Here is a 144,179-nt window from a genome sequence, read left to right on the forward strand (position 1 = left end):
TGCTGTAGCTCACGTGTCCCGTGTTGCTGTAGCTCACGTGTCCCGTGTTGCTGTAGCTCGCGTGTCCCGTGTTGCTGTAGCTCGCGTGTCCCGTGTTGCTGTAGCTCGCGTGTCCCGTGTTGCTGTAGCTCGCGTGTCCCGTGTTGCTGTAGCTCGTGTGTCCCGTGTTGCTGTAGCTCGCGTGTCTCCGTGTTGCTATAGCTCGCGTGTCCCGTGTTGCTGTAGCCCGCGTGTCTCCGTGGAGGCTGTAGCTTGCGTGTCCTGTGTTGCTGTAGCTCACGTGTCCCGTGTTGCTGTAGCTCGCGTGTCCCGTGTTGCTGTAGCTCACGTGTCTCCGTGGTGGCTGTAGTTCACGTGTCCCCGTGTTGCTGGTGCTGGTGTCCTCAGGGAGAGCACATTCCCAGGATGACTGGTAATCAGATGTCTTACCAAAGTTGGGCCAGCTTATTTGGGTGTGCATGTGGTGGAACTACTAAAACCTTAACTCTCCTTGCTTCTCCTAACTTACTTGGTTGGCTCCAGAGAGAAGGAGCCACAGAGAGGCCTGGCACAGGTGGCCACGCTGACCTGAAACGTGCCCCAGACTCAGGTTTTCACCCAAGCAATTAGAAAGTGGCTTCTCCTGGTGAAACACTGGCACTGGCCAGTTCACACAAGGCAGCTGGTGAGCCGCAGTGACCTCATCAGCAAGGCGACAACCTTGGCTTCAGGCATAAGGCACGAGTTAAAGGCCTCACGTAAACTGAGAGCAAGCCCGTCTGCGGTGGTCAGTGCCTGCCTTACTCTGGGAGCTAGCCACACGCGCATTGATGTAAGCCCATTCACAGGTGGAGTCTGTGCATCATACGCAAAGAAAAGCTGTCTACACCTGACGCAACACTTGCAACTTCAATCACTGAAGAGCAATTTCATGACTGTTATCCTGGTCCTAGTAGTCATCTATCATGAACACTTTAGGTTGAGCCAAACCTCCAAATCAGCATTTTCAAACATAAAGCACCACGAATCTGGTTATTTTTACATCTGTAACGCCAGTCCCGGTACTGGCAGGATCATGGTCTTGAGGTCCTGAGCTACACAGCGAGAATAACCAAGCCAAAACCATTTACACAGCGCCAAGTGGTGAAGCGCACCATGTGTTACTCTTAACGTGCACAACATGTGATTCCTGATGTGTTTCTACTGAGCTTCCCAACATGCCAACACATGATTCTGACGTGTCACCATGTCCTGGCGATTGCACCAGGTGCCTGTGTTTAGTGTATTAACGTTGAGCGCATGTGTGTTTATTGTATTTATTTTTGTTGAGACCATGTTTGTTTAGTGTATTTATGCTGCGCTCACGTGTTTGTTAAGTAACTTACCTTTGTTGAGCTCATACATTTGTTTGGTGTATTTATGTTACGCTCATGTGTTTGTTAAGTAGTATATTTATGTGGAGCTCATGTTTGTTAAGTGGTGCATTTATGTTGAGGTCACAAATTTAGTCATTTATGTTGGGCTCACATGTTTAGTATATTTATGTTGAGCTCATGTTTGTTAAGTAGTGTATTTATGTTGAGGTCACGTATAGTCACATACGTTGGCACATGTGTTTGTTGTGTAGTGTGTTTGTTGAGCACATGTGTTTGCTTGTTTAGTACATTCATTTATGTTGAGCGCATGGTTTGTTAAGTAGTGTATTTATTTACCATTATAGACTCCCTGCTTATTTCACCTTCTTTTTAATTTTCTCCTCCCACCCTATCTGTCTTGAGATCAGGTATTTATGATAGCTTCAACTATTCTAAATAAATGTAACTTTGCAAGATCATGCTTGAAAATAGTGTATTTGACAGGCACTAGGGGCTCATGTCTGTAATCCTAGCTACTCAGGAGGCTGAGATCTGAGGATCATGGTTCAAAGCCTGGGCAGTAAAGTCTGTGAGACTCTTTTCTCCAAGTTGTCAACTGGGAGCTGTGTCTCCAGTAGCAGAGCACCAACCTTGAGCAAAAATGCTAAAGGAGTCAGAAGCTGGTGGCTCACACCTGTAATCCTAGCTACCCAGGAGGCTGAGATTCAGGATCATGGTTCAAAGCCAGCCTGGGCAAGAAAGTCCATGAGACTCTTATCTCCAATAAAACAGAAAACTGCAAGTGGCTCTATGGCTCAAGTGGTAGAGTGCTAGCCTTGAGCTGAAGAGCTGAGGGACAGCGCCCAGGCCCAGAGTTCAAGCCCCACAACCAACAAAAAGGAAAAACAAACAAAAAGCTAAGTGATAGCACTCAGGACCTGAGTTCAAGCCCCAGTACCAGCACAAAAAATATACTGTTTAATGAAAGAACTCATGTAATACTGTTTAAAACACCATTTGTTGGATATAATTTAACAACTATAAAATTTAAATTTAAAACCTTCAGGGGCTGGGAAGGTGGCTCAGTGGTAGAGCGCTTGCCTTGCATACTCGAGGCCCTGGGTTCGATTCCTCAGCACCACATAAGCAAACAGAAAAAAGCCGGAAGTGGCGCTGTGGCTCATAGTGGTAGAGCGCTAGCCTTGAGCTGAAGAACTGAGGGACAGCGCCCAGGCCCAGAGTTCAGGCCCCACGACCGGACCCAAAAAAAAAAAAAAAATAACCTTCAAAAGCAGGTATTTATTATAACTTCCTGTGTAATTTCTACTGACTTTGGCTTATATCTACTTTTCTAGGTAAAAAAAAATTACCACATAAATTCCACTAGATGATAGGATAGTTTTTGTAGGAAGTCCTAAGTATATGGCTACTTTGATAACTGAATGTGCTTTCTGGACTCAGGGCAAAAATAAAACAACAAAGCTAACTAGCACTTACTCTCGGTGTCAGAACATCCCCGGCTGTCTCTGCATCTGTACTTTCCCATCAAGAGCTGAGGTCAGAGCTGACCTGCGTCCACAAGAAGCACAGAGGTTTAGGAGTCCCACCTCCCGACCCTCCCCACCGGCCGGAGCTCATGCCCTGGCCAGTCTGTGCTCCCTTACAGTCAAAGTGTAGATGAGGCAAAAAATAAAACGAACAGTACAATGTGGCAAACGCACGAGTTCTGCAGACTAAAGATGCAGAAGGGGCCAGGCACTGGTGCTCAGGGGCTGAGGTCGGAGGGTCACTGTTCTGTTCAAAGCCAGCTGGTGAGCCACGTTCAGAAGGATGCTGGTGCTGAGGAGCTCAGTGTGCAGCCTGCCACGCACTGTCCACTGCATTAGAAGGGGTGCTGGTTCCAAGTGAAAATAAATGCAGATGTCCAGCACTTGGTAGACTCTCCACAGACAGACACTGTTAATATACATCAGCAGACTCTTCCTAGTTCCAAGGACCCTCCGATGGACTGGAGCATTTACAGAATGTGAGTATAACTCGCTTCTCTTCTGGTTTGTATCATAAATGCAGGTGCAAGGTTCTTGTCTTTATTCATTACAGCTTCAAGTGCTAAGTTTTTCCTTATATATGCTTTGCTGACTAAAAAAAAATTATCCTCTGAGCCGGCGCCAGTGGCTCACACCTGTCATCCTGGCTACTCAGGAGGCTGAGATCTGAGGATCGCGGTTCAAAGCCAGCCCGGGCAGGAAAGTCCGTGAGACTCATCTCCAATAAACCACTAGAAAACTGGAAGTGGCGCTGTGGCTCAAGTGGTAGAGCGCTAGCCTTGAGCTGAAGAGCTGAGGGACAGTGCCCAGGCCCAGAGTTCAAACCCCACGACTAACCAAAAAAGAAAAAAAAAATTAAGTACTGAAAAGAAATCAAGTGGAGCAGACTCTGCTACTCTACTTGCTGCTGTTCTTGCGTATTCTGCGTGGAGAGGCCGTGGGCTCAGGTGCACGGGTGTCTGTGGGAGGGGCACAGGGATCTCATGGGGGACAGAAGGTGCTGGTGTTGTGAAGAGCTACCTGATGATGTCTTCCTGCTTTGACCTTTGTTATTTAAATACATACCTGCTTTCCTTTCTTATAGAAACACTAAGAACACTGATATTACCAACTGATTTGCCATACTTTGTTTACCATTTGCCCAAACAACAAATCTGTGGTGAACTTTTATAAACATACACCTAAAGGTGTATGTTTAAATATAGATTTAGAGACAGACACTGACAACAATACTGAGGCTGCTTGTGAAGTCTGTCCTTTATCAGCCCTTAAAACGTGCACAGATTTGTTGTTTGGACAAATGGTAAACAAAGTATGGCTCCAGAAGAGATCTACAGTAAAGCGTCTACATCTGGAGCATTTCTCCGGCTGCCTGTTGGGAGCCGCTTTGGTGCATGCCAGGTACGAAACACAGCATTGGCTGAATTGTTGCTAACCGTGTGTCCACACGTGGGGCAGCCGCAGCTTCCACAGCGGAGACGTGACAAGCGTGCAGCCTGCCACAGCTCACGGGGCTCACGGGGCACACGGGGCTCACGGGGCACACGGGGCTCACGGGGCACACGGGGCACACGGGGCTCACGGGGCTCACGGGGCTCACGGGGCCGCCGCCTCCTCCTCAGCAGACCCGGAGGAAGGCAGACAGGAGAGAAACGGCCCGACTGCCCTCCACGTCAGCGTGTATGACTTCTCTCTTTCATACTCATTCTCTTCCTTCTTTGATATTTCACAGAAGAAATGATATTGTCTTCGTAAATGATGTCAAAGATGGGAACTAGGGAATGTTAAACACGTGACCTCAATTTACATTAGAAATTAACAGACTTTTTCTGGAAGAAAAATAACCACCATACTCAGTCCTATTGCCAAAACAGCTTCGAATCTCTTACATCTACAGGTCACAGAGGGGGTGACTGTGTGCTCAGCCTGTGACTGTGTGCTCAGCCTGTGACTGTGTGCTCAGCGTGTGACTGTGTGACTGCTCAGTGTGTGACTGTGTGCTCAGCGTGTGACTGTGTGCTCAGCGTGTGACTGTGTGCTCAGCGTGTGACTGTGTGCTCAGCGTGTGACTGTGCTCAGCGTGTGACTGTGTGCTCAGCGTGTGACTGTGTGCTCAGCGTGTGACTGTGTGCTCAGCGTGTGACTGCTCAGCGTGTGACTGTGTGCTCAGCGTGTGACTGTGTGCTCAGCGTGTGACTGTGTGCTCAGCGTGTGACTGCTCAGCGTGTGACTGTGTGCTCAGCGTGTGACTGTGTGCTCAGCGTGTGACTGTGTGCTCAGCGTGTGACTGTGCTCAGTGTGTGACTGTGCTCAGCGTGTGACTGTGTGCTCAGCGTGTGACTGTGTGCTCAGCGTGTGACTGTGCTCAGTGTGTGACTGTGTGCTCAGTGTGTGACTGTGTGCTCAGCGTGTGACTGCTCAGCGTGTGACTGTGTGACTGTGTGCTCAGCGTGTGACTGTGCGCTCAGCCTGTGACTGTGCGCTCAGCCTGTGACTGTGTGCTCAGCGTGTGACTGTGTGCTCAGCGTGTGACTGTGTGCTCAGCGTGTGACTGTGTGCTCAGCCTGTGACTGTGCTCAGCGTGTGACTGTGTGCTCAGCCTGTGACTGTGCTCAGCGTGTGACTGTGTGCTCAGCGTGTGACTGTGTGCTCAGCCTGTGACTGTGCTCAGCCTGTGACTGTGCTCAGCCTGTGACTGTGTGCTCAGCCTGTGACTGTGTGACTGACTGCGTGCTCAGTCTGTGACAGCTTTCTTCTGTTGGAGAATCCTCAAATGTTCAAATGTGGAGCCAGTTGGAGAGTTGTTAATACCAGAATGTAGAGTCCTTTTCATTTTAGTACGAAACTATCTGTATCATCTCGCCCTTAACAATTCAGTTCATGAACAACCACTGAAAAGCCCCAGTGTCCCCCAAATTATGCCGAGTGCCCAGAATGCAATGATGTAAGCTCATCCTGCTCACAGATTGCAACAATGTTGAAGAGGCTGATCCAGGGTTACGGCAATGGAGTGAGGCTGATCCAGGGTTACGGCAATGGAGTGAGGCTGATCCAGGGTTAGGGCGATGGAGAGAGTAGGCTGATCCAGAGTTATGGTGATGGAGAGAGTAGGCTGATCCAGAGTTATGGTGATGGAGTGAGGGCTGATCCAGGGTTATGGCGATGGAGTGAGGCTGATCCAGGGTTAGGGCGATGGAGAGAGTAGGCTGATCCAGGGCTACAGTGATGGAGAGAGTAGATTGATCCAGGGTTACAGTGATGGAGAGAGGAGGCTGATCCAGGGTTACAGTGATGGAGAGAGTAGATTGATCCAGGGTTACGGTGATGGAGGGAAGAGGCTGATCCAGGGTTACGGTGATGGAGGGAGGGCTGATCCAGGGTTACGGTGATGGAGAGAGTAGGCTGATCCAGGGTTACAGCAATTTTTTGAGAGTAGGCTGATCCAAGTTTACAAGGAAGAGAGGAGGTTGATCCAGGGTTACAGCAATGGAGAGAGGAGGTTGATCCAGGGTTACAGCAATGGAGAGAGTAGGCTAATTTCACTCAGGGTTACAATGAGGACAAGAAGCTGATCCTGCTCTCAGAAGTCTGGTGAGGACAGCTTTTGAAAAAGGGTTAATTATAGTTTTGACCAATGCTGAAGGAACAGCTGTACTTTCTCAGTGTTACAGCAAGGGGACGGGCCTAGTTCTGAGTGCCGGGAAGGCTCATCGGGGAGTGACGCTGACAAGAACGTGAAGAAAGTGTAAAGGAAAAGATGAAGGCAGAAGCGAAAGGCAGCTGTGGAGTCAGAGGACGGAGCAGGGGGAGTGGCCAAGGCGGGTCAGCGCCACCATCAGAGGCCCTGGCATTCCCGGTCCACACCCTCTGTGCTCAGGGTCTGCGGGAGGACGTGCACCTGCCTCCCATCAGAAACCCACATCCTCCTCCACTTCCCCTACCTCCTCTGAGCACCTCTCAATCCACAACTTCTATTATCTATCCACAACTACAACAGCTCAAAGCCATTGGCTCTTAAAATCTGCTGTGTGACTAGTAAGCACTGCCTTCTCTAGTACTAAAAACGTCCTAAACTCCTACTAAACATCAGGTTCTGTCCATCCGTGAAACCATGTGTGTCAAAATGAATCACAACCACTTGGCATCATTTGTGAAAACACTGGTTTATTACATGTGAGTTCACAGAATGGATACTTGAGAACTTTAAAAATGAGTTAGGAATAACAACTGGATATAAAATCTCCAAATCCTAAAACCTGAAATAACCAATTCACAAGTTTTCTTAAATTTTTTTTCCTCATGATTAGCATAGCTTGAAAACAGTGATGTTCTTCCAAGGGAAGAGGAGATTAAAACCGGACATGGGATGATGGCAGAGAGTTCCCACTGGATTTGTTCTCCACTGGAGCACTCGTGGCAAGCTCCATTCTCTTAATTACGGGAAACCACCGCGGATCTCCTCTTCACCACCCGCAGGCAGAGTGGAAAACGCCATGCACGCAGCCGAAGCCACGTCCTGCAAGTGCCATTTCCACTCATGCTAGTCCAACAGTGTCCCCAGTGCCATGCTGTCAGCGAACTACGAAAAGTTTAAGTATTTCCCAGATTCATCATGGAGGCTGCTTTTCTTCTCTGCACTGAAATCACACTGAGCTGAAATTAAAATAAACAATCAGTAAGCAGTTACTTTCGCTGTGGGAGTGTCAGGCTAGTACAGAGGACTGTGCAATGTGCTGCAATCGGTAGTTATCTGCAGTCTTACTGGAAGTCCTGGAAGAGGTCTGTGTTTGGTGTTCATTTCTGGTTTACTCCAGACTTCAGTGTCTGCATTACTTTCGAGAAATGTATGTCAAGAATGACATCCCATACTCAGAGGGGGTCACTCTAAATTCCCAAATTTATTTATTTCATAGGTGGATAAAAAAGCCATCTAGATCAAAGTTAATCAGAATATGCAGCATGAAAGGGTATCTTTCCCATCACCACCCGCAGTGCTTTTCACAGTCCTCTTCAGATACTGCTATTGTCAGCAGCATGTTTTTCTTAAACATTTTGAGATAGGATCTTCAATGCATAACCCTCCTGCCTCAGCTTCCTGAGTGCTGGGATTATAGGGGTGTGCGTGTGTGTGTGTGTGTGCGTGTGTGTGTGCGTGTGTGTGTGTGCTGGGATTATAGGTGTGTGTGTGTGTGTGTGTGTGTGTGTGTGTGTGTGTGTGTGTGTGTGTGTGTGTGTGTAAGTTCTGGTACCCGGCCTAGACTCTGTCCTTTAGCTCAAAGTTGGCACTCTACCACTTGAGCCACATCTCCACTTCTGGCCTTTTGCTGGTTAACTGGAGAAAAGGACCTCTTGGATTTGACTGTCCAGGTTGGCTTCAAATCATGATCCTCAGATCTCAGCCTCACGAATAGAAGCTAGGCTTACAGGTATGAGTCTTTTTTTCCCCCGAGTACTGGGGCTTGAACTCAGAGCCTTGCACTTTTTTGGCTTTCTTGCTCATGGCTGGTGCTCTACCACTTGAGCCATTCTTCTAGCCTAGCTGTTTATTGGTTATTTTGGAGATGGAGTCTGCAAGACTGGCTTTAAACAGCAATTCTGTAGATGTCAGACTCCTGAGTAGCTAGGATTACAGGCGTGAGCCATGGCACTCAGATATAACCAGTTTGTACATTTGTAGAGATATTCTAAAGGAGAACATACACACACGTATACATTTCTTTTTTTTTTAAATGATGAAGTCTACATTCGCTTTTCATCATGTCTTCTTCTAAATGGCCAGCCTTAGGAATAACTGTAGGTTGAAATACTAGACTGCTCTATGCTGTAAACTACACACTGTATCGAATGTCACTCTGTGAGCTGGTCTCTCACCACTGGTTACTTGGATGGGTTGACATCTTTACAATTAGAGATCGTGTTGCAATGTGTGTTGTACATACCAGTTGCCTCACCAAGTCATCCGGTGCGAGCGTGGGCCAAAGGTCATGCTCACTGAACAGTTCTGAGAGGCCTGATGGCCGTGCCTAGACACTGTCCAGGGGACACTCACATCCACAGAGTTGGGCCCACCGAATCATCACCGAATTTTATGATCTGATAGTAAAAATGGCACATGCATCACCTGCCATGCCTTCCCTGTAAAATCCCCTCGCCGTCTTGTCCACAGCATTGAAGCACTTTGTCTTTTCTCAACTTTGGCACTTTGACATAGGTTCAGGATACTGAACCTTTTTATTACTATGTGGCTTGAGGTTCCCCTGGGGAGCAAACTCCAGACCATGTGCATGCTCAGCAACCACTCTACCACTGTGTATCTCCTGACCTTTGTGACTAATGCAGCCCTGAGACTGTCGATGCTTATACTTATAAATCGTTTTGTAGAGGCTGCTGCACAGAAAGGTTTCACCTCACATATTGTAACAGTTGCCTTCTTGTCAGAAGAGTGCAGTGTGACATTCAATACAGCTCAGAGCTGCACTCAGAGCGGTGAGAGGCTGTCAGGAACATGGTGTGTCCAGGGCAGGCCGGGCCAGCTCAGCAGGCCCAGGGCTCTAACCACAGCCTCCACATGCCTTTGGTGCATAAGAGGAATGCCCTCAGAAGGATTCATTTTTAATAGCCAGTCTTGTCTTTAGAAGGGAATAGGAAAATGAGAGGATTTGGAGAAAACAAAGAGAAAAGACGAAAATGATAACGTCATGCGGAGTTTACCACAGGGTCCCATTTCCCAGAGGAAAATTAGCTCCAGGATACTGTCTGTGAGCTTTTATGCTCAAGGCTAATGCTTTACCATTTGAGTCACAGCTCCACTTCAGGCTCTTTGGTAGTTGATTAGAGAAAAGAGTCTCATAGACTTTCCTGCCTGGGATGGCTTTGAACTGTGATCCTCAGATCTCAGCCTCCAACAGATAGGATTACAGGTGAGAGCCACGAGTGCTCAGCAGGACATTTCTTTTTTGTAGGCAGAAAATGCTGAATGGCCACTGTTCATTTTTAAATAACATCAGAATGAAAGAAGAAAAGCTTAAAGTTTGTTATAGACAAATCTGTAATTACTGAGGGGGGAAAAAAAGCTTCAAAACCCCACAAAACAGTGTGGCAGAAGCTTGTCAGAGGGGAGTCAGTGAGAACGTCAAGAGGGAACGGTAGCAGCATCATTCCATCACGCAACTGGCTTAAAACTGTGCTCTTTTCACTACGGGAAGCTAGGTCGTTGGTTTAAAGGAGGTGTTTCCTTTGCCTTGTAATTTGCAAGGGTCGGCGTGTGCCAGCTGATCAGTGACGCACACCCCCGTCCTAGCTACCTGGGAGGCGGAGGCCGGGCTGCCTGAGCCCAAGGGTGGAGGTAGCAGAGGCAACGGCGAGACTTCGTGAAAAGGAATGAACCATCAAGGGTTGTACAGGACTATAAAGGACTATACTGAGTATAAACAGGTAAGAGACACACACACACACACACACACACACACACACACACACACACACACACACACACACGCACGCACGCACGCACGCACACACACACACACACACCCTCCCTCCCTCTGCTGTTCCCTACCTGCTGGGAAGCAGAAGCAGCTCTGTCTTCAGCCTGACTTAGTCGGCTCTGAAGTCTGTTGGCTTTTTCTTGATGTTCTAGAATTAACTTTTCATTCTGTTATGGAAAGGATTAAAAAAAAAAGTTAGGAATCCACGTGAGGGTTAGTAGTATAGTTCAAGTGAACATGCTCAACAAGTTTATACAAGGCTTCAGGTTAAAACCCCAGGAATGTGGAGAAAAAAAGAAATGGAGATTTTTTTTAATGGAATAATCAATGAAAACCCTGGACATAATTTTATTACCTATAAAACAAAAAAGAGCTGGGAGACAATGGCTCTATATCCTAGCTACTCAGCAGATTGAGATCTGCAGATCATGGTTCAAAGCCAGCCAGGTAGGACTGCCTATGAGATTCTTATCTCCAATTAACTATCAAAAAGATGGACGTAGAGGTGTGGCTCAGGCTGTAGAGCACTAGCCCTGAGCAAAGAAAAAGAAAAGCTCAGGGTTGCACCTAGGGCCTGAACTCAATCAACCCCAGGATTGGTACCAAGAAAACAACAACAACAAAACAAGAGCTGGGTCCAGTGGCTTATGTCTGTAACTCTAGCTCAGATGAGGCACTGATAGAAAAATTGTGGCTCAAGGACATCACTGGGCAAATGTAAGACAAAAAAGAAAAGTAGACTGGCAGCGTGGCTAAAAAGGAGAGTGCCTGCCTACTGGCACAAACCTGTGAAGAGCAACCAAACACAAGAGGGCTTTGCACTGTTCTTAAATGGCCTCCCCATCCTGCAGCTCAGGAAAGCCACTTGGTCAGAAGGTAAGAACAGGATGCTTTGTTTTGACTTGTTAACTTTGAAATCTGAGATGAATGGCTTGAAATGACCAGAGAGCTTGTGAAAATACAGAACCCGGGTATTCTGGCCTGGCGCACTTCTCCCCAGGGAGTCAGGCTGTGTCTCACCTCTACTATCTTTCCGTTTGCTATTTCCAGCTGGGACAGCAGCTCTTGCGTGTGAAGTTTCTGTCGACTCAGCTCGCTTCTGATGAGAGAGAGGTAGGAACACATTCATTTAATTGCCCCAAATCTAAAATTTGTAGGGAGCCGAGGCGAGACTCCGCCCACTTGGTGCTTGGCGGGACGCCTGGGCTGTGAATCTTTATTAATTTTAAAACAAAAATACCATCTTGATGTCCAAAATAAAGTTACCTAACACACCCTATCTTCATTCATTTCTTTATGTAATATACACATATGTGTATATGTGTATATCCTAGTACTTATTTGTATAAAAATTATTTGTATGTACAAATTATTGAACACACTTTAGTTAAGATGGTAGACTCCAGGCCGTGTATTTTGTTGTCATTAAAATCTTGAGTCCTGCTGTTGATGCACACCTGGAAATCTGCACACTCAGGAGAGGTCAGGCCGTCATGATTTCCAGGATAGCATGGCTGTGTCATGAGAGATCCAGTATCAAGAAAATTGTTTTTGTCATGATTTAAGAAATCACAATTTAGCCAGGTACTGGTGGCTCATTCCTATAATCCAACCTACTCAGGAGGATGAGATCTGGGGATCAGAGTTTGAAGCCAGCCAAGGTAGGAAAGTTCACGAGACTCCTATTTCCAATTAACCACCAAAAGCCAGATGTGGAGCTATGGTTCAAGTGGTACAGCACAACACTTGAATGAAAAGGGAGACCACCGGCCCTGAGTTCAAACAACAGGACTGACTCCACCCCTACCTTGGCAAAATAACTTGTACTATGTTGTAAAATTTTATACGTATTTTGCCACAATAAAAAAAAAGAAAGCAAACTAGCTGGGCACTGGTGGCTCACGCCTGTAATCTCAGCTTCTCAGGAGGCTGAGATCTGAGGACTATAGTTTCAAGCCAGCCCTGGCAGGTAAGACGATGAGACTCTCATCTTCACTAAACTACCAAAGAAGCCTCAAATGGAGCTGTGACTCAAGTGGGAAAGCACTAGCCTTGAGCAAAACAAGCTCAGTGACAGTGCCTAGGCCCAGAGTTCAGGTCCCAGAACAGGCACACACACAAGTGCATACACACATGGCACACACACACACACACACACACACACACACACACACACACACACACACACACACACACACACACACACACACACACACACACACACACACACAGAGCAAACTTACAAGGCTCTGGGTTCAAATAGTTATGTTAATAAAAGGAAAACAAAAAATACATATTTAAAGGTGTGAAAGTCTTCACTTTCATTATGCTGAGATATTAGGTGTTAAAAGTATATTCTTATTAAATATGCAGTATTATTAGGATTTCTCATAAGCAACTGAATAGACCTTTGTCTTGCTATTCTTGTTCTATCTGCCCAGAGTACTTTCCTGACATTTTTGTATACTGAGTTCACTGTACCTGTCAAGCCTCAGTTTAAATGCCACTACTTTTCTAGAACAGTCCAGCCCTCTAACGCTTCTTGCCTCATGCTGGCAACTATCAACTTCACTCTTCATTTTCCTCCTCTTACTTGAAACACCCTTAAATTACCTTGTTTACTCATTAGTTATCTTCTTAGTGTGTGTTTCTCTCCACTAGGATAGCTACTCCAAATAAGAGGCTACATCATACAGGACTAAAACACTGTCTTCATTTAGTAACAACATTTCCAATATCCTGCATCTGCTTTTCCAAAGGGTTTATAAGCTATCTCCTTTCATTTAAGAGAAGGCCATAACTGGGTGACTGCATTTGCAAACTAGACATCAAATAATACAATAAATCCATGAGACCACTGCTTCAAAATCAATGTGTTCTAAAGCGTTTTCTGTAATGAATGTTCCTACTAAGATTATTTATAAAATTATGTGAATATACTTAAAGCTACAAAGAAAGGGCCAAAATCTCCTTGTAACATTGAAGTGCTTACTTAGAATAAGACTGGCAGAATTGCAAAGCTACTGCAGTGGTGCCTGTTGCTTTCCTCCCATTGCGTCAAGGAGAGAAAAACGAGATGCAGATCAAGTCACTGCTGATGAACAGGAGAAATACTGGTGAGCCACCAGGCTTATGGTAGACCGTCAATACTCTAAAGAGCGGACAGTGTTGTGGGGTGCATCTGGAGGATTTGGGATTCTCCAGAGGAAGTGGTTTTACCGATGATACACGACGGGACAAGTGAGATTAGATGGACACAGGCAGGGAGGAAAAGCGCAGCTCTCCAGAGAAGGAAGGTCTGGAAGAAAGGGTCATCAATGCGTGAAGCACGAAGCTGAAAAATTCAGTGTGAATGGGACACAAAGTATTCAAGAAGGTGGGAGCTGGTCCAGAGTGGAAGATGCTGGCAGGGCAGGAAATGCACATCAGAAAAGATTTCTGAACCTCGACACAGCAGGCTGAGATTTATCCTGAATATACTGGAGAAATGCTGATATACTTTAACAAAGGAAGCAACATGACTCAACTTGAAAATCTGAGAATCTTGCTTATTGCAGCAGGAAAATATAAGACTTCTGCTAAACTAAGGAGTTTTGTAGTAATTCAAGTGACAATGTTGATAGCCAGAACTGTAGTGATTAGACAGAAATAGACAGGTTCCCATGAAATTTAGGAGGTGGAATAGCAATGATTTAGGCATATGAAGGTAGTTTAGGATGACACAATTTTGCTAAAGCAGCTGGGTAGGTAATATGCCATGCATGGAAATGGGAAATATAAAATAAACTAGGAGTTTGGGTAAGAGGTGACCATATTGTTTGCTGTAGCAATAAAATTCTGGTAGAGATGCTGTTTTATAAAGGTCAACACTAGATGTGTGATGATAATCGCTGGCCCCTTTCTGATGGTCTCCTGGAAGCTATGAAGTGTCTTCAATTCTGAAGAGCACTTGCATGCACTGTAACTGAAATGGAATGGTTCTGAGGTCATGGCTAAGACTTTGTTTACAATGCATCAGTCCTTTGGAAAATACTAAAATTCATTGAATAAAACAACAGAAGCAAAGCTTCCTTAATACATGAGGTAAGAGGCTTTAGGCCAATGTGTGGGCCATAAAAATGACTATAATTACTCCATCATTGTTATTTTCTTTTTAAAATTTTTTATTTTAATAAGTTTTTTATTGTAAAAATACTGTACAGAGGGGTTACAGTCACATGAGCAAGGGAATGAGCACATTTCCTATCGAGCACTGTTGCCTCCTCCTTTGTTTTCCCCTGCCATCTCTTCCCTCCCCTCTATCATTGTTATTTTCGAGACATGGATGAAGTAGGACGAGCCACACCAGTTCTGGTCGCTACAGCACCAGAAGGTTTCCTCAGTGCACAAGATCCCTACCACCCCACAGAGGAGCAAAGTACTGACACAAAGTGAACTATTCATTCCAGGATTTACAGGTCTGCGGCTGTAGCAGCGGTCTCCTCCAAACTCTCTCATGACAAATTAACACAGCCTATGCCAGATGTTTTTCTTCCTGTTGAATTATACCATAATATGCTTCAGTTACTTTTAGTAATTATGCATTTTGTAATCTGCCAGTACCTGCAGCTCCCTCTCATACTGTTAATTAAAAAAAAGAAGGCAGTCATGGCAGGCAAACATTAGAGATGTACAGCCAAGAAATTATGTTTTAGAAAGTGAAAAGAACTCCTTAGACTGAAATGCTGGATAGTCAACACACACACACAATCTGAAAACTGAAAATTTCAGAATAATGCTAACTAACCCTCTTCAGACATTGGACCAGTATACATATTGAGAGGGAGAAAGGAAGGGATGGAGGGAGGAAGATCAGTTGGTGAAACAAGAACAAATACTGCACATTGTATAATTCAATATTGTATGGAATAGCTTGTTTGTTTTTTTTTGGTAGTGCTGTGGTTATGTAAAATGGAAGGACATAAATGATAGTTTCTACTATAATTTGGTGAGTGCCATAAAAACCAGAATGAGCTCTTCACTGATTTTAAATGCCTTCATTACCATGAAAAAATTACTCATTTGTCATCCTTTGTTTTTCTGTATTCCTTTCACCTTACCCCCTACCAAGACACATTTGTACATTTATCTTTGAGATAAGGTCTACTTAATTGTTAGGTAATAACAAAGACAAAGGCTATCATCCAGGTGTTTTAAGGATATTCTTAATGAATACAACCTGATAGATCAAAGGGCAGTAGTACCTTTAAAAGGGGTATATTTAGGGGAAAACTTGGATGATTAGAACAGCAAAAGAGTACACTGTGAAGGAGGCGCCGAGGTACAACCTGGAAGGTTCATTTTTAAAGCTGTTAATGAGTACTTTGGATGTGAATGACAGAATGCATACCTCCATTATATGTGCAGATAAACCATTATAAAGCCATTTGTTTCCAATGCATCAAATGAGCCATTTGATTCTTTTAATATATTGCTTTGTTGCTTACTTCTAATATTATTAACAAAACATCTAATTAGTTGTACCACTGAATCACATTAAAAACAAAGCTATTTTTCCTTTTGTTTTGTGCTGATACTGGGCCTTGGACTAACTTGGGACGGAACCCATGCTATTGCTTCCTTGAGCCACAGCTCTATTGCCAGTGTTTTGCCAGTTAATGGCAATAACACTCTCTATGATTATCTACTGGGAACTAGCTTTGAACCTCAAACCTCAGATCTTAGAATCCTGAGCAGCTAGTATGCAGGCATGAGCCATGGGTATCTGGCCTCAAAGCTACTTCTCAGGACAGCACAGGAGCCTTTTCCAAAGATACAGAAATGCATATAGCAGCTAATCTCAAATACTATGGAATGCCAAGTATACATTAGACTGTTACTATCCAATAAGAACATTATTGTTGTGTGCCCAGCATCACCTTTGTGACGCCCATTTTCATTGTACTAGGGGTAAATTTGTGTACATCAGAACAATAAATGTTTAGGGCTGGCTCTGTGGCTCAAATGATGATAGCGAGTGTATAGTGCCCGGCCCTGAATTTAAACCCTAGCATCTCAAAAAAATCAGGAAGGAGGGTTGCTGTAAGTGGCTTATTTCATGGATTCTTTCTCTCAGCAGGCTGTCCTTTCATGATGTTAAAGTATACATTCTTTTTATGGAAAACTGATTTCAAAAGATTTCTGGAATGTCATTGTGACTCCAACAAGCAGGCCATAGACAAAGTGGAAACGGAATCTAAGGACACAGAGTGTGGTCTTGAACCGAGCAGGACACAGAGTCTGGTCTTGCAATAGAGCAGGACATAGAGTCTGGTCTTGCAATGGAGCAGGACACAGAGTCTGGTCTTGAACCGAGCAGGACACAGAGTCTGGTCTTGCAATGGAGCAGGACACAGAGTCTGGTCTTGCAATAGAGCAGGACACAGAGTCTGGTCTTGCAATGGAGCAGGATACAGAGTGTGGTCTTGAACCGAGCAGGACAGAGAGTCTGGTCTTGCAATGGAGCAGGACACAGAGTCTGGTCTTGCAATGGAGCAGGACACAGAGTGTGGTCTTGAACCGAGCAGGACACAGAGTCTGGTCTTGCAATGGAGCAGGACACAGAGTCTGGTCTTGAACCGAGCAGGACAGAGAGTCTGGTCTTGCAATGGAGCAGGACAGAGAGTCTGGTCTTGCAATAGAGCAGGACAGAGAGTCTGGTCTTGCAATGGAGCAGGACAGAGAGTCTGGTCTTGCAATAGAGCAGGACACAGAGTCTGGTCTTGAATAGAGAGGTCACAGAGTCTGGTCTTGAACGGAGCAGGACACAGAGTCTGGTCTTGAATAGAGAGGTCACAGAGTCTGGTCTTGAACGGAGCAGGTCAGAATCTGGTCTTGAACGGAGCAGGACACAGAGTCTGGTCTTGAACGGAGCAGGAAACAGAGTCTGGTCTTGCAATGGAGCAGGACAGAGAGTCTGGTCTTGCAATGGAGCAGGACACAGAGTCTGGTCTTGCAATGGAGCAGGACAGAGAGTCTGGTCTTGAACGGAGCAGGACACAGAGTCTGGTCTTGCAATGGAGCAGGACACAGAGTCTGGTCTTGCAATGGAGCAGGACACAGAGTCTGGTCTTGCAATGGAGCAGGACACAGAGTCTGGTCTTGAACCGAGCAGGACACAGAGTCTGGTCTTGAACGGAGCAGGACACACACTGCAGAGGAACAGACACCAGGATATGGAAGAATGTGAAGGCAGGCAGGCAAAGGAGGCATTGTCTCTCCGAGTGTCTCAACTAATAGAGCTATGAGAGGAGCTACGGAAGGTTGGAGGAGAGAGGAGAAAAGTCAGCAGGGAAAGAATACACAGAGCAACTGCTCCAGGCTTTACAGGCTTATTATGTGAATCTATGGCTTTTTAGTGCTGGAGTCCCAACTTGGAGCACTGCACCTGTGAAGGCAGGTGCTCTACAAGCCCTGCAGGATCACGGGACCACACATGAAGGCTGCATGTGTTTCTAGCCACCGTAGGTTGAGGAGCAGAAGGGACAGAGAGGACAATGCGTTGTACATAATCAGGCTGTCTGTGGACAAGGAAGCAGAAGGCAGAGATTTGTAACCTAACAACGGTGTGCCTGCAAAGATAAATATATCCTATGCTCTTTTCTGCCTGACTTGTCTCTTTAGTACTATAATTACTAATCACATATTACACTTAATTTGTCATATTTACTATTCATCTACTTTAGAATGAAGATTCAAATGAGAGCAGGATCTTTTTCAATTTTGGGATTTTAAGGTGGGCCTCGAGCTTGTGACGCGAATGCGCTGCCTCCTTTGGCTTTCCAGTGTGCACCCTGTAACCAGCTGAGGGCTCAGGGGCGTCCTCACCTCTGTGCGGCTCTCTCTGTCGCCACTGGCTGGCTGTTACCTAACAGCTGTGGTAAAGCACTGGACGCTTAGTACATTACTTTCATCTTTAAACTGGAAATACTAATTTCTTGTCCACTAAAAAATAAACTTGCTTTTTAGCAGTACTGGAGACTGAATTCAAGGAGGGCCTGTTGTTTGCTAGGCAGAGGTTCTACCATTTGAACCATGTCTCAAGACCTTTTGTCCCCAGTCCTTTTTTCAGATAAAGTCTTGAATTTTTGCTAGGTACTGGACTTGACTGCTGTCCTTCTGTCTTTCTCTCCCAATCAGTGGGGACAACAGGCGTGGGCTTCCACACTGGGTTGTTTCTGAGAAAGGGACTGACTTCCTGACCTTTTCTAGGACTGGCCTTGAATGTGATCTTCCTGCCTCTGCCTCTAAAAACACCTTGAGTAATAAGAACACTGGAAAATATGATAAATGAAACTGGGTACATGTAAGGGCGTAACAATAAGAAGTACTGTAAATGTCCTAGTATAGACAATTGCAATTTGGACAGGTGAGATGCAGAACTGGAGGAAGAGCAGCACAGGCTCTGACAGAGAGATAAAGATAATGTAAGAGTATATTCTTTCCTTTTCTTTTTTTTTGAGATAGAGTCTCACTACTACTCACTCTGAAGGCTGGCCTCAAACTTGTGACTTTCTTTTCTCAACCTCCCAAATGCTGAGATTATAAATATACACCACTACATATGGCCAAGGATTAATACATTTTAAATAAAAGAATTTGAAAAGATCACAAAATTAGGTGCTTAAACCATCATCCTCAGTCAGGAAAGTCCACCAAATTCTCCAATTAACCACCTAAAAACTGGAAGTGGAGCTGTGGCTCAAAGTGGTAAAGCACTAGCATTGAGCAACAAAGCTTAGGGACTGAACCCAGGCCCTGAGTTCAAGACCCATGCTTGACAGAAAAAAGAAAAAAGTCATTTGCTGAACACTTAGGATAGACACTCTAATAGCCTTCCAGGGAGCTCCCAGCCCACAGCCAGAGGCTCCCATTCATTTACCACAAAGTCCAAATTTTTCCTAATGAAGTGTTCAACAGCTTTGCTAACAGTACTAGAGAGCAGCCTTTTTACATTTATCAGACAAAATATTATACATGCTATATCTTCATGTGTTTATGAAATGTGTGAAATAAAATACACAGGATTTATTTTGATTAAATTTTTTTGTAGTTTAATAAGTATTTGCTAAATAAAAATATAAGTACAACAGGCTGGGAAGGTGGCTCAGTGGCAGAGTGCTTGCCTTGCATGCCTGAGGCCCTGGGTTTGATTCCTCAGCACCACATAAGCAAAAAGAAAAAAGCCGGAAGTGGCGCTGTGGCTCAAGTGGTAGAGCGCTAGCCTTGAGCTGAAGAGTTGAGGGACAGCGCCCAGACCCAGAGTTCAGGCCCCACGACCAGACCCCCCCCCCCAAAAAATATATATATAAGTACAAGATCCAGAATTATACTTTTCTATAAAAAGATTATAGCAGGAACATCAAACTACAGGCTTAAATAATTTCTTGTATAAAACATAACCAAGCAGGGTGCTGGTGGCTTGTATCTGTAATCCTAAACACTCAGGAGGCTGAGAGCTGAGAATTGTGGTTCAAAGCCAGCCCAGGCAGGAAAGTCTATTAGACGATTAACTCCAACTAACCACCAGAAAATTTGAGGTGGCTCTGTGGCTCAAAGTGGTAGAGTTCTAGTCTTGAGCAAAAAAGCTCAGGGACAGCGCCTAAGCCCAGAGTTCAAGCCCCATGACTGAACCCACCCCCCCCCAAAAAAAAAAACCCAAAACAAGGCCTTCCCATCCCCCCATAACCAATCCTTAAGCAATTACTGAGTGGACTCACTTTAAACTGCTGATTCTAATCTCTGAATTTTCAGTCAGTTTCTTGGTTTCTTCCCTCCACCTGTTGGCTGCTTTCTGCTGAGTTATTAAGAGACGCCTCAGCTCAGTAGTAGCATTTCGATTACTGTCTTCCATCTCCCGCAACTGAACTTCAAACCCATGCTGCTTTATTGAAAATTCATGCTCCATTGTACTGATCTAAGGAAAAAAATTAGTATTATTTTAGGAGCTCTACTGATAAATGTATACAAGAAGAATAAGGAACTGTGCTGTCTAAAATTTAGAAATGTTTGGGTAAGAAAGCTATGTAAGAAATTAAGATTACAGGGGCTGGGAAGGTGGCTCAGTGGTAGAGTGCTTGCCTTGCATGAGGCCCTGGGTTCAATTCCTCAGCACCACATAAGCAGAAAAGGCAGGAAGTGGCGCTGTGACTCAAGTGGTAGAGCGCTAGCCTTGAGCTGAAGAGCTGAGGGACAACGCTCAGGCCCAGAGTTCAGGCCCCATGACCGACAAAAAAAAGAAAAAAAAAGAAATTAAGATTACACTCAGTCTTTATCATGAAGATTTAACCTATAACATAAATTTTGCAAAACTAGAAATCATGATGACTAATTTTTTTGTAATACTTCAAAAAATGCATCTCTTCAATATGTCAGCAGAGAAGATATATTCTATGTAACCTAAAATTGCTTTTTATCTCCACTTAACTTCTGTTGCCAGAATCCAGTGTTCATGTTCAGACTTAGGTCTTTACTCAAGCCATTTTTATTTCATTTTTGTTTCACATTGTTTCTGGAAGTACTTTGTAAAGTTATAGTCATAGACTTTCCTGTCCGAGCTGGCTTTGAACCATGTTACTAGGATCTAGCCTCCTGAGTAGCTAGGATTATAGGTGTGAGCTACAAATGCCCCAAAGAACCACTCTTTACAAAAATTTCCTGGAATGGAGACAGACAGGAAGAGCCTATGTTTCTTGAAAGCAACTTAATTACGGCAATGTGTTCCTTACCACCAAAGCAGTAAGTGCATCAGAAAGGAGGAGAAAGGAGAAATTAAATGAGAGAGAGGTAGTTTTTTTTGACTGTCATGGGGCTTGAACTCTGGGCCTGAGCACTGTCCCTCAGCTCTTCAGCGCAAGGCAAGTGCTCTACCACTTGAGCCACAGTGCCACTTCTGGTTTTCGGATAGTTTATTGGACTTTCTAGCCTGGTCTGGCTTTGAACCACGATCCTCAGATCTCAGCCTCCTGAGCAGCTAGGTTGCAGGTGTGAGTCACTGGCACCAGGTGAGAGTGATGTTTTTTAAGACAAAACTTCTGTTCTGCCTCCTCTTCCTGCCATGCTGTCTTTAAGCTAAAGCATACTGGTGCAAGGTCCTCTCAGAGGAAGCCTGGGAGAAGATCAAGGTTTGCGAAGCTGTAACAGGATGAGGGCATTTTATGAAGTTATCTAATCAATAGTTTTGCTAATGATGCCTAAATGATTTTGACAGGACTGCAGAAGTGTGTGTGTGTGTGTGTGTGTGTGTGTGTGTGTGTGTGTGTGTGTGTGTGTGTGTGTGTGTGTGTGTGTGTGTGTGTGTGTGTGTGTGTGTGTGTGTGTGTGTGTGTGTGTGTGTGTGTGTGTGTGTGTGTGTGTGTGTGGAGAGAAAGAGGGTAGGAAAGAATTGTTTGTGTTTGTGGAAGACAGGGAAAGTAGGCTTGCCAAGTTCTCACATATAGAAATGACTGGTAATATTTTGAATTATGATTTAATACTATCTGACAAGACAAAAAAAGGCCTTAGAATGTTTCACTAGGTCTAAATATTTTCTGTACTGTTATTTTCCCAAGATATATGACTATAGTCTTAAAAATACCTTTAATTTGGCCTTCTTTTGAGCTTCCAATGCAATCTTTCTTAACTCCTCAGTCTCCTTCTGTAACTGTTCATTTTCCTGTTGAAGTCTCAGCCTCTGTTCACTGACGAAGCCACAGTTCTCTCTTTCAGACTCAATTACAGTTTGAAGGGTCTGAATCATCTCATGGGAACGTGATATCTCTTCTGAGGAACTGATGAAAGGAAAGCAAAACAAAACAAATAATCTTTACTCCTAAGTGTAGCTAAATTAAACTGCTACCATTCATCTAAAGCAGCAATATGACATTTCCCTCAAATTAGATAAATATTTATTTCCTTGGTTTTTTTTTTTTTTCATTTTTTTTGTTGTTGTTGTTTGGTCATAGGACTTGAACTCTGGGCCTGGGCGCTGTCCCTGAGCTCTTTAGCTCAAGGCTGGCGCTCTACCACTTGAGCCAAAGTGCCACTTTCGATTCTCTGGTGTTTATTGGAGATAAGAGTCTCATGGACTTTGCTGCCTGGGCTGGCTCTGAACTGTGATCCTCAGATCTCAGCCTCCTGAGTGGCCAGGATGACAGACAAGAGCAACGGGCACCCAAATTCATTTCTTCCTTATCTCTGAAAAAAAGTGTAAACATGAAAATAAAAATAAGCTTCAAGAATGCAAGGAAGTGAGAAAGTGTTCAGTTTTCTCTAGATAGGAAAGAAAACAGCAGGTTCATTCTAGAAATGCACATTCAGGAACGAGAGAAAGTAAGACGTTTTCTGTGCCTACACCCTTTAGGAAATATATGAGAATTTTCCCTGGACCAAAACTTTATGATTGTTAAGTTTCTTGAAGTTTCACGGACTTCTCCTTTCACTTAATTCAAACGCCCACCCTGCAGAGCTACCGTGTAAATGAGAACACCTGTGGGATGTCTCCACTCAACACCAACCTAAGGGCAGGCACACGCAGCACTTACTGCGCTTAAGAAAATTCCTCATGGAAAAGCCAGTTTCTCCCACCTGCTTTCTTTAGAAGTAATCATGAGACTATCTCAAGAGATCACTGAAAATTATACATTGTATTTGTGAAGCAAATTCGCAAAATCTCCTTTTGAAAAAAGATTAACTAGCTTAGATATTAATATATACTTCAGAGAAATAAAATTGTTTTCATTATAAAACACATCTGAAAACCATGTATAAAGATTGAGAATTCAAGCAATCTAAGTAAGTTTTTACTGTCCCAAGTAAATGTTAAGTTTAACATGAAAAGCTTAAAAAAAAAAACAAACCCCTAAGCAAATCAGGTGCCAGTGGCTCAAGCCTATAATTTTAGCTACTCAGAAGACTGCGATACAGAGGACTGAAGTTCAAAGCCAGCCCAGGCAGAAAAGTGTGCAAGATTCCATCCCCAATTAAGCAGAAAAATGTTGGAGTGAAGGCTCAAGCTCTAGAGTAGGAGTAGTGATCAAGAAAGGTGAGTGAGAGTTTCAGGTACTAAGACCAAGCTCCGCACTAGCCCAAGAAAACAACACAAAACCATCCAGAATTGATATGCCAGACTGATGCAACTGATGCACTATAAGCTTATCATTTTAATAGATAATAATTAAAAAATGATGGGTTATTACCGACTACTCAATACCAAAATAAATATACTCAGTATAAACAAGACAAAAGCAATACTTCAGCCGGGCACTCAGGAGGCTGAGATCTGAGGATCGCGGTTCAAAGCCAGCTCAGGCAGGAAAGTCCCTGAGACCCTCACCTCCAATAAACCACTAGAAAACCAGAACTGGTGCTGTGGCTCAAATGGTAGAACACTTGCCTTGAGCTGAAGAGCTGAGGGACAGCGCTCAGGCCAGAGTTCAAACTCCATGACCAACAAAAAAACAGAAAAAAAAAAAAGCAATACTTAATAAGTCCAATAATATAGTTAGCTATAGTATAAAAAACAATCTAATGAACAGTCTAACTTCTAGAAACTATAAATTTAAAATCAATAGTATACTACTGCAATTTTCTTCCTGAAAAAATTAGCTTTCAGAAATAATCATGATTAGTGTGAAAAAACTATATTTGGTGTTTTCAATTTAAGAATCCTACACTAAACAAGAAAACCCACCCAAAATCATGCGGTTTGTGAAGATGCTAAAGAAAACATACTTAATTTCAAGCTGCTTTATTCTATTTTCCGCTCTCTTCAGGCTCAGCTGAAGGTCATCCTTCGAGCGCTCTGCAGCAAGGCATCTATGGTGCATCTCTTCCAGCTTTCTGTAGTCCTCTTCACTCCCTCTGCCTTCACGGTAGGCCTGTGGAAAGGCTGACAGTCTGTGAGCTTATGGAAGGATAATGCCGCTACACACTCTTCAGTTTAGTGGGAGAAATGACAGTCATCAGCCATCATGTGCTCGTCTGCCACGAGACACATCCACCAGTAGGCAGGTTGTTCAATCTTACAAAATAAAGTGCTGAAAACCTAAACATAATGGTGAATTTTTTCAAATTATTCATTCCTACTATGAACTATTAAAATAAAATTGTAAAGCAGCTGAAGCTAGAAAACTGTCTTGTCTTTAAAAATAACCATTGGTGCTGGGTACCAGTGACTCACACCTGTAATTCTAGCTACTTAAGAGGCTGAAATCTGGGGGATTGAGGTTTGAAGCTAGCCAGGGCAGCAAAGTCTACAGAGAGTTTGTCTCCAATTAATTAGCAATCATGGTTTAAGGGATGGTACCAGAAAATGAATGACCATAAACAAAACACAAACCAAATAAAAGTAACCAGCAGCCATTCTTTGATGAACAGCCTTCAATTCTCTAATGCAACACTTAGAAACAAAGAACTGTTTGCACGTGATCCACCTGGGTCATGTCTAGCTGGGGTGGAGGCCTTAACATCACGGCAGCAACTTACAGATGGCCTAATCCCAGTAGGAACCGGCATAACACTCAACAGGAAAAGACAAAGTAAGCTTTGAGCAAGGAACAGCAGTATTTTATAAAAGTCTTTGCTTGGCACCAGCTGCTCAAAACCAGTAATTCTAGGAGGCTGAGATCTGGGGATCAGTTGGAAGTCAGTCTGGGCAGGAAAGTTAGTGAGACTCTCATTCCCATTTAACTAACATTCTATCACAAGTAGTAGAGTGCTGGTCATGATAAAAAAAAAACAAAAACAAACAAAAACAATAAACACCTCAGGGACAGCGCCCAGGCTCTGAGTTTAAGCCTTAGGATTTATTTTTATTATTTACAAATATGGTTATTCTTGGAAAGAAATGTACTCAGGCAATGCTATTATTTAAATAGACACTGAATATATTCCAAAAATGTAAAAATGAATGTGTCTGCTTCAAAATACATTTTATGCACATATGGACATGTCTGAAATAAAACTCCCTCATATAACTGGTTGATGCTAATAAACATGTTTAAGAAAAAGAGAAAGAAAATAGAAAACACTTACCAGGAGGGCCCTTATAAATGTAAGGGTGGCTAGTAGACAGTGTGATGGGGCAGACAGTGATTCTGAGTATCTGAACTTGGTTTTGGTAGCTACATTTGCTTTTCCTTTTTACCTTTTCTAGTTCTTCTTCCACAGCCTTTTTCCCCCTAATGGCTCGTTCGATTTGGCCTTGTTTTTCATCACATTCCTATAAATTCAAGTCATAATGCAAATAAATACATTTGGTAAAACTACTAAAAATGGGAGAGACAGAATAAAATGCTTTGTCTGTAACCAGTATCACATGTACCTGGTCAACAAGGTAGTGACATAGTAGTGACAGAGCTACCTGAACCAGGCCGTCAGAAACTACACAGACTGGAAAGTGACCCAAGGGAAGCACATAGCTTAAATGTGCACACAAGCAGCTACAAAAGTCCTAACATTCTTTATTGGCCTGGGCACAAAACATTTATGCTGAAAAAGTTTTATTTATTTTGTGGCCTCGTGCTCCTGCGTGGCTTTTTTTGCTCAAGGCTGGTGCTCTGCCAGTTGAGCCACACCTCTGCTTCTGGCTTTGGGTGGTTGAGATAAAGGCCGCTCAAAATTTTCTGTCCCAGCTGAATCCTTCGATCTCAGCCTCCTGAGTAGGTAGGGTTACAGGTGTGAACCACTGATGCTTGCCTGCTTAAAAGTTTTAATCAGTAAACTTATGAAATATATATCAACTAATCAATAAAATTTAGTACTCTGCTGGTGATACTAAAAGCTAAAAATCATTCCAATGATGACTTCTTCACAATTAGTTGTTATTTTGTATTTATCTCTGATAATGAGTACAACTATTTCTCTTTACTAATTGTGACTCACGCTCTGGGTGAGCCTGCCCTGCTGACAAATGTACTACTGATATTATTCAATCAGCGTTTCCAGTCTTCATAGAAAAAGTCTATTTAATGTCATTTAATTTTTTTTTTTGGGGGGGGAGGGTAACTGGGGATTGAAAGCAGGGTCTCACACTTGCCAGGCAAGTGCTCTATTGCTGGAGTCATGCCTTAAACCAAGTTTCAAAATTTTAAAGTGAGCTTCTACATTGTGACCCCAAATTATTATTTAGAGGAAATATTCAGTCTTCTGGCATACCATTCGAAGAGCTGAGAGTTCTTCCATTATTTGAGAAATCTGTACCTCACAGTGCTTTTTTGTACTTTCAACCTGAAAATTAAGATGTTACACATTTAGATAAGGAATGAAAATAATTAGGATATTTTTATTAAGCTTAGCATTTTCAGGCAATAAAAGAACTTAAGAATTGTCCTGATCTGGGTGTAACTCAGGAGGTGGATACAGGATGGTCTTGAGTAGTTGCTACAATGTATTTGAAATGAAAACAAAATGGAAAAAACAAAAACCAAGAATAAGAAAAGCAAAATTTGTCATGAGAAGGAAGTGAGCAAGCTGCCACATCCACAAGACAGGGGTGTTTTGGAAGCTCCAGCATCCTTACACTGCGACATGAACTCTGTTTTCAAATAGGGTATTTCTGCTAGTATTTTAACATTATTAGAAACAAAGACTAAGAAAATCTTAAATAATTTAAATTAATTCCTTTAAAACAACAAGGTCAGAATCTAGTAGCATATGGGTTTACAGAGAAATAAGAGTGATAAAAATGTCACCTCGGGCTCAGCAGGAGGCAGGGAGTCTCCTATCTGCTCTGTATCAGCCTGGTGAGTAGGCAGGCTTCACACAGGCTCTGCCTGGAAGACAACGCTGCGCCTTGTGGGAGAGTGAAAAAAGCCCGCCAAGTCCTACTTGTGAGGAAAAGTGTGAGCTTGCAGAGCCTCGATCAGCATGGGACTGCGGCGGAGCACAAGGCAGGAGCCCTGCAAAACCACACCGCACTTTGGGTTCACAAGAGACTCCTTTCAGAATCACATTACATCCTGGTGCTACACAAATTTCTTTTAAGGGACTCTGTTCTAAAAATGAGTTAAACATCTTTGAAAACAGTATATGCTGAGGATATTTTGAAAAATTAGACACATCTTGTCAGAATGGCTGCATGTCAACAATCTTTTCTAAAAGCCTGGTCTTGCTTTGTAAAGGTCTGGGAAATGTTGTCTGTATATGTCAGTGACTTCTAGGACAAAAGGCTTTGGGAATTTTCTAGTACTGTACAAAAAGAACTAATTTCCTTCCTTCCTTCCTTCCTTCCTTCCTTCCTTCCTTCCTTCCTTCGTTCCCTCCCTCCCTCCCTCCCTTCTCTCTCTCTCTCTCTCTCTCTCTCTCTCTCTCTCTCTCTCTCTCTCTCTCTCTCTCTCTCTCTGTTGTGGGAAATGCTGTTTGTATATGTCAGTGACTTCTAGGACCCAAAGGCTTTGGGAATCTTTCCTTTCCTTTTTCCTTTCCCTCCCTCCCCCCTCCCTCCCTCTCTTCCTTTCTTTTTCTTTCTTTGTTGTGGGACTTGAATTCAGGGCCTAGGTGCTATCCCTGACTGACCTGAGCTCTTTTGCTCAAGGCTAGTGCTCTACCACTTTGATACACAGCTCCTCTTCCTGTTTTTGCCTGGTTGGCTTCGAACCTTGATTCTCAGATCTCAGCTACCTGAGTAGCTAGATTACAGGTATGAGTCAGCACTGCCAGGCTATTTTTTTTAAATAAGAAAATTTGGCAGAGCTTTACTGAATAAGCAACAGACAGACAAGCAGACAAGGAGAAAGGCAGAGGCTCACTCTAACGGAGGTGTGGGTGCTCACAAAGGAGAGTAAAATCTATTTTAAAAATAGAATGTGTGCAACATTATTAACTTTATGTGGTTAATTAACATGAGCTTTTTGAAGGCTTACCAAATATTACACGTGGCCCAGTCTGAGGCTCTAATTTAGGTTATAATCTGGTGTGTATTTGTTATAGTGATGCTGGCAAATTCAGTTGAATTAAAAGTATTCATAATTTTTTCTGAGACTCAGTAGTGAACGGGGCTGAAAGGGCCTAGGGTTAGCACCTGATGACACACAATTGGAAACTCCACAGTAGGTGAACAAACGCAGTTGCTGTGAGGCGGTTCAGGGTTGGGCTCTTTAGCATACACAGTGATGGAGCCCCTCTCTAAACCCACTCTCATTTTCTTTCCACAAACACTTCATTCTATAGTTTTGTAAGTAGTACAGAAAATTATCAACCAAATAGGAAGGCAAATTAGCAAGAAATAGGAATAGAAAAGACTGATGTTGCCATCCATGATTCAAAATCAAGTCAAAAATGTTTTACTTCTTTACAAATTTGGTATCTTCAAAAGCTACCTTAAGAATTAGCTATTTCCATGCTAAAAAAATAAGCTTTGTCATAAATTTGTTCAATTTTGTAGCCAGATCAGAAATATGTGAACACATGTTCATTGTGTTTGGTCAATAAAAATAAACATAAACACCATGCCAGGAGGAGCAGGATACAGAGAAGCCAAGGGAACACAAGAGGAAGGGACCAGATGGGACTGAAACCAGAGGAGCCCAGGAAAAAAGGAACAGATATCCTGACCTTCAGATGCCATGGTAGAGCTAGTGACAAAACAAACATGATTCAACTTAGAAGGCAGGTAAAGCTCAGGTTTGCAAAGATGTTTAAGATGAACACAGAGGGGGCTGGGAAGGTGGCTCAGTGGTAGAGCGCTTGCCTTGCATGCATGAGGCCCTGGGTTCGATTCCTCAGCACCACATAAGCAAAAAGAAAAAAGCCGGAAGTGGCGCTGTGGCTCAAGTGGTAGAGCGCTAGCCATGAGCTGAAGAGCTGAGGGACAGCGCCCAGGCCCAGAGTTCAGGCGCCACGACCGGACCCCCACCCCCCAAAAAAAAGATGAACACAGAGATTACACACCTGAAAAACTACAAGGAAATAATTAAAAGATGACTGTAAAATAATCCTCAAGACCCGGAACCTAACCTTAAAAATCAATGTGAATTTACCTTAGAAATAGGTTGCTAGTATCAGCATAGCATTTTTTTTTTTTTTAGGGTCCGGTCGTGGGGCCTGAACTCTGGGCCTGGGCGCTGTCCCTCAGCTCTTTTAGCTCAAGGCTAGCGCTCTACCACTTGAGCCACAGCGCCACTTCTGGCTTTTTTCTTTTTGCTTATGTGGTGCTGGGGAATCGAACCCAGGGCCTCTGGCATGCAAGACAAGCACTCTACCACTGAGCCACCTCCCCAGCCCAGCATAGCATATTTTGATGAAACATTAAAAAGTGTAAGAATTATTGTATGTCAAGAGTATTTTGGGCTATGGTCCAAGTACCTGTACTTTCAACCCCAACATAAAGTGGGGCTCTTACGAAAGGGTATATAAAGATTAGCAATAAGAAGACCAAGGCTTTACTTTATACGATGCTAAAATTAGCTAATTTATGTATGCATGCATGCTAGTAATGGGATAATAGGGTTTGAACTCAGCTCTGGCACTTGCTTAGCTTGCTTGCTTGACTGGTATTCTACCACTTGTACCATGTGAGCCACATTTCCAGCCTGGCTTTTTACTTGTTATTTTGGAGATGAAGTTGTATAGCGTTTTCAGGCTGACTTCAAACATCAAACCTCTGGACTTCAGCCTTTTAAGTAGCAAATATTACAGGCATGAGCCACAGGGGTAGACAAAAAGTTAGCATTTTTACCTTTGGAAATTAGCTAATTTTACTCACTGACAAGTATGAACACTAAACACCAGGGACTGTTCTGAGACACACACTGTTACACCATGGCGATGTGGATGGTATACACGCATACCGTCACATTATGGCACAGTGGGCAGTGTACACACGTGCTGTTACACCATGGTGATGTGGGCGGTGTACACATGTACTTTTATACCTTGTCGACGTGGATAGGGTACCTGCACACTGTTACCATGTTGACGTAGACAGTGTACACACACACCGCCACACTATGGCACAGTGGGCAGTGTACACACGTGCTGTTACACCTTGGTGATGTGGGCGGTGTACACGCACACTGTTATATCACGTCGACATGGACAGCGTGCACGCACACTGTTAACACTATGGCACAGTGGGCAGTGTACAGGTGTGCTGTTACACCATGGTGACGTGGGAAGTGTACACCATACACCATGTTGACAAGGATGGTGCACATGTACACGGTGTGGAAGGGTACATGCACACCGTGACACTAGGGCACAGGGGGCAGTGCACTTGCACAGTGTGCTCTAGCATCTCACCCGTAAACCCACCAGATATCATTTCTACACATTTAGGCTGTGTAGTACAGTCAAAACGTAAAGCATGTGATGTACTGAATCCTAAAGGCACAGTGTTAAGTACCTGTGTACCTAAACACATCTACACTAGAAAAAAATACAGTAACAATACTTGGCAAACTTCCAGCCCCAATGCAATCTTTAAGACCACTGCTATACAATCTCCTTTCACTAAAATGCCATTTGTGGCCAATGGTTGTGATATTTTCTAAGAAATACCTCTCTGGGCAGAAACATGTATTTTTCTTTTTACAAAACATAAGCAGTGTACAGTAGCTTTTTAACAATAAAATCTCTACCAGTGAGCTGTGTGGGAGAAAGCAAACATATTAACTTCATTGAATTAAACTGTCATTACTGAAAAACACTCAAGATTTTAGTCTACTTAGAAAATGTAGGAATGAAAAATTACAGGTATGAAAAAAAATACCGTCCAGTGAAAAACTACACACAGCACATTCACTGTTCTACAGAGTTCATTTTAAAGGAAAGAAACATTAGCTTTTCGCCATTTTCATTAATAATTTTCCAGTCTTTGTGAATATATACACAAATATTTTAAAGTATTTAAAGTATTTCTTTAGCATTCATTCTTTAGTTGGGACTACACTTTAACTTTAGTACTATAAGTAAAACCCATTATGAGCTGGGGTACTGGTAGCTCACACCTGTAATCCTAGCTACTCAGGCGGCTGAGATCTGAGGATTATGGGTCAAAGTCAGCAGGAAAGTCCATGAGACTCATCTCCAATTAGCCACCACAGGCCCTGAGTGTAAGCCCTAAGACTGACCAGCCTTCCCCCCCTCCCCTCCAAAACAGAAACAAAAACAGAAAGAAAAACAAAACCCTTACGTCTTTCTTGGACTTTAAGTCACCATCTTGTATCAGCTGACAAATTGTTTTTTTCATTTTCTCTATCTCTTCTTCTTTTTGTTTGTCCTTGAGCAGAGCCTTCAGAATCAGAGGTTACACTATTATTTGTAAAGCCAACAGGTCAAAACCCTACCTGCTTTCTCTAAAGTGAATATCTGTAAAATGAGTGAACATCTGAATTTCTGGAAGGTAAAATATTGCATAATTCACAAATAGTATTAATTTCTCCTAACCTCATTTACCTTTGTTTCATTTAAAAATGTATTCATTTTCTTTGACATGTATTTCAACCAGTGTTTCCATTTTTCTTCTAATCTCTACCATGAAACCCTTGGAATCACTTGTGAAATAATCTGCTCTTTCAAGTCATTGTACAAAGTTGTACCTAGGTACTATAATGGAAAAATATCCTGTATCTCTTTCTCTTTTTTAAAATACTATTTGACATTATTCAAAATACTATCCCCCCTCTTCGCTCTCTTACGTAGCCCAGGACGACACCAGCCTCCCGAAGCTCGGGATTCGAGGCATGCACCGCCATGCACCACCATGCCCAGTTTTTACTCTTTTCAGCTTTGAACTATCTGACTCAATGTATGTCCTGTTTTCAGTAATTTTCTTAGAATCCTCTACAATGTAAAAAAGAAACAAGGCATTTCCATTGTAACTTTCATTTTTCCTAGTGTTCTGCAAAGTATTCAGTATATGTTGGTAAATAAGGATTCAGTGAGTTCCACATAAACAGTCAGTGACATTAAAAAACAAATCTACTATTTCTTCTATAAGCTATATACTATTCACAAAAGTACAATATGGAATAGCAAGTAACAAATTTTCCAAGTTAAACTCAACTGTCAGTTAAGCTTCTATTTTATTACAGTAACCATGTAGGTGATGAAGACAAAATAAAGATGAGTAAAAGGCACACCTTGTATGCTGTGGTAACATTCTGTGACAGACTTCTAACAAGTCTAGGCCATGATCAGGGACATAGGTCTGACATGTAAATACTAGTTTTCAGCAAGACAAGGGGCTGTATCCAGGCTATATCCTGTAATCCTAGCTACTCAGAAGTCTAAGATCTGAGAAGTAAAGTCTGTGAAACTTTTCTCTTCAATAAACTACAAAAAACCAGAAGTAGAGCTGTGGCACAAGTGGCAGAATGCCAACTCTGAGCAAAAAAGCTCAGGAACAGCACGTAGGCCCTATGTCATATCACAGGACACAAAAATGACTGACTGAATCATTCAACCATTTCACAAATATGTTAAATAACTATTCCTAGCGCAAGTCTAACTAAGCAGAAAATTCTATAGTCTACCTTTAGGATATGCTTCAAAGGACTGGCATTTTAGCTTATGCCATTAAGTCATATCACCTACAAATACACAATGCTTACTCAATTGAGAAGGTAGCAATTTGTTTTCATGTTTATTCGGCATCGATTCCCTTCAGGACTGTGTGGAGGAAGCCAGCATGCTATCTGTAAAGACGCTCACCAGCCTCACCTGAGACAGCGTGCTGTTGACACGCTCACCAGCCTCACCTGGTCTCTTTTAAGGTTAGCTTCGTCTAAGAGTTTCATGCTGTCTCTGACTCTTGCCGCAGCTGCATAGTTCTCTTTCTCCAGTGCACTGCACCTTGCTTGCAGCTCTCTAGCCACTCTTTCCAGATGTGCCTTTTCTGCTTTTAGTTCCTTGGCTTCTTGGGATGTGACAGAAAATCTAGAAACAATCATACTGTGAAAGTCCAGGGAAGGAGAAAGGGATGCACTAAAGGATTTTTTTTAATTACAGAAACTGGTATTACACCACTAAGTTTTACATGTGTTTTCTCCTTTGATCTTGCTATACTTCTGCAAAGTACTTTTGTCATACCCATTTTAGAAAACGACATACATGCATTTGATTTAAAAAAGAGAAGTAGATAGGAGGCGAGGCCTAGATGTTCTGATGTTAATTATGTAAGACAGTATTATTAAGCAAAACTTGGAGGCTTGTTTTGCATTATATGGCTTTTTATTATGATTTCTTTCTTGTTGGATGCCTTTTCCTACCTGCCAGGTAGGCCATGCTAAATTATTAATGCATGTTTGAATATTTTTGTCCATGCTCATATAATTATAGACACACACACACATGCACACATATAACATCTATCCATAATTCTTCTTGGCAGTACTAGAGTTTGAATTCAGGGGCTTGTGCTTGCTTGGCTGGTGTCTGACCACTTGACTCAATTCCCAACTATTCTGGAGATGAAGTCTCTCAAGACTTTTCTGCACAGCTGGTTTAAAATACAATCCTCAAGATCCCAACCTGCTCAGCAGCTAGGAATACAGGCATGAATCACCAGCTTATCCATAGGTTTTTAAACATGAATTTAAGGAGTTACAAAAATTAAAATGATCTTCTGTACTTTCCTCATTCAGCATCAAACAAATATCAACAAATCTTTCCCAGTCTGATGGGTATGACCTTATATATTGTAAAGAATACAGATCAAGGTAGAAGTATCGACCAACTTACTTAGATTCTAGTATTTTAATGTTAGATTGTAGTTGCTGTGAGAATCTTTCTGATGCTTCCTCTCTTTCTCGGGCAGATACCATATCCTCCTCCTAGAAAACAAAGAAAATAGGAACTATTTTCTATTTTTGAAGTTATGTGAAGATCTAATACCCAATTCCACAGAACTAAAGGGCAGTCATACTAGAAGGGTATGCTGCTAGAATTCTAACACATATGCTCAGAGAAGCTGTACAAACTTGAGAACAAAACACACATAATGAACAGGAGAAGAGACCTTCACCATCACTATCATATTGGACATTCAAAATAGCTGTATTACGAAGATTTCCAGAACATTTCAAATTATTCCTAGTGCAAGTCTAACAAAGCAGAGAATTCTATCCAGTCTACCTTTAGAACATGTGCTCTCTCTTTCTTTTTTTTTAAAAAAGTTTACTGAGGGGAAAGCAAACTGTGGGGCTGCAAGAGATGGAGGAAGAAGCAGCGAAAGAGAGAATGAACAAAACACGCTCTCTTAGTAGTGTTACACTATTTCTCATTACCGAAGTAATCACAGGGTCAGCGTGTTTCATGCGACGTGTTGATGCTTTGAAACATTAATAGATTTTATTTGACTTGCCTTTCTAGAAAAAATTTTATCTATCTTCCGTGTATTCTTTTGTGTTAATTTATCTTTTATTAATTTCTCCTATTGCTTTTTAACAGCATCTCTCTGAATTAAGTTAGTGAGCTATGGACAACACATTCTGTAACTTACTCCTATTTAATAGTTAATATTAAGTTAACTCATAGCACATTGGAACCTTGCAACAGCATGTTTCCATGTACTTTTTAGTGCTATTGCTGTCACTTTACAAATCCAACGAATACTTTTAAGTTCTAAGCAGAACTTTACATATGTCCCTTCAGAGTTTGCTGAAATGTACATCTGCTAGAGACAAATTTTATTTGGAAATCTTTAGCTTGCCTACACTTCCTCTCTCTTCTCCCCTCCCCCTTTTCCTTTTTGTTTCTTTTTACTTTTGTGCAGCTCCTGGTGCCTGAACTCAAGGCCAGGGTACTGTCCTTAGATTTTTCTGCTCGAGGCTGGTGCTTTACCACTTGAGCCACACATCTACTTCCAGCTTTTTTGGTGTCTACTTGTAAATAAATCTCATGACTTTTCTGTCTGGGCTGGCTTTAAACCACGGTCCTCATATCCCAGCCCTCTCAGCAGCTAGGATTACAGCCACCAACACGTGGCAATTTTCTCTTTCTTTCTTTTCTCTCGTTTTCTCTCTCTCTCTCTTTCTTTCGTTCTTTTTGGCCTTAATTTTTAAGAATAGTTTAACCAAATATAAGATTCTTTGTTAGCTTTCTTCTTTCAATACTTGGGACGTCTTATTCCAATGCTTTCTGCTTCCACAGGGTTCCTTCATGAGAACTCAGCCATTCATTTCATCGTTTCCAGGTTCAGGTCATTGTGCTATTATATTTTCAACTTTCTTCTTTAAAATTGATTGTCAGTGTATCATGATGTGCCTAGAAGTGGCTCTGTGTTTATATTACTTAAATCTACCACTGCAATTCATAGATCTGTTAATGTTCTCCCCATCAAATTCAGCAATTTTCAGTCATTGTTTCTTCAGACATTCTTGATTCCCCAGTGCCATCCTATGCAGTTTCAATTCTACTTATACTAGACTAGTTCACATTGTCCCTTAGATTTCAACATTTCAAACTATGTTTCTTACTGGAAATTTCTACTGTTGTATCTTCAAGTTCACTATTCTTTCTTGTTCAATCTATTGTCTATCCAATAAAATTTCAGTTGTTCTTTTAAGTTCTATTTTTGCTTATTTTTATTTTTTTAACAGTTGTGGGGCTTGAACTCTAGGCCTGTGCACTGTCCCTCAGCTCTTCAGCTTAAGGTTAGCTCTCTACCACTTGAGCCACAGTGCCACTTTTGGTTTTCTGGTGGTTTATTGGAGATAAGAGTCTTATAGACTTTTCTGCCCAGGCTGGCTTTGAACCAAGATCCTCAGATCTCCAAGATCCTCAGCCTCCTGAGTAGCTAGGATTACAGGTGTGAGCCACTGATGCCTGGCTAAGCTCTGTTTTTATTTTTAAACATTTTCTACTTTAAAGATTTTCTAGTTTCACCAAAATTATCTATCTTTTCCTTCTTGAGAACTTATGCTAATTTGAATTAAAAAAATTCCTTGAACATATTTATAATGGCCTGTTTGAAGCATGTGGATCCTCTTGGCACTGGTTTCTGTTGATGGTGTCCATCAATCCTGTCCCAAAGGGGAGATCATAATTTCCCATCTATTAAGCTTTGGCTGAAAACTGGGCATTGAAGAGAATCCACGACAGTCAGTTTGGATTCAGTTTTGCTTTTATGAGCACTACAGCTCTTCTGCTGGTGGTGCTCTTGCGTTGGCTCCTCTGCAGTATACAGCAGCTGGCCTATGCCTGCACAACTCCTGCCTGCCGCCTTTCACTCACACACACCTCCACGCAGCCGGCTCTCCGGGGGATGCCTGTGCCTGTAGGACTTGAGAGCATCCAGAGCTGGGCACAGTGCAGGCTTCGCTCTGGGATTTCCCTGCTGCTATACTTCTGGCTTGGAGTTGGCCCTCTGACATTCCAGTAATAAAGCTTCATTATTATTATTATTATTTTTGGCTAACTTTGCACACATTTCTAGAATGTGCTCAGCTGTAAAAACTCAAACATCTAGTTTGATTTTCTATCTTGCCACAGCAGGTTTCTCTCAATCTCTGCCTGTTTCTTAATTGGGCTTCCAATTAATTATACCCATAAGCTTCAATTAGGCATGGATTTGTAAGAAATAATCAGAAGGTCAGATTAATTTATGTGTGTATGTGTCCTGTTGGCAATATTTCTCCTCTTTAAAATTCTAACCCTTTGTATGACCCTCAATTTTGGTATTGTGTGATCTAATCATATAGAAACTGCTTTCTAAAGCCACAGCTATAGAGATCTACAGTTAAGATCAACAAGTCAGAAATGCAAAAACTACAAATTGAAAGCAGATGAGTGGTAAGAGGAAGGGTGGGTGAATACAGGCATAATATTCAATGTACGAATGTGGAAATGGGACTAAGTTCTTGAGGGGACGGGTAGGTGAGAGGAGAGAGAGGACGACAAAAGGGCGACACTGATTAGGATGCAGAATACCCATCATGTGACATGCTAAATCGAAACTTCTTTGAAAACAAATTAAAAAAATAAACAATACCTCCTAAACGAAGAGCTCCTCCCTTTCACTTCCAACTATTTTGGAGTACCTTTCAGAGTTCAAAAAAAAAAAAAAATATATATATCTTTATCTATTTTTTTTGTTGGTCGTGGGGCCTGAACTCTGGGCCTGGGCGCTGTCCCTCAGCTCTTCAACTCAAGGCCAGCACTCTACCACTTGAGCTACAGCGACACTTCTGGTTTTCTGGTGGTTTATTGGAGATAAGAGTTTCACAAACTTTCCTGCCCGGGCTAGCTTTGAACCGTGATCCTCAGATCTCAGCCTCCTGAGCAGCTAGGATTATAGGCGTGAGCCACTGGCACCCAGCTTCATATATGTATTTTAATAATGATAATATTGATTATTGATAGTAATATGTAACATTATTATTTAATAATATTAGAATGTCTGGGGTTTTCTTTAGTTAGGCTAAACTGAATGCAAAGAAAGATTCTTCATAAAGGTATTTTCAATATTATAATTGCGTTCCTACTTTCACAGTTTATATTCAGGGAAAAATAATTATTTTCTAATGTTGCCTTAATTTCTAATACCCAATAAGTTAGCAGTCCATTGTATGGAGTATGAAGCCCCAGCTTACTCATCTTAAAACTACGAAGTACCTTTCTGTGCATCTGGCCCTGCAGCTGCTCTGTCACTGCAGTCAACTCCTCTACTTTTGCTGCTGCAACTCTCAGATTTGACTTGGATTGCCTAAAGAGAAGATAAATTAATGCTCTTAGACCACAAAGAAGGAAAAGTTAATTATGTAAAAATTTAAAAAATCACTACTCATATACCTAAAAATGAATCTGAAATATAAAAGACATTAAAGATTCCTCTATTTTTTTTTTTTTTGTTTGTTTCTTCTGGTCCTGGGGCTTGAACGCAAGGCTGGGGCACTGGCCCTGACCTTTTTTGCTGGAGGCTGGTGCTCTACCACTTGACCCACAGCACTATTTCTGGCTTTTTCTAAGTGGTTTATTAGAGAGAAGAGTCTCATGGACTTTCCTGCCCAGGCTGGGTTCTAACCTCAATCCTCAGATCTCAGCCTCCTGAGTAGCTAGGATTACAGGTGTGAGCCACCAGCACCCAGCTAAGATTCTTCTATTTCTAACAAAATGTATGTAAAAGCAAGAAGAAAAACACAGCTGATGAGGAAGGGGACAAAGTGGAAATTATTCACACTGTGGATAAATTATCTTTAATGCACAGATAAAGCAGTGTTGTTCAAATAACTGCATGAAGAATTTAGTCAACCTTATAAATCACCTAATAAGAGTTTAAGTGTAGTGAGTAAAATATGGTTTATAATTTCTTCAGAAAAATATTGCTAACTGGCCTAAGAAAATGAACCTGAAAGTAACTTTTAATACCTTTATCATTCAATAATGTATGTATGTATGTGTGTCTATGGAACACCTACCTATCTGAACTGAACTGGATGCCACAGGAACCACTATATGCATGTCTGTGGAATATCTACCTACCTGCACTGAACTGAGCACTACAGAACCACTGTAGACACGTCTATAGAACATCTACTACCTGGACTGTACACTAAGTACTTCACAGTCTAGGGGATGTACTGGTAAGCCAGGGGAAACCACCAGCCCTGAAAAGTGTAGCTTCTAGTGGAGGGAGGGCAGTAAGTTCAGGAACAGATAATGCCTTGAAGAAAGTGATATAGAGCAATAGGACATAGATAGTCCGTCATAGAAAGGAGACTTGAGCTAAGGCCTGAATGATGTTTTTAACTTAAAAAAATTACAGGGAGAGAATGTAACCAAACAATGTAAAGAACATGAGGACTTAACAGTTAAACTGGCAGGGTCCACAGACAGAAAAGTACAAGAGGAAGTCATCAAAGAAGGCAGAAGGTAGATAACTGACGTGTCTCCAGATACAGTGTGAATTCTGAATTTTGTTCCAATTGGAGCAAGCCTGCAAGTGACTAAGGTGTCCTGAGTGTGGGTGAGTGGAAGTGGATGAGTGCAGCATCCAGTGTGGTGTGGTCATCTGGTATGTGGAGCTGAGGGGAAGACTGCAGGGGAAGGCCGAGGTATCCTGATGGGGCCACGATGAAAGGCCTCCAGCTCTGTTCCGCTCTCAACAGTGCAGTGCATTCCTATGCTCCTGGCAAGATTTTTTAAAGGGCCTGCTACCAACAAATAGACAGTTTGCAGACCACTGACCTAGTATGGAGCCACAATGAGACAATGGAGGCCTAATGGGATTATTTGGAAAAAATGACTACTGCGACTTAAAGAGGCTGGACAGTTCAGGTGTGACAATTTAAAGAGGAGGCACCGAATTTTTTTTAAAAGCCTATTATCAGTAAATGGTAGAATAAGGAAACTGAAAATGCAAAAGATGCCAAGAACTGGCTCCTAAAGTCAGAAAATAAAGATCAGAAAAAGTACAAATTCAAAATATGCAGTACAAACTTGTCTAGGGAGGGAAGAGAAATCACTCAAGGGGCAGTAATACCAGAATATGAAGAATTTTGCCTTGTAACAACCAATGTACTAACTAGAACTATTGAGGAGAAGAAAAAGGAGGCGGGCTAAGCTCCAAGTAAGAGACGTGCCAGAACAACTAACTAAAACGCTCTTCATGAGGGGGCTTTCAAAGAACTCTGCAAAAGAGAAAGAAGTTTAAAAACAGGAAGGCCTTAATTTGTAGAACAAGGTGAAAGAAGTTTTGTGATTCCCAGCCTGATAGGAAGTGGCAGGGACCCGCGGCAGCACTGTCCTCAGCCACCTTTGAATGGGATGCTGTGGGGGGTGGGCCGAAGGGAGGAACTCAGATCAGAACTGCAGAGCCCTACAGCTGAGCAGGTACCTCCTAAAAGAGGCCTGAGGTGTCTTGTGTGCCCACTCCACTTTGGAAAGACAGAAGAGGTGCTGCATCTGCGAACCATTCATTTTAGAGCTCTTGGAGAGTATGACAAAGCACGACGAGGCTGGGAGGTAAGGGAGCAATCTGGAGGCTGCTGCAGTAGTCTGGAAGCCACAACTGGGCAAAGGCAGCTGTGAAAAGGGAGAGGGCTGAGGGGCTGAGAGACACTGAAGAGGCAGGTGAGAAGAAGAACACGCAAGTCTGTGAGTCTTCTGAACTGGGACCCTAAGGGTACCATTTAAGACACAAAGACACAAGAGCTCCGAGAATAGGCCTAGTTTAAAGCCTTTTGTATTTCATGTGACCTGAGACACTGGGTAAAGACAAGGTTCCCTGAAACCTTCACAGGCCCACTGAAGCCACAAAAATGTACATGGACGAAACACTCCAATCACAAGTTAAGGGTGTCATGTCATACCATATGTAAGGTTGTGTTTTTAATTTTTATTGCTATATATTATTTGTACAGAGGGATTTTATTGTGATGTTCCCATATAGTCATAAAACGCAGTATGATTGTATTCAATCACAATTCAATTATACTTCCTCTTACCTCCTTAACAAAGATAACACTAGTTATTTCTAAAAGATATCCACAAATAAAAATCCTTTTCTCAAAGACTTTATATGGAGAATGTGAAACGTGAGCACATTTGACATGAAAAATAACTGATTTCCAGAAATGAGCTGGCTTTGTATTATAAACAAATATAATAAAATGATCAAAGCACCTGAGAAGAAATAGCACAAAATCTCAATTTAAGTGTTAAATCACAATTTAAGTAAGAATAAAAACATGGCAAAATGAATGCAAGAAGCCTATCTGGAAAAAGTACAATTTTTCCAAGTTTAGAAAACTAAACTTTCTGAAAAAGGAATAATAATCAAAAGCAAAAAGGAAAAAAAACAAAAAGATTTCTGAAAAACAGCAGAATGAGTATTCTGAGCAGTTCATAGGTAACTAGAAAGGCAAGAAGGCCCAGGTGGACGAAGGTTCTTAAAAGAACAGGCTGGCAAGGCATGGCGGCATGTGCCTGCGGCCCCAGTCACTGGATTCCAGATGAGCCAGGGTAAAGCTGCTACAAGACCCTGTACGAAAAACTGAAAACAGGAAGCCAGACTGGGGATGTGGCTGAAATCACAGAGCACTTACCTAGAAGCATGAGACTGAATTCAACCCTCAGTATCAGGAAGGAAGGAAGGAAGGAAGGAAGGAAGGAAGGAAGGAAGGAAGGAAGGAAGGAAGGAAGGAAGGAAGGAAGGAAGGAAGGAAGGAGGGAAAGAGGGAGGGAGAGGAGACAAGGAGAGGGAAAAAAGGGAAGAGAAGGGGAGGGAAGGAGAAAGAAAAGAGGGAAGGAAAAGTAAGTGGATCCAGTATAATTACAAACTTATGCTTAAGGGTTTCTTATTTAGTTATTCTTGGCATGGTGACACACAGCATTTTAAAACTCAAATTCTGGTGATGTCAATATGCCCATCATTCGAAATCTGTCAAACTTGAAAGTGACACATTTTTCTGTAGAAGAGGCATCTGCTTGTCCTTATGCCTTTTCAAGCCTGTGGCAGGGAAGCAAGCATAGCTTTATGCACACAACTCTGAGCTGCTCAATGTTCAGCTATGGAATACAATCAGTAAATATTATGGCAAAGTTGCTTAAGGACAACTCAATGTTTAAGACGTTGTGGGCTTCAGAAAACTCCAATTTGTTTTTACCAGTCTCAATTTATTTACTTTCAACTCTTAACCTTTAAGCTAATGTCTACAAGCCAAATGAACCTTCTTTCCACACAGACATGAAAAAAAAAAAATCAATGTACTCACTATGATCCTTTCTTTCCCAGTCAACACTCATCCCGGTGTTCCTCACTGCTGTGAATATTGCCAGGGAACCAGGCTCAGACGCTCTCCGGTTATCCATTAAAAGTTGTGGAGAAAGTTATCTCAAGAGAGGTCATAGTCAAACCTGGTGGCCAGGGAGATTTTTGTGTCTTCAAACATCAAAAACATTTCCCACTCTGCTAGCTAAGTGAGAAACCCCCTGAGAATCAAAGTGGCCTAGAAAACGGTTTTGACTGGTTCCCAGATTTACTCGAGTAGGGAGTGTGAAGAGATAGCTGAGTTGCAAAGACAGCTGGAAACAGACCGAAGTGAACGGACAGAAACCCGACGGAAGCAGGAGCAGCTGCACACACATCTGACAAAACTGTCACTGTGTGTCAGTGAAGGATAAAATTCAGAAAAATGTGTGTGCCTAATTCCTTAAAAAAAACTGGACGTGAAGGTTCACAAGCTTCTCCAGACTGGCCAGGCCCACATGACCTGCGCAGAAACACCGACTGGGGCCAAACTGGTGATGAAGGTCAGACCAGGCCTCCCCGACACTCCTGCAATTTATTACTCAGAAGCACCATCCTTGCAGATGTGATTAGGGCTAAAGTCTCAAGAAGAACTCACTCACGATGCAAACGGGCTCTACACCAATAATCAGTATGCCTATAATAAGAGAAGACACAGAAGCAGGGACAGAGAAGAATACATAGAAAGATACCAACTAACTAGAATTGTGCCGCCACAAGCTAAACACACCAAAAGCTACTGATGTAAGGAAAGATTCTTTTTGTTGTTGTTGTCAAGTCTGGGCCTGGGCGCTGTCCCTGACCTCTTTTTGCTCAAGGCTAGGGCTCTACCACTTTGAGCCACAGCGCCACTTCTGGTTTTCTGGTGGTTCATTGGAGATAAGAGTCTCATGGACTTTCTTGCCCAGGCTGGCTTTGAACTGCGATCCTCAGATCTCAGCCTCCTGAGTAGCTAGGATGACAGGCATGGGCCACCACACCTGGCACAGGAAAGATTCTCATACCAAGAATTCTGCACTGATACATCAATTTTATATTTCTAGCATCCAAAACTAATAGAAGAACAAATTTTTAGCAAGTCACTTTTTGGTGGTTTGTTATGGTAACCCCCACATTACTGAGCTCAATGGTCAATTCTCAAAACTCAGGGTACTTTATTATCACCACAGGTGCATCCACATAACAATCTTGAGAATGGGAAGAATGGTAACATTCCATACAATATTAAAAACAGTATTACTTCCAGCATTACAAAAATGATGTATTGATAGGATGTTCATATGACAAAAAGTGAAAAAATTAAGACTAATTCAGTGCCTCTATTATCTCATTTTAATAAAATACTTAAGTACACACCTAAACTTAAGTTATACATTTAAAAAATTAACAATAGGATCTTTAATTAATAGCATTATGATCTTTTCACTTTTCTCTTATGCTACAGGCATGTAATAATATGCCCAATTTTGTCTCAGGCCCTAGGGGTGGAGGTACCCCTTATACTTCCTAAGTGACAAGCTATTTTTACCTGGCCGCCAGAGGTCCCTGATAGGGCCCCATGCTGCCAAGAATGACAGTCATTTAAAAGTCTGTTGGGCTGGGAAGGTGGTAGAGTGCTTGCCTAGCATGCATGAAGCCCTAGGTTCCATTCCTCAGTACCACATAGAAAAAGCTGGAAGTGGCGCTGTGGCTCAAGTGGTAGAGTGCTATCCTTGAGCAAAAGAAGCTTAGGGACAGTGCCCGGGCCCTGAATTCAAACGCCAGGACTGGTAAAACAAAACAAACAAACAAAAATAAACAACAAAAAAACCCCATAAAAGTCCGTTTTAAAACACAGTGATGTAAGTATTAGGCCTAAAGTAAATTGAAGTATTAAAAAAAAAGTCATAGGGAGATTTGTCTGTGAATCCAGTAAATGCAATGATTATTAAATCACTAAAAAAGTATGAATTTGAAGCAGTATAATTTGTAAAAAAAAAAAAAAAAAAAGAAATAAACACCTATGGTGGCCCTGCATTGGTTCAAAATGGATGTGAATTCATTAGAAATCGAGTGTCCCGGGCTGCACATAGCCTGGCGCTGAGCCAAGGACGGACGGAGTGACCAGCAACCACAAATCGGCCTTGGGATCAGGCGGCAAGCCCTGAGGCCCCTGCAGCCTGGCTGTGCTGGGGCTAGGTGTGCTACTGCACTTTGGATTTAGGGAATTTCAAACTAAGGATGGTTTTATTGTGATGCTTATTGTGATGCAAGTCTCTTAAAAAGTGAGGAGCATTTGCATTATTTTATTTCCCAGTCTCAGCTCCCCCTTCCCTTCTGGTATACCTGTCATTACCTCTGAGACAAACAACAGGTCTTGAAACCCCGTTTCTCAGGGTCTGCTTACACAGAAGCCCAAGGAAGATATTTAATGGTGATAATGTCCTCTAGCTGTTTAAGACCTGTTTCTTTCCTCCATACTACCAGACAACTGGCTTTATCATCATGATGTACTCCTGCAGTTATAGAATTGTCTCCTGACTCACTCAATTTCAGTATTCTCCCACCCGAGGTGATCAAACATAACAGAACAGTACTGACAGAAGCCTAATAAAAAGGAGAAAGAAAAAAGCCCATTTGAAAAATTACAGCATTATCAGTTTCCCTACATAAAAACAGCAAATACCGAAATTGTTTTAAAAATACCGAAATTGTTTTCGGAGCTGCTGGATCTCTGCATTTTGTTCCGCTATTGCCTTCAGGAAGTGTTCAGTAGCCTGTGGTAAGAGAACAAACGTGGTATTAGAGCTGTCTTGAAAAAGTAGCCATAAGGCACCTCAGTAAAAGAAAATGAAGCAGGATTCATTTTATGATTGCTCTTGAAGGAAAAATGTAACCCTGGACTTTTCTCACTATCATCTATCAGTTTTGCTGTAAACTGCCTGCATATCATTAGTGTACCTACATTTCTCTTATGTTCCTTTCTGACTACATAATCTTTTGTTCATATACCTGTGCAGAAAGCTGTTGTAGAATTAATGTTCTATCTTGTTACTGAACAGCCTGATGTGGCTGATGGATGGAATTAGAGTAGAAAGAACGCAGCATGGTGTAATAACAAGGCCTGTGTTCTACATTTCTTTCAGACTTCACAAGGGGACCGAATCTTCAGTTACTGGGCTAATGTTCTTCCTTGTTTTGCTTGTTAACTTAAATTTTTTTAAAAAGTTATTAAAAAGTGACTTATAGAGGGGTTGCAATTTTGTAAGTCAGACAAAGTCTATTTCTTTTTAGACAATGTTACCCCCTCCCTTGCTCACTCCCAGTTTTTCCCTCCAGACTCCACTCACAAGTTACATAGTTCATTTTTAAGTGTCTAGTGAGTATCACTGCTGCTTTTGTTCACCATTTGTCCCTTCATTTCTGTGCCTCCCATAATACTCCCAAAGACAGATAAATGAACAAACAAGACAAAAATAGCAATGAAGAACAAAGCACTTCCTAGAGTTCATTTCAGTAAATATTAATTTTAGGATCAGAGGTACATACGCACACCCATGTGTTCCTCTCCCGAGAGTACCCTCCTTTGGTCTCACTGTGTGTGGATGCCTAGAGTTCCATATAGTTTATCATGTTCCAGTGAGGTTTAGATCTAATTTCCGCATATGAGAGAAAATGTGCTGTTTGTTTCTGAGCTTTGTTTACCTCACTTAACATGATGTGTTGTTATGTTTGAAATAGGGTCTTGCCTTGGTATGGTCCGAGCTGACCTGGAATCCCTGGTCCTCTTCCTCCCAAGTACTGGGTGTACAGTGGTGGGTCATCCTGACTTGCTGATTTCTTGATTTCCTTTAGGAGTCTGGTTTTTATTAGCACACATTAATTTGCCTCACTTCATTCCCCCTTCCCCTTCTATACCTAATAGTTCTACTTGTACTCTATGCCTCTGGCTCTCCCATGGTTCTTAGTGAGAAAAAGCATGTGATACTTGTTTATGAGACCACCTTAATGTGATAGTCTTCTGTTGTCACCCATTTTCCTGCAAATACATTTTTTTCTTCTCTATGGCCAAATAGAATTCTATTGAGTACATATATCATATTTCATTTATCCATTAATCCAGGTCTCAATGTAATTTTAATTTGTATTTCTTTTAGGACTAAAGATGTTGAGTATTTCTTCATGGATTCATTGGTTATTTGTACTTATTTTGAGAACTGCTTGCTCAATTCATTTGCCCAATTATTAATTGCTTTATGTATTCTTTGTGTGTTTATTATTAATTTTTTCTAGTTAATAGCTATCAAAGACTCCCTTTTTCACTCTGTAACTCTCTTCATTCTGGTAACTGTTTCCTATGGAGTGTAAGAATTTTCTAATTTGTTGTAACCCATTCTGTAAGTTCTTACTCTTATCTCCTCAACCACTGGAAAGGTATTTAGAAAGCTGCCTATCTTTACGTCTTGATGTGTTTTCCTATGATTTCTCAAAGTAGTTTCAAAATTTCTGACTTCTTTGCTTTGTCTTTCCATAGCCTTTTGTGTTTCTTCATTGTGGGTTGTACACTGGTTGAGACAGATCTGTCCTCAGGTTTTAACAGGGGTATTCTTAGCCACCAAACTTCTCTTGAAGTCTGGACCCCCACTACCACCCTGAGAGAAGACAGCAGCAACAACAACTCAAAAACAAGCCAGAAAGTTAAATGTGGTTAAAAACCACATCTACAATAAAAAATAAACATCTCAGTACTCATGGGATCAATTAAGAATTTAAAAATTAAAATGACTAATAATTTATAAAAATAAGAGATAAGGAAATGAAAAAGAGAAGCAAGTGAGAAAACAGATGAAGCTATATGGATGAAGACACAAAAATAGTGAGAAATACAGTAAAACAAATATAGAAAAAGGCAAACTAACAAAAGGACAAGATCCTATTTCTTCCTTAATGAGAAAACAATTATCACTTGCAACTGACTTGGTGTGGAGGATGAGGGGTTAGCGGATGGTTTTCTGTCTGACCACCAAACAAGAGAAGACAGATGGGCTGGGAAGGTGGCTCAGTGGTAGAGCTCTTGCCTTGCATGCTTGAGGCCCTGGGTTCAATTCCTCAGTACCACATAAGCAAAAAGAAAAAAGCCGGAAGTGGCGCTGTGGCTCAAGTGGTAGAGCGCTAGCCCTGAGCTGAAGAACTGAGGGACAGTGCCCAGGCCCAGAGTTCAGGCCCCACGACCGGACCCCCCCCCCAAAAAAAAAAAAAAGAAAAAAAGAGTAGACAGAACAGGACAGAACAGGATGTTTGTAGGCTGAGTCCTGCTGGACTCTTGAAGTACTGTAACCATTCATAGTAGGTTTAATTCCTGCTAGTATTCTCCATATGCAGACTTAGCACCAGGGCAAGAATAGGAGCTACCCTGAGGCCATTCCATTGATTTTGTAAAGAAAGGATGGTTCTTGGTTCTACCATGAGGATAGATGCCTTGCCCTTTACATATATAGTCCTGTCACCGCTTCACTAATAATCTTGACTTCAAGTGTATTTCTGTCCCAACAGACCATCCTTAGGACTCTCCAGCTTTCTCATCCTCCTCCCAGTTTCATTCACTTTAATTTTATCACACTACTTGGTCTTGCCTGAGACATATTCATTCTGCCTGCATGTGACTTCACAATCGGATTGGCCCCATTCTCCGGTGGAATTAACAATTTCCCTTTTGCATCTTGATAAAATGATCTCTATTTTTACAGCAAAAGATATATTTTAAATGATATATCAGGTTTATGTGTTTCTGGCCATAACAGCCTTTTAAATGGATTGAGGTATAGAAATACATGCCTTTATTTACACATCTATACAACAGAATAAGTATTCAATTCATAAAGTACAATTTAAGAGACAAACTACTACATTAAGAAGAATACAATACTGAGAGTTAGACAGAGCCACACAAAAAGTTAAACAAACAACCAAGTGTAATATTGGGTATTGTTTTGTAATGGTTTCCCAATTTCTTGAGAACTGTCCCAAAAGCAGTTCCAAAACCCTGGTCTCTGGGCAAAGCCTGCCAAAGGGTGAGATCTTGAAGGAAAGGACCATGTGATCAGAAGGCAGGAATTGTCAAGTTTTCCATCTTTCTTCCAGTGGTCAGTGATTTAATCCATCACATGTACACAATGAAAGTCTCCAAACAACAAACAATGCCTAGAAGCATTCCGTGTCTTATGGCATATCCAACTGGGAACCTTAATTTTCTGAAGAAGCCTTATTATATACATTAAAGCTCTTTCAGCTCATTTATTCAATCATTTTGTTCTAGAGTACTTTATCAGTATCTTAAAACTCTAGTATATTGTCAAAAACTGATACTAGTAATTCCTACTATTAGTATAAATAGGGGAGGCACTTGTTTATTAATTTTTATATGTTCAAAAGAGAAAGAAGGAGAGAAAAAAAGTCAAAGAAAACTGGATAACTTAGTTTTGATGACACAATGCTACTGTTTTTGGTACTAGTAAGGATTAACAGAGCAACTAAGTAAGAATGAGAGAATGATTGTACACACTGTCATAATTCTATTACTCCACAATGAGTACAAATGAAATTCTGATAAGGTAAAAGAATAGAAAGTGAAAAAATAGAATGTAAACAGAAATGGGAGGTCTGATGAAATGTTTTGAGAAATTATAGGGAACTTCACATGTACTAATGTTAGTACTGATGGCTAATTAACTACTTGTTTTTCGTTTCATGTCTGAGAAATAAGCAATTTACTCATTAAACACAGACTTACATTATTATTACATATGCATACAGGATGAAACAACAATAAGTGTATTCTACTACTGAGGAGCTCAAGGTCTGCATTTCTCTTAGGAGATCTTAGCAAGGATCTCAACAGGATTTTCAGATGGACTGAATTGCAAACTTCCCACGAGGTACTGTGTCTGTGACGTTACTGAGTATGTAAGAAGATAATGAGACAGAGGACTGCCTACCTACTGTGGTTTTACATACGCTTGCTGCTACTGATTTAAGTTAGTACAGTATCTACAGTGACAACTGCTAGTTTACTTAAATGATATTGTCACTTACCATTTCTATGTTCTTAACAGCATGAAGGTTTTGAGTTGGTTGCTGATCCTAGTGAAGAAAGGTATATCAGTAGCAATTAAAATCAACACTAAATTTTGTTTGTACTATTGTGTTGTCAACTAAGTCAAAGAATGCAAAAATATTTTTAAATAATTAAAAACTTAAGAAGATGTTAATACTAATGTAGGTATTTTTTATGTAAAATCATTATTCCTAGCAATCAACCCAGTAGCAAATATTTTTTAAGAAAGCCATATATTATCAAAGTTATCTACGATGACAAATCTGAAATGCTAGCAGGAGTGCAGAATCTTTTTCTGCGAAAGGGCCATTTGGATATTTATCATTACAGACCATACAAAATGATCAATTCAGGCAAAGCAGCTGCAGACAGCCCATGAGAGGCATGGTGTGTCTCTGTGATCATGTACCAGATCACCGAGGGCCTTCTACCGCCTAGAGGCTGTATGTGCCCCACCTCTAGATATGGGGGTGAAACAGGAGCTACTGCTCAACATTTCTGAAGGAATCTTCATGGCCCATCAGTTCTAAAGTGTTTAATTAGCTGTTGTGACCTTTTTAAAAACTATTTGTGAAAATACAAGAAGCTGTTCACAAGCTGAATAACTCATGGGCTTAGTTATTAATCTAAATGAGAAAACAGCCCAAAGACCTTACCTCTCTCTCTTTTTTTTTTTGGAGGTACAAGCATTTGAACTCAGGGCCTGTGCTTGCTACACAGGCACTCTACCACCACGCCAACCCCTTTTTGTTTTAGTTATTTTTCAGATAAAGCTTTCTTGATGTTTGGGCTGGCCCTGAGTGCAATCCTCTTAACGCTTCCCTCAGTCACTGGGATGGAATGCACATAGTACTATACTAAGCCATTGTTCTTCTCATACAGCTTAGGATGAGAAATGAACACTGCTGTACCCAGCCAGGACTTGACTGGGGCACAAGTTCTATACAATAAATTACACGTGAGTTATTTCAAATGGGGTATGTATTGAAAAGCCACTTTGTAAACTGGAAAGCATCATACAAGGACTTTCTGACTTCCTGAGGTAAAAATTCTCAGCCACAAGGAGAATAACAGGAGTACTTTCCATAGGAATTCCAAGTTGATGAATAAGAACTAGAGAGTTATAATCACCAAATTATCTGGATAAATGTTAGGTCCTGAGTTTAAACCCTAGTTCGTTCTGTCTGTCTGTCTGTCTATCTATCTATCTATCTATCTATCTATCTATCTATCTATCTATCTATCTATCTATCTATCTATCTATCTATCTATCTATCTATCTATCTATCTATCTATCTATCTATCTATCTATCTATCTATCTATCTATCTATCTATCTATCTATCGCTCCTCTCTACAGTATCCTCTCCAGAGTGCAATTCTTACTACTCTGCCAGAGACTCACTGGACACAGGGTACCCGCTGTCTCTGGCTTTGGACACGGGTACCCGCTGTCTCTGGCTTTGGACACGGGTGCCCGCTGTCTCTGGCTTTGGACACGGGTGCCCGCTGTCTCTGGCTTTGGACACGGGTGCCTGCTGTCTCTGGCTTTGGACATGGGTGCCTCCTGTCTCTGGCTTTGGACACGGGTGCCCGCTGTCTCTGCCCGCTGTCTCTGGCTTTGGACACGGGTGCCCGCTGTCTCTGGCTTTGGACACAGGGTACCCGCTGTCTCTGGCTTTGGACACGGGTGCCCGCTGTCTCTGGCTTTGGACACGGGTGCCTGCTGTCTCTGGCTTTGGACACGGGTGCCCGCTGTCTCTGGCTTTGGACACGGATGCCCGCTGTCTCTGGCTTTGGACACGGGTGCCCGCTGTCTCTGCCCGCTGTCTCTGGCTTTGGACACGGGTGCCCGCTGTCTCTGGCTTTGGACACAGGGTACCCGCTGTCTCTGGCTTTGGACACGGGTGCCCGCTGTCTCTGGCTTTGGACACGGGTGCCCGCTGTCTCTGGCTTTGGACACGGGTGCCCGCTGTCTCTGGCTTTGGACACGGGTGCCCGCTGTCTCTGGCTTTGGACACGGGTGCCCGCTGTCTCTGGCTTTGGACACAGGGTACCCGCTGTCTCTGGCTTTGGACACGGGTGCCCGCTGTCTCTGGCTTTGGACACGGGTGCCCGCTGTCTCTGGCTTTGGACACGGGTGCCCGCTGTCTCTGGCTTTGGACACGGGTGCCCGCTGTCTCTGGCTTTGGACACGGGTGCCCGCTGTCTCTGGCTTTGGACACGGATGCCCGCTGTCTCTGGCTTTGGACACGGGTGCCCGCTGTCTCTGGCTTTGGACACAGGGTACCCGCTGTCTCTGGCTTTGGACACGGGTGCCCACTGTCTCTGGCTTTGGACACGGGTGCCCGCTGTCTCTGGCTTTGGACACGGGTGCCCGCTGTCTCTGGCTTTGGACACGGATGCCCGCTGTCTCTGGCTTTGGACACGGGTGCCCGCTGTCTCTGCCCGCTGTCTCTGGCTTTGGACACGGGTGCCCGCTGTCTCTGGCTTTGGACACGGGTACCCGCTGTCTCTGGCTTTGGACACGGGTGCCCGCTGTCTCTGGCTTTGGACACGGGTGCCCGCTGTCTCTGGCTTTGGACACGGGTGCCCGCTGTCTCTGGCTTTGGACACGGGTGCCCGCTGTCTCTGGCTTTGGACACGGGTGCCCGCTGTCTCTGGCTTTGGACACGGGTGCCCACTGTCTCTGGCTTTGGACACAGGGTACCCGCTGTCTCTGGCTTTGGACACGGGTGCCCGCTGTCTCTGGCTTTGGACACGGGTGCCCGCTGTCTCTGCCCGCTGTCTCTGCCCGCTGTCTCTGGCTTTGGACACGGGTGCCCGCTGTCTCTGGCCTCCATGCGCACTCACCTGGGCTTTCGCCACACATTCCTGGTGATGCTCCCGTAGTGCAGTCAGCTCCTGTGCGGCAGCCTCCCACAGCCCCAGAACACAGGCCTTCTCCTGCCAAACAGCGTGATGACCCACCGAGTTATTAACCTGCTTTCAGTTCACAGTGCAAACAGACTATGTTCTTTTATAAGTGAGTTCTTATGAAATTACAAAGTAAAAACAGAACCTATGTGAAAAAAGTCGTCTGGTTTAATGGTGGCAACAGGTTCTGAGAAATGCAGTTAGGCAACTTCCCTCTGTGTGAGAATCAGAGTGTCTTTACAGAAAGCATAGTGGCTATGTCACTGTTAGCTGATACCGACCCAGAAGACCCCTACCTATACACAGTCCCCCATGAGTAACACATCACCGCACCTGACTATGGAAGTGACAGCATCTCTGATGATGTGAAATTGTACTAATAACAACTTAGAGAATAAACCTAAGGAAATTGTCCTTAGTCAGATTTCACAACTAAATTTAGATATACAGAATAAACCACGCTACTTGTTCCACAAGAAAATGTAAGCCTCAGAAGCCACGGAATAAACATCTCCCAGGAAATACATATTTTTCCCGACTGTAAAAGTAGTAAGTATTCACTGCAGAAAGTTAGAAAAATAGAGTAAGAAAAGAAAATAAGAACTACTTGTAACTTTAATTCCTAATAGTAAACACTGAAGTAGAGTTACATCATTTTTTTTAAAGTCAGTTATAGGGCTTGAATGCAGGGTCTGGGCATTGTCCCTGAGCTTTTTGCTCACGGCTGACAAAACTTCACTTCTGATTTTCAGGTGGTTAATTCAAGATAACAGTCTCACAGACTTTCCTGCCCAGATTGGCTTCAAACTACAATCTTCAGATCTCTGCCTCCTGCGTAGCTAAATCACAGGAGTGAGCCGCCAATGCTCGGCTCCTAATTTTTTTTTAACAAAACTTAAAACACACACACACACACACACACACACACACACACACACACACACACACACACACACACACACACACACACACACACACACACACACACACACACACACACACACACACACACACACACACACACACACACACTGGGAATACTAACAGTGTGTGATTACATCTTATCTTTTCATTGATAATTTCTAAGGAGAATTTTCTAAAAATTTGCTCTATTTACCTTTTCCATGTAACTTTAATTCTTATTTTCTGCTCTTGCTGTTTGGTAATGATGACAAAGATAAAAAATACTGGTAAGTTTATTAACTAAAACACATACTCATCATTATATTAAGTGACTTAGGGAAGATTTTTAATTTAATTACTATGAGGAAGTTCACCAGAAGTTGAAAGAAAGACAGAAATGAAGACATTTGATCTCAGCTCCATTACATCTGTATTCTCCCAACAGCCCATGTGTTCCAAAAAGAACCAACTTTTCCATTTTCTGTTCAGTCTAAGCACAGCGCTTGCCCACAGTCCAAATAAATGCACGTGCAATGAGCAAAGACATTCAAACTGCCGAATGCCTGACAGCGGTCACCCCAGGGCAGCGCCCTGGACTGGTCCTGGCCCCTTCCTCCCACTCCAGGATACCAGAGGCTACAGATACAGGTGTTCAAGTCCCTCACAGACAGTGGAAATGTATTTGTACATCACCTACCTGTGTCCTGCTTTATACTTCAAAGCATTCATCTATTACTTAGAATACTGAACACAACATAAATCCTATGTGAATATTATGCACACCATACTGTTTAGGGAATGGTGAAAACAGTTTGCAAATGGTCCAAGTCGATGTCCTATATCTATATATCGATACTTTATGGGGCTTGAATATGGGCCGAGGCACTATCTTTGGGCTATTTTTGCTCAAGGTTAGCATTGCTACCACTTTGAATCACATTGCCACTGCAGGTCTTTGGTGATTAATGGGAGATAGAGTCTCACAGACTCTCTCTTATCCGGGCTGGTTTAGAACCGCAATCCTCAGATCTCAGCCTCCTGAGGCTGAACCACCAGCGTCTAATCCACAAACATGGAGTACCTTGATGTGGATGGCCAGCTATGCTTCTTTCTATCAATAGTCAACTTTAAATTATATGTAGCTTAGTTTTCAATGCATGACAAACAGGGCTTTAGATGCAGTAATCAAAATCACACAACTGGGTGTTTCTTGAACCTGCACAAATATATTAACACAAAAATAGGTATTGGAAGTAATAAGCAAAAGTAATATTTGATATGTGGTTTTATTGTTTCTTAGCATTTCAGAAGTAATAAGAAATGCATAGCTTTTGAAAGACATTTTAGTATCAGTGAGAAAGAAAGCATTTGTAAAACTAAAATGGTTGTTACTGACTTCTATAGAAACAATTATAAATTGCTCCTAGTTTACAACAAAAAACATGCTTTCCTCATCATTTACCTAATTTTAAATTCTTTACCTTACACGTTACCAAAAATTCAATGCTAGGGCTGGGAAGTTGGCTCAGTGGTAGAGCGCTTGCTTTGCATGCCTGAGTCCCTGGGTTCGATTCCTCAGCACCACATAAGCAAAATGAAAAAAGCCAGAAGTGGCGCTATGGCTCAAGTGGTAGAGTGCTAGCCTTGAGCTGAAGAGCTGAGGGACAGCACCCAGGCCCAGAGTTCAGGCTCCACAACCGGACCCCAAAAAAAAAAAAAAAAAAAGAAAGAAAATTCAATGCTATATGTACATTTTGTATGAAAATGATTATAACCTTCCCGATTTATTGAAATATCACCTTCATAAGAACTCCAAAGACAAATTCCCAAGGAATTATGCATGACTATTCACAGGTAATTTCAAAATCAAAATCATAATAACAATTTCTTGACCTATTTATAAATGAGGAAACATCTTCAATCACACAGCTAGATAATGGGATAATAGTTCAAACATATATTTGATATGAATTACCTGGATATAAAATTATGAAGTAAAAATATAATTCCCCATGCAAAAATTCACAAAATAGGGGCTGGGAATGTGGCTTAGGAGCAGAATGCTTGCCAAGCATGCATGAAGCCTTAGCCCTGGGTTCGATTCCTCAGTACCACATAAACAGAAAAAGCTGGAAGTAGTACTGTGGCTCAAGTGGTAGAACACTAACCTTGAGCAAAAGATGCTCAGGGACAGTCTCCAGGCCCTGAGTTCAAGCCCAGGACTGGCAAAAAAAATGCACAAAATACTTATATCATTGAAAACCAGGAAAAAGTGACAAGGTATCCAAAATTTCAGTTACTATAAGGAAAAGCAGAGAAAAACTGTAGTTTTAGATGCAAAACTTTAGAAAAGTACTACACTACAATCTTTGAAGAAAAAAGTACCAGGAGAAAACACAAAAGTTGTAAAATGTATATGTAAGGAAGTAAGGTTCTTGATGATTTTTTTAAAAAAAGTTTGACGTTAAAATACTTAGAAGACCCAAAAGTCATTCAAAAGCTTTGTGATTTGATTAAAAAAGTATTTGCCACTGAGAAGTCGTGATTCACTCTTGTAATACTAGCTATTAAGGAAGCTGAGATGGGAGGATTAGAGTTTGAAGCCAGCCTGGGTGGCAAAGTCCATGAGACTCTTATCTCCAATTAACCACCCAAAAGACCAGAAGTGGAACCCTGGCTCTGAGTTCAGGCCCTAGGACAAGCGCACATACAACAAAAATTATTTGCCAAATACACCAAATATTTATCAGTTTTAATTCTTTTTTTTTTTTTGCCAGTCGTGGGGCCTGAACTCTGGGCCTGGGTGCTGTCAGCTCAAGGCTATTGCTCTACCACTTGAGCCACAGCCCTACTTCTGGCTTTTTCTGCTTATGTGGTGCTGAGGAACTGAACCCAGGGCTTCATACATGCAAGGCAAGCGCTCTACCACTGAGCTACCTTCCCAGCCTTTTTTTTTGAGACTGGGACTGGAATTCTGTACATGATGCTTTTGCTCATAGGCTAACACTCTACCAACTGAACCAGTCCCTTGCTAAAATTAGTATCTCCAAAAGTCATCAAGTACTACCAAGTCTGTCACACTCTGTCCTTCTCATAAGCAGTCTCAGTATATGACTTAGGAAGTTACTTACCTGATTGGCTAGCTGCAGCTGTTCTTGGAGGCTGATGACCACTTCCTCATCTGTGTACACTTCCTTTCCCATCTCTACATCAAAGGGAAGGGCTTCCAATTGCTTCTCAACAACGTCTTTTAGCTCACCATGCAACCTTTGCAACAGTTAACATAAGAATTTAAACCCATCTTAGTAACAGTGATTACTCTTTTGGTTAATAAAAAGAACTTCCAGATTAAAAACAGTACTTTACACTTTATCACTCTCTCTCCCTCTCCCTTGTTCCCCTTCTTGCTCTCCATTTCTGTGCTAGTACTGGGGTTTGAACTCTAGGTCTTGAGCGCTTTTTTTCCCAGGGCTGAGAACCGAACCCAGGGCCTTGCGTGTGCCAGGCGGGCGCCCTTCTGCTGGGCTAAACCCCCAGCCCCGCGCTTGGCTTTTTTTTTTGCAGAAGATTGGTACTCTACCACTTGAGCAACACCTCCATGAACAGCTTTTTTCTGGTTGAGGTAAATATCTCCAAAATCTGTCATTCTGGGCTGGCTTTGAACTTCAATTTTCAGGTCTTAGCCTTCTGAGTAGCTAGGATTACTGGCACCAAGCTACACAAAACAATTTTTAACTGGTCTTCAAATGAAAACAATCATGCTTAATCCTCATTAGATACTGTGCTATGTGAATAAATAAGATTAACAATTCCAAACTATTAAAATGATAAATTTTATTTCCATTAGTTTGTCATACAGAGAGTTTAATGTTTTAGAAATGTAAAATTACAACCGAGCATAGTAGCTCACACATATAATTCAAGATTCTTGAAAGAATCACAGTTCAAGATCAACCCAGGCAGAGATAGTGAGTCCTCGTCTCAATGAACAAGGTAGGTTGGTGGTATGTGCCTGTCATCCTGGTTATGTGGGAGAGATTGGTAGAAGGTCTTTTCTCTGCTGCTGAAAACAGGAGACCCAGAGGCAATAGAAAGGTAGAAGTAGATCAAGTGATAGAGCACCTTCCCAGCAGGTGTGAGGCCCAATCTCCAAACTCAACACAATTCAGATGCAATTTAGTAATAAGTAAAAGAACTGATTTAGATATAATTTAAATGCTAACATTTTCATTTAACCAATTAAATAAAATAGTGCCTTACACTCTATAGTATTATGTTATTTTCTCCATTGTGTTTCACAAAATTCATTTATATTATTAGAGTTAAGCAGAAGATAACAAAATAGTTGCTGGTTAGGAATTCAATACTATTACACATTTTCTTCTTTAAAATATCTTCACAAAAGCTTGACCGTAATTCTGAAAGCCTTTCATCGTAACAGTAAATTGCAGGCATTTCATATTTAAACTAAAGCCCCTTGCCAAGCAAGGAGATACAACTCTAAAAGACTTTTAACTTACAGTGATATAAACATAAAAAGAAATTATTCCATAATATTGAAAACATTTATTTACTGTAAGTAGAAAATACTATTTATAGTCCATAAATTACAAGGTGTAAACTACAAAGGAAATCACATCCATCTGCCTAAAACATGTACAAGAGATCTATTAATACTATATTTTCTTTGAAACTAGAACAACTCAAACATTTAGAACATGTCTTCAGATATAGTAAAACGAAGGAATAATTTTAGACACAGCTCTCTAGTAATGGAGAATCATGTATTAGTGGCATTCTGAGCTTGTCACCGAGGGTAGTTAAGTTATCAAGTTTGCATTCCATCAGCATGCTTCCTAAGATCCACATATACACATACATATATACGTATATACATATGCATATATATGTATATATGTATATACGCACATATATATGTACACATACATATTCCACATCACGTTAGTACCTGTCAATACTTACAGCATTTACTATGTAGCCTATTCCTAGCCATTGCTTTCTCCCTTACAGTCAGTCTTATGAAAAACGCACTGCTATCTCCAATTTACAAACACAGAAACTAAGCAGAAAGATGTTAAACAACTAACTGGTCAAGCCACATGTACTGAAACCAGGAGTCAAACAGAAAACTCAGACTCTGGAGTCTACACTGTGACTAAATAGGCTTATACATACCAAATACAAGTTTTCTACAACAAGCAAAAAACCCAAAGAAATCAATAGCTAACTGATTTACCTTTCATTTTCCTTAATGACATTTTCAAGATGCAATTTCATCTCACCCATCTGTTGCTGAAAGAGTAAAATGAAGAACAGCAATGTATTTTGTACACAATGAGACTGCCACTCACTAGTCCATTTACATGCAGGCAGACTCTATGGCATTAGTACAGACACAGAAATTACTCATTACTTTTAGCAAACCATATTAAATATGGATAGGACAGAAAACATTCATTTTGAAGACTAAATATTTTTATGTAAAATATTGGGAAATTTATGAATGTAGTCACTAAAATTTATAGCTACAAAAGCAGATGATACATGTCAGTATGATACTATAGCAAATACCAGATGATTCGGTATGTTTTGTTTTATTTTTTTGGTTTTTTTTTCAGTAATGAGGTTTGAACTCAGGGTCTTGTGTTTGCTAGGCAGGTTCTACCTGTGAGCCACACTTCCAGTTGATTCCTGTATCTTCAATGTGTATCCTAATTAATTCTCTTCAAGTTAGGTGAATCCCGTATAAATGGGTATATTCTTCAATAGGTAAACAGGTTAACAAGTGCCACTTCAGATTCCAAAGAAAAACGTGTAACAGGATGAAGGCAGAAGATCAATAGTTCTGAGTAAGAGTAGACCGTTGGGGAGGCCGTGTAAGACCTTGCTGTGAATAAGTGTGCCCATCGGTCTTGACTGTTCCCTGGGTTAAAGGAGAGGAACCAAGCAGGGGGACTGGCAAGCCACACGGGGGACAGGCACTTCTCTGAGTAGTCTGTCTCCCTTTCGACCAGAGAAGCTCAAGGCAGCTTGGGTGGGAGTCGGCAATGGCCAATTCTAACTACAAAGTGGCATAAAAGTTGATTTCCTCCCAGGTCCCTGCTGTGCCTGAACCACAATCCACCAGAATGAATTAATTTACCATCAGACAATTAAGCACTAACCATGCATGGAGTGATGCAGTGATACAATCAGAAAAGGCAGGTGCAGGGTCCTGAATGCCAGAGGAAGTTTGGGTGTTATTGTGGCCATTATCTCCGTTTCATGATTTGATGAAATAGGTATGTTATAAAAAAGTTTATCTTGGAAAGTATTCCTTATCGTCAAATATTAAATAGTATATATATATATACTAGCTAAAATCAAAAGTGGAGCATAACAGTCTCATGAAAAATCCTTTACTGTAAAATATTTCAAAATATTTGGAAAAGTATTAATCACCAAAATTTTCCCTGATACTTACATTTCAAGCAGAAAGTCCCTCATATAAGGAACTGAAGTAATACTTTTCTTGCTTTTAGATATCTTATTTTTTAACGAAGTCACTAAATTGTTAGAATTAGTTTTACTAAGAAACATCTAAGTGAACAACTCTTCCTAGAAGTAGCTATCAACATCTTTTTTCCTCTCTAAAAGGAACAAGTGTTTCATCAGAAACTCAAGTTTCCTATGGTAGCTTTTCATTGATTTAGGATAATTTTCAGGTGCTAAGAATACCAAGGGAAAAATAAAGTTGAACATCTTAGTAAAATATCTGATGAAACGCATACAGTAGCAGACTATAAAATATTTAAAAGGATTTAATTTAAAGATAACTACCTATTCTGTAAATAAAAACCATATCACAGTAAGTCACCATAGTAATTTGGTGAACTCAGTAGGAACTTTTGAGTATTTGCTAGTCCTAAAAAAAAGTGCAAAAAACTGTTTGTGCAAGATTTGCTCTCTATTATTCTTCAGCAATTAAAGAGATACTGGCTTAAATCTAACCAGAAGCTAAAATGTGCACAGTAAAGATTAGAAAATAAACTAGCTTAAAAACTGGATTATGGTAAATAGGAAAAAAATGTAAAAGAAGTGCCTGTTTTTCAATTTCTGGTTCACTTTTATATGTATTAGAGAATAACATGGGAATGACAGTCTACAATGTAATGGAAAAACAAAGGGGTTATGTGTTTTTTAGTAATGCTAACATTAAGCTAGTAACAGAATAGTAATAATTAATAGAAAAATATAGGTTGCCACATTCTAACGGTCTTGTTCCTCTGAGTCCTGGCATTTGTCATTCATCAGATAGTCAAAGGTGTATGTACAGTTGGATACAAAGTTCTCCACAGACTCCAGTATTACAGTAATGCTCCAGGACAGCCACGCTCGGGGCTCAGGCCTTGGTCCCAAAGGCTCTGCCTTCAACAGAGTAGGCTCAACAGGCCATCAGCAGGGACTCACTGGAGGAAGTAGGTCACTGGAGGACCTGAATTTGAAGGCATACTTTGTCCATGGTCCCCTTCTCCTCTTCGTGTGTGTGTGTGTGTGTGTCGTGTGTGTGTGTGTGTGTGTGTGTGTGTGTGTGTCGTGTGTGTGTGTGTGTCGTGTGTCTGTCTGTCTCCCTGTCTTGTGTCCTTCTCCTTTCTGGCTACCATGAACTGAGTCCTCACTTCACTATGTTCCTGTTGCCATGGTATTCTGTTATTCCTCAGGCCCAAAGCAATAGAGCCAGCTGACCTTGGATTGGAACTTCTAAAATCATTAAGTACAATAAACCTTTCTCCCTTTAAGTGGATTTCTCAAAGGCTTTTTGTCCCAGTGACAACAAGCTGAGGAACACAGCATACTATGTCCATGTACCAAGAGAAGAGAAACAGTCAAAGTATTTAGGGTCTGCCACTCTCACAGCACCATTCGGAGAAAACTTTTTGTCTCAAGTGTTGTTTTTATAGTCATTACCTGTGCACAAACGTCACTCTGCTATCCTTACCATACTGAATTAATCCAAATACAGAGCTATCATCACCTGCTGGCAGGCTTAGCATGAGACATGTATGTTCTAGCTAGGGAATGCTTCTATTGCATGGTACCCTAGTATTAGAAATTCTGGGGAAAAAATATAAAAGACGTCTCAGCTGAAAGAAATGTGTCGTAAGTATTAGTTGTATTTGACGAATGAAATTCACTGAAACCCAGTCTGTATCCTGAACAATTCTATACTGTTATTCTAGCTTCCCCCAAGCGTAGGTCAGAGGCGTTGGGCCCTTTGTTCTTCAACTCCATGACTAAAGATGACAGACAAGAAGTTGTGACAGGTTAGGCCTACATTATATCAATAATATCTAAAAGATATCAGTCAAAGATGTTTGTGAAGAGACAATATTTGAAAAAGTTTGTTCTGCAAATGAAAAATACAGGAGGAATGAGGATAACACTCAAGGTCTGAGACAGTTTAAAGAAAACAGAAGCAAAGAACAATGTGATTAAGAGATTCTTCTACATTCTTCTAAGAGAAGCTTCTGACAAAACAAGAAAATAATGAACCTAAATAATAAAACTAAGGATAATCTTTAAACACACACACACACACACACACACACACACACACACACACACACACTCACACGTACTTATATATTAATTACAATAAATTTTTTCAATTCATCAGTTCATTAATTAAAACAATTAGGAATCTATTACTTTTCTATCTCAATAAAATGTGGAAGTTTATGATGATGTCATACCTGATAGTATTTTAGCTGTTCATTTAGTGCCTCCAGATGTTTATCATACTCAGTAATAAGAAGAGCTAAAAAGCTAAAGGAAACAACCCAGAATTAAAAATCTAGTATATTTAGTTCCATTCAGCTTAAAATCTTTTTTTTTTTTTTTTGATAGGTGGTGGGGCCTGAATTCTGGGCCTGGGCGCTGTCCCTCAGCTCTTCAGCTCAAGGCTACTGCTCTCCACTTGAGCCACAGCGCCACTTCCAGGTTTTTCTGCGTATGTGGTACTGAGGAATCGAACCCAGGGCCTCCTGCATGCAAGGCAAGCACTCTAGCATTGAGATACCTTCCCAGCCCCTCCATTCAGTTTAGTAAGTATATAACAAGTGAAAAAATTTCACATAAAAATTTATTTTCACATAACAATTTGTATTTTACCTTTTTTCCAAAATTGGTATTTGTGTGCCTGTATGTACACTGGGGCTTCTACCACTGGAGCCCTGCCTCTTCTCTAGCATTTTGTAGATGGAGTCTCAAGTAATTTTTTCTTGAGGTGGTCTCAAACTACAATCTTCCAAGTATTAGCTTTCTGAGGAGCTAGGATTACAGGCATGAGCCACTGGCTATCAGCTTTAAGCACATATTTTTTTTTTTTTTGATCTTAGCACAATTAATACTTTGGGAAATGTCTTGGTTGCGTGTGTGCAGCAGAGTAGGACGGTTTGAGCATTGCAGGCTGTTTAATAGTGCGTAACCTCCATACCCTAACACTCCAGTAGCAGCCTCCCTCTCCAGAGTTTGTCATAGTAAACTAACGTGTTTTCAAGTATATTCTGAGTGTCTCCTGAGGGATCAGGAAAAGTCACCACTGCAACCCACTTTTACAGACTCTACAGTATTTTCTTATAAACTACAGAAGATCATGAAATTAAAGGAATTTTTCAATTGATAATATAACTACAAAAATATTATTTTTGGTGATACTTTACCTTTGGTCAACTACTGAGTTTACTAATGTGTCATCTCCATCTCCTTTGAGGACAGCTTTCTAGAACAGAAAAGTGTTATTTTAGAATGTTTTCTCATGATTCTAGCCAATACTGACAGTGGTTGAAAATTAAGTACAATTCAAATTTTTTGTCGGTCATGGGGCTTGAATTCTGGACCTGAACGCTGTCCCTCAGCTCTTCAGCTCAAGGCTAGCGCTCTACCACTCGAACCACAGCGCCACTTCCCAATTCAAATTTTTATATTATAAATTATAGCAATATAATTCAAAAATGAGAAAAAGAAAAAAATCACCTTTATGAAATTGAAGTGCATTTGGTATAAGAGCCATACATCATTATACACTTGTGGTAAATTAGAAATATGAAGAAAAGAGCTACAGTCATGGCTCACATAATAGAAACATGAAAATTTTTTCTTCATTATATATTCCTCGTCTGGACTGTTCAGTGTATTTGCCCATTTATTAACTGGATTATTGGCTCTTTTGGTGTTTAATTTTTTTTAGTTGTTTATACACTCTGCTTATTAATCTGTGACAGATAAATAGCTTTCGAAATTTGTCTCCTACTCTGTAATCTGTCTCTCCATTCTAGTAACTGTTTTCTTTGCTGTTCGGAAGCTCTAGTTGGATATAATTCAATTGTCAATCCTTCTCTTATTTGCCAAACTAATGAAGTTCTATTCAGGAAGTTCCTGCCCATGTGTATGTCTTCCATTTTTCCCTTTGCTTTCCAATACTAGTTTCAAAACTTCTTCTGGCATTACATTAAGGTCTTTGATCTCATTCTGAATTGGTTTTAGCACAGGGTGAGAGTAATCTAGTTTGTCTTTAACGTGAAGATATTCATTTTCTCAGCCCCATGGTTGAAAAGGCTATTTTTTTCTCCTATGTAGGCTGTTGGTTCCTTTGTTAAAATTCTGATGTCTGAAATGATATGGCTCAGTCATCTGTGGATCCCTGTTGTTTTTTTTTTTTGTCGGTCGTGGGGCTTGAACTCTGGGCCTGGGCGCTGTCCCTCAGCTCTTCAGCTCAAGGCGAGCGCTCTACCACTTGAGCTACAGCGCCACTTCCGGTTTTCTGGTGGTTTATTGGAGATAGGAGTCTCACGGTCTCTCCTGCCCGGGCTGGCTTTGAACCGCGATCCTCAGATCTCAGCCTCCTGAGTAGCTAGGATTACAGGCGTGAGCCACCAGCGCCCGGCTGGTGGATCCCTGTTCTGTTCCAGTGGTCTACATAACTGTTTTTGTGCCCATGCTAGGCTGTTTTATTACTACGGTTCTGTAGTATATTTGAAGTCAGGCATTGTGTTACCCCTAGCACTGTTCTTTTTGGCTCAGGGTTGCTTTGCTCTTCCGGATATTTTGTGCTTCCACATGAATTTTAAGTTTGATTTTTCCACCACTGTGAAGTTCACTGGGATTTTAATGGGGATGGCATTAGATCTTAGATTGCTTTCAGTAGTCTAGCCATTTTTGGTTAGACATGGAATGAGAAGTCTTCCCATTTCCAGTGTCTTCTTTGACTTCTTTTTCAATGTTTTATACTTTTTATCATAGTGTCTTTTACCAACTTAGTTAGTTTTCCTGTTTTCTTTCTTTGTATATTGTTGATGGTAAAAAAGAAAGATTTTTTATTATATACTATACTATGCTCAAATGGTAATAACATCCAAGTTTTATATTGGGGTTTTTAAGGTGTTAAATTTGACTTCTTCTGCTTCTATTTTTATTTTTTCGCCTTGCCTTATTGTTCTGGCAGAGTCGACCCACTCTTGTCTCCCTCCTTATTTTGGAGGGGCTGCTTTAAATTCTCCCCATTTAGTACAAGGTTGGCTGTAAGTTCTTCATATGTTCACAGCCTGCACAGTCTCTACTACTAGCTGCTGCTCTTCCTACCTCTTCAGGCCAGGCCATCGTGCCTAAGAATGACAGGAGTTACAGCTTACAGCTAGATACATCTTGAGAAACAATTTAGGATACTTCAAACTTGATGAATTCTCATTTTAGAAATTTATTATTTTGAGATTGTACATAATATCAGTTCCAACTCTGGGAAAAAATTTTAAGTGAAAATAAGCTTTGTCATTACAACAATCAAAGGTTTAAGAAAAACTGAAAATTCAATTTCACATGAAAATAATCCTAAGTAGACTTTATATTGCCTTCATATTGGTAATCCTAATTTACATACCTGTTTAGTTGAGAATTTAGAAAAATTATCCATTTGATGATATGTAAGGACTTCATTTAATAATTTTTGATCTGAAACACATTGTGAAAAACCAATTTAAGTTCACTAATTTTCAATGTTTACAGTGGCTCTTGTTACTACTTTTCAAAGTAAAAGAACCATCAATTTCAATATACCATTTTAGAACTTAAAATTAGGTTATTTTGTATTCTGAAACCCACTAATGACTACCAATGTGAAAAACAGCTTTAAAAAACCCACATATTTTCTGGCTTCCTCAGTTTGAATACTCAGTTTCTCCTAGCTTGCTCTTCAGTTTGGTCAAGTTAAAAAAAAAATACAACCGACTTCAACAATTCATCCAAAAAATCATACACCATGATCAAACAGGATTCATTTCAGGGATGCAAAGCTGGTTCAATATACGCAAATCAATTAATATTATTCATCACATCAACAGGAGCAAGAATAAGAACCACATGGTTATCTCAATAGACGCAGAAAAAGCATTCGACAAGATCCAACACCCCTTCATGATGAAGGTTTTGGAAAAATTAGGAATCCATGGAACATTCCTCAATACAATAAAGGCTGTATATGACAAACCTACAGCCAGCATTATACTCAATGGTGAAAAACTAAAGCCATTTCCTCAACTCAGGAACAAGACAAGGATGCCCACTCTCTCCACTTCTCTTCAATCTAGTATTAGAATGCCTAGCTACAGCAATAAGACAAGATGCAGACATAAAGGGGATCCAAATAGGGAAAGAAGAAATAAAACTCTCCCTCTTTGCAGATGACATGATCTTGTACTTAAAGAATCCCATAGACTCCACTCCCAAATTACTCAAGCTGATTCAAAACTTTGGCAAAGTAGCAGGTTATAAAATTAACCCCCAAAAATCAATGGCTTTTCTGTATGCCAACAATGAGAAAAGTGTGGCTGAAATTAGGAAAGCAACTCCATTTGTAATAGCCCCACAAAAAATAAAATACCTAGGAATTAACTTAATTAAAGAAGTGAAGGACCTCTATGATGAAAACTTTAAAATCTTGAAAAAGGAAATCAACACAGAACTAAAAAAATGGCAAAGCCTCCCTTGCTCCTGGATTGGAAAGATTAACATCGTGAAAATGGCAATACTTCCCAAGGCTATCTACAAATTCAACGCAATACCTATCAAAATTCCAACCTCATTCTTCAAGGAAATAGAAGAGGCAATCCAAAAATTCATATGGAACAATAAAAGACCCCGAATAGCAAAAACGCTCCTCAATGGAAAGAACACTGCTGGAGGAATATCAATACCAAATTTCAAACTCTACTATAAAGCCATAGTAATCAAAACAGCTTGGTATTGGCATAAGAACAGACCTCAGGACCAATGGAATAGAATTGAAAACCCAGAAATGAACCTACAGACCTATAGCCATCTAATCTTCGATAAGGGAGCTAAAACAATAGAATGGAACAAAGACAGCCTCTTCAGTAAATGGTGCTGGCAAAATTGGTTAACTACATATAGAAAACTAAAGCTAGATCCTTATATATCACCCTGCACCAGAATCAACTCCAAATGGATCAAAGACCTCAGAGTGAAAGTGGACACTCTGAAAACATTACAGGATGGAATGGGAGAAACCCTAGGTCTCCTTGGCACAGGCCGAAATTTTTTGAATAGAGACCCGGAAACACAACAAATCAAAGAAAGGTTGGACAAATGGGATTGCATAAAGTTGCAGAGCTTCTGCAGGGCAAATGACATAGCTAGCAAGATCAATAGAAAGCCCACGGATTGGGAGAAGATCTTTACTAGCCATACAACGGACAAGGGTCTCATATCTAAAATAGACTTGGAACTCAAAAAATTAAACCACCCAACAACAAATCCTCAAAGAAACAACTGCCCAATAAATAAGTGGGCGAAAGACTTAAAGAGAAAATTCTCTGAAGAAGAAAGAAGGATGGCCAATAGACACATGAAGAAATGTTCAACATCCCTAGCCATAAAAGAAATGCAAATCAAAACAACATTGAGATATCACCTCACCCCAGTTAGAACGGCAAAAATCAAGAACTCTAACAACAGATGCTGGAGGGGATGTGGACAGAAAGGAACCTTACTTCATTGTTGGTGGGAATATAAACTTGTTCAACCACTTTGGAAAGCAGTATGGAGGTTCCTCAAAAGACTTCACATAGAACTCCCCTATGACCCAGCAATCCCACTTTTGGGCATTTACCCAAATGTTTACAAACAAGACCACACTAAAGCTACCAGCACAACAATGTTTATTGCAGCATTATTTACCATAGCTAAGATATGGAACCAACCCAGATGCCCCTCAGTAGATGAATGGATCAAGAAAATGTGGTATATATACACAATGGAATTCTATGCCTCCATCAGAAAGAATGACATTGCCCCATTTGTTAGGAAATGGAAAAACTTGGAAAAAATTATATTAAGTGAAGTAAGCCAGGCCCAAAGAAACATAGGTCCCATGGTTTCCCTTATTTGCAATATCTAGTATATACATGAGTCAAGCGGAAAAGGTCAGATAATGTGATGTCAGGAAAATGAACCCTTAGATATGTATTTTAATGTTTTTTTCTTTCATGCATGCATTTATAAGATTATCTCTTTGTTGCTTTGTATGTCCCTCCCCCACAGAATAACCCCTGCTTTCACTATATTTGATGTCAGTATAACTTGTGGAGGAGATGGGAAAAACCAGTTGTTTAAGGATACAGGTGGACCTGTTGCAACAATGAGAAGTACAAGTTATCATGTCCAAAATGAGCTTTACAACGTCAGTGCGGGGGGGGGGTATGGGGAGGAAGGAGAAGGATTGGGATTGGGGGGGAGGGGGGAGGCTGGGAAGGGATGTGAAGGGTAAACAAAAGGAGGAGGCTGCAATGCTTGGTAAGAAATGTACGCATTATCCTGCCCATGTAATTGTAACCCCTCTGTACAGTATGTTCACAAATAAAATAAAATTTAAAAAAAATACAACCCACATATGTTTTAGGACCCAAGAAGATTTGCGGAGTTATAGTCACATTCTCCACATCTTCAAATCAGCTTTTAATTCCTTCAGAATAACCCTCTACATTGAAGAGAAATGTCAAGACAAAAAAATAAATAAATAAAAGAGAATGACAGGAGACAATGAGAAAGAAGGTCTGGAGTAAAGCTAAGAGCTCTCACTAAATATGATGCCATATTTTTATTCACATCAAGAAAATGAAAAATAATAGGATATATCAACTAACAAATATGCAATCACATATTTTCCAAGATCATTTCAAACACTTCAAATTCATTACTTGCTATCAGTAAGGCAAGTCTAAATAACTTTCAAAGCAATAAAGACAAAAAGCATTATTATCAGATAAAGCACAAACAACACTCAAGAACCAAAGTCTAGTAGAAGGGTAAGAAACCCTCCACAGATACGGAAGAAATCATTTTTAAATAGCCCATCAAACTCTTGAGGAGTTACAAAATAAATGTATTTTGATCTGAACAGTAGTTTAAGTGATATACCCCATAACTGCTGCTTTAGCTATACACCAGGCTGAGTAACCCCTATTCAAATGATTGGGACAAGAAGTGTTCCAGACCTCTAAATTTCCAGATTTTAGAATATATGTATACACTTTTCCTCATGAACATTTCTAATTTGAAAATCGAAAGTCCAAATGCTCTTCATATTCATCATGTGTTAGCACTGAAAAAGTCTTAGATTGTGGAACATTTTGGATTTGGACTTTCAGACCAGGGAAGCCTGTACCAGGAATAAGCCTGACACTACAAATCAATACCAAGTGTTAGGAAAAGCCCAAGAGGCCTCCAAAAGTTAAACGCATAGGACAAGAAGGACTGTCTCAGAAGTTAAGAAATAGAAAACAAACTTAGAAAACAAAGTCAAAGATACATTATCTCAAGCATTTTGAAAAGCATAGGATGAATTTCAAAAACAGTCAAGATAAAGTCAGCAGAGTAAGATTAGAAGACTTCGTTAATACAATGATGTCTACGAGAAACATACAAGTATCAGGGGTATGGGTGAAAATGTTGGAAACTGGGAATAACACGGAATAAATTTTAGTCTTTCACTATCATGATTCAACCCCTTTTATGAGCACAAGTAGATTCAACACCAGGTATGTTTTCTGCTAGAGCTTTGATCTTAACTGATCCCTTAGGGCCATGTGCTACCAACTTGGTCCCCAGCTGATGCTATTAGGAAGCCACCTCCCCTTCCCACCATCTCTTTCATATCTGTCTCAATCTCAGCGTTTCTCCCAGCCCTCAGGAAACGACTGGCTCTGCAACAAGGCACACAGCGATGGAAGCAGGTCAGCCTCCTGAGTAGCTAGGGTTACTCTAGGCAGGAGCCACAAAAAAGAAAAGAAAAGGTCCTACTGAAAAAAACACCCCCTAACCTGAAAATACGAGGACATCCTATTATGGCTTGCACTCACAGCCTCGCTGCTGTCTCTGAGCGTTTATGTTCAGGGCTAGTGCTGTACCGCTTGAACCACAGCTCTACTCTTGGCTTTTTGGTAGTTAATTTGATATAAAAAGCTGATGGATTTTCCTGCCCAGGCTGGCTTTAAACCACAATCCTCAGATCTCAGTTGTCTGAGTATCTATGAAGGTAAGGGCTATCAGCATATGGCTCTCACTATTTTTAAGTTTAAAGAGAATTTATTTCCTTTTTCTTATTTTTTTGGGGGGCTGTATGAGGTTGAACTCAGGGTCTCCTTTTTTGCTCGGTAAGTGCTTGCTACACTGCTTCAAATATGCCCCAAGCCCAAGAATTTACTCTTCCAATCAGCCTGAGAAATGATCATTTTCCTTAGCTATATGAAAGACGTTTTTATTTTATTAAGTTTGAACTCAAGGCCGTGTGCGGGCTAGCACTCTATTAGGAGTCACACCTCCAACTTTTTCTTTACTTTTGTAGGTGGGGTTTCATACTTTTCCCCTTAGGCTAGCCTTGGACCATAATCCTTGTACCTCCACCTCCTGCCTAGCTGGGAGTACAGACACACAAATATGCTCAGCTTATTTTCTGAGTCATTTTGTCCTGGATGGTTTCAAACTGCAATCCTACACTTCTGCTCCTCAGTAGCTGGGATTACAGTACAACCCCATAACACCCAGTCCAAGACTTTATGAAGCAAACATTTTTATTTGGAATTGTTGTGATCTGAGCTCAGGAGGCATTCGACCATGCCATCCCCGCAGACCTTATCTTTCTCTACTATACGGATAAACTAGGGACTCACCACCAGTTCCTTGACATTACTTTTCCCATTCATTTGTACTGTCTATGTTGGATGGGCAGATTTGATTCTATTCCACTGAGATAAGAATCTACCAATTTTTATCTAACTAATAGTTGAATAGTTACATTTTAATACCCAATAAAATTAAATTTCCTGGGGCTGGAAAGGTGGCTCTGTGGTAGAGTGCTTGCCTTACATGCATGAGGCCCTGGGTTAATTCCTCAGCACCACATAAGCAGAAAAAACTGGAAGTGGCACTGTGGCTCATATGGTAGAGTGGTAGCCTTGAGCTGAGGAGCTGAGGGACAGTGCCCAGGTCGAGTTCAGGCCCCATGACCACCAACAAAAAAATAAATTTCCTACTTTAATGTTCTATAAACTTGTTTTCTTTTACACAGACTAGGTTGTCAAATGGATTGCATTGAATCTACCTGTCAATTTGTGGAGAACTGACTCATTTATACTGTTGAATATTCAATTGATAAACTGGATTTGTCTTTTTTAATCTAGGGTTTTCTTATAAACTGTGTGCAATAATTTTATAATGGCACACTACCTTTTTATTGCTTACAATGATCCCACTAGTTAAGATGACCATATGTGTGTAAATACCTACATTCATATAGATTCATTGCTGCAATCAATTTGTTAATCTTTATTGAAATTTTAGTTCCAACACATGTAAGTAAAGCAGACTTATCAATTTCCTTTCTTCGAGTACAGTAAGCCCACTTGATTCATGAATTTACATACATTTTGATCAAGCATGATTAGTAATAAATTTTAAATTTATTATTCTAATCCTATGAGCATGACACCACTTTACTGACTCTGTGGGTTCTGTGATGTTACCGTGTGTGTGTGTGTGTGTGTGTGTGTGTGTGTGTGTGTGTGTGTGTGTGTGTGTGTGTGTGTGTGTGTGTGTGTGTGTGTGTGTGTGTGTGTGTGTGTGTGTGTGTGTGTGTGTGTGTGTGTGTTGTGGGGCTTGAACTCTGGGCCTAGGTGCTGTCCCTGAGCTCAAGGCAAGCACTCTACCACTGACCCATACTGCCACTTCCGGTTTTCTGGTGGTTTGTTGGAGATCATGGACTTTCCTGCCTGGGCTGGCTTTGAACTGTGATCCTCTGATCTCATCCTCCTGAGTAGCTAGGATTATAGGTGTAAGCCACTGGTGCCTGGTACCAGTTGTATTTAAAACACTGTGTGATCTGCTTCTACATGCGTTTAGCCAATTCTGCCAGCACCATTTGTTGAAGAGGCTATCTTTCTTCCATCTTGTTTTTTGGGCTCCCATATCAAAGATTAGGTGGCAATAAGTCTGTGGATTTGTTTCTGGGTCTTCAGCTCTATTCTATTGGTCCTCAGGCCTGTTCTTGGTAAGCATCTCTCTTAATGTTTATTATTTTTTTTCTTTGTGTAAACTAAGATGTTGGGGGCCAGCAGTTTGATCTCCTAATTGACAGCAGTCATACCATTCTCTGGTGCCCTGGCTGTTTTGAGTGAAGAGTCATCAGCCAAACAAACAACCAGCCACATGGCCCTCATGCCAGCCCAGCTGCTTTGAACATTCATGGATCCCTGGATAGTTACTCTGCTGAAGCACAACTCTGGCTTCAGATGGCACTGTCCCAACCATAACCAACAGCTCATGTCAGACTTTCTGTCATCACAAGCGTTGGTGAACTCTAACAGTCCTTCAGACATTTTCACCAACTCAAGGGGTACTTCCCCAAGAGGCCAGTGCAAAAAAAAACGTCATTCATATAAAAGCCAGCTGTGACCGGTACAAACACCTTTACCACATCTCCGCTTTGGCTCACTCTGTCCCCTGGGTAGTACAACATGATGCCCAAGAAACGGCTTCTTTTAAAGGGTCTGTTTTCTGCCTTCTTTTAATTTTTATCATTAGTAGAGCAGACTAAGCTGGTAACAGGAAGACAGGACAGACGAAGCAGCAGCAGAGCAATAGCAGTGGTAAGGGTGGCAGTAATGATGCTAGGATGCCATGCCAGGGCAGAAATAACAGAGAGCAGAAGCAGCAAAGACAACGAGGGATGACAATCAAAGAGGTGATGAGGAAGGAAAGAAGGCTGTGAAGAACCAGAGAAGAGAAATCATGGCCCCTGTAGCTGGAAGACTTCCAAGGAACTGACAAACATTAAGGCACCATAGGTATCTGAGGCCATAGGTCCTGACTACAGAAGCCACAAAGATGTAACCCTATCCACTCTGCCACCTGCTGTTGCTTGCTGGGTCTGCACTGTGATTCGCTGAGGTTCACTGCTCCTGAAAGCCAAGGGTGGTAAACAGCTGCCACGTGCCAGGGGCATTAGGGGTAAAGCCCAGGCTGATGTCTCCAATCCATGTGCCTCTCTGCTTTCTAAAGCCTGGAATGACAGGCTCCTAGCTCCCAAGGCTTGGACGGGTAAGGCTCTGGGTCCACCAGGTCAGCCTCATCTTTGGTATTGTGTGCTCTGGATACCAGCACTGGAAGACTTTTTCCTTATCTACCCATGATTCCTATCTGGGTAGAGCAAAAGGACCCTAACCAGCTGACTGAAAACAGCAGGACAAAATGCACGCTCAGCACCCATACCCTAAACAGAAGGGACCAAAATTAATTCAGATTTCAGAGTTACTCTGATTTTGGAAAACGAATAGACTTTACTTGTGGAGCCCCCTAATCTGAGTACCACAAATATCCCAGAATCTGCACTATTTTGTTAGTACAAAGTTTTAGATTTCCAATTTGAACTTCAAATTTTCAAGTAGGAATGCTCAGTCTCTACAGCATAGAAGGCTGAATAGCTCTGGGTACCTGAGGTTTGCAGAAGTTACCCCTCACATACACAAGTAATAAGTCACTCTAGGAGTTAAACTCCAGGCCTACTTGGCTTAACAGGTGAATTCAATCAAACATTTAAGGAAGAAATAATAATATCCCTACTCAAGATTGCAAAGAGCTGAACAGAACAAAGTGATCCCAAGAGGCTTGTTATACCAAAGTCAGACAAAGACATTAGGAGAAAAAAAAAAAGCTTTATGAATATAAATACAATTTCTTAAAAAAACTCATTCATTTTTTGGTGGTTCATTCTGATAAAAACTCAGCCAACACGGAATACAAAAGAACATCCCTAGCCTGGTAAGAAGTTATGAGGAAAATATAGCTAGTATCACAATTAATTTGAAAAGATAATTTTCCTCCTAAGAACAGGGACAACATAGAATATCTTCTATTCAAAACTGTACTGGATAGAAATCCCAGCTGGTAGAGAGAGCAAGAAGAGGAAATGAAAGGCATTCATTGGGGAACAAGTAAAACTGTATTTTCACATGACAGGATGGACTGTGCAGAAAAGTGTAATGGACTTTACACGAAATCTGCTGGAACTAAGTAGTAAATTTCACAAGACTGAAGGTTGCAAAAACACATTTCTATATAACAGTAATGAAAACTCAAACAAAGTAAAAGAACTACCATTTACATAGTAACAAACTTCAATAGCTAGGGACAAATTTGTCAAAAGATGTGCAAACTTTATGTATTAATAAAGTAAAAAGTAGCATGCTGAGATATATTAGAGACATCAATAGAGGTATACTTTTTCACTGGCCAGAGAACTGAAGATCATTAAGGTATTAATTCTACCCAATTTGATCAATGGGCCTAATACAAATATAAGATCCACAAAGGATTTACAATAGCAAAACTACTGTGAAAAGGAGCATACTCTAAAGACTAGCATTATTTGATTTTAAGATTTATAATAAAGCCTTAATAATCAGGACAGTGATGCCCACCACATACCAATAAATCAACAAAATAAAGAAGTTCAGAAATAAATCCGCACACATATAGCTACCTGATTTTGTAAAGATAGAAATATAATTATGTCAGTCCTGGAGCTTGAACTCAGGGCCAAGGGTGCTGTTTCTCAGTTTTTGTGCTCAAGGCTAGAACTCTACCTTTTGAGCCACTGCTCCACTTTCAGCTTTCTGGTGATTAACTGGAGATGAGTCTCCCTTTCCTGTTCAGAATTGGCTTTGAACTATAATCCTTAGAAATCAACCTCCGGAGTAGCTGGACTGAAGATTATCTGTTAAAATGGAAATCCGTGTACAGGACCCTTACACTTCATACGCTGCACAAAATTTCACTCTCGGAAGCCGGACAAAAACGTAAAACCTAAAACTACAAAACTTCTAGAAGAAAAGCTTGGCCACTAGCGATTTCCTGATTATAACACAAAAGCCATAAAAGCACAGCTCACGAAGAACACAGTGAAGCCGGCTGGTACAGACCAGATGCTCTCGGGGGGCCTCTGCACCCACTGCTCCCCAGACCCCACACCCAGACCGGGCTTTCCTGGGCCACCGTTTCCCAGCCCAGAGTCCGGCGACGCTGTTCGGGACCTTCCGCCGGTTCTGGCGCCCGCTTATAATGCACACGGTGAAAGGCGGCGGCGGCGGCGGCCCGAGGCCGGGCGGTCGGGCGTGGGCCCCGCGCGCCCAGGGGGCCGGCGCAGGCCGCCCGGTGGCTGGGGGACCGGGCACTGCGGAAGGCGCTCTGGCGGGGACGGCCGGCGCCCGGGGCGGGGCGGGGCGGGGCGGGGCGGGAACGGAGCGCGCGCGGGCTTACTTGGGTCACTCGGGGAGCCGCAGCTGGAGCGCGGGGCGGTCATGGCTTCGGCCGCTCGGACGAGCTGCCGCGCGGGAGGACCGGCGCCGGGCGACCGAGCCCCGCGCCTCGGGTCGCCTCCGCCGGCCGCCGCGGGGCCGGGGGGCGATGCCGGGACCGCGGGGAGCCCCGGGCCGGCGGCGGAAGTGCACTCGGCGCGCCCCGCGACTTTGAAAGCCCTGCCTGGGACCGCTCCTTGGAGACGGCGACGCCGCTTGCGTCATCACGGGGCGCCCGCGCCGACGTCACCGCGCCGTACGGAACTCGCACGCTATTGGCTGCGTGTCCAGCGTGGGCGGGCGCGTCGACGCCAGCCTGAGTGTCGGCTCCCGGGGTCCGTGCGGGCGTGTCCGGGTCCGGGCCGGGCTGGGGCCGGGGCTGGGGCCGGGGCTGGGGCTGGGGCTGGACGGGCTGGGGCTGGGGCTGGGGCCGGGCTGGGGCCGGGGCTGGACGGGCTGGGGCCGGGGCTGGACGGGCTGGGGCTGGGGCTGGACGGGCTGGGGCTGGGGCTGGGGCCGGGGCCGGGGCCGGGGCTGGGGCTGGACGGGCTGGGGCCGGGGCTGGGGCTGGGGCCGGGGCCGGGGCTGGGGCCGGGGCTGGGGCTGGACGGGCTGGGGCTGGGGCTGGGGCCGGGGCTGGGGCTGGGGCTGGGGCTGGGGCCGGGGCTGGGGCTGGGGCTGGGGCCGGGGCTGGGGCTGGGCTGGGGCGGGGCTGGGGCTGGGGCTGGGGCGGGGCTGGACGGGCTGGGGCTGGGGCTGGACGGGCTGGGCTGGGGCTGGGGCTGGGGCCGGGGCCGGGGCCGGGGCTGGGGCTGGACGGGCTGGGGCCGGGGCTGGGGCTGGGGCCGGGGCCGGGGCTGGGGCCGGGGCTGGGGCTGGGGCTGGACGGGTTGGGGCTGGGGCTGGGGCTGGGGCTGGGGCCGGGGCTGGGGCTGGACGGGCTGGGCTGGGGCTGGACGGTCTGGGCTGGGCGCGCTTTCCTAGACCTGGTCTCAAGCCTTGGACCTTGTCATTTAGGTTGGCGGAGAACAAGCGGTTATAAGTTTAACTGCACGGTTATAAGATCTATTGGCTTGAATGAAAGCCAACGGCCCTAGTTATCAGTGAGTGGCCCTTGTATTAACTGAATAGCAAAATGAGAGTTTTATGCGTGGACTTGAATTATTTGGATCGCACGATCTAGTTTAAAACCATTACAAACAATAGTTTTTCTGTTGTTTTGTGTCTGTGTGGTTTATCCCCCTGTGCTGGGGATAAACCTAGGGCCTTGCACAGGTGTTTACACTTCAGCTACGTCCCTAGCTCTGCTGGTTCGATTTCAATGGAATATTTTTTTAATAACTTTCATCGTTAGTAAATGAAATAGTGACACCCTTGTAGTGTCCCCAGTAATGTTTCTCCTTTTAATATCATCCCCTGTCCTCAAGGTGGGTGCTACCTATACTTAATAGCTCTTCTGGCATTCTTTATTCTGTATATTTTGTTGTTATTGTTAATTTATCTCCAGGCCCCACTTTAATCCCTAGTAGACGATAAAAAATTAATGAATATCTGATGTAGAAATTAAACTGTAAGTTTAAGTAGTCAAGGTTCAAAGTCACACAGAAAAGTACCTGAGTTAGGATTTGAGCCCAGAAAATAGGACTTTAATATCATAGTCATTAAGCAGTATTTATATACTTCTCAGTAGTATAATTTATGGTTAGTGTAATAATGTACTTTATGGGGTTTTTTTGCTTATGTCTATAGATTCAATAAATGAATTAGCGCTGTCCATGTTCTATTAACGATACAGTCGATTTTCAAGTCTTTGCACAGTATTTATATTGCAAAGTCTTCTTTGTTCTAAAAATCTACTCAAACAGTAGAATAGTTAAGCAAGATGTCAGCTGTTCATTTGTGTTCCTTCAACATTTTTCTTTCCTAGAAAAGCAAGTGTTTGCGTCAGTCCTTCAAGCCCCTCCCAGCAAGTGTGGTCAGTGGGGCACCGCCTGGCCTAAAGTGATTCCTGCTGGGTGGAGACTGCAAGTACTTACCCTTCTGGGTGACACTGCTGCAACTGCTGGACTGAGCATGCTCCCGGAAGGTCTGGCTTCCTTCCTGTCAGCCCTTCTCCCAGGGGGTCCCTGACAGGTTCCTTCTGGCACCAGAGGCACTTTCCTTAAACTTCCTCATCTTTTCCTTTCTCCAGTAAGTGGATGGGGCATGGAAGAATGCACACTGTAAAGAAACAATGATTGTAGAAAAACGAATGAATGGTCTGTCCACAGAATTATTTCAAATGTTTCTTTGCAACTTTGATGAAACACACACACACACACACACACACACACAAAACCAACCTTTTTAGCGGTTTTCTTCTTTTAAGCTTTGTAGAATATGTTTTTAATATGCTGTTCTTCAGCTCTAGAGTTCAGTCTCCTTCCCCTCCCCCAACTTCATTTCCTTTGCCATAGTAAATTAGGTAAAGGCAGTGATCGAAAAATTATCTTTTTTATTTTTTTGATGAGTATTAATTTTGAGAAGGTAAAAAGTGGAAAAAAATAAAGATAAGCCAGTAACATTATTACTACTTTTTAATTGATTTTGCCAGTCCTGGGGCTTGAACTCTGGGCTCCTTTTGCTCAATGCTAGAGCTCTACCACTTGAGCCACAGCTCCACTTCTGGCTTTTTCTGTGACTAATTGAAGATATGAGTCTCATGGACCCTGCCTGGGCTGGCAATCTTCAGATCTCAGTCTACTGAGTAGCTAGGATTCCAGGCATAAGCCACTGGCACCTGGCTTTCAGTAACATTATTTTAAGAAAGACCAAATACTCAGTATAAAACTGTCCATTAAGATGATCCCTTGATAATATTTATTCTAAAATTTTGGAAATGTTTAATCATTATACTATTTAAGAGATTTGTCCTTAAAAGTTGTTCATTTATCCTTCACTAGTAAAGCATATCATGCTTGAAAAGTCACATAGTTGGAGAAAAGTGATAAACTAAGGCCCTCTTCTCCCACGTCTGAGACAGCCGCATCTTCTAGAACAGCACGCAGTGTGCGCCATTGGTGTCTTGCAGGTGGCTGGCTACATGTGCTTCCTTGCACATGTGTAAGTGTCCATCACAAGTATGTACGCAAGTTAGCTTCCTGTTTATTCGGTGAGGTTTTCTGCACCTTATGTTTTTCATGTCACAGTCTAATTTACATGTGCTTACAGAACTCCTTTATTCATTTTACTCACTATGCAGTATTTCACTGTATAATACAGCAAATTTTCCTTATAGTCCTCCTCTGAAGGGTATTTACACTTAATTTGAATATTTTTTTATTCTAAATAATGCAACCACAAATGTCCTTCTGCTGTGTCGTTTTGATTAAATCCAGATATAACCACTAAAACTAGAATTATTGAGTAAAAATGGACGTTTACCTTTTTATTTAGATAGATACTGGCATGCTGCACTTTCAGATGTAACAGTATACTCCAGCAGCAGTCTGCCGCTCCTAATGTCCTCCTTACACAGTGTGTTACCAGACTTCCTGTGTCTTACCAACTAAGTGAAAACTTGTTTTCTTTGCATTTCTCTTTCTTGGAAACAGGTTTCTGTTGGGAATGTTCATCTTTTCCTTAGTAATTTCTACGATCCCATAAGGCATTAAAAAAATCAGTTTTGAAAGATGAGGTATACAGTTGCTCCATACTGTCATTGATCTGTGAGAAGGCTCTTTTTGGTGTGGGGAGGGAAGCTGGTGCTTTATATTTTTTTTAATATGGTCAAATGATTAAGTTTCATTAAGATTTTGATATTAATATCTTGATTCTGAAAGGATCCAGTAACTCAGATACCTTCGAACTGGTCAATGAAAAGACAAAGTGTAAAATATATACTCATGGGCTTAAAGTTTTAGTTAAGTGCATTGACATTTCTGTAGTAGAGTCAAAGTGATTTTAGTGCTCCCTAGAAGGACTCCAGAGCTTGATCTACGTGAAGTCTTCCAGCGTTAGAATTTGAGTCTGTGATTTGCCACCACACAGATGGCTGTTGGTTTGCTAGGATGCTTTTGTCATCCTGTTCCTCTTCTGTCTTCTATTTGACATTTGAAATTTCATTTATTTTGTAACTAAAAGAACCTTGTATATTGTTAAGGAGTTTGTTTTCATTTGCTTCTTCCTCTAGTAAGTCACCAGGTGGATTTTGACATTGAACACACTTGGCACGGCTTTCCAGTGCAGCATGAGCCTGTCTCTGTTGGGCTGCATGTGATGATGGTGGTCAGTGCTCCACTTTTCAATGACCCGCCTGCACCCCTTGGAGCGCCAGGAGAGCCTTTCAGTGAGCTCTGGAACTATGAAGGCAAGCCCAAGTGCTGCGTGTTACTACAAGCACAAATCTTTCTATACTTACCTCCGTAGGCGGTTGCTGTTTTCTCTTACCACTAGGGAGTGAGTGCTTCTGAGCAACTGGTATGTGCGGTTTCTGATATTTCCACCAAGTTCTTACCACAACATTACATCCATTACCTATGTGAACTCCGTGTGTAACTGGAGGAGTGAAAATATGTGTATGTTGCTTTTATATCCCCTTTCTTTACATGTGTAACCTGGTACAAGAAGAAATCAGTACATGTACCCGCTTTGTCACTAAATATCCTCAAATTACCACTTTACATTATAAATCTTGTTTAGAGACATTTTGGACTGTTTACTTATTGTAGGAATAAATACTATTAGCCCAATATGAAGTTTAGCTTTTACTTTATGCCATATTGTAGGAATAAATACTATTAGCCCAATATGAAGTTTAGCTTTTACTTTATGCCATATCAGAACAAGACTGGAAGACATCTGCACAATTACCTGGTTTCAGATTTGTTCTGAGATCCCCTTGTACTGTACTATAATTGAGCTGTCAGATTCATCTTTCTGTAATACTCTTCCTTAGCTTTTTTGCTCACAGTTGGCATTCTATCACTTGAGCTATACTTTGAATTTGATTTTTGTTGTTGGTGGTAGTGGTGGTATTTTTTTGAAGTATAGAATCTTAGGGACTGTTCTGTGAGGCCTGAATTAGAACCAGATGCTCCAATTATAGACACTTGAGTAGCTAAGATCACAGGGATGAGCCACCAATGCCCAGCCTTATTATTTTTAAGTTAGGGTCTTACTTCCTGCCCTAACATGCACCTGCTTTGTAATCCACCTATTTTATGTGTCCGTCATTTCTGGCATAACCAGTGTGTGCCACCATCTACAGCTTCCCTGGATTCTATTGGCTGTTTCTGCCTAGACTGAACTGAAACTGCAATCCTCCCATTCTCCAAGTCTCTCAAGTAGCTAAGATTGCAGGCTTGACCACTGGTAGCTGACTCAGTCTTAACATTCTGTGCCCATTTTTCACACATACAGGCACAAGCATACATGTGCTTTCCAGTTTCATGCACAGTAGTCTGCTGCTCTGCAACCTACTTAAAATACGGGCATCACCCATGCCAATGAATATTTAACAGAATCTTTGATTTTCATGTGTATTGTATTTCATTATATGGAATATATAAATTCCATAATTTAATTATTGTCTGTCCTGGTAATAGTTTTATTTATAATATCAGATAATTATATGTAACAAGAGATAGTCATTTCTAAGTTTTAATTTCTTTTCCTAGCTGTCTGGTTTATTTCCTTTGCTGATGTTGTTGTTGGTCATGGGGCTTGAACTCTGGGCCTGGGCGCGTTGTCCCTGCGCTCTTCAGTTCAAGGCGAACACTCAACTTGCTTGAGCCACAGCACCACTTCTGGTTTTCTAATGGTTTATTGGAGATAAAGAGTCTCACAGACTTCCCTGCCCGGGCTGGCTTTGAACTGTGATCCTCAGATCTCAGCCTCCTGGGTAGCTAGGATGACAGGCATGAGCCACCAGCGCCCAGCTCTAATTTATTTCCTTAGGATAAATTCCTAGAATAAAATAACTGGCTCAGACTTTATGTGTTGATGTTTATTCCTGACCTCACCAGCACTAGACTTTGTAAATCTTCTTAATTATGGCAATCTAATTTGGGGAACGTTGATGATGACTAATTTCTTAGGTATTTCTTTCAAGCTTAACTCCTTGTTTTGCTTTATTTTTTACTGGGCACAATATGATAACTTAAAAAATTCATTAATTTATATTCTAAAGGAATACTCTTTATTCTTTAATAAATTGTTACTTACTGAAAGTAAATTAAATTTCTTATTTTGTATCTCTTTTTTCAAAAGTTGTAGAAGCATTTTTCTTGAATGATGTAACTGAGCAGTATTTAGAAGTTGAACTTTGTCCGTAAGTATAAAATCATATGATTAGAGAAGAGCTTACTTCCAGCTACATAGAGAGAATGCTAACCTGAACTAATTTGAATTATCTGCTTTCATCAATTTTAGGACATATTCAGAATATGTGAAGAATATATATTCCAAATGTTTAAGGATATTATTTTGATGGTATTTTCAGCTTAATAATAAAGTATTTGTAGTAAGCATGAAGATATTTTTCCCCAAATGAAAAGTGATTATAACTGCTTCCTTCATTACTTAGTCTTTATTATTTGTCCAGAAATAAGACACAAGTATAACCGATGTAACTAGCTTATGAAAATGTTTCTTTTAGGGGCTGGGAAGGTGGCTCAGCGGTATAGTGCATGCCTTGCAAGCATGAGGCCCTGGGTTCGATTCCTCAGCACCACATAAACAGGGTGCTGTGGCTCCCGTGGTAGAGCGCTAGCCTTGAGCTGAAGAGCTGAGGGATAGTGCCCAGGCCCAGAGTTCAGGCCCCATGACTGGCAAAAAAAAAAAAAAAAAAAGAAAAGAAAATGTTTTTTTTTTAGGGGATTTTTAACTGCCTAGATTAGGCCTTGATTTCATCTATTTCATAATTGCATATGCAAACATTTATTCATTTATCATTTGGTTTGGGGGTATATGCTCTGTCATTTTTACATTCAAGATGAATAAAAAATCATAAATAGATATTCCTTGACTAATTAAAATATTAACCTTGGACTCTTTACTTAATAAATGAAAATTTTCTATATATTGTCATTATTCACTTTAAATGCCACGTAGATTCCCGGGAGTATCAATATTTAAGAGCCATTGTTCCTTAGGCCTGGCCAGCAAGCCTCACATCACTGATGTAAATGAAGTTTTAGTTGCCGTTTTATTTTCTTTAGTTTAGCTTTGTTACCAGGTTTAATGTGGAAAATCTTAGTTTGCAGTTACTGTTTTAAAAAGACTACTTATGTACTTTACATGTCATCTTTTAACATGTCAAAATCTTTCATTTAAAACTATGATTAATTCTCATAAACTGCCCTAAAAAGTAAGGACATTTCAGCTATTATGTGATTATGTTCATATTGTCGATGAGACAGCTAAGACAACATTTATAGTTCATTTAAATAACAATAGTTTACCAAGCTCTCAGATCTGAACCTTAGTTATTTTATTAGATGATAATACTAGGTTTTTTCATAAAGTGATGACTAGCACTAGATAAGTATAATAACTAGATCTTCTTTTGGTAAGAAACTACACAGTAGCCATTGTATAAATTAATGAATTTTAAAATTTGCAATCCTCAGAGTAGTTTATATATATCAAGATAATTAGGAATCAAGAGTCACAGTTTTTGCTTCTGACCATCTATTCCGGCAAAGGTAATTAACTACAGGTAGGGCAGCATAAAGAAGAATATTGTTTTAAATGGAAGAAGCTTTACTCCTTTATTTCTAAGGCTTCACTTTAAAATCCTAACTTTTTTTGTTGGTTATAGGGCTTGAACTTAGGGCCTGTGTGCTGTCCCTGAACTCTTTTGCTCAAGGCTAATGCTCTACCACTTTGAGACAGCTTTAGTTCCAGTTTTCTGGTAGTTAATTGAAGATCAATAGTCACATGGACTTTCCTGCCTGGGCTGGCTTTGAACCATGATTCTCATATTCCAGCTTCCTGACTAGCTAGGATTACAAGTGTTAGCCACCAAATTATGCACTCTAATTAGAGTTTGCTTTTGAGAATATGTTCTGTTTCTTTTAAAACATGTGACATCAGAAACTAAACAAAGCTAACTACAGAAAGCTAAAAAATGTAAGCAGCAAACAGGTCATGTTCAGTTGTGTGAGAAGATAAACTAGGATTAAAATCTTTACCTTGTAAACTGCTTAATCTATATTGTATACTTTCTATCTCAAGCAGCTTCTCTAAGAGGACTTTATTTTTTGAATTTGTGTTTTATTATAAACTCCAAATCTTTCCATTGTTTTTTTCATATTCTGTGCCATCTTACAAATGAAGTGTTTTATGTTTCTATTTAATGACTGTGAAAAGCAATCTTAGCACATGAAACTTTGTGGTTTGACACAGCAGTTGTCTTTGGTAAATCCGAGGATGTCATTTGCAAGTAAATGAACACACTGTCTCTTCCTGTAATTATCCAGTGTTTGTATTGCCTCATTTAGTCATTTGGAAAGTTAGCTGTAAAACATAAATTCCAGACTTGGAGATAGCAAGGAAAATAAAATGGTCTCGCTCAGACTCTCATGAGGAACCTTAATTTTGACAGACACGGACAGCATTTGGTGCTTTTTCTCTCTGGAAGAAGAAATGTGTGGAAGGTAAGTAAAAATATTTTTAAAAATTCCTTAAGTGCATAAGTAGCATATTGTTTCAAGCCTAGGTCTGAATTTACCTTTGTGTTTCACGTATTATTGTTGTAGCAAGAACTAGCTTTATCATTCAGAGTGTCTAAAGAAGACACAAAATGGAAAGGCGAAGCTTATCTTCCTTGGACATATTTTCCACCAAATGTGACAAAATTCAATTCATTTGCAATTCACGGATCAAACGATAAAAGACACTATGAAGCCCTTTACCCTGTGCCTCAGCATGAGATGCAAGAAGGACAGGAGCCTGACTTGTAAGTACACTGTGTCCAACCATAGAATCGTTGAGGTACAACAGTAGTGATACTTTTCAGTTACAGATGTTGTGTACAAGCCGCCGGTAGGACCCTCTGGTCCTTGGTAGTCCTCTGAATTCTTCATACATCAGCTGTGGACTGACAGTCTCTCTCACTACTATCAGGAGCAGAGTGCTTAGTCTTTCATATCAGTGTGAGGAAAATCTTGTATTAGTTTTATGTCAACTGATAGGGAAGTGTGGCTTCAAATTTCTGATCCTTTTCAACAATAAATGGTCAGAGAAATAGTGTTTTCTTTCTGGTGTAAGCAAAGGGCCAATAAATCATTTTCTTTGCTCAAATAGAATGTATACCTTCCCTCTCCCCCCCACCCCCCAAAGAGAAAAACTAGGATTAACACTTGCATATTAACCTCCCTTGCTTTGGAAAAGAAAGAAAATAAGTCAGTCCTCTAATATGGATCCGAAGCTTCTAAAAACATTTGCTTATATAGCTGATATCAATTGTATCGAAGTTTGAATACAAGAACATATGCTATGCAAGACTTTAGTATAATTGGTTTAATTTAATTACTGAGGCAAGGTTTTGCCATAGTTCAGGCTGATCTGGAACTTGCTGTGTAGCCCTTGTCAGCTGCAAACCTCTGCCTTGTAAGTGCTAAGATTATACGCATGGTCCACCATGCTGAATGTGGTACATGATTGAGTTAAGGCTAGATGGAATGAGTTAGGTTTTGAGAGTTGATTTTTGTTTTTCCTTTCCACTTGTGAGGAACTATTCATAGAATTGAAAGGCAAATGCTTTGAGAAGTGAGTATTTTCATAGCTGAATGTTTCATAGCCAGAGTGAGAAAAATTATACATGGGGAATACATGTTGTCTTTGGTATTTCTTAAAATAAAACATTGTTCTATCACAGCTGTGACAAAGTAAGTCCCACTTCAGGACCACTCCTTCAAAAACACATGACTGGTTCCACTTCCCACCTTCTTTTCCTTTGTTTTCAGCCATCGTCTAGAATATTTCAAGCCTTTCAGTTTTAACACACTGCTGGGAGATGAATGGAAGCAACCAGAATCAGACCTATGGCTAACAGAGCAACCTATTGTGCAGGAAATTAATAGAAAACAAATCCTGTAAACTATAAATTTCTCTTCACTTTTTAAGATAAACAAGTATAATATCTCTTCAGGCGCCATGAACATATTTTAGCCACAAACATTTTCATACAGGTCACTGAAAATACACTATTTATGTAGCAAATTGTACATGATTAACAAGAAAATGGAAAGACTGTAGATGATTTCATCGACAGTGTCGAGATGGTTCTCATGACTGTATCTCATCCAGTATCTAGGATGGTACTGTAGGGGCTGTTGATTGCTGTGTATAAGCATCATACCAAATGTCTCTTACCATCTTACCCATGAACATTAACCAGCTTGAGAAGAGATATTTTAAAGCTATGTAATATATATTAACTCTTCTACTCTGAATCTTGATATTAGAGCATAGTGACCTATTATTTCAGTGGAATAGATTTGTATCTGTTAAGACATCCTTAAGATTCACAAATTATTAAAACAGCTACTTTTCCTGTCTTAGATGGATTTTTACTGTGTATAGAAATAAAGTCTTGAAGTTAAGCAATGGACTCTGCATTAATTTACCAGTAAAGGCTGTTTTCTCTATACTGTAAGCATCAAATATTCCTGGTCTAAAAAAAGACCCCAATACAGTAATAGTGGATGACTTCAGTAACCCACTCTTCAATACATAGATCATCCAGACCAAAAAAATAAAAATAAAAAAACCTTAGAGTTAAACTGTACTGTAGAACAATAGACAACAGGTATCTACAGACTCTTCTACCCAACAGCAGAAGAGTATACCTTCTTTGAAGCATTTTAGGAAATGTTTTAGACACTGTAAGCACATTGTTGAACACAGATCACTGTCACTGTGGGGACTTACTTTCATCAGAGTTTTAGATCTGATACATTCAGCTAAGTGACAGGATATAAAGTCGGGATACAAAAATCAATAGCTTCTCTGTACACCTGAGAAGAAAATCAGGAAAACAATACTATTCATTAGAGTTAAAGAAACAAAAACACGAGATGAAACATCTCTGTAATGAAAATTACAGACCACTGAAGAAATAAAGTGAAGAAGACACTAGAAGATGGAAAGACCTTTCATGCTCATGGTTTGGCAGAATCAGTATGTTAATACTAATCAAAACACTAATGAGGGATGTATGATGACAACTTAGACACAGCTAGTACTTCTCTGTAACTCCTCCACAAACCAGGAACAAAATCATCAGGCTGTGGTAAGACAGTGGTAAGGGAAAGCAAGTGAAAGCAATAGTAAACAGGAAATAACCCAGATGAAATCTAGAAATACTGAGATTGGACTTACAAAAAAAAAATGGACTCTAAAATAGATCACTGAACAAAACAGTTAAAAAGGGAGAATTTCCATCAGAGGGTCTACAAGCAAAAGACTGGTCCCAAATGCAAGTCCTGGACAGTCCATAAACATGTCTCAGCAGCCACTCTACAAAAATAAAATCCACGGTCTACCTACATGGAGGACCTAGATGCAAGAGAAAAGGCCTAGTCTCCTTTCTCTGGAACTTCCCTATTTTATACCCCACGTGAAGGAAGGAATGACAGGGATCCAGTGTGGCCTCAGATTCAGCAATGTCCTTGGGAAAGGAGCTTGATCGCCAGCTGGAGCTCAGCTAAAGGCTGACGACTTAATCACCACAACCCCAGCCTCAGTGAGTGTGAGGACGGCTGCAGTGGCAGTAGAGCTAGACTTGGAATGCGAACTAAACACGGGTAGGATGGAAGGTGCACACTGTCTGCAGTCGGGGTCAACTAGAATTCCACGTCCTTGGCAGCCCACGTGAGCTACAGTGTCCAGCCTGCGGGAGGAAGGGGTCCTTGGCTCTCCCACTGGGATCTGACCGAGGGCAACCCTTACACCCCCTGCATTAGCAGGCCTGCTGCCTAGCTAACCTGGCAGGCAAGGCAAGGCCCAATCTCTTAAACGCCTCCACTCCTAACTCCTTACAAAATCAGGGAAAACAAAACACAGGCCAAAGCTACTTTCCCAGAAAGGAAACTGAAGAACCAAAGCATCCGAGTATACCCACTTTCTCAGCAAGGAAGAAATACTGAATGCTGTGTATTTTTATTTTATAGTGGCAGCCATGGTTGGATGTGGTACTTGTTATTTTTGTTTCTTCAAATTACTTTTGTTGTATTCACTTTACATGTATTCATGTATTCATGCTCATCCTAATTTTTCCGGTATTCCATCCCATACTCTTTCTCTCAACTATTTTGCTTCCTTTTTCCTTGTACTTTTTCTAACTCTTCTTTTTAAGTACTTACTGATACCTCTAGAAATCATAATTTTTTTATATTTTTAATTTAAAATTTTATATTGTAGAGATACTGTACAGAGGGGTTACAGTTACATGAGTAGGGTAATGAGTACATTTCCTATTGAGCGTTGTTACCCCCTCCTTTGTTTTTCCCCTGCTATCCTTTCCCTCCCCACCTCCCTAACTCCTCCCCGCCCCCCGCAAGTTTTCAACATAGTGTCTTGTATGTCTTATTGTTTCAATGGGTCATCCTGTGTCCTTGTTTCAGCATTTTGTTATTTCCCTTCCCCTCTCCAAATTAGGAAGATGTATATACAAGATGCAGGGCACCGGAATCGTACAGTGATAACAAGGGTTATACCATAGGGGAAGAACATACAAAAGAAACAAAAATACCACATAGTGCGTTAAAAACAACAGCGAAACAGTGCATCCTATTCTGTTTTATTTTCTTTAGAACCCTGTTTCTAGCGCCAAAATTTGGAGAAAGCCATCAATAAATGAGTAAATGATTAATGATTATAAATGGCCTTATTAGATGTATTCTTTATGTTGATAAGTAAATGAAGCTTTAAACTATACTGAGATTCCATCTCACCACAGTGCGACTACATTGCTGGTGAGTATAAGGAACCTGTATATAAAATATACGTAGGACCCTTAGAATGTTGGTGGGGCATAGCTAACATAGAGACTTATTTTAAAAAACTAAATGATCCAACCATATCACTCTTCAATAAACTCGGTAGATTAATAACAAGAATGTGCACATCTATGTTTTTTAAAGAAATACTCATAATAGCCAAGCTATAGAATCAGCCATATGTCCATCAACTGGTAAATGGGTAAAGAAAACGTGATCTGTCTGTCTGTCTGTCTGTCTGTCTATCTATCTATCCATCCATCCATTCCATAGTGCAGCTGTAAAAAACTGTCATTTGCAGGGAAGTGGATAGAACGGCAAATTATGTTAAGTGAATTTAGACACTAAGACAAGTATTCATGTTTTTCATATGTGGATTTTCTTCGTGTTTTCATATGTGGATTTTTTTTCATGACATGTATGTGGAAAGAAGACGGAGAAGAGGAGGGGAATCCTGGGAAGGGGTAGGAGTGGGCTGGATGGGGTAGTGGTGGGTAGAAATTGTCAAAACATGCTACATGCATGTACAGTATGCCAAAACAAAGGTCGGTATTCTGTGTAATTAATATGTACTAGTCATGTATATAAAATTTTTCGTCTAGAGTTTTCAAATATTATTTGCTTTCTGCTGGATCCTGTGACCTTCCATGATGAACACTAGCAATCTTGAAAATAAAGCTTTATTACTTGCAGAGACATTTAGTTGCTACCTAACAGTTTCTCTTTACCAATAGAAATTGAAATTTTAGAGGCTTTGTTTAGAATCTCCATTTTCACAGAAACAAAATCCTATATGTCCTCTAGGTAGAAATGACTAAAAGCAGCATAGGTCCATAGATAGAAGTTTAGTCATCCACTGAACTTAATATTTTGGTCAATGACAGAAACCTATACTGTTCCAATAAAATTGTCATTGACTGTTCTCTGGAACAGATCACAAGCCAGTGGCTTTGATCGCTCTCCCTTCAGTCTGTCTTCTGACCTTAGTCTGACCTTCATCTCTACCATGTATTTCTCAGATTTAATCCCAAGATTTATTTCTCAACAGATTCTGTGATGTTTACACAATGGATAAACCTTTATGATTACTGCCAAGATTTGCTCTTACTTATTAAAGAGTACAAATTCTTTCCAAAACAGCCTAATGACCATTCTGTTTTATAGACATTTCCCTCCAGGCAGTGTTCATGAGTGATAGTTGTGGTAACTCACCTGGTCAGGGAAAAGATTTTCTAATGTTTTCTGATACTAAAGTTGCTGTCTTTCATAGTATGTAAGGGAAGAAGACAATCTGCTTCTTGGAGAGACTTCCAGGTCAATGACAAGGGATAGGCCAGGGAACTAGTTACAGCCTCTGAAGACAGAAGGAGTAATAAGCCGTAAGTAATCTCCCACTGTCCTTAAAAAGGAAAGGAAAGGAAAGTCAGAATCTTTACGCATGGTTCCCTGCAGCAGAGCCCTGGCTCTCCTGGATCCTCTCCCGCCCTCTCCCACAGAAGGTAGACTAGCCTTGGCCATTCCGCACATGTCATGCTTGTAATGCCCTGGTTGTAATGTGTCTTGGGGAAGATGAGGTAGGCGTTGAGTTCACTGGCTGTTGTTCCTCTATACAAGCCGCACGGCGCCTTGCAAGCGCTTTTCCTGTCCGAACTCCCAGTTGTCTTCGGTCTGAGGGATAAGCCAGTGCTGTGTCTCACTGTCAGCCTCATGCTGCGGCTGCCAGCGCTGGGCGTATTTTCCTCTCTGAGCAGCTTTGACATGCTGTTTCCTTGAGCTCTAGATAGCTTCCGTTTGGTGAGCTCTACCACAGACATACAGTGGTATCCTTTGTCAATTATGGCCCTGGATTTAGAACCATAAGAGCAGTACATGGCCTGAATTATCCCTGACCCCACCAGGCTGTACATTGTATGAACAGAGCCAGACCTAATCACCTTTGTTTCATAGATCTTCCAGTATTCTTTTACTAACTCTGGCCCTCTGCCTCCATCTAGTTATATGCAGCATGGTGCAATGTGCCGATAAAGTCTTGTGACTATAGTTTTCCTAAAGCCAAATTCAGTTATCTGATCAACGAACTTCCATGGGTTTTACATATGTTGGCATATTGGATTCATTTCCTCAAATATTTTCTTATTTATATAAAACTTGCTTTTTATTTTATGGTATAAATGAACTTAGGTTAAATGTTTGGCATACCATAATAGTTCAGATCACACTATTACTTTCCAATAGAAATTATATTTATTTTCATCTGTCATACTCCATACTTTTTGGCGTAGTGATGGAAGTCCATTAGTCAATAAATCATAGGTTCTCTTTGTATGATTTCCAGATTCAGTAGAACAAGTTTTCACAGGTATCATTATATAACAGCTATAACTTGAAGATAGGATAGTGTTCTTGGTTTTTTTTGTTTTTGTTTTTTTTGCCAGTTGGGCTTTAACTCAGGGCCTGGGTGCTGCCCCTGAGCTCTTTTGCTCAAGGCAGGAGCTCTACCACTTTGAGCACACTTCTAGTTTTCTGGTGGTTCATTGATGATCAGAGTCTCATGGACTTTCCTGCCCAGGCTGGCTTTGAACCGTGATCCTCAGATCTCAGCCTCCTGAGTAGCTAGGATGGCAGGCGTGAGCCACTGGCGCCCTGCTGTGAGGTTGTTCTATCTGAAACTACTTGCCTGGTGTCTTAAGAATTTAGCTAGCTAGCTCCAGGATCCAGCGAAGGCACACGTCTTGACATTTCACGAGCAACCACATGACCTTCCTTAATCTTCAGTTCCCACAGAGATTTCCCTAGCTGCATGCACATAGGATATTCTTTATTGTCCAGCCATCTAGAACCCATTTGCCATTGGCAGCAGCCCAAAGGCTGTAAATATCCAAATGCTCCTCCGAGATCTGGAGCCGATTCTTTGTTCATTGCTAAATTAGCAGGCCTCAGCACTGCCAACTTTTCAAATGTTACTCATTGTCCTCCCCCCCTCAGGGTTTTTAATCTATATGCAAGAGACACAGCTGTCAATGTCCAAATTCAAGGTAAGAATTTCCCTGGGAGCCAGGCAGGTGCCGCTCTGTCTCAGCTGCCCGTCACCGGCCCTCTGCGCGCTCTGCTCCCTCTGAGTTTCTATTCTTCGTGTTCTCATCCAGATAGCTCTTCCTCTCTGTCAGAGGTATTTGCTGTGGTGCCCTTTCCTGGCTCAGTGACCAATACCAGGCATTATTTGATTCCCTTCCATAGCAAGGACAGTTTTAACCAATTCCTAGTAACAAGCCAGCATTTGTCTGTCAGACATCTGCGGTAACTGCTGCCTCCGTTGATTTTCAAGTCCAAACCCCACGAGGTCATTGTAGAATAGTCCTGTTTGTTTCCTACCCCAGGCCTCAAGTCTGCATGGGCTGTAGAGGCAGACAGTCTAGAATGATCTGAGCAAGCCCGATGAGGAGGTCTGGCAGGACTCCGTGTGTCTCTCTCCTCCGTACATCTTCCAGTGCTTCTCTGCGCATCTTCTCGTGTTTCTCCTCAAGACTCTACTTAATTAACATTTATTTTTATGGCATGGTGATAAAGTGTAACTCTATACCTGTAGAAGTAACTAAAAAAATAGCTATGTCATCTTTTGAGCATTCTGCTTGTTAGACGGGTCCATGGCAACGCCTCCTTTCTCGCATTTTGAGGAACATTTCTAGCCATCACCCAGGAACTTTTCAGATTGGGCTGGACTTAACTTTCAAGCTGGTGATTTTGGTCCTTATTTCTTCTTGACATTTTTCCTGTGAGCAAACAAGCTGATAGCATTAATTCGTCTACTATCTTGTTTTTAATAGTAGGTTATGGTAACATTAGATTATGGTAACATTCCATGAAAACTGTGTATTTATTGTGATAGTATGGTAAATTTCTACTGGTTTCCATCTCATGAAATGCAAACTCTAATGGACAAAACTGAAGTTGGGATTGAGCAGAATGCATTGCTAGGTGAAGGAAATCATACAAGCTTTTGACTGCTTGTAGTGCTCATCGTAAGTATAGCTGTAGCAATCAGAGGAACTGCCATTGTTTGGTTCCTGATGGTCTGCTGTTTAGTTCCAGAAACAATCTGTCTCTATGTAGCTAGAAGGATGGTTAAAAAGGCAGCGAGGGGGAATTACGTCTCCCACCTCAGCCATTTCCTTAGTTAGAACAGTAATCTGTTGCTGCCCTCTTGGACTTCTTTGTGACTTACTGTCTACGCAGAAGAAGGATTTCTGTGCAGTGCAGCAGTTATAACTGCGTGAGGCCTGGGCTTCAGCCATTTCCTTTGTTAAAAAAGGCAAAGACCATATGACTATGTTTTCAGATATGGAACTTAATGTGAAAAGGTCTATGTCCTACTTAACACATATGCCCATTTTTTTTCTTAAGACAAGTCTTGTTATATACCCCAGATTGGCTTTGACCTGAGGATCCTCTTGTCTCAGTTTTCCAAGTGCTGGGATTACAAGTGTTTGCCAGTAAGTCTCATCCCCTAAATCCCTTTCCCCTGCCTCTAGTACTGGGGATTGAACACACTCATGGTTCAAAGCCAGCCTGGGCAGGAAAGTCTGTGAGAGTCTTTATCTCTGATTAACCACCAGAAAACTGGAAGTGGCGCTGTGGCTCAAGTGGTAGAGTACTCGCCTTGAGCTGAAGAGCTGAGGGACAGCGCCCGGGCCCAGAGTTCAAGCCTCATGATCAAAACAAAAACAAAAACACCTTAAGCCAAACAAATACATACTGCTAAAACTATTACCTAGGCAAGTCATTTCCTGCTAGCAAATACCATTCATTCGTTTGCCAAGAGGTTTCTCATGGTATAGTTTGGAGATTTGGCTGGTGCCTTTCTTTCCCAGGACATCCCATATAAAAGGAGAAAAGTTCTGCGTCTGTGTTAGTCACCTCTCCATTACTATAAAAACACCAGACATATTCACATGGCCCTGCTTTTCTCACACAGCAGCGTGTGATGGGAGGCCTGTTCACATGAAGGGATCTGGAAATCAAGGAATAAGACGGGAAAGGGTTAGCGTCTCAAATCTCCCTGAAGGTACCCCGTACAGGACCTAACTCCCTTCCACGGGCGCCACCCGATAAGATCCAACCACTTTTGAACAACACCATTTAACCCACAGGCTGCCAAGATCTACCCTGTAACATGTTGCTTATTTATTTCACAAAGACTTTATATTTTCAAAGTTCTTTTTATACTAAGGCTTCTCTTTTTTTTATTGTGAAAATGCCGTACAGAGGGGTTACAATTACGTAAGCAAGGTAACTAGTACATTTCTTATCAAGCTTCTCTAATGAGATTTTTGCTATTCTGATGGCCAAAAAAGGGTACCATGATTTTTGTTGACTTTACCATGAGCAACTCATATCATCTTGCTCCTATGTCAGAAGAATTGGCAGTGTTGGTCATTGCTTCCTGTAAATATTCCCTTCCTGTTTCTGGGACCTCCCTTTCTCAGTTCTCTAGTTCTTCTTAGCTAAATCTTTTTCTTTTTAAAATTGGAATTCACAGCTCCAAAGATGGTCATGAGTCTGAAATAAAACTTTAGATCCATGGCTACAAGGAAAGGAAGGCATTTTAGAAAGGCAGAGAAGGGTGCTGGGAATAAGCGGGTGCCGGGTGAAATTAAGAGATTTAAGAAACATCAAGTTTCAGAGCTGCAAAAGACACAAAGGGCAAACCTTGTCCAGGCAGAGCCTAGAGGGTCTCTGTGCTCTGAGCTCCACTCCCCGTGCTGGTTGTGGGAGTGGAAATCTCTGCGGGGTGCATTCATCGTTGGATGTGCTGTGTGGTAAGATCTAGCTGTATGCCAGACACTACTTTTCAAACAGATGGCAGTCTGAAGATGTAGAGGGGAGACAGCTAACCTTCCACGGAGGGCCTGCAGCTATTCAGCACCACGGAGACCCCATACCAGACAAGCTGGATGAACAGGCAAACTCCAAGCAGTGTGGCTTGTACCATTCCATGCCTAGACTCAGGACCCTACACATCTGCGTGGTGATAGCTGGCCCCATGCTGGCCACTTGCCACCAACAGTCCAGCCCAGAGGTCTAGTGAGAAAATAGCAGACTTGCAGGGCTGTGCGGGGGCCACCTGAGGCCCCTAGTGTCCTATAACGAGCAGCGGGAGTAGGCCAGCTCGTTGGAGCACATCCTGACGCTAGGCTTCTCCATTCACCTCAGCTGCTTTCACGAGAGTCTAGATCACCACCAGCATGAGGACCCAAGGGCTCCGCCACTTCCAGAACTACCGCACCCTCCCCATTGACCGTTGCTCCTGGCTCAGGACCTTAGGTGACTCTTCACCTAGGCCGTACCAGGGTGAGAATCAAAAGAAAAATCCTTGGTTCAGAGGGAACCAGAACAAACACGTCAGGAGACAAAGTGCTGTCGTTTTTATGTGTGTTTGTCATTGCTATGTTCATCTGCAGTGGCTAGGTTATTTCACACCGTATGCTTCAGCCCCTTCCTTCATCTTTGTTTTTTCCTCACCTCCCCTTTCGCTCCTTAATTACCAATTATTCTGCATTTAATGTTTTAAGCTCCTCACATGGACTGTAACAACTGTAATTCTTCTATTATTCTTTATTGGTTTATTAGTCTATTCTTTATTTATTATTCTATTATTCTTTATTGGTGCTATCAGTAATGTTTCCAGTTATATTTACTTTATTTAAGTATTGGATTTGGTTTTCAGCTGATGATTCTGTGATTTCTGAGCTAGTCAGGTTTTGAGGAGCTATGCATACCCTGTCACTGAGTGCTTCCTGACCGTTAAGAATACTTCAGCCAAAAGATTACAGGTGATTAAAACTTCCAACCTGTGACTTAGTCTCACCTGTACAAATGTGAGTACAGAAGCATAAGAAATACGGTGAAAAAAGCAACACAATGTCAGTCCTCAAAAAGCCAGCAATTCTAGAGTAAAGAATTCTAATGGCAGTAAGGTATATAACATTATCAAAAATAATTCAAAAGAGTAGTAATAAGAATGACAGTGAATGAGTATGAATTCATGTCTAAATAAATTCTAAGAAAATAAAAATAAATAGTTGTATGAAATAAGGAAGACAATACAAGATTATAGGGATATAGAAATTCTGAAAAACCAATTGAAGTATACTGCAAATGAAAACTCAATGAATAAAATAAAATAAATTGTGTTGAAAGCCTTGCTAATCGACGGGGTCAAGTTGTCAAATATCAGGGCTTAAAGGAAAGATAAATAAGAACATTTAGATAAAGAATAATGATCTATTAATAGAATATTCAAGACCTCTGCAATACCACTAAAAAACAAAACATGAACCCTGGGCTTATAAGAAGTATATGATTCAAAGAAAATAGAAGATATTTTATGAACTACATACTCAAAACACACTTCACCGGGAAAGATAAGTGCAGGCTTAAAGTAAAAGAACAGAAGTCTGATCCAGGCCCATGGAATTAGAAGTAGATATGTGCAATGTCAAAATTTAAACAGCAGATGTGAAAGGAAGTCACTTGATACTGATACAAGTTAGTCCGTGGTGTGGCAAGGTCTCTGGTATTTAAAGGGTTTCTGTTGTCTTCTCTCTCAGCAAATTTATTAAGAGGCTCTCTTCTGACATCTGCGCTGGCTGTCATTAATGGTGGTGGTGGTGGGACTTGAATTGGAGCCTGGGCATAATGTTCACATGCTTAAAACTTTGTAAGCTCTTTATTTTGTATTGTCATTACACATGGTTAATTCCACGCAAATAAGGAAGGGAAAGCTTGTTTTGTTTTTTTCCATTTCTGCATAACCCACATTTACCTTTTAAAACGTGAATTACCTCTTCAGTGAGGAAGCCATGTTGGAGAAGCGGTCAGATTTCACGTAGCGAGAAGGAGCGGTGGCCCGTGAGGGCCAGAGCTGCGGAGTGGTCAGAGCACTGAAGCATCCTCAGTCCTCACCGCGGCCTCTGCCTCCTTCGGCCTTGCTTTTCCCGCTCCCGCGGCCTGGGCCTCAGATGGCACAGCCTTCCGCTTCCTGTTAGTGTAAAAACACGTTAATTGGCAATTCCAAGGGTGCGTTCAGTTTCAGTGGTTCTCAGTTCTTCTTAAGACTCATTATAGCACAGTAGCCATGTTTCTATACTTAATTTTAGTTATCCAACAAGTCTTTCCATGTATGTGACTGTGCCTCCCTAAACAAGTCCATCCCAATTTACAGTAGGCTGACACGCAGCTTTACATGCATACATAGGCCTTTGTGAAAGTATACACGACATAAAGGAACTTCAACAGCCCAGCACAAAACTGCCAGCTCGCTAAAACTACTATTATTTTTACATTTAAAAGATATGTATTAACTATACATATATATATATATATATATATATATATATATACAGTTTTGCAGTGCAGGTTTACATGGCAGTATATTGCGTATTTACATATATTTTAGATGCATTTAACTATAAAATGATTTTATAATTATTCCATACCTGTAATTTAAATGTTGGCTGTTGAACCCTCACACCAGCATTTTCTAAAATGGTATTAAGAAATACTCACTCTCCATATCTTTAGGACATTGTTTCTTACTGCTTTTTGCCACTAGATGGAAGAAGCACGTTAACAAAATATTTTTAGTGCTTCAACTGCTACCTAGAAGCAACCATAACAGTGCTTAGAATAAGGACATTCTCGATGTTATTTTTTTACTGTAATATTTCTTCATATAAATACTGGATCTATAAACAATATTATTATAAAGGTTATTATAAAGAACTGGAAACTTTACAAGAAAGTAAGAAAGCAATTGTCAGATGGAAGAGGAAAGAAGGATATAAAGATACTGGTAACAGGTACGGTTAAATGTAATTCTTAGCATACATTATTGAAGTACACATCCATATAAATATCAAACCACATTCACTTAATTACTCCTTTGTGCTACAAATGTGTACTGAGTAATTGACACATATTAGAGAGTGCTGTGAAATACAACCATGACTTGGGTATAGCTCCCATTTTCAAGAGCTTTCTAAAGGTGAACAAGAGGTAAACCATATGAATTCATACATACTTATAGGATTAAATGGAAATGGATAAATACCAGAAATACAGATTCACTATTTCTGGATGTACGTGGTAGGTGGGAAGACTGGTTTGAACTATCATTTTTATCTGAGAACAGCATAGATCACGAAGAAACTGAAATTAAAATTAAAATGGGTTCTCAAAGCAGATAAGACATGGCTGTCGCAAAGAGCACTTTAAAACATTTAGACATGTAGGAAAAAGGGAGCACATTTTCAAAAAGCAACTTAAATGTTCGCATAGAGAATACATTGTTATTTTGTACTCCGAACAGATTGTAGATGCAATAAGCCAAAGCACTTTTCAGAGAAGGAAGAGCGTCTTGGAAATGGAAGATAACCTGAGATGAAGTGCCATCCATCTGCTCCTGTGCTCTGTTGGAGAAGGTGACCTTGCCCGCGGGTCTGAACACTGATGGACAGCATGCGTGGGAGATCATTAGGTTCTGATGTACCAAGGCACCTTCCTCTGCCGCTGCTCTTCACTGCTGAGTGCAGGTTGGACAAAGACTAAGGTGATGAGTTGTCATTTGACTCCGAGGAACTAATATTTAGCCTTTGAGACAACGTTGGCACCACCTGCCATCATACGAATGACCAAAGCGTCGTGTTCCAGCCACTGAAGACAACGAGCCTGAACCCCGATATTATGAGTGGCTATAAAATTATCCGTCTTTTAAATCCAACCTCAGAATGTGATTTTATGACCTCCTGTGTAACTATAGCTACAGGTTAACTAAAGATTATGAAGTAATATTTCCTTTGTACAGTTCTGAATTCACTCCTGTAATTTCAGTGCTCACCTTGTTCTATAGTGGGACACTTTATAGGATTACAATTTTGTATAACTAATTGAGGATCATAGAACTTTCTTTTTCTGATTCAGATTTATATTGTACTGTAGTATTGCATGCATCTAGCCTCTATTTTAATTGCTATATATATATATATATATAATTTTATGTATTTTTCAAATTAAAAAGTTCTTTGACAGCTGGAAGCCAAGGCTTATGTGTGAAATCCTAGCTACTCAGGAGGCTGAGATCTGAGGACCATGGTTTTAAGCCAGCCCTGGGCAGGAAAGTCTGTTACTTCCACTAAAATATGCCCCCCCCCAAAAAGCTGGAAGTAGAGCTGTGACTTCAGTGATGGAGTGCTAGCCTTGAGCAAAAGAAGTTCAGGGACAGTACCCAGGCCCTGAGTTCAAGCCCCAGAATTGGCAAAAGGAAAACAAAGTTACTTTTAAAATGATGTAATATTTTTGAAGTTCCTGGGATTTGAACTGAGTTTCTTGTGCTTGCTAAGACAAGCAGTCTACCAAGTGGAATCATGTCCCTAGCCCAAACCCTATATACATGTCATCCTCATTTTCCTACTGTGCTGAGTATGTTACTCAGAAGCAAGAAGGAATTATTTTATACCCTAGTGGGTAAGATGTTATGCACTAACTAGTATTTTGTTGTAAGTGTGATACATTATAGGATTACTAGATTACCTAAAATATGTTTTTATATAATTTCAAATTAATATGTTCAGATTACAAACAACTTCGTCTTTTTTAAACCAACCTCATTAGTGGTATATGGCCATTTCCCCAAATTCAACATAACAATCTAGTGATTTTAATATACATAAAATGACAATTAGGTAGATTTAGGTTTTATTAGATGAACTTAATAGTTTTATGGTGTTGCCCCATCACAACTTTGATAAACATAAGATAATTCCTTACAAAGAGATGGCCCAAGCGTGGTTATGAGACTTTTGGGCCATGTACAAATGCAGTGTTTCAAAAAAATCTTAACTTGTAGTAATATATATGAAAAATCTCTAAATGTATTTATTAGAAGACTGGCTACAGATGCCTATAAGAATTATTGGTACTTTTTAGGGCTCTCTCTGTATTGCATGGTAGAAAACAGAGGCAATTATTTGAAAAAAAAAACTTGAGCAAAAAATTTAAACTCTGTATATTGAAAAAGTAATATACCCAGGAATTTTAGTTCCACAACTCTTATAGATGCAGGTAGAAGAGCCATAAATAATAGCTTCTAATTCGGGTGAAACTCAACTCTCAATGTTGCCTTGTTTTCCTGTTATTTTCCTTCAGAAAAGTTTTAAAAGAAATACACACAAAAAGCTGTGCAACTAGACAAGACACACTCCTTAAAAGAAGAATAATATCTACTTTAAAACTGACGTTCAAAGCCAGGGACTGGTGGCTGATGCCTAGCCTAACGTCCTAACTATTCACGAGGCTGGGCAACAAATCTGAGACTCTTATCTCCAGTTAACCGGCCCCGCTTCAACCGGGAGCTGGAAGTGGAGGTGTGGCCTCAAGTGGTAGACACCAGTCCTGAGGTAATGAATTTAACCCCCACAGGAAACAGATAGATAGACTTGTAGGTTTTGTCTCCCAGTTTAGAGAAATTGAATTTTGTCTTTCAGGAGGCAGCAATTTTGGCAAAAGAATACTTCTCTCTTACTCCTAGTTATATGATGCTTTTCTCTGGAAACCCAAAATTAAGAAGTGTGCAAAACCCCAAACATAAAAATCAGGTGAAGCAAATTCTGTACAGGGTACTGGCATCCAATGGGCATTTAGTAAATTCATAGATGGCAGACTTTAATCAATTAGGAATCTGATATACAAAGCTATTTTAGAAAAGGGTGGCATCACAATTGCATCATTGGCTCAGCATTAGTGTACCTAAAGCTTTTTGTCATATTGTTTTGGGGATTTTTTTTACATATAAACTTTATATACAAAGAGAGTTTTGTAAAATAGGCAATATAGTTGAGTTTTCATGCCACAGAACATTTGAATGCTAGATTTTTTAAATGTGCTACTTGTCCACACAAACTCATTTTACTCTATTCTATGAATTTCTGTTGTCATTGATATTTCTCAACTCTATAAAGCCTAAAATTCCCTACTAAGATATATTATTTTGACAGTTGAAAATTTTAGTAAAGGTGGCAGTTTCTCTGTTTATAAAGAAAGAAAAGAGTATTTCAACATAATATATTAAAAATTATTCCAATTTTTTCTAAGTGAAAGTGCCTCAAAGACAGACATAATTTGAGAATGTTTAGAAGCAAAAGTGCAGTCATACTGCTGAACACGTAGACTTCTAAACCTTTGTGCTTGTAAATCTTTTCTGATGGGATAATTTTCTAAATAGTTGTTTGAACCTATAGCATTCATTGCTTGGAGTAATTTATTCGTGACTCTAAATTTTGCTTTATTTTCTGTCAGTCAGAATCATTTTGGCTAATTTCCTTTGTATAAGGAGTCATGAATAATTGGGAAGGCGTGAGTGTATCTAGTGTGTCTAGGAAAGCAAGAAGCATTACGTTATCAAGAGGAAGAAAGCGTTCTATTGAATTAACTTCAATTCTTTTCTTTAAGATGTGTTTCTCTTAAGACATTGCCTAAGAACCATTTGAAATAAAGACTAACTTTGGAAGTAAAAAACTTGCCAGTGCAGTTAGGGGAGATTGGTAGAAGACTTCGAACGTCTCAAATGGTTTTCCTTGTACAGACTCCAGGGTAATTTTCCTAAAGCACAAGCCCCCAGTAATTTCTCTGTTCCGCATCATGCTGTGTGTGGCCTCAGAGTGAGCTCCTGTGCCAGCCAGCCCCACTTCCCCCAGACCTCAGCCCAGCGCAGTGAGGGTCTGCCTGTAGCTCGGGCTGCGCCCTCCTCTTACAGTAAGCCTGCTTCACTCCCTGTCCCGTCTCTCTCTGGTCTCCCTCTCCCCCACTCCCCACTCCAGAGGCTCCCTATGGCGTGCCCAGACTGCTGCAGGCATTTGTCAAGCCTTTCTCCCAGGTTTCCCGCAGCTCTGATTCACCAGGCTCGTCAGAACACGTCTTGGCTTTGTAGTTCCAATATGCAGTACAGAGGAGTTAGGGTTGTGCCGTAAACCATCAGTACTTACCCAGCCCTTATTGTATATCCCAGCAAGAACAGCTCACAGAAGTCCACGGCTAGCTAGTGTCTCCTGTCTCCAGGCCTTGTTATAGTTATTCGGAAGGAGGATGACAGAGAACTGACTTGAGATTTAGCAGCTACTTTCAGAAAAGACCAGGGAAGAATTTTTTTTAACAGATGGAGACATTTGTCTAGTGCTTTGTTATGAAGTTACTGATAGAAAGTTTGTCCACTTAAAAAAAAGATAGTGGGCTAAGATAATAGTATTAAGAGAAATAGAAAGACCTTCTAAAGATTTACCGTACCAGCTGTTGAATCTCCTAAGTCAGCATTGCAAGGTAGAAATTCCATGATGACGGGGAATGTCCTGAACTGGGGCTGCTAATCATAGGTGGCTTCCAAGTACAAAAACGTGATTGCAGCTGGGCGCCGGCTCACACCTGTAATCCTAGTTACTCAGGAGGCTGAGATCTGAGGATAGAGGTTCAAAGCCAGCCTGGGCAAGAAAGTCCATGAAATTCTTATCTCCAGTAAAACCACTAGAAAACCGAAAGTGGCGCTGTGGCTCAAGTGGTAGAGTGCTCCCCTTGAGCTGAAGAGCTGAGGGACAGCGCCCAGGCCCAGAGTTCAGGCCCCATGACCTACAAAAAATAAAACACACAAAAACGTGATTGCAGCTAAGAAATGGAATTTTTACTTTTTTTTTAATTCAAAGTTAAATTTACTTAGGTACGGTTAGTGGCTATCACATTGGACAATATGCTTCTAGAGAAAATACCACATAACAGCAATTGAATGAAAAAACAGTTTATTAAAGTACCTCTTTTAAGTTACTGATCCCTGATGCAGTTAAAATAACTTTAAGTGACTACATTTTAAGTAAAGATACTAAAGTCAAAGTCATGTCCCAAAGTACATAGATACCACCTTATTCATCTCACTTAATTATGACATTACTCATTTATTTTTTAAAATATAATTGTGCTGAAATGCTTATTGTGTTTAAGAAGATAGAAATGGAAAGAACATTTTAATTGTGAAAAATAGAACAGAAAATGAGAGGAAAACTATAATAAAGACAGATGCAGTATCATTAAGATACATGAATCCTGGTACCCGTGGCTCATGACTGCAATCCTAGCTTCTCAACAGGCTGAGATCTGAGGATTGAAGTTCAAGCCAACTGGTGGGTAGTGGGGCTTGAACTCTGGGCCTGAGTGCTGTCTCTCAGCTCCTCAGCTCAAGGCTAGCACTCTATCACTTGAGCCACAGAACCACTTCCAGTTTTCTGGTGGTTTATTGGAGATAAGAGTCTCATGGACTTTCTTGCCCAGGCTGGCTTTGAACGGTGATCCTCAGATCTCAGCCTCCTGAGTAGCTAGCTAGGATTACAGGCATGAGTATGAGTCTCATGAGTTCATGAGACTCATATCTAATGAATTAGCAAAAAAGCTTAATATAGGGGTGTGGCTCAAGTGGTAAAGATCAGTCTTACGTGAAAAAACTGAAGGACAGTCACCAGGCCCTGTTCATGCCTTAGTGCCAGCAACACAAACACACAAATACACACATATGTGTGTATATTTTCTAGGTATATATAACGAAAATAAGAATGTATTCACATAACGTAAGAGATTCATAAAATAAAAATACACTTCTGACCTTAGTGTACTTAGTATATAGATTCAGTATATTTGACGAGAAAGAAAATATTTGTACAAAAGTAAAGCTGGGTACTGGTGGCTCACACCTGTAATCTTAGCTACTCAGAAGGCTGAGATCTGAGGATCGCCGTTCAATTTCTATAATAATGGGAGAACTAATATAATGTATAATAAATTTCTCAACAAATGGGTTAAAAATCATCTTTCAGTGATTTTTATTTCAAAACTAAACTTTATAGATTTCTTTTATTGTTATTGCTTTCTTTTTTTCTTTTTGGTGGGTCGTGGGGCTTGAACTCTGGGCCTGGGCGCTATCCCTCAGTTCAGCTCAAGGCTAGCGCTCTACCACTTGAGCCACAGCGCCACTTCCAGTTTTCTGGTGGTTTATCGGAGATAAGAGTCTCATGGACTTTCTTGCCCGGGCTGGCTTTGAACCGAGATCCTCAGATCTCAGCCTCCTGAGTAGCTAGGATGGCAGGCGTGAGCCACTGGTGCCCAGCTGTTATTGCTTTCTTGAAGATCCAATTGTGACAACATTTATATTTCAAAACTTTAACTTGGGTTGACTTTTCAAAATAATGTACTTAACTTTTAAAAGTATTTTTGAACACTTAAATGCTGAACACTTAAATGCTTAATACTTATTATTTTAGTAAATGGATAAAATTTTTATAAAAAGCCAGCCTGGGCAAGAAAGTCCGTGAGACTCTTGTCTCCAGTAGAAAACCAGAAGTGGTGCTGTGGCTCAAGTGGTAGAGCACTAGCCTTGAGCTGAAGAGCTGAGGGACATCGCCCAGGCTGAGTTCAAGCCCCATGACCATCAACAACAACAATAAAGTAAAAAAACAGAAGTGACTGTAGAATATGCAACTATATTCATGAAATTTAATGAGTATTTTTAAATTGTGGCAGTCTTGTGCACAGTTATACTTGTCTATCAATAAAGATGAACTCAGAGTAATTAGGACAGAGAGAAGAGCAGAGGGCATGGCTGAGGGAAGGTCAGTCTTCATACTTCCTTATTTTTAGGGGCTATATGAATGGAGAAAGTCTTTATTTCTCCACTGAAATTGAAGGATCGTTTTGCTCCATATAGAATAGTTGGTTGACAGTTTCTTTCACAGCTTGGAATAAACGTTTCCACGTTTTCCTGGCTTTTGGAGTCTGAGAAGGGTGGTCTGTGGTGATTCTTATGGATTCACCTTTGGTTGCGAGTTAGTGTTTGAGTGGAATATATTTTGTAGCTTTGAATATATTTTTATTTCCTTCTTGGCATCTCATTTGTGATAGGATGTAGAGAAGTGTTCTTGGTTGGTCTGTGTGTCTATATCTTTCCCAAGATTTGGATTTTCTGCTACAATGCTGTTGATTGGTTCTCTGTGCCTTCAGTTGGTTCCCTGGGTTCTTGGTTGGTTTTCTTGATTGTGTCCCTGAGTCCTTTCAGATTGTGATCACTGTTCACGTTTCCATTGTTTTTGTCTGAGTGCCGTATTTCCTCAATATTGTCCACTGCTCTTAATATTTTTTTCTGCTTGATCTTGTATTCCGATGATTATGTTGTATGGTTTTCATGTGACTTATTTAGTTTTTCATTTCTAACATTTCTGGGCTTATTTTCTTACAATATTCATTTCCTTGCTGAATTTCTTATCTGTGTTGCTGACTTTTATTTAGTCGATTCGTGTTTTACCAAGTCCACATCTCTGGGCTATCTTCTCTCCGGAACTTTCGTTTTCTGCATTCTTAAGAATGTTTATTGGCTTTCCAATAAACATCATTGTTGAGTGTCCTGCCAGCAACGCTAACATATCTGAAACAAAGCCGTTCTCCGCTCAAGGCGGTGACTTGCCTATCTCTACATTGCACTATCCACTTTTAAATCAAGCAGATTAGACTCGTTATCTTGGGTTCTTCCAGCTGTCTTGCCTGTGGTTTCACTGTTCATCATTTATAACTGTTTGGAGTTTTGCGATGAAGCAGTGTGATTGCACGCTTTGTGGAACGGTTAGACTGACGCCAGGACGGTGAGCATTCTCTGATTGTAGAGAAGTTGTACAAGAGAATAGGTGTGGGGAATAAAGCACATTAAAGTAGTGTGTGGCTTGGATGTGTTTCCAGACACGCATGCATAGATTCTTGGTCCCAGCACACAGCGCTGTTGGGAAGCGGCTGAACAGTTAGCAGCCGGGCCTGGTGGGAGGAGGGGGTCTCTGAGCGTGCTCCCTGGAAGGGCGCGGTGGAAACCCAGCCCTTCTGCCTCCCTGATGTCCTTCCTTGCCACAGGATTTAACTGACCAAGAACTTAAATGCCTGAGACCATCTGTCTAATGAAACCTTCCCTTCTTTTTATGTAGATTCACTCATGTCGCATCACAATGATAGAAAACTGATAATACAGTAGGAAGTGAGGAGAGGAATGGTTTATGGGCCGGCTGACAGGGCACTGGCATTGTCCTCAGTGTTGACAAAACTGCGCTAGTTGAGCATGTCTCAGGGTAAGCTCTCCTTTCTACGGCTCTGTGAGCATTCCATGGGAATAATGTCTCTACAGACGGCCTTGAATATCTTAACCGGCCTCTTACTACGTGGATGTGATTGGGACGGAGGAAATGTATGCATAAAAGATTACCTATAAGATTTCTATCATTTGTTTCCTCCACATTTTAAGAAGGACGGGATTTGAAGAACAAATTGCCGTGTTGGGGAATGCTGAATCTCCTCACCTCCCTGCTTTTGTAACCACAGGCAACATCTTTTGCTGTGTTCTGGAGCTTTGCCGTCTGATGTCTCAAGGTTAAATTCTGGTCCTTTGGTTTCGGACTCCCTTCCCTCTCACTGAATTCATGACACATGGTAAGGCCCACTTATACAGTATCTTTTCGCAAAAATAAAGAAAATAGATTTTTGCATCTTGTTTTACTGACGTTTGCAAATTGCCAATCTCTGCTCTTTTCTCTCCCTCCCAGTTTTTTGTAGTGGTAATTAAGGACTGTAAATTTCACTTTATCATTTGTGTTAGGAAGAGGAGCATAAATCATAGTAATAGCACCGTTTATTTCAGTAATGCCAGCCTGCCTGCAAATCACTTGTAAATTGATTCCATGGATGTACCTCTATCAAATTAATCAAGAAAAACACCTGCATACATTTCTTGAGCTGATTTCAAAGGCTTCGTCACAGCGAGGAAGAAAGACACTGCTGACCTTGCTGTTTTCATTTATTTGTAAATTCTGAATGGTTCAGGCTTATGTTATTTTGAACTCTGGCTAACATCTAGCTGAAGCATTTTACATTATGCTTTTTTAAACAAACACACAGAGGCTGAAACTTTGTGTTCTGAGCAATATGCCTGCTGAAGTTTCTACCATGCTCCATATAAAGTATAAATAAATTCTGATTAAGGTAAATTGCATACATTGAGGAATTTATGACCAGTCATACTTTTGTGTTGACAACAGATTGTCCAAATGAGTATAGTAGTTTTTGAGACTAGGAAGTGCGTCACTTGGGTTTTTCTCTGATACTTAGAGATTTCAATGTGACATTCAGAATATAGAGGAAAGAAAAGAATCTGTTGTTCCTTACCTTCGTTTGTGTCTGCTGGTGTCTGATTGGGGTCAGAGCACTGCTTAAACGATGGGCTAGGCTCTGTTCAGGCACAGGGCGCTTCTTTAGAAATTTCCAGACGAAGAATACTGACGTTCAGCTTGCTTTTTTTCTCTAATACGGGGATGTGAACTTAAGGGTCTTGCACTCACTTGCCTTGTTGGCTCAGAGTTGATGCTCTACTATTTGAGCCATGCCTCAAGCATGACTTTTGGATGGTTAACTAGAGATAGACTCTCATGAACTTTTCTGCCTTTGTTGGCTTCAAACCATGATTCTGTAGTTCTCCATCCCCTAAGCAGCTGGGGTACAAGTAGAAGGCCTGTAACCCAGCTCAGCTTACATTTTACTAAAGGGAAGAATGACAATTCAAATTTTATAATGGCTTACCCTTAGTTATATCCTGAGTCAAAATTTCTTAGGAAAAAGTATTATTTATGTTAATTTCATATTCGTAATTATAAATCTGAGGCAGAAGTTCAGAGAATGTGTTACATATACAACATATAACTTTATATTTTTATGTAGTCCCCTTATTTCTGTTTCTGTATATAAACTTGTCTTTGAAGAATTATTATCTGAATGTCCATTGACTGTTTCCATGGGTTTTGTTCATTGTAGGTTTCCAAGTTTAGGATAAGGAGTTAGAAATGAGTATAGGAGGCCTAACACTCACAAACAGCCTGCTATCCTTAAGACGGTTTCTTTAAGCTTAGTAGTTTTGTCTACTTTCTGCCTTTGGACAGCCTACTGTAACCTAATAGGTGGCACTGGAGACTTCGCACTTGGAAGCCCGGAGTAGGCAAATCTGTTCACTGTTCTCTTTCTCGTCCTGGATGTGCTCAGAATTGGCAATCATTTGTCTTGAAGAATTTCCTTTGCTAGAAAAAGGAATGGTAGCCGGGCACTGGTGGCTCACGCCTGTAATCCTAGCTACTCAGGAGGCTGAGATCTGAGGATCCCGGTTCAAAGCCAGCTCGGGCAGGAAAGACCGTGAGACTCTTATCTCCAATAAACCACTCAGAAAACCGGAAGTGGCGCTGTAGCTCAAGTGGTAGAGCGCTCGCCTTGAGCTGAAGAGCTGAGGGACAGCGCCCAGGCCCAGAGTTCAAGCCCCACGACCGACAAAAAAAAAAAAAAAAAAAGAAAGAAAAAGGAATGGCAAGAGCAATAGATTGCTTTGAATCTTGCTATTCTCTAAAGGAACTAGCTAAAATATTTCATTTCTGTGTTGCAAAATCAGTCCCAGAGTACATTTTGATGCATTTTGAAATACTGTTGAGTAAGTTTCAGTAGCCATTATATAATTTAGTCCTAAGTATATATGCAATAATTTTTGGACAGAAAAGATGTGGAAAGCCATGGATTAAAATGTCAGGATGTTAAGTTAGAGGGTTTGAAAAGTGACAACTTTATTATTTTGAACTCTTCCAAGGAAACCAATGTTCTGAGCATCTGAAAGGAAAGTAACTGTCAGCGTATAGATAGATGGAGAGGCCTGCTTATGAATAAAGTACAGGTGTGTGAAAAAAGGTTGAAGCGCATGTTTGTTGTCTGGTACTACAGTAATCCATTGTACTGTATTAGTATAGGAAATAAAAAATTAAATTTCCTTCAGTCAAAGGACATTTTTAGCCTATTTGGTCTTTTCTGCCCTTGATACTATTAAATATTTTAGTATTACTTCTTAAGTAAAGGTAGAAGTTGATTCCTGAAATTAAGATAGTAAGAAGCTAACAATAAACCTGTGGCAATCAAGTTCTTGAAGTGATCTTTCTTTCTTGACTCTCACCTCTGTTCTTGTCTAAAATAAGTCATTTCCAAACTGTCAACAAGTATAAGCAATTTCCAGCTGAAGACCTCTTTTTCCTCTAAGGCCCCAAGACGAGGAGCTTAGTGTGAAAAGTGTCACAACTACAATAGTAAGTGTGTTCCACCAAGAATAAATAAACCTGCGAAGCCTGACATTGAAGAATACAGAGAGGAATTCAAGTGACTGAGCCTCAAATAGAGGATCAGCCTTGTGTGGGAGACAACTGTGCCAGCGGGAAATCCCTCGCAGGGCCTCTGCCAGCCGGAGTCGCAGGTTGGAACCACAGAGCAGAGAGCTGCGGTGGAATCCTGCCCGCACAGTGGCCTGCCCCAGGCCTCAGACCAGCACTGCACCTTCGCCTGGCCTTCTCTTCTGCAGTCATTGGGCCCTGAATGAACTTGTTCCGAGAGCCACTGTCCTCAGTGGAGGACACGCACACTGCCATTGACACAAACTTGGAACTGTTACTTTTACAGTGCTATTGACTTTTACCATTTGAATTTCCACTTTGTGAAAGGAGGAGAAAACGAAGGACTGTGGGTAAATTGTGGACATCAATGACATTCAAATCCCGTGCCCAGCATTGAGGTAGCTGAATCAATGTAAGGGGCAAACAGATGATTCGCTAAAATGACTTGACCTCACAGAATTGTGCTGTCTTGACATATCACCAACATGTCGGTCACTGCTTTGTCTCACTGTAGAAAAGATGTGAGCTCCTGCGTGGGAAGCAAATTGCTGCTTTAAGTGGCATACCACTAGGGTTCAAATACGTGTGACTAATAAAATCCAAACTTGTTATGAAAAGGCATTCCCTCCCTCATCCATTCGTGAGCATTTGCCGAGTGCCCCTAAGGAACCTGCTCCGTGAGAGGGGCAGAGAATAGGAAGCTGGATAACAGTGGTGTTAGGGCTCGCGCCACTTTGACTGTGGTGAGAGGTTTTCCTCTTTGGGAGATGTTTAATTTAGTTAATAGTTAATGAATTCCTTAAAAATAAAATTTCTCCAGTTGTTTTGAACATGTGTTTTCTTTAGAGTGTAGATACCTCTGCTTCTCCTTTTTAGTACAAAAATAAAAAATGAAGCAGGTCGGAGAAGAACACAAACCCATGCTACTACCTGGAGTCTGTGGAAGGGGATGCTGACTGGCAGGGGAGCGCGCATTGCCCTTCCAGGAAGTCTCGGACCAGACACCAGTGTTGGAGGTAACGGGGTCATCTGTGACGTTGGTCACGTGCTGATAACGTCACATGTTTAACTGGAGGCCATCCTGAAGATATGGCCATTCTGCCTGGAGTCAGATGGACCCTCAACATTGTTTTAACTTGCTTTTCTTTTGTAACAATTGATGTTGAACATTTCTTGATGTATCTGTTGGACATGTGTACTTCTTCTGGGAAGTATCTTTTTAGCTCCTTTGTCCATTTATTAATTGGGATACTGACTCTTAGTACTTTTAGTTTGTTAAGCTCCTTTTATATTCTTGGTTTTAATCCTCCTCAGACATGGAATTCCACTCAGGAAGTCTTTGCCTGTGCCAGTGAGTTCTAGTGGGAGCATCTTCTCTTTAAAAGAAAGGTTCTAAAGAAAGGTTCTAAAATGGAGATCACTTTTGGTAGCTTTTTGCAGGTAATCTAGAGCGAACTTCAGAACCTCACTGGATAAAATTCTGATTTCTATCTATCTATATATATATATATATATTATTCTACACATGTAAAATAGCATTTTAACTCTATTTTGTATTTCAGTAGGTTGTATTTATGAGAGACAGTTTTTTGCGTGCAAGGCTCTTCAGAGAAGTTGTAAATTGACCTGTAGACAACATTGTTACAGAAGTTCCCTGAGCAGTTTTTAAAATCAAATTATCTTGATCTCTGAGGGAGTAGAGTCAGAAGAGCAGAAAAGGTAATTTGGCTCTTGATCACAACCATTTTCCAAACGGGTAACTTTGGGATGGGACTGTCAGTGATTCTGGCTGCATTCAGCTGAGATTGCATTTCTTCATTACAGATGATGAGATCCGCGTTGGGAACAAGGGATGAAACCTGATAGGGAGAGCATCTGAGTAACAAAGGGGTCCATTCTCCATGTTTGGGGTATATGTGGTCCCTAGGTCACATCCTCTTACACCTTACTCCTACATACAATTACGAATATGAACGTCTTCAGAGAGGTGGAACTTGACATCACCAGAAACTACCAAAAGATTGTAATACTTCGATAAGATAGAAAAATAACTGCACAAATGGGTGAAGGAACCAGCATAGTAAATGTGAATAACTTCTGAAAGGGTGAAAAGAAGCGAGATCATAAACCCAAGCAAGGACAGGCATCGCTGGCAGTCTCCAGAACCTGGCTGAAGAGTGAGCCCCAGCAGAGCTCCAACCGATGAGCAAGCAAAGGCTTGCAGGTGGTTCTTCAAAGGCAGGAAGAACAGAGTGGCCGGCTCAGAGTGCCGTTGTGACCCCTTGAGATCCATTCTCTGACAAACAGAAGCTAACATTTTATTTGTCTTATGCCCAGCCAGAATACTGTAGTTTACAGAACGACTTCTTGGGGATGTTCTTAAGGTACTGCCAGTGTTGGAAACGTTACCATCAACCTTGCCTTCCAAAGGCAATGTATGCCTTCTAACCTTAAACTGTGGTTTGGTTTGCGCATGGCACCAAACCTGCTCATGTCATTATAGTTGTTGTTGTTTCTCAGTGGAGCTCACAGTGGAGAAACCTTACTTGCAGCCAGTGGAATGGAATGTTGGAGAATTTGAGGATGTTTTCCGCTTGATCGTGACAAAGTAAATTCATAGGCAATGCACATGGGAAGAACTTTGAAGCCCTTCATTCAATACCACATAAAGAAATTGAAGATAAAGGCCTGATTTCTGCATATGTGTGGTAATTTTATTACACATTTATTTTTGCCTTTTAATGCTTGTGAGAAAGAATTAAGGGCTCTGACACTTTTAGTACTTTTAATTTCCAAGAAAGACCTTCATTCCATCCTGTTGCTGGAAGTGAGGATAGGTCTACCTATTCACAAATAAGTGAGTCTTTCACCAAATAATTCTAAAAGATTTTCTGTGTATATTACTATAACCAACATAAATTAACAGGAATGAAGATGCCAAGAGACAATTGAAGACTGGGTTTTTCAAAATGTAGAATCACATATGCCAATTAACCTTTCTATGTTTATAGCACTTTCTGAATATTCCAGAACTCCAACCAGAGACTGTATGGTATGCCTTTCACATGTATCTTTTATATGTTATTTTATGAGTACTTGAGGTTTTTGGTTTGATACCTGTTGATTTCAGATAGCATACATTTTGGGGTAAGCTACTTTAAAAATGCATCATTTTTAACACTGAAAAGTTTAAGTTACATGTGTATATGAAATTATCAAAGTATAAGCTAGGCATAGTCATGCATCGGTGTGTGTGTGTGTGCACAGCAAGCTGAATACCTCGCGCGTTTGACTCAGGTTCTTGCGCCTTTCAACTTCAACATCCTGAGGTCTGATCAGCTCCCAGCCTGGCGGAGGTGAAGCTCCCTGCGGTCACCCTTCCGCTCGCCCTGGGGCGTGGCGCAGCAGGGCTGCAGGTCCAAGACTTGAGGACGTCCTACCCCCAGAGGGTTGGAGGAGTGCGCTGGGGTAGCTGAGGAGCATTGGTAGTTGGGGACTCACGGGAACTATCTGGGATGGTCTAAAAAGGTCAGCTGACGGAGTCTGGGGGCAGCTGGCCCAGGTTCAGAGGGAGCTTTTCCACGCCTTCCGCTTCTGCCAACATGCACGATCCCGCAGGAAGAGCAGCCCTGACACAGACCTCCACGCGCTGCCAGCCTGTTGGACGGCTGGATTAAATGTTCTTTATACTGTAGATGACTTCATCCTTGGACGGCTGGATTAAATGTTCTTTATACCATAAATGACCCAATGTAGGAAGAAAAAACCCACCTCCAAACAAAAACAACCCTGTACCTGAATATGGCTCCATGTTTTAATACATGCTGCTTCGTCTTCTAAAATAGTTGTTAGGGTGCCTTTCCCCATAAACTTGCCGTTCAGACTAGAGTCCTGTTTCCTGCCATTGTGCTTCAGGAAATCGGAATGAGCATTCTATGAGGGGCCGGTGATGTATCGTGCAGTGCTGAGACCTGACCTGGGTAAATGGGTGCCCAAACTTTGCCCTTGGACCAGCTGGGTGCATGCGGATACGGCTTGACGTGATGGTGTGAGTTACCCAATTCCTTTCTTGTCAGGCAGAGCACGCAGGCCATCTGTCAGGGTAATTTTAGGCAGTTTTGCTATAAGGAGTGGGGTGACTCCCCCAGGGGTGGCCAGGTTGGGCGCGGGGAGGGTGCAGGGCCTCCTGGTGTGTTAGGCCCGGACAGCCACCCGGACACTCCCCTCCCAGGAAGACCTTTGTCCTAGTGACCCCAGTGCTCTGCCTGGCCGTCTTTCAGTTACAGATGGTCTTGGAATCTGAATCAGGATGACAGGAAGAGGAACAAGAACACAGTCCAGACAACAGCCACACGAAGCTGCTGCTGCACAAAGGTTCCAGTCACCTGGCAGAGAGGGGCACCCATCCCCGCTGTGAGAGGTTTGCTCTTCTCGGCTCAGGTGATTCTAGATGAAATCCTGGGATAGTCCAAACTGTGCACATACTCGCACTCTCTCAGCAATATCATTGTCAGCGTGGGTACTGAAACAAAGCAGTATTGCTCAACAAAACCAATAAACAACGACAACACCAAACATGCACAGGAATGAAGTAATGGGCAGTTTAGTCTCGTGTGGGTTTTGAACGCAGGTGCTTATGAGGCACTCTGTTGCTTGAGACACAGTCCCAGCTCTCTTCTGCCTTAGGTATTTTCAGAGAGGATCTCACATTTTGGCCCAGGGGCAACTGCTCACCAGTATTCTCCTATTTATGCCCCCTGCATGACTGCATTGCAGGTGTGAACTACCACTCCAGTGTGTTTGTTGAGATTGGGTTTCACCAACTTTTAGCCCGGGTTGGCTTCACACAGCAATCCTCCTGATAGCTGGATTATGGATGTGCACCACCGTGCCTGGCCTCACACAGCTTTACTAAATTACAACTAAACACGAGGACACAAGGGTTCTGGTCCTGGGAGAAGGCGTGCAGGATGCATTGTTAATGAGCATGTGCCACGAAAGCTAGTTCTTCTATGAGTCCTAACGCTACCAATACTTCAGATTTAAGTTTCAAAACATACTCTGGTTAAAACACATGGAACAATGAAAGTTACACGTCTGCCCCTGCAGACGAGCAGACCTCCTAAATGGAGTGGAAATGTCATTTTCCTACGTTTTGGTTCATCAGAGTCCAGCTCTCAGAGCTTTAGTGACTGGGCTCCAAACCGCGGTTTCTTCATAGGGCTTCCTTGTCTTGCGCCGTAGATGGGACTTTGGAAACTTTAACCGAAACAGCGTGTAAAGTTTTCTCTGCTAGTGTTATTAACTCAGGGACTCTGGATTAATTTAGCATCCAGGTCTGTTCTTCCAGCCATAAGCCATGCTGTCAGGGAAACTTAATTACACTTTAAGTGGGATGCAAATGAGTTGTGACACTGCGCCATCCCTGGTGAAGGGCTGGCTTCCCGAGAACGTGCAAGGTGCTCTCTGAGAGGGGCTTCATGGAGACATTCCTGGGAGGAGTATTTTAAACACAGGAAGAGACAAGTAGGGTTTAACTCTTAATAGCCTGTTTCTACCTTAATAGTGAAACCTACAAATATTCCTTTACTAAATGATTATGAATTGAACTATTGGAACCTGAATTATTAAGGCTGGCAGGGAAAAAAAAATGTTCTTCCTTCTGTCTGCTGCACTGCACATTTTCAGTTCAGGGCTATTCCTTAAAGTGACTTCATATGGAGGTCTGCTTTACTGTTCCCACGCCTGACTGAAGCCTGAAACTTAACGAAATCAGAAGGCCGAGGGATTTTTTTTTTTACACATTAGAGGAAGAAGTAAACATACATAACTTATTTCATGTTGATAGATTGAAACTTTGTGTGTGATTGATACGTTGGGCATGATCATCTCATAAGGTGAGAGATAGGTACAAAAATATGTTTGATACCATTTTGAAAGAACAAGCTACATGGTGCCAGAATTGTAAAGGGCGAGAGAGTTCAGCTTGGATGTATCTCCTGCTCCCACTGTGGAGATCAGGGAGCACAGGAGAAGTCGGTTGTTCTTCTTGATATAGTCAGTCACTGTGATCAGTCAGGTGCTGACAGCCATTCGTAAGCAAGTGGTAGGAAAAAACTAGTGAATTTTTATTGAGCACTTGTTATGCTCCGGGCAGAGTGCTAAGTACTCACAGACGATCATTCAACATGCCGCACAACTGTATCCTCAGGCGGGGAGGGGCTGCGTTACCCAGTCACACGACGGATTCACCTTCCCACGGTAGCTCTAAAGCCATGTTATGAACCCGATCGTGTGCTGTCCAAGGTGCTTCCTACTGTGCATAACAGGAAAAAGTTCTTAAGCCAACCTAGTATAGTAATGGTGGAGAACAGATCTTCATTCTGGAGTCAGAGGTTCATTGTATATACAGAGACCATTAAATGCCTTTAATTCACAAACTGTCTTTTCCCCTCCAATAAGTACTTCACAGCATTGACTCTGTGTGTGTGTGTGTGTGTGTGTGTGTGTGTGCATGAGCGCACACACACGTGTACACATGCACATGTGCATGTGTGTGCCAGTCCTGGGGCTTGAACTCTGGGCCTGGGTGCTGTCCCTTGAGCTGCTGAACTCAAGGCGCTAGCCCTTTGAGCCACAACACCATTTGTGGCTTTTTGATGGTTAATTAGAGATGAGAGTCTCATGTACTTTCCTGTCTGGGCTGACTTTGAACTGTGATCCTCAGATCTCAGCCCCTAAGCAGCGTGTGTGTCTCAATATGTATATCTATTCTCTAGGTTTTGTAAAACCCACTAGCATTCAGTGGGTATCACGGAGCATCCACCATGATGGTATTATGTACTCCTGATCCACCCTCACGGGGCCACTTCTAAACGCCACAGTCAGATTCCTGCACCCTCCTAGTACTTAAGAGTGTGACTAACTTCCAACACATGGATTTTAGGGTTCACGCACACCACACCCAAACCCTCAAGTGTGAGGAATAGTGGAAAATTTGGCACAGAAACCACAAATTCCTTGAATTCTCAGATTACAACGCATCATAGTTCAGTAAGGCCTCACATGTTAGATCAGCTGAGAACGATCAATTAAATGTTCATACTGATGTATACTGACATAAATTTTAACACATTCATGAATTAAGTGAAATCAACAAATAACTTTAAAGCAAGTTCTTCATGTTTGATCTCTTAAAAATTATTTCAAACAATTTAAGAATGAACTAAACTCACGTTGGATGCGACATTAATACGACAGCCCTCAGGGAATCATATATAGCATATTTGGTTTAATTTTTAATAATCTTGAGAGTCTCTTCTCTGTCGTTAAATTAAATATTAAGCGTGGTATCTATCCATACTCGTGGTGAAATAGCTTCAAAGATCCTTTCCTGGAGAAGAATGGTACTGAGTTTTTACAGAACAAAAGTGGCAGTGTGTCGGTTGGGAAGCAGGGCTGAGAGCAGGCCTTGCGGCAGGCTCCTGTGTCCGGCACCCGGGAGGTGTTCCCTTCTCGGCAGCTGTGTCATGGACTTCAGAGAGCTGTGTAGAAAGACGGGGGGGGGGGGGGGCGTGGAGACTGGAATGGAGGTCAACGGGAACCCAACGGTCCAGGTTGAAGGAAGGCTGAGATGGCCAAGTGTCTCTCCCCGCCTCCCCTGCCTCCCCCGGCCGTCTCAGCCCGAGCTGGATGGAAGGGGCAGGAGTTTTTTTTTTTTTTTTTTTTTTTGTCGGTCATGGGGCTTGAACTCTGGGTCTGGGCGCTGTCCCTCAGCTCTTCAGCTCAAGGCGAGCGCTCTACCACTTGAGCTACAGCGCCACTTCCAGTTTTCTGGTGGTTTATTGGAGATAGGAGTCTCACGGTCTTTCCTGCCCGGGCTGGCTTTGAACCGCAATCCTCAGATCTCAGCCTCCTGAGTAGCTAGGATTACAGGCGTGAGCCACCAGCGCCCGGCAAGGGCAGGAGTTTTGTGCTGAGACCTGCGTGGTGGGGCTGCCGCTCTCCTTGCGACCGTGTGGTGGATCCCACGGTGAGAGGTGGCACTGAGCCCTGATTTCCCGCTGCCAGCATTTCTGGGAGCTGTGAGGGGAAGTTACCAGAGACAGCCCTAGGTGCCAGGCTTCACCGAAATCGGGGCTTTTTAGGGCTGTGAAGAATCTTTTTTTTTTTCCTGAAGGAAGCTAGAGATGGGGTTAACTTTAGACTTCTTGTATCAATTGGCTGTTCGTAGGGAAACAGGATGAACCCACAAATTATAACCTTCACAAAAGATCAATTCCAGATGGGTTACGACCCCAGCATGAGCACTTCTGCCTTCGGAGGAAAATATAGAGAAAATAGACTTCTCACTAGGTCTGGCTTTTTAAACAATGCCCAGAAATTGTCAAAAACAATGAAGATCTCTGAGCAGCACAAGACACTGTAAACACTGTTGGTGCTGGTAGAAGTTGGTGTCATTTTGGAGATCGCTGGAAGCTACAGTAGTAAATTTGACAATGTCTAACCCCAGCACCTAATAATCTCATTCCTGCCTATTTAGGGACACTTCTCGATTCTTACTCAGGAAGAATCAGGACAACTTATGTATATGACAGGAAATACCCACAATTTGTCATATTAAGTCTTTAGAATAATTATATTAACAATAGCCAAATATAATTGTGGCTAATCTCAAAATATAGCCTTGTAGTGTGTGTGTGTGTGTGTGTGTGTGTATAGTATTACATACTGCAACATGCCACTGTTTGAATGAAGAATATGGACAGGCAATCAACACTGTGTGTAGACAGAGATGTGTATAATAATTGCAAAGAATGCACACATGCATGCATATATATCTATATATTTATATCTATCTATATCTATAGATATAGATAGAGAGATAGAATACTATCTCTAGTGTTTCTTCTGTGGCCATACTGAAATTTTGAATAAAGGCAGGCTGTCCATGGTACTTGGTAATGTACTGACTTTTTGTGTTTAGCACTAAATTATGTTTCCTTTCTACTACCAGGTCTGTGCCATGGCCAACGTTTCATCTAAGTTTCTGTCTGCCTTTGGCAGTCTCTCATTCCACTTGTGAGACTGAATTCCCCGTGGTGTCTCCTCTTTCAGATGAAGGTATGTCAGCTGTAGCTTGAACCATAACGGAGCTCCAAAACAGAGCTGTGCAATTCAGGGGATACACAGATGTCAGGGTTTTGATTCATTGTGTCAGAATGCACTCCAGAAAACTGGGTGCCCACAATTCACGCCAAAAACTAGTCCACTTCAGGTCTCCATTAATGGTCCGAGTGCCTATTGGCTGAGGTCCTCTCTTCTCCTTGAATGGTACTGCAGTGGCCAATTGATATGCAAAATACCTTCTTATTTTTGTTACAGATCATTGGTAAGTGTGGCTGAATGTCTTCTCTTAATTTATCCATACCAGTGTTAAATGTTTATTATCTGTTGATTTTGAAGGTATCTTTTCATGAACTTTTGGCATATATAAGTTGCTTTCTAATTTTGCTTTTAATTTTCATGTAATGATATATATGTGTATACACACACACTGTCTTGGCACAAATTTGGAACAAAATTATTGAACTTAAGATCAAGTCTATATTTGCCTTTACTCAAGCACACTTATATGCAGCTTTATTAATTTACTCTTACATTTAGTTCTTTAATTCTCCTGAAATGCATTTGATTATCAGATTTTCTGTCTTATTTGTGAATGTGATTTAAATCTGTATAAATCAACAGATTAATATTAATAACAAAATTGTCAAGATGAGCATACCGAAAGGTCTTTAATTTCATAAAATCAAAGAAGGGTCTAGAATGTTGTGATAATTTGAAAATAAGAACTAGTAATTTTGAAGTTCAGGATTTTAGAGTTAATCTTTCCTAGTCTTTTCACTTTGTTTTTTGACATATGGTAAAACCCTAGGTATTCAAAGATTCAGCCATTTACTCAAATTCACTCAAATAAATAGAATCCAATACTTCTTTTCCTAATGTGAGGTTTGGATAGCAATATTTGAGAGTTCCTTCTTGCTGGGTTATAAATTGTTAAATGGAAAGCGACCTGAAACTATACTGACATTATCGTTGATAGAGCATGCTTCATTTAAATTTTTCCTCATCTCATGCACATAAAGTTCTAAAGTTTAGTATGTACCCAGCATTCAGTGGGCAGTTGATCATTCACTAGATTGTCAGCCTTTCTTCTTTTAGAACTGTAGTTGTGTGCACAGAACACAGGTAATAATGGTTCGTTCACTGTGAAATCTGGCCAATTTGTCAAGACCCACTGGCCCTAGTGTTCTGCTCCACACAGACTCCCTGCCTGCAAAGAAAACGGCATCCGCCTCATTACCCCTGACCTCAGTGGGGGCCTTGCCCTCGGTGGGAGAGCCTAGAGGGGCGTTCTCGGGTGTTATGCGCTTATTTGAGAGCCGTAGCAAGCCTTTCCTTTGATGTGTTTTGACCCCTTACCACAGGAGTTCCAGCCTTTCTTCCTGTGTAGTGGGGTCTCAGGCCTGGAAAATGGCAGAGGAATCATCAGCCTCTGACCAGCCTTGCATCTGTCCTACATCCTTCAGTGTTTGGAAAGTCTATTTTTGAACAATTTTTCCTTTTGACAATAAAATCAGCCTCCTTGCAGTTTCTCCTAAATCAGTATTTCAGAAGACAACCCTTGGGGGAGATGTTAGCAGGAATGAATTTCTTATGCCTTGGCTATCTTGGGCTGGTTAAAAAAAAATCTGCCTTAGAAAGAGCTGTCTGTCTTGTGACATAGCAAACCTCAATTTGTGGTGGAGAGTGGGCAAAGTGAGTATCTAAATGACCACTCAAATGCAGGTACAAAGATGAAAAATCAGAGCAATTGCAGAAAAAACAATGGTTTAAAACAGTTAGGAAGAAAGAAAGCATCCCAATAAATCACTTGTCATTGTAGATAATAGAACACTGCATCATCTTCTATCAGCTAGAGTACGGGTTAAAATATGCTGGCTCGCTCAACTCTGTGCTCTGGCTGGCATCCTCAATAGAGAGTTCCATCACCTTGCTGCTGTGGTGATTCCTGTAATTGTTTATAATTCCTGAAAACTCTCAGAGAATGTCATCTGCTTTCGTAAGTAATAAATTCTCTGCTGAATGTATTGAGAACTAGCAGTAATAGCAAGAGAGAAACAAATTTCTTTTTCTAGCAAGCATAAAATACTGACAGGATGCTTCACACATTATTTAAAGCAAAGGAGTTTCAAAAAGAAAGGTTGTCTTGCTCTCAAAAACGATAGGTTTAAAATGCAAACGTTTAACATTGAAAACCATGAGGTATTCCATCTGGACCCTTATCAGAGGAGCCTCTCTCGATCCCAAATTGAGTCCTCCTGACGCTGTCTCCTTCCTCCCTCTGCTCATCTCTCCTTAGTACTTCACACCTTCCCCCATCCACTTTGTGAAGATTTTTGAAGTCCTTATTTAAAGATACGGACACGCACATCATTGAAGGAACCAGAATATTCTGTGAGGTCCCTAGTCCTGCCCCCGCTCCCCACTGCTCCCTGGCCGACCCCTTTCCTCTCTGGGCAGATTCTTTGGCTGATTCTGTTGACCTGATGTTCTCTTCCAGAAGTCACTGCTCAACTTCCCACTGCAGGCTGAGGTTCTGGCTCTTTTTTTTTTTTTCACTTTATAGTAAATACCCTTTCCAAGGTATTTACTATTAAAGTAGATAGTTAAGTATGCAGTGGTTACAAATAATGTAAGTAATGGGTAAAGCAAACCATGTGGATATTATCTTTCTATATTACTTGTACCACTCACTGACTTTTGGTCTCCTGTGTACCTTCCATCAGTTAATCTGGGGCATCCTCCCTAGCTGTCCACATGGGCCAGATAATCCACAGATGGACACTTGCTTGGGCACTGACTGCAGACTCATTCTGGTCTAGGCTGGTCATCTGTGTGCAGTTCATCACAATACCAATGACCTTTACCCTGCTCCTGATTTTCCGCCTTCAGATCTCCTCTTTTCTTTTTTGTCAGTCATGCACTCAGGCCTGCTAGCTGTCTCTGAGCATTTTGTCTCAAGGCTAGTGCTCTACCACTTCGGGTCGCAGTGCCACTTCCAGTTTCTGAGTTAATTAGAGATCAGAACCTCATGGGAACTTTCCTGCCTGGGCTGGCTTCGAACTACGATCCTCAGATCTCAGACTCCTGAGTAGCTAGGATTACAGGTGAGAGCCACCGGTGCCTGGCCTCTCCTTTGGAGACAGATTTTGCTATATTTATTTGTTCTGGCTATTTTCAATATACTTTCTGATGCTTTTCCAAATGGTATTTAAAATATGCACTTGCCAGGCTGGGAATGTGGCTCAGTGGTAGAGTGCTCGCCTTGCAAGCATGAGGCCCTGGGTTCGATTCCTCAGCACCACATAAACAGAAAAAGCCGGAAATGGCGCTGTGGCTCCAGTGGTAGAGTGCTAGCCTTGAGCTGAAGAGCTGAGGGACAGTGCCCAGACCCAGAGTTCAGGTCCCATGACCGGCAAAAAAAAAAAAAAAAAAAAAAAAATGCACTTGCCAAGTGTGTTGCTGTTATATAAAATGCAACACATTTTTGTATGTTGAACTTGTATCAAATGCCCCTACTCTTCTTTTTCATATTAAATAAAATGGTTTGCAGATTGTTTTGGATAATATTTGTAGATTATTTGCACAAAATGTTATATTTAGAATGGACTTCTTTCATTCTACTATCAATTCCTCTTACGTGTTTTTCCTAGCCCTATTAAAGTGCTAGAACCTCACTAATTCAGGTTAACATAAATGGTGAGTGACCATTCTCTTATTCTTGCTCTACTCAGGACAGGGAGAAAAGATTTGATATTTCATCATTAAGTTTATATTTAATGGTAACTTTCTTTGATGCCCTTTGATCAGATTTGGAAAGTTCTTTTTATGACTAGATTGCTTAGGGATTTTTTTGTATAGATGGTGAATTTTATTTCTTCATTTATTAATATGTTCATTTATTCTTTTACCTCATGACCAGCAGCTGCACTTTTTTAATATACACTATTTCCCCTAGTAGGCTGTGCACGGGGTACGCCTTATCTCACCTTTCCCCAACACTTTGCGTGGTAGTCGGTACTTGAAATGTTAGTTAAATGATAGGATTGGGTTTGCTCTTTTCTGAAAGGAACTATTGTTATTTGGAAATGAAGCCCAGTGTGCATTAGGACTCTGAGTAACGCGCCTTCATGCACTTGCGCGGCTGCCTTTCCCCGTGTGTCAGCGTAAACGCCCTTCACGTCTGTGCTCGTCCATCCTCCTCTAGACTCATGAGCTGATGAAGAGAAGGAACTTAAATCTGTAAAGTTAGCAAATAAATAATCATCTGCAGAAGTAGAGCCTGACATGTAAGAAGATGTGGGGTGAGGGCGTTTCGACAGGAGACCAAGTACTGACAGCAGACGGTGTTAGGAATGAACACTTACTTGAGCTCCTGTTTGCATGGAGCTATTGGAGCAAATGGATACTGTGAATACCTGCACAGCACAGCCGTGGACGCGGTTGGGCGTCCCTGCCTGACGGCCTGCAGAGGTGACTGGCTTAATGCAGGTTTTAAAGTTTGAAATGCACTCTGACTTCACACAACAGTAACCCTGTCGTGGCAGGAACTTCGTCTGTGCTTCAGATGCCCATGTGAAAAAAGATGATACAAATGGAGCTGGATTTCCCCTGTGGTTTGTGGACATCTAGGTTTGGAAGTTGCATTAGCTTTATAAGACCACATGTCTATAGTAATCTTAGAAGGTGCCACCTGACTTTTATCCAGGAAGGATTCTGGGTTCTAGGATAATATATGTGAATCAGCACAGCAGACAAACATTACTTTAGACGCTGGGCAGTTAAGAACTCCGATGTTTAGGGCCTGTCTTTCTCCCAGATGCATAATCAGTGGGCCGTGGCTGAGCAGCAGGGAAGATGGTCAGAGCTGCTTCCCAACCTGCCCTCAAGGTCTGCATTCCCCTCGGAAAGAACTCAGGAGCAGTCCAGTGCCATGGTACCCCTGCGCCCCTCAAGTCCAAGCAGTAAGCTGGAGGAAGAGGTGGACGGACAGCAGTCAACACAACCCAACAGTGTGTGATGCCTGTTTCTGTAAGTGTTTCCCTGGCAGCAGACACACTGGATTTTAGCCAACTCAGTATATTTACCAGAAATTGAAGCAAAACAATATCTCATGACTATTTCACTATTTTACTGTTCCCAAAGCATCAAAAAGGCAGCCAAAGAACAATCTTCCCAGACATTTAGAGAGGTTTCAGTGAGCTGAGATCTGTGGAGAATTTATTGCAATATTGCATTTTAGTGTAATATCAAATTAAATTTGAGAAAGCAAATTAACCATAATACATGATGTCATTTTAAAATATCACCTCTGAAGAGGGAAATTATAGAACAGCAGAATGGCTTCTTTGTTAAATTAGAGGCTTGGTGAAAATTGCTATCCTTATTTGTCCTTTATTCCTAGAGATAACAAATTAAACAGGTTCTAATCAAATTCAATGTGCTCAGGAAAAATCTCTATTGATGGCATGGGAAATATCTACACATTGCCATCATTTACTGGTCTTTTTTTAACATTAGATTATGTTACTCTTCTGGTCTTCCTTCATGGTTTTTTTTTTTTTTTTTTTGAGCTGCAAAAGTAAAACTGAGCAATTTCTCTATTGCTTGGCAGCTGCTGATCTTATTTCTCTACTAGTTTGGCCACAGCATTTTATGCTTTCTTTTAAAGAGGCTATATATTCATAAGAACACTGTAATAAATAATCAAGTTTCAGATTGCCACATAGTTATTTTAAAATTCTGTACTGAGTATATTTGCTGAAAAGAGAGACAAACAATGAGAGGAGGGAAGGAGAGAGAGAAGGAGAAGGAGAAAGAGACTTAATGGGAAGTTTAAATGATAACTGACTTTTTATAATAATGAGCACCAGAAGCCTATCTTGAAATATGGAAATTGGCCGGTGTAGCAAACCTAACTATCATTTATCATACAATGAGGAAGTAGAGTAGGAGGAATAGTAATTTTCCCATTCTAATGCTTCTCTAACTCGAAAGCCATTTTCCATTAAGAAAAGTTTTTAGTTATTCATAATATTCATTCTCCCTGAAATTAACAAACTCTTTAATCCTTAAACTTTTTAATTTTCTCTGTTCTAGCTGATCACTTTTGTGTTTCTGATCCAGCAAAAGGACAGAGTAAACATTTCTTCTCCAGTATTTATCTGTACGCACAGCACAGGAGAAGTAGAGAAGGCTGTCAGATTAAGCATAACCGTGGGGCCTGAGTCATGTCAGTTTCTTGGAGCGATTCACACAATCTCTTCCATTGCTGAAAACAACTCTCACCTACAGCCTTGAACTCTCAGTGAAAATGAAAATAGGTATAATTACCGATACTAACTAAATCTTTCATATTTAAGTATTGTTAAAAAATCCTACTTTGAAATCCTTATGTTTTCATAAGGGTTGTTTATGCTGTAGTGAATATTGTACATCAAGTAGTATTCACAGTGTCTGAGTTTTAGAATAGACTTGGAAAATCAGATGAAGAAACACACTTACAGTAGGTGAAAAGGACACGTAATGCCATTTCAATCCCACGGGTAGGAAGAGAGCAGAATCTCATGACGTGCGCACAGGAAAGGGGCTGTGGTACAGAAACGCAGGTGGGGACTCAGGTGACCAGCACCATGCTTCAGACTTTGTGTAGAAGGTGGACACAGGTGTGGAGCCCTGAGCTTTGGCCAAGTGTTGACAGAAGCAGAGATGGCCTGCTTCAACTGCCACGGGCCTCAGGTGCATTGCTCTCTTACATTTTGCTCTCTTTTGTTTGTCAGGGTTTTCTAGGTTTTAATACTACATACAAAAAGCTCTCATAATCTTCAAAGAGAAAAGAAGAAAACAGTGGTATTTCAGCAAAGAGGGCCCACCAACCGGAGGAGCCTGCGCGGAGCTGCCTTCCAGAATAAACTGGAGAAGAGCTTATAAAAAGAAAGGCAGTGTTTGTACCACTTGCTTTTTGATAATTAAATGGAGACACAGGGTTAGAAATCCAGATGAGCGTCCAGTGTCCAGTGATGATTTCACTAGTGCAGGAGCCAGGACTTGACCAGAGCTGGAAATACACTCCGGAGGTCAGTTATCTGGGCAGAAGTAAATCTATCAGACTTTATTGCCCAACCGATACCTAGCGGGCTTGACCACCACATCCAATGGCAGCCTCTTCCACCCTCCCTCCCCAGCTGGCCCTCACGAGCCCTTTATTCTTTTTCTACTATTTCCTTCCTGCACCAGGCCTGCCCACGATCCTTTAACTTATTTGCTTATTGAACTTTTACTTCAGGCTTGTCTATAAGAGCAACAGGAACAAAGACCTTTATTTTTATCTGTATCTTCTGCTTGCTGAATAAATGAATCAATTATGTTAGCCTTAGTGAGAATGTTTATAGGATTCAAATGTATATTTTATGGGATAGGATTATTCTGTTTATTCTGCATAAGCAGCTGTAAGAATACATTGTTACAGGTAAGCGATGCCTAAAGATATTTTTCAAGGATGAAGATTTGAAGATACTTTAGTAGAAAATATCAAGGTGAAGTTTCAAAAGGGACTTGGGATATCTCATGACTGCCAACAAGTTTAGTTACAGAAAATAACAAATGCTATTTCTACACAAATGCTTTAATTATGAGTTGTATTGCATGACATTTAACTTTGAAGCAGAGCCCATGCATTATGGAGACTGAGGAAATACACCTGAGAATGAAGTTCTGCTTCGCTCTAACTGTAGCGAACGAATCACAGTGATGGTCTGGCTACCTCATTCAGGTTATTTTGAGTATGTGAAATGAACATTTAAGCAAAGTGTTTGAAAAGAAAGAAATACAGTAATTTTTAGTTCTCTTTATTCTGCTCTTAAGAGCACAAAATGGAATAGGAATAGTGAGAGAGCTTATTCTCTAAAAGCCAAAGTGTAAGTGAATTCTGTCAAATTTAATAAAAATAGTTCTTTTGATCAAACCATTCTGAGATGTAATTCAGAAGATGAGTGCTCTGTATAATTAAGCTTGCCAATTAGCGTTATGGTAGCTGTGAAGCAGCACAGTTTTCCCCTGGAATAGAAAAGTGAAATATAAAGTAATACCTTTAGGGCTGTAAATAGGTGAGCGGCAAGCTGTGGTCCTGGCAGAATGGTTTATTCTATTTTGTAGACAGATGAATGAAGCACTGAAGTGTTGAACTATAAATCCGCACTGAAGTCATAAATGCAATTCAGCGGCTCTGATTTTCCAAGGAACCTTATAAATATTTCAGAAGAGTACCTCAGCCTCCCGCCCCCTGCCGGCTTGGGAGGGCCGTCTGCGGCAGGCCAGACAGAGGGCGCTCGCTCACAGGAGATGCAGATGTGCGGCTCCAGCTGGGCGGCCGCAGAGCCAGAGGTCAGGATGGGGAGCTGCTGCCAGTGTGGGGGGAGTGGCAAGGAGGAGGAATGGATCGGCTGGAGGCCTGCAGCTTGCTCTCTTGCTGGGATCACTGCTTGAGCCACCCCACCGCCCCTTTGGGCTTGGTTCCTTTAGGGTGTTGCTTGGTGCCCCGCTGGCCTGGACTGTTGTAGGTTGGTAGGTGCACGCGACTGCATACAGACAGTGTGCTTCCACACAACCTGCCACCTGCCCCGTCTGGCTTTTGGTCAAGATGGAGTCTCACGAAACTAATTTTTTTTTTTTTTTTGTCAGTCGTGGGCCCTGAACTCTGGGCCTGGGCGCTGTCCCTCAGCTCTTCAGCTCAAGGTGAGCGCTCTACCACTTGAGCCACAACACCACTTCTGGCTTTTTCTGCTTATGTGGTGCTGAGGAATCGCACCCAGGCCCTCAGGCATGCGAGGCAAGCGCTCTACCACTGAGCCACCTTCCCAGCCCAATGAAACTAATTTTCTGCAGGGGTGGGGGAAGGTCTGGCCCTGATTTCTACCCCTCAAGCAGCTAGAATTCAGGCTGGATCCATCGAGTGCAGCGTTCAGCTTCTTGTTATCAGGTGTTGCTCTCATAGCACACGTGTGCGCAGGATTGGCTGTGACTGCAGATTCTGGGTCCCGGAGTCTGAAGCAGGCAGTGCTATGATTAGATGAGACCTTAGGAGATGCCAAGAGAATCTGGGTACTTTGCATGTGCCAGGAGGCTGAAGGGCGGTGGCTAGAGGTAGACTAGAACAAGAGCTCTGAAGCTTCTCCCTCCAGGAGTGAACTCTGTCTCCCTCACCCCTTAATCTGGACTGACTGTAGAGCCGCGTATGAGTTTTGGAGCCTAGAGTTCCAGAGGCCTTGCAGCCTCTGTCTTCACGCCGTTGCAATGTGGCCCACAGTCTGCCCTTGAAAGGAAGGCCCAGAAGTGGCGAGGACGTGGGACAGCCCTGGCATCCGGCATCTGACTACCAGAGCTTTCCGCCTGCCAGCCCCGAAGCAAAACGGAGCAGAGTGGATGGACACAGCGGGAAATCTGCCTAGCCAGTCCTAAAGATACCTAAATTATTGCTATTTAAACATAGTCAGCTGACACCAACAGATGAGTCATGTCACCCTTGTTTATTATGTGGTTTCTTTATCCATCTGCTCACCTAACTGTACACACCCACCCTACTTATTTTCAATGTTTACCAGATGCGTATGTCCAAGTCATCGCTTTGTAGAAGAATGAATGCACGTGACAATCTCTGTTGTTAAGAAGTAAGATGGTAGGTGTTAATGGGAGAAGATGGGAGAATTACTGTTTCCAAGTTGTAGTTTTATGTCTTCCAGGGATATTAGAAACAATACCCAGACACAGAAATGCAAGTGCACGTATGCACACACACATGCACACACACACACACACACCCCAAATACAATAATATTAAGACACAAGTAGTCCAATATTTCTTTTTGGTAGGGAATGCTATCAAATGGCTTGAATTCATGTACTCTCAAGAAAAGATGTGTGTTGTGTTTAAGGTAATAAAAATTGGGTACATATTTAATAGCATTACATTCCTGAAAACACTTTTGGCATTGGTGGGACAGGGATGAGGATAAAAAGATATAGATCTCTCTCACACTGTACACACACACACACACACACACACACACACACACACACACACACACACACACACACACACACTCTCAATGCTCCACGGAAAGGTGTTTGCTGTTTGGTCCAGTTCATACCTGGACACGCTGTTCTTCAAACTACTCCCTGTGGCAGACTACAGAGACTCCGAAGGACCTGTGAGGTCTGTACTCACCGGGCTGAAGCCATGCTGTCACAGCGTGCGTTGGGTGTCAGTATGATTGAGTGGCAGCAGATCAATGATGTCTTTTGGGAGTTGGGCACAAGCAAGGATGAAGACTTGGAGGGATACACTCTGCATGAAGCTACCTTTATTCGTAAAGCTACCTTTAAGCACAGTGTGTAAGGCAAACAGGCCGTTACCTCTTGGGTTAGGTTATTGGCGATTCTCTTCTGACATTTATCTTTGGAAAAGATTGGTCTGGGAAAGGAAATTGGAATTTTAAAAAGTGACATGGTTTGGGGGTAGAATAGATTCTTGTTAGGGCCAGGCTAAGATGTTTCTTGTAGACAACAATAATTGGGTCTTGTCTCTTGATCCGGCTTGCCATTCTGTCTTTTGACTGGAAAATGCAGTCCACTGGCATTGTTAAAATCGAAGGATGTGTAGTAATTCCTGTTACTTTTTTTTTCAGTGTTGGATTATTTCCTAATCTCCCTATGTCTGTCTGCTCATCTAGTGGCATTCTTCACCCAGTATTTTTGTATATTTGTTCGTATTTCTCTTTGGTGTGCAAGATTCTTCTGAGTGTCTGCAGCCAGGCTGATTTACTGGTCTTAATCATGAAATGCTTTCATTTTTCCTTATTAATGATAGCTTCACTGGGTAGAGTGTTTTGGGTTGACAGTTGTTAACTTTCAGTTTTTGAAATACCCTATTTCAATTCCCCCTTGCTTTTAAGGTTTCTGTTGAGAAATCTGCTGTTATTTGATGTGTTTTCCATTGTAAGTGACAAGTATTTTTCTCTCTTGAAGCTTTCAGTATTCTTTCCTATTTCATATTCACACCATAACATTACTCATTTTCATTGCATAATTTAAAATGCATTTAGTTCATCTCCAACGGTCCCTAAAGTCTCAATAATTTCATCATTAAAATCTGAGAGAAAGTCACCTCTGAGACGCAAGGCAGCCTGTCAGCTGTGGCCTTGTGTAAAAAATTAAGAGGAAATTATATCCTCCTAACATACAATGGCACCGTAAACATTCTCTTTCCAAATGTAGGAATGACAGCATAGAATGGAAAGATGCGAACCAAACAAGGCCAAGAGCAACTGGGTGAACATTCCATCCTGTAGACCCGGCCACATGGAGTGGAGGTACGGATTGGCTCCAATGGGCTGGAGCAGCGTGATCCTATGGTCTTGTGGAATGCAGACCACGTGACCTCATAGCAGGAGGAGGAGGAGGAGGAGAAGGAGGAGGAGGAGGAGGAGGAGGAGGAGGAGGAGGAGGAGGAGGGGGGGGGGGAGGAGGAGGAAATGGATTTCTGAACACTTTAAAAACTACACCCTAAAAATGAGGACTGTTTGCTCCTTCTGTCTCTTTTCTGCACAGATTTCTAGCAGTGACCCACTCTGGTGGCTGTCGTAGAAAGAGGTGGTGGTTGGCTGGAGACGCTGTTTTGGTGTCACTTCTGGAATGCTACTGCTGTCTGAGCCACAGGTGGCCCCGAACATGCGGTGTGGCACTCTGGTCCCAATAAAGCATTTCATTTTTCTCACACTGGGCCAGCAAATTTATCTTTTTTTTTTTTTTTTGTCAGTCATGGGGCCTGAACTCTGGGCTTGGGCGCTGTCCCTCAGCTCTTCAGCTCAAGGCTAGCGCTCTACCACTTGAGCCACAGTGCCACTTCTGGCTTTTTCTACTTATGTGGTGCTGAGGAATCGAACCCAGGGCCTCATGCATGTGAGGCAAACACTCCACCAATGAGCCACCTTCCCAGCCCAGCAAATTTATCTTGAGAAATGACACTTTTGTTCTTTGTTGACGTGTATAATCTCTGAAACACTGTTGATCAACTAAGTATGTACAGTAATATAGTATATGCTTATGCTTGTGGTGACATTCTTGAAGTTTTAGAAATTTGAAGAAAAGTGTCATTCAGTAAAACTATCACTGGTACAGGACTTTTATATTTGTAAGCACTTTACATCTACATTATCTTATTTGCTATTCCTGGCAAGTATATGAAATTTAAAAAGTAGGCAAACTTGATAAAAAGGAAGTAATAGCCAGAAAGAAATTTAGTTAATGAAAACTTATTTTACAGGTTCAATTTAATTTTTACATCATTAATTTTTGAGAAAGTTCTGGGATGTATGCAGAAGAATTCTGGAAATTTGTAAAAGTATGCTGCGATTCCTGAAAACCTTCACATGCATTCATTGGTCATGTATGCTCTGGAGTAGATCAGTGTATGTTTTTTAGACATAAATCTCACAGGATAGCTGTGCACATATGTTCGTAAGCAGGCTCAGCTGAGAAGCTGATATATTCGCAGGTGTGATTTTGGCATACCTCAGCATTAAGATGTCAGTATTCTTTCTGAAGCAAATGGAACAGCTGGCGTATTAGCATTTGAGTCCTGCCTTCTGTGTGCTTTGTGTTTAATGGGTAAAGGCTAATTAGCAGAGCAAGACCAGGAATGACCCTTCGGCATGGCTCCATTCATGAGGTTGGGCATTGTCAGCGCTGTGGGTGGAGGGCAGCCAGGAGACTGGTTGGGTTTTACCTAGTGTGAGGGGACACACCTTTGTCCGTGCCTGGGGTCCACACAGAAGTCGGCAGACAGAATACGTGCCACACAGCGCAATCACCATCCGTCTTCCTGATGTGGATGGTATAGGCGGCCACAGAAAGTCAGAGTTTCAGTGTTTATGTTTGCAAACCAAGCTTGTAAAATGTCAGATTTATGAGTTATTTATCCTTATTCTTCAAAATTACATATATAAGTTTTCTGAAAAAGTCCAGCTGGTCTAGCTTGCATATTGCTATTATACGTTTGTTGTGCTACCCTGGCATCTCAAACAATTCTATTGTTTGTTTTTTTATGTTTGTTTTTCATGAGTTAAGGCCTCTACTCTATGGAGAGTTCTTCTTTTTTTTGTTTTTGTTTTTGGTCCGGTCGTGGGGCCTGAACTCTGGGCCTGGGCGCTGTCCCTCAGCTCTTCAGCTCAAGGCTAGCGCTCTACCACTTGAGCCACAGCGCCACTTCCAGCTTTTTCTGCTTATGTGGTGCTGAGGAATCGAACCCAGGGCCTCATGCATGCAAGGCAGGTGCTCTACCACTGAGCCACCTTCCCAGTCCCGTCTATGGAGAGTTCTTTAATTGACTTGTTTTCTCTGCTGTTTATGGTCCCACCTCGTATTTCTATCTTTACTTAAATTTCACCGAATATTAGATGTTTTACAACGTTTTTAAGTCAATGTTGGGAGAAGTGCTAGTGCCCCCTTTATGGCCCTCGGTGACAGAAGGTGATTTTCACACTAGCAGTGGTTTACTCTCACAGAGAAGTCTGATTCTCTTCAAGATGTAGCACTTGGCTTTCATATGATGACAGTCATTATGGGATCAGAAAACATGGCTTGTGGAGACTCACAAACCACCATCCATTGCCTGTTACAACATGCAGTTCAATAAGCATGTGGCACCTATCATTGTGCCACACATTTTGCTGGGTTGTAGACAAAATCTTGGCCCTGGTGTGAGTGCACAGGAAGGTGATACAAAATCTGTCTGTGAGCATAGACTTTGAAGTTTGCTGAACATATATTTTAAAGTATATTGTGTTTCATGTTTTTATGTTTTAATATGTATTTAGGATATACCTTTGGCAGTGTAACCAAGTATTGTTTCATCAATGTTCACTGACAGCTGAAATGCCTAGTCATGGGCCTGCGGATTCACCAAGTGTAGGTATGCGCTGTGCATGTAGCTACCAGTCACAGTTAATATATGCATAACGCCATGCCTGCACCCCCAGGTATTGTGTTCTATATTTTGGACCAAAAACAACCTCTCCAGGGCGAGTAGGCATTCTTTGACTCTCTGTGTTTTGGCATGGGGGCGGTCGGCCTCTTAACGCATCCTGTTGAACTCCAGGGCACTTGCTGCTGCCTGATCATGGCTCAGAGTCCCTTGAGCCTTCCCTGAAGGCTATCAAAGCTGCTTTCCTTCACTTAACATGAGAGCCAAGGGGCCATTTCTAAGTTGAGTAAAGTTAAAAGTCTCAGATCTCCCTCAGATTTAGAATGTTTACTTCAGAAAACACAACTGCTGCTTGTTTTTAGTATCCTGTTTTATGGTCACTAGCAAATGGAATTTCAGTACGTACTGTCTCTTGTGGAGAACTTATTCCCTCAAAAAGGATTTGAGTTTATAGCAATCCAATAGATTCACTGACGATCAATTCACCATAAATTCTTTGGGTTGTGATAGCAATAAGACATTCATGACAGGCTATTTTTCTACTATCTTTAATAGCATGGAAATTAGAAGTGTTATTTTCATGGGCTTTTTTCTGAATTTAGCATTTTGCCAACAAAACTCTCAGTTTAGTGTGACATGTATTTTTAGATCAATAACCAGTAGATATTCAATCTGGTATCTAGTTTCACATATTTTTTTGTTTCTGAGTTATTTTTGGTCTAATGCAGGCTTTTCTGTTGCAAGCACCTTTGGAAAACCCTGACGTGTTGCAGGTTGGAACAGCCCTGCTGCGGACGGGCCTTTTCTGTTACCACAGTTTCCTGGAGATGGCAGCAGAGTAACAGAAGCTAGCGCTGCGGCCACAGAGCCACCCAGGGGTGAGCGGAGGCCGAGGCTGGCTGGCAGAGCACAGGCAGACAGAAGGCTGACCTACGCCTTCATCGGAGGTTTAATTATGCCGGGTAGCCTCCACACGTCCTCTGCACACTGGCTTTTATTCCTCACCTTTGGCCAACAGCTTTTCTCTTTCCTGCGTATTCATTACTCTTCTTTCTCTTCTGGTTCAAGTATTGAGAGATCTCCCAAACAAACATCTTTTGAAGCCTTTGTTTCGTGGGCTGAGCCGCGCGTTTGTTTTCCTCAGTTCATTTTCATATAGTTATTTCCACTCTTGTAGCACGCTGCATTTCAATCCCTCTGGGTTGTCAGATTTTCAGCATCCGTAATGGGATGATTAACTAGCCGGGTGCGACGCCGACTAATGACAGATTGCAAAGGACATCGTCTCAGACATTGCAAAAGCCCTCTCCATTCCCCAGTATACGTCCAATAATGCCCCAGAAGACATGAGCAATGAGTGTTGCGCCCAGAATAACAGGGTCCCTATTACCTGGGAATTTGGGCAGAAATGTTATTAAAATGAAAAAGAGAGAACTCCTTTCTACTGAATTGCAACTGTTGGTTTCAATGCTGCGCTTGTTTGTCAAATGCTGTTGCCTAGAGTCAGTGGAAGCTTATGTGAGGCCAAAACGCTTCCCGAGTTGATCTAGAGGCGCTCGGCAAAAACGTGTGGCTGTCTTTTGAGAGTATGTTCGAAGTGACATTTGCTTTCGAGATGAAAGGACAAGGAGCCTTCTTGATGAGGGACAAAGATCTCTAATGCAGGTCTGAACATAAAAGCTAAAACGACAACGGCATTTACAGACAAACACGTACATAGAAATGAATTCTCCAGGTCACTCTTTTGGGTGAGATGGTGAGGTTACGACGGTACGTTCTGTTGCAGATGAGAACTTGCTCTTCACCGGGGAGGCCCGTCCTCCCTGTGAGTTGATTGACAGGCCATGCCCGTCCTCCCTGTGAGTTGATTGACAGGCCACGCCCCGTCCTCCCTGTGAATTGACAGGCCACACCCCGCCCTCCCTGTGAATTGATTGACAGGCCATACCCCGCCCTCCCTGTGTTGATTGGCAGGCTCCGCCCCGCCCTCGCCATAGATTGGCAGGCCATGCCCCGCCCTCCCTGTGTATTGATTGGCAGACCCCTCCCCCCTCGCCGTGGATTGGGAGGCCATGCCCCGCCCTCCCTGTGTGTTGATTGGCAGGCTCCGCCCCGCCCTCGCCATGGATTGGCAGGCCCCACCCCACCCTCGCCGTGGATTGGCAGGCCATGCCCCGCCCTCCCTGTGTATTGATTGGCAGGCCCGCCCGCCCTCGCCGTGGATTGGCAGGCCCCGCCCCGCCCCGCCCCGCCCTCCCTGTGTTGATTGGCAGGCCCGCCCGCCCTCGCCGTGGATTGGCAGGCCCCGCCCCGCCCCGCCCTCCCTGTGTGTTGATTGGCAGGCCCGCCCGCCCTCGCCGTGGATTGGCAGGCCGCGGGACGTTCCGAGCGCTGGTGGCAGCCAGCCATTGCCGGGAGGCCCCTCGTCCTGCCGCTCCACGCGCGTCCGCCCGCCGCTGCGGCGCCTTCGCATCCCGGACAGTCGGCCGCGCCGCCTCGGCTCTGTCACCTCTGCCGTCCTCACGGCCTCCTCCGCTGATCCGCACGCTGTCCACGGCACCTGCGCGTCCCGACCGCCGGGCGGCGTGCGCGGACCTCCGGGCGTGCTCAGACCTCCGGGCGTGCTCAGACCTCCGGGCGTGCGCGGACCTCCGGGCGTGCTCAGACCTCCGGGCGTGCGCGGACCTCCGGGCGTGCTCAGACCTCCGGGCGTGCTCAGACCTCCGGGCGTGCTCGGACCTCCGGGCGTGCTCGGACCTCCGGGCGTGCTCAGACCTCCGGGCGTGCTCGGACCTCCGGGCGTGCTCAGACCTCCGGGCGTGCTCGGACCTCCGGGCGTGCTCGGACCTCCGGGCGTGCGCGGACCTCCGGGCGTGCGCGGACCTCCGGGCGTGCGCGGACCTCCGGGCGTGCGCGGACCTCCGGGCGTGCGCGGACCTCCGGGCGTGCGCGGACCTCCGGGCGGCGTCCCGACCTCCGCACCGCGCCTCCGCACCGCACTGCGCCTCCGTCCTCCGCACCGCGCCTCCGCACAGACCTCCGCACCGCGCCTCTGCACCGCACCGACCTCCGCACAGACCTCCGCACCGCACCGACCTCCGCACCGCACCGACCTCCGCACCGACCTCCGCACCGCACCGACCTCCGCACCGACCTCCGCACCGCACCGACCTCCGCACCGACCTCCGCACAGACCTCCGCACCGCACCGACCTCCGCACCGCGCCTCCGCACAGACCTCCGCACCGCACCGCACCGACCTCCGCACCGCACCGCACCGCGCCTCCGCACCGCACCGCGCCTCCGCACCGCACCGCACCGACCTCCGCACCGCACCGCACCGCACCGCACCGACCTCCGCACAGACCTCCGCACCGCACCGACCTCCGCACAGACCTCCGCACCGCACCGACCTCCGCACAGACCTCCGCACCGCACCGACCTCCGCACCGCACCGCACCGACCTCCGCACAGACCTCCGCACCGCACCGACCTCCGTCCGCGCAGCGCCCCCGCCTGCGGAGCTCGTCGATTCCTTCCTGTTTCCCTCAGTGAAATGGCTGACGTCACCACGTTCTGCGGGGCCCGTCCTCTGACGTCACCACGCTCCGCGGGGCCCCGTCCTCTGACGTCACCACGCTCTGCGGGGGGGGGGCCCGTCCTCTGACGTCACCACGCCCCGCGGGCCCCGTCCTCTGACGTCGCCACGCCCCGCGGGCCCCGGCCTCTGACGTCACCACACTCCGCGGGCCCCGGCCTCTGACGTCACCACGCCCCGCGGGCCCCGGCCTCTGACGTCACCACGCCCCGCGGGCCCCGGCCTCTGACGTCACCACGCTCCGCGGGCCCCGGCCTCTGACGTCACCACGCCCCGCGGGCCCCGGCCTCTGGCTGGCGTTTTATCCCCACCCCTCCTGCCCCTCTCGTTTGACCCCCACCACCCGTCTTCCCGCGCACGCTTTCTGCCCCGGGGCCTTTGGTCTTCCGCACGCTTTCTGCCCCGGGGCCTTTGGTCTTCCCGCGCACGCTTTCTGCCCCGGGGCCTTTGGTCTTCCTGGGCACGCTTTCTGCCCCGGGGCCTTTGGTCTTCCTGCGCACGCTTTCTGCCCCGGGGCCTTTGGTCTTCCCGCGCACGCTTTCTGCCCCGGGGCCTTTGGTCTTCCGCACGCTTTCTGCCCCGGGGCCTTTGGTCTTCCCGCGCACGCTTTCTGCCCCGGGGCCTTTGGTCTTCCCGCGCACGCTTTCTGCCCCGGGGCCTTTGGTCTTCCGCACGCTTTCTGCCCCGGGGCCTTTGGTCTTCCGCACGCTTTCTGCCCCGGGGCCTTTGGTCTTCCCGCGCACGCTTTCTGCCCCGGGGCCTTTGGTCTTCCGCACGCTTTCTGCCCCGGGGCCTTTGGTCTTCCGCACGCTTTCTGCCCCGGGGCCTTTGGTCTTCCGCACGCTTTCTGCCCCGGGGCCTTTGGACGTGCTCTCCTCTCCGCCTGGAATGTGCTCCTTGGAGTTATTTGCACAGTCAATTGCGTAACTAAAAATCACCTTCGTGGGTAAGGAGGTCTCTAGCTGTCCAGTCCAAAATTTATTATCTTCACGACTTTATCACTCATATCCCTTTTCTCGCCTGATTTTTTCCCCTCAGAAGACGCATTATAATCTAACGTGTATTTTAGTCACCCGCTGTGTGTAATGTCTGTATCTCACTGGAACGCTAGACTTCCCCACAGGCCCGGGCCATTACCTTCACAACCACTCTTTGTCTTAGTCAGGGCTGGGACATCGCAGGCATTCCGTGAAAGCGGTCTCGCTGGCTGCGTTTGGGGAATGGGAAGCACCAAACCTACACTCACCGTTGCAGTGTTTTGAAGTTTTTAAATCTGTGTTTACAGGCAGGCGGATCAATTAGATTTGTAAGACGATTCTAAGTAGAGATGGCGTCTCACTGGGTCATGTCAGATCAACCTAGACACAGCATGCTGTCCAAGCATGGGTGGTTTACCTTCTCTTCATTTAATTCAGATTCATCTGAACGGATGACTCCTTCGATAAGTCAGTATTTGTTCATTTCTCTGTCATGGAGACATGGTTAGTTTCTGTATGATCATTGGGTGGAAGGGAACAGTGACTGAGGGGCTGGTATGTTGGCATGGATCTTTTAGGCAAATTCTGACCTCTGTGCTCAGCTCTTTCCTAGTCACCACTGCATCTGTAGGCAGGCCTTTCAGGGTACAGAAGGATCCCTCACCGTGCAAAACTACACAGCAGCGTTGGCCCCACGGAGCCCATGTGTCCACGTCAATTATTATCAATGAGGAGGAAAGTTCAGGATTACATGGGCTCAAACCTTTCCCAAAGAGGGGGTTCTTGAAAACAGGGAAGAGCTCCCCAGAAGAGGTGTAGACAAGATTTCAGGAGGTGAGGGGTGAGAGTAGACACTGGAGTCTCAGACGACTTGTTTTTCCTACCCTCAGAACAGAAGCAGGAAATGCTGGAGACGTGATCTGCCACGGGCGGCATGTCTTGTCCTCTGTGTGCCTGGATCACAGGTGGACACGTGGATCACAGGTGGACACGTGGATCACAGGTGGACACGTGGGTCACAGGTGGACACGTGGATCACAGGTGTGTGCCTGGATTACAGGTGTGTGCCTGGATCACAGGTGGACATGTGGATTACAGGTGTGCGCCTGGATTACAGGTGGACACGTGGATCACAGGTGTGTGCCTGGATCACAGGTGTGTGCCTGGATTACAGGTGGACATGTGGATTACAGGTGGACACATGGGTGTGCCTGGATTACAGGTGGACACATGGATTACAGGTGGACACGTGGATCACAGGTGTGTGCCTGGATCACAGGTGTGTGCCTGGATTACAGGTGGACATGTGGATCACAGGTGTGTGCCTGGATCACAGGTGTGTGCCTGGATCACAGGTGTGTGCTTGGATTACAGGTGGACACATGGATTTCAGGTGTGTGCCTGGATTCAGGCATGCACTTGGACTGCAGGTGGACACATGGATCACAGGTGTGTGCCTGGATTCAGGCATGCACTTGGACTGCAGGTGGACACATGGATCACAGGTGTGTGCCTGGATTCAGGCATGCACTTGGACTACAGGTGGACACATGGATTTCAGGTGTGTGCCTGGATTCAGGCATGCACTTGGACTGCAGGTGGACACATGGATTTCAGGTGTGTGCCTGGATTCAGGCATGCACTTGGACTGCAGGTGGACACATGGATCACAGGTGTGTATCTGGGTTGTATAGGTATATGCTTTGTTTACAGGGATGCTCCTGGATCACAGGTGGACACATGGATCACAGGTGTATATCTGGGTTATATAGGTATATGCTTTGTTTACAGGGATGCTCCTGGATTACAGGTGTGCCATAGATTATAGGCATGCATTTGGTTTGCCGTTGTGAACTCCCTGATCTTCATCCGCGTTTGCCCTAGTTATTTTGTATGTAGAACCTTGCTCTTTTCTAGATTTACCTGTGCTGCTATGCGCTTGCTTATGCTTCCTGTGGTAGCTGGGATGGTTGTATTCCACTCTTAGCTGGAATGGGGTCTCTGAACTTTGCTGGGCTGCCTGAAACCAGCGTATTCCTGATCTCCACCTCCTCAGCAGTAAGACTACAGGTGTGAGCCACGCAGGCTGGCTTCAACCGACTTCTTAAAAAGGTAAGCTAAAGTAATTGGAGACCAAGTCTCTTTCCTTTAAATATAGATAGACAGACAGACTGACATTTTGGGGTCATAATAATGGTTTCTCAGACATATCCACATTTATTCCAGGAACCCGGGACGCCAGGTCCTGGGCAGAGGGGAGTCTGCAGCTGTGGTAAAGCTGGGACTTGGGAAGGGGTCAGCTGGGTTCCTGGGGTGAGCCCCGTCTTCAGATGACATTACCATCTTTGTTCAGTATTTACCTGTTTAACTTCGCTCTCACCTGCTGAGGGAACGAATAAATAGTATATCCGGTCAATTAAGTTCCCAAAGTATTTAAAATGAATGCAGAAGAGAAGGCTTTCAGAAATGCTGCAGTTTTCATTAAGTTTGAAACCCCAGTCTTTTAAGCCTCATTCTTGTGGTGAAGAGTGGAACAAAACCAGGAAAAATGGTTCCATTCGAATCCTCAGTGATGGACAGACTAGAATAAGAATGGTCACACAGCGAGAAACCTCCTCATTCTGGGTGAGGCCTGGGCGGGGCCACGGGGCCTGGGCCTCTTCTGGGGTGGTGCCCTCCCGCGGGTGCATTCCCCACCCAAGCCATCTGCAGCTGCTGCGGGGTGTTCCTGACCTGCATTGAAATTGCCCGTTGTCTTCCAGAAACCTCTGGTTCCTGTAAACATGGGGTGACCTCGCTGACCCCCGTTCATTCGAGGGACAGACACCGCACATCGTCGCCGGCAGCCAGCCAAACGATGGTCACATTCTGCTCAGTGCAAAAATACACATTTTCATTAAACCAAGGTAATTAGAAAAGGTAGCAGAGAGGACTATGAGTACTTCCATTAGTAATTAGAGCAATTAGACCCTTAATTACCATGCCACCTCCCGAGTCATGCTGACTGCATGTGCTAGCATGTTGCAGTGGAGACACAGTGTTCCATAGTGTAAAGGTATCTGGTTTTCATGTGGTACCTTGTCACAATCAAGGCAGAAGCATTGTCATGATCATCATGGAGCTTTTCAAAGCAGGAATTCCTGTGTGCGGAAGAAACACACAGAAATGAAAACCAGGAGACTCGAAACCCTAGTTTCATACGGTTTCTCCTTGTAATGAAAAGCCACTCCTCGTGTTTCCCAATAGGATAAAAGAAAAGGTACCCGCCATTGGGCATTTCCTTGTTCCTACGAGCGCATGTTGTCAGCTGCCATACTGACTGTCCAGTGCCGCTTTGCTCTCATCTGCTGGCTGCGCTTAGAGCTCGGCCTCAGCCTGCGGTGGAGTTACCAGGAAACCCACCCAAGGTGGTCAGATCCAAAGACTCCTCGTGGCTGAGCCAAGAAGACCAGCAGTGTGCGTGCCGCTGCGTCAGGCCACAGTGATCTGAAGGGCCTCCATCGCCAGTGGCTTTGCGGAGCTGATGGGCAACCACTTTCATGAACAGCCCCACCCCTGGGGCGGGCGCAGCAGAGCCCTCAGAGAGGACGGTGGCTGCCCCTGCAGCCGTGGGGCCTCCCTCAGGCGGTAATGCCCCAGCGCCGACCCGGGCCACGCCAGCAATGGCCGCGTCAAACACACCCTCCCCCAGCTCTTTATCTGTGGTGTGTCTCCGTGCCCGCCTCAGAGCTGTGTGGAACTGTGCCCGGCAGCTTCCCGCTGGCCGCCTGAGACGCACAGGTCTGTTTTTTCTTGCCTACACCACTGTCATCTCTATGTTTGATATTCAGGGGGACTGGCCAGACCTGATTTGTGTAATCGTAGAAGAGAGGAGGAGGAGCAGGCAGGGCTTCCGTACCCAAGGCATATTTGTATCGTACTGGCTGTGCATGTGTGTGCGTGTGTGCAGGTGTGTGCCAGTCCTGGGGCCTGGGCGCTGCCCCTGAGCTGCTGCTTGCTCAAGGCTGGAGCTCTGCCACTTGAGCCACAGCTCCACGCCCAGTGTTTGTCTGTCTTTTCTTTCTCTCTTTCTCTTTCTTTCTTTCTCTCTCTCTCTCTCTCTCTCTCTCTCTCTCTCTCTCTCTCTCTCTCTAATTTATTAGAGATAGGGTCTCACAGAGTTTCCTGCCTGGGCTGGCTTTGAACCTTGATCCTCAGATCTCAGCCTCAGTATCGGCTTCTTATTCAGAATGTGGCCTTCAGTTGGGGTTATTTTATAGTGTCAGAAGGCGTCTGCCTGTGGTGTTTTTCTGCCCCTCTGCCTGTTCTTGCTCCACTAGCTGGTCTGATGCTGAAGCAGCAGCAGCTCCACGCTCATGCCATGCCATGAGGAAAATGGGCTTTTCTGCTCCCATGACTCTTGTTTCATCTTGTGTAGTGATAGGGACAGAAGGAACACACAGAGCCATGTGAATTCACAAATGTCAAAGTCTTTGGCGCTGAAGTCCGCACCAATGTCTGGCAGAGTCTAACCAGGACATCCATCGCTGTGTTCAGTGGTGGCCAGCGTCTCCTGGGAACGCCTCCGGCCTGGGCCTGGCGTGCTCAGCCCTCCCTCAGACGCTGTTGCCGCTGCGCCCCACGACTCCCTGCCCCTTACTTTACTCACTGGGGCCTTCTTAGCAGGACTGACTTCCAGCTGTGGTTCTGGATGTTAGCATCTTGTTTCTGAGGTTGCAGGGATGTGAACATCCTGTAACTGCCTTTCTTTAGGCTCCCATGATGCCTTGCTGATCTCTGCCACTTACTGCCATGTAGCTTGCCCAGCCACTAAAACTCTCCCTGCTCCACTCTCCTCATGTATACAGATGAGGTAACAGCACCCAGGAACATACGTTTCAGGAAGTGCTCAGATGTCTGATACAAAGTGCTCAATAACGTCTACAATTAAGATCACAGGACTGAGGATTACCCTGGGTTCCCTAACCCCGTGTGTGTATTCTATTTCTCCCATAACCTTTCATCTCTCAGATAGGTTGAAGCACAGGTACTTCATCTTACACTACTTTTGTGCACTGGATGAGGAGGGAGTCGAGATTGTTTCCCATATACGCACAGGTATTCAGACCTGTTTCCTTTCTCCATGGATACCATCTTCTCCGGGTTTTTGTTTGGAATGTACGGGCAGAGTATAGACAGGGTTGTTCACACAAGCTCTCCACTTGCACACGTGTCTGTCCGTACGTCCGCACTGCATCATCTTGACTTTTGCACGATTGTAAGTGGTATTGGGTTTGGATGCTTTTCCCATGGAGAGTTGGGAGTGTATAAAGATGACTCCTTGTATGTTGACTTCACTCTGGCATTTTGCTCAATTTCCTATTTCTAGTAGCTTTGCTGTAGGTTCTTTATGATCTTTTACATCCATAGTCATTAACTCTGAAAATAAAGGCAATTTTGTTTCTTCCTTTATAATCTTGATGCTTTCCAACATTCACCTTCAATTGGTGGTTTTATTGAAAAGTTGATTCAAGTTACCTGGGCAAAGGAAATGATGACCATCTGATGATTTCCCTCGCTTATCAACACAAAAAGAAGAGGCATACTTGATTTCGGTTACTATAGAAATCTCTTTGGGAGTTGGTCGTGGTGTTGCATGTCAGGAATCCCAGCTACTTGGAAAGTGCAGAGACAAATTAGTGAGATCCCATCTCAAAGCATGAGCCAGGGCGGCGGTGGGCTTCTGTAACCCCGTGTAGGCGCATTCAGGTTGGCCACCGTGTATAGAAAACCTGAAAAATAATTAAAGCAGAAGGAGGGGCATGGTGGAAGTGTTGGGCATTTGCCTGGCAAGCATGAAGAGCTGAGTTCAAACCCCAGTACTGGAAAAAAGGAAAGAAAACAACTCACCTTAAGAGTCTGAGAGTATAAAGGCGAGTTCTGCTGATGCAGCTGTGTCACCGCACTGCCGACCTCGTGGTGGCCGCCTCCTGCCGGTCTGAGGTTCAGCACCAGCACTTCCTGGCACACCACACTTGGATGAACGCCGGGGCTCTTGGGGTCTCCAGGGTGCTGCCTTCTGCAGGGACTGAAGGCAGCTCAGGAGAGCTGGGAAGACAAAGGCTGTTCAGAGTCTGTGCTGGGTGACCCCCTTTCTTACCAGATTCTGTGGGATGCAGATCGGTGGGAATGATGACTCTCCCCCCTCTGAGGGAGGAAATTAAAACGCGCATGTTCAGCCTCGGCGAGCACCGTGTTTTCTGTTGCCTCACACACGCGAGCGGGGAGAGGGCGGGGCCGCGTAAACCCGCAAAGGCGCGGGTGGAGGTGAGGTAGGCCGTGGGCTCGGTCTCCCTGGCTGTAGATGCATCTCGGGCGGATGCTCACTCCGGGCGCCCTGGTGGGGCCCATGGGGAGGGGCCTGCCGATGGGTGAGAAGTCTTCCTATCACCCCGGCGGTGACATACCCAGAAATAGCAGACAGCGTGTGAAGAGACGATGATAGCGTATGAAGGATGCACAGAACGAAAATCACCCAGAATGTGGGCCAGCCTTCTCCCTGGGAATCTGAGCACTGGCTGAGCCGCCACTGACAGAGCACCGAGGGGGTCTTTTTATGAGGGAGAGGCATGAGAAGGAAGATCTCTGTTTACCTTCCTCCCTGTCTGGCCTGGAGTTTCCAAAGGAATGACAGGAAGGAGAGAGCTGGTGGTTTTTGCTGAATTATTGGCCATCTGGCTGTTACAATTACGGACAATTAGAGATAATCGCAGCCCCTCCCTCCCCACGTTGGCATGCTGATATTTGGGCTTGTGGCTCTGTGTCTGGAAGCCTGGCAGGTGTATTCAGAACCCTTCCATGGAAGAAGTGGGGCCTCAGAATAGCATTGCAATAAGTGATTGCTGGGTAATCAGAAACTTGGCTCTATACAGATAAATGTCATCTTGACCCAAGTTAGGAGCACTCGAGTTTCCTTTAATGACAGACAGGAGGCTGTAAATCAAGACGCGCTGGGAGAAAAGCACCATTAGAGACCATCTCCTGTGATGTGTATTTATGGCAGTGACGCCATTAAGTGAATTGTGCAAGGACGTCTCTCAGCCTCAGACTTCCTTTTCCTTCTGGCTCTGGAGAAGGTCCACGGATGCACAGGTTACTAGAAAAGACTGAAGTAGTTTGAATCAAGATTCAAGGATTTAAAAAAGACCGGGATTTCTTATGTTAGGTGAAGTTGATATTAAAAATAGGCCTGACTCCAGCATATTTTCCTTGCTGGCCAGTTTAAGAGAAGAAGCTTTAGAATCAAAAAGTTTTGGGGAGTATCACACAGAGAGGGAACTCACAAGCGAACTTTCTCTACAAATCAGAGCTCAAAGGCACAACAGCACAAAGCAAAGTTTCTGAGCCTGCCGCAAACCTTGACATTGTCCTGTTGCTTTGAGCGGCTAAATTGTAGCATAACCGATGGGCAGGCATTGTGAGCATGTTCTGTCTGTAGGCCATTAGGCATCTATCCGCCAGCCCCGTGCCCTTCTCGTTCAGCACTAATCAAAAGCCTGCGGCCCATCCGTTCCTGGAGCGCCCTCCTCCTTTTAACGCACCTGCAAATAAAATGAAATGGGCCTAATAAAATGGACCGGCCCTGACTGCTCCTCCCAGTCCGGCTGTGGTGGTCACTAGTTGCTTCTCCCGGTAATTTACAAGGTTTCCTGCTGCATGATAAAACACAGGTGCTCGGGCTGTCGTCCAGAACAATGATTTATTAGTTTTCGAGGCTGCACAGACCTCAGGCGGCAGGCACCAAATCAAGAGACTATAGACTGAAATAATACAGAGGCGCTCCGGCTGCGCGTGCCCTTTATCCGGGGCTGGTAGCTTTGCCATTTCTCCTCATTATTTCAAAGCCCACAGGATCCACTTCCTGTCTTAATTTCTCACCTGCCAGGCTGGCCTCTGCACTGGCTTATTGCTATAGATTTCTAGTTGATCCCACACGCCACAAAGGAGTGCCGGCTAATGAGCAGGGAAAGGGAACCTCAGGACTCTTGTTGTTGTTGGAGGCATCAAGGACCCCGGATCTGCCTCATGGGCTTTGGTTTGATATAGTTACCAGACAATACTATAAAAAAAGCGCACATTGGCCTTTTAAATAACTGCTTTGAGGTTAAACATGTACAGACATTGATTTAAAACATTTCATCTACTAAAGTTTTCTCCATGGAAATTTAAGAGGTCCTGATTTCTTATTTTCTTGACAGTGACCATCAATCACAGGGACGCCTGTTGATGATCAGAAAGCCCAGTGAACGTATTAGCAGAATCTTTAATT

General features: G+C 42.6%; 2 protein-coding genes across 7 annotated transcripts; one reads left to right on the plus strand and one right to left on the minus strand.

Moving 5' to 3' along the window:
• Nucleotides 1–7,046: 7,046 nt before the first annotated feature.
• Sclt1 (sodium channel and clathrin linker 1) lies at nucleotides 7,047–75,106 on the minus strand. Of its 3 annotated transcripts, none has more exons than XM_070022085.1 (21): nucleotides 74,867–75,106; nucleotides 64,920–64,990; nucleotides 62,707–62,765; nucleotides 61,738–61,810; nucleotides 58,242–58,297; nucleotides 56,116–56,251; nucleotides 52,019–52,111; nucleotides 49,145–49,192; nucleotides 44,759–44,829; nucleotides 37,939–38,029; nucleotides 34,066–34,157; nucleotides 33,084–33,261; nucleotides 31,517–31,615; nucleotides 26,542–26,613; nucleotides 25,532–25,606; nucleotides 24,118–24,263; nucleotides 21,983–22,175; nucleotides 20,127–20,323; nucleotides 11,389–11,467; nucleotides 10,440–10,535; nucleotides 7,047–7,534 (listed from the first exon to the last, which is right to left on the minus strand). In XM_070022085.1, exons 1-21 carry the CDS (start codon nucleotides 74,907–74,909, stop codon nucleotides 7,472–7,474), a joined length of 2,031 nt encoding a protein of 676 aa, XP_069878186.1. In that variant the 5' UTR covers nucleotides 74,910–75,106; the 3' UTR covers nucleotides 7,047–7,471. The 3 variants fall into 3 exon arrangements, with proteins under 3 accessions (XP_069878186.1, XP_069878187.1, XP_069878188.1); XM_070022086.1 differs by lacking the exon at nucleotides 74,867–75,106 and adding an exon at nucleotides 74,530–74,611; XM_070022087.1 differs by lacking the exon at nucleotides 74,867–75,106 and adding an exon at nucleotides 74,194–74,486.
• A 76-nt stretch (nucleotides 75,107–75,182) lies between these two features.
• CUNH4orf33 (chromosome unknown C4orf33 homolog) lies at nucleotides 75,183–97,898 on the plus strand. 4 transcript variants are annotated; one of them, XM_070022090.1, is made up of 8 exons: nucleotides 75,225–75,239; nucleotides 75,922–76,007; nucleotides 76,832–76,990; nucleotides 79,076–79,252; nucleotides 81,154–81,214; nucleotides 83,492–83,543; nucleotides 83,646–83,845; nucleotides 84,855–85,493. In XM_070022090.1, exons 3-8 carry the CDS (start codon nucleotides 76,978–76,980, stop codon nucleotides 84,985–84,987), a joined length of 636 nt encoding a protein of 211 aa, XP_069878191.1. In that variant the 5' UTR covers nucleotides 75,225–75,239; nucleotides 75,922–76,007; nucleotides 76,832–76,977; the 3' UTR covers nucleotides 84,988–85,493. The 4 variants fall into 4 exon arrangements, with proteins under 4 accessions (XP_069878190.1, XP_069878191.1, XP_069878193.1 ...); XM_070022089.1 differs by lacking the exon at nucleotides 75,922–76,007 and having other exon boundaries at nucleotides 75,183–75,239; XM_070022092.1 differs by lacking the exons at nucleotides 75,225–75,239; nucleotides 84,855–85,493 and adding an exon at nucleotides 97,258–97,898 and having other exon boundaries at nucleotides 75,881–76,331.
• Nucleotides 97,899–144,179: the final 46,281 nt, after the last annotated feature.

The sequence above is a fragment of the Dipodomys merriami genome, unplaced genomic scaffold (genome assembly GCF_024711535.1).
Source record: "Dipodomys merriami isolate MVZ:Mamm:240054 unplaced genomic scaffold, mDipMer1.0.p SCAF_15, whole genome shotgun sequence".
In the NCBI taxonomy this organism is placed as follows: domain Eukaryota; kingdom Metazoa; phylum Chordata; class Mammalia; order Rodentia; family Heteromyidae; genus Dipodomys; species Dipodomys merriami.

Excerpts from the sequence above, each read along its gene's own strand:
- Sclt1 (XM_070022085.1), bottom strand. The coding sequence starts at position 74,909 with ATGACCGCCCCGCGCTCCAGCTGCGGCTCCCCGAGTGACCCAA. Across the intron at positions 61,811-62,706 it reads AACTCAGTAGTTGACCAAAG|CTTTTTAGCTCTTCTTATTA; the intron begins GTAAAGTATCAC and ends TGTTTCCTTTAG. Across the intron at positions 56,252-58,241 it reads GTCATTAAGGAAAATGAAAG|GTTGCATGGTGAGCTAAAAG; the intron begins GTAAATCAGTTA and ends ACTGTTGCAAAG.
- CUNH4orf33 (XM_070022089.1), top strand. Across the intron at positions 81,215-83,491 it reads TTAGAAGTTGAACTTTGTCC|ACACGGACAGCATTTGGTGC; the intron begins GTAAGTATAAAA and ends TAATTTTGACAG. Across the intron at positions 83,846-84,854 it reads GAAGGACAGGAGCCTGACTT|CCATCGTCTAGAATATTTCA; the intron begins GTAAGTACACTG and ends CTTTGTTTTCAG.